Source organism: Scomber scombrus, chromosome 21 (assembly GCF_963691925.1).
Source record: "Scomber scombrus chromosome 21, fScoSco1.1, whole genome shotgun sequence".
Taxonomy (NCBI): Eukaryota; Metazoa; Chordata; class Actinopteri; order Scombriformes; family Scombridae; genus Scomber; species Scomber scombrus.
In genome coordinates this window covers 16,355,512-16,469,086 of record NC_084990.1, presented here as the reverse complement: position 1 = coordinate 16,469,086, position 113,575 = coordinate 16,355,512, and the positions used below count along the sequence as shown (strand labels likewise).

General features: G+C 38.5%; 9 protein-coding genes across 10 annotated transcripts; 5 read left to right on the top strand and 4 right to left on the bottom strand.

Annotated features, from left to right (window-relative positions):
* Nucleotides 1-43,995: 43,995 nt before the first annotated feature.
* On the bottom strand, nt 43,996-46,304 carry fbxl15 (F-box and leucine-rich repeat protein 15). 2 transcript variants are annotated; one of them, XM_062442790.1, is made up of 5 exons: nt 46,168-46,304; nt 45,672-45,834; nt 45,056-45,558; nt 44,707-44,933; nt 43,996-44,554 (listed from the first exon to the last, which is right to left on the bottom strand). In XM_062442790.1, exons 1-4 carry the CDS (start codon nt 46,191-46,193, stop codon nt 44,744-44,746), a joined length of 882 nt encoding a protein of 293 aa, XP_062298774.1. In that variant the 5' UTR covers nt 46,194-46,304; the 3' UTR covers nt 43,996-44,554; nt 44,707-44,743. The 2 variants fall into 2 exon arrangements, with proteins under 2 accessions (XP_062298774.1, XP_062298776.1); XM_062442792.1 differs by having other exon boundaries at nt 45,672-45,831.
* Nucleotides 46,305-47,850: 1,546 nt separating this feature from the next.
* Nucleotides 47,851-49,675, top strand: gpx9 (glutathione peroxidase 9). The gene is made up of 5 exons (XM_062442422.1): nt 47,851-47,982; nt 48,111-48,204; nt 49,161-49,291; nt 49,379-49,509; nt 49,618-49,675. The coding sequence occupies exons 1-5, from the start codon at nt 47,851-47,853 to the stop codon at nt 49,673-49,675; spliced, it is 546 nt and encodes a 181-aa protein (XP_062298406.1).
* An 839-nt stretch (nt 49,676-50,514) lies between these two features.
* ndufb8 (NADH:ubiquinone oxidoreductase subunit B8) lies at nt 50,515-53,548 on the top strand. The gene is made up of 5 exons (XM_062442433.1): nt 50,515-50,647; nt 50,885-51,011; nt 51,183-51,282; nt 51,875-52,030; nt 53,387-53,548. The coding sequence occupies exons 1-5, from the start codon at nt 50,515-50,517 to the stop codon at nt 53,477-53,479; spliced, it is 609 nt and encodes a 202-aa protein (XP_062298417.1). The 3' UTR covers nt 53,480-53,548.
* A 1,588-nt stretch (nt 53,549-55,136) lies between these two features.
* Nucleotides 55,137-68,642, top strand: sec31b (SEC31 homolog B, COPII coat complex component). The gene is made up of 26 exons (XM_062442216.1): nt 55,137-55,227; nt 55,865-55,973; nt 57,169-57,292; nt 58,040-58,235; nt 58,344-58,439; nt 58,992-59,132; nt 59,639-59,781; nt 59,885-59,984; nt 60,093-60,254; nt 60,471-60,623; nt 60,733-60,963; nt 61,054-61,128; nt 61,233-61,325; nt 61,413-61,530; nt 61,644-61,822; nt 61,938-62,064; nt 62,259-62,404; nt 63,154-63,327; nt 63,418-63,570; nt 63,685-63,877; nt 63,963-64,358; nt 65,232-65,290; nt 65,801-65,926; nt 66,027-66,146; nt 66,258-66,329; nt 67,150-68,642. Exons 2-26 carry the CDS (start codon nt 55,895-55,897, stop codon nt 67,327-67,329), a joined length of 3,636 nt encoding a protein of 1,211 aa, XP_062298200.1. The 5' UTR covers nt 55,137-55,227; nt 55,865-55,894; the 3' UTR covers nt 67,330-68,642.
* A 3,220-nt stretch (nt 68,643-71,862) lies between these two features.
* Nucleotides 71,863-78,200, bottom strand: scd (stearoyl-CoA desaturase (delta-9-desaturase)). Its single transcript, XM_062443150.1, has 6 exons — nt 78,043-78,200; nt 77,512-77,770; nt 76,485-76,615; nt 76,136-76,341; nt 75,443-75,675; nt 71,863-74,234 (listed from the first exon to the last, which is right to left on the bottom strand). Exons 2-6 carry the CDS (start codon nt 77,744-77,746, stop codon nt 74,035-74,037), a joined length of 1,005 nt encoding a protein of 334 aa, XP_062299134.1. The 5' UTR covers nt 77,747-77,770; nt 78,043-78,200; the 3' UTR covers nt 71,863-74,034.
* A 4,469-nt stretch (nt 78,201-82,669) lies between these two features.
* dnajb12b (DnaJ heat shock protein family (Hsp40) member B12b) lies at nt 82,670-88,413 on the top strand. The gene is made up of 9 exons (XM_062442673.1): nt 82,670-82,802; nt 85,148-85,325; nt 85,416-85,561; nt 85,698-85,871; nt 85,986-86,056; nt 86,290-86,399; nt 86,948-87,120; nt 87,255-87,398; nt 87,509-88,413. Exons 1-8 carry the CDS (start codon nt 82,670-82,672, stop codon nt 87,374-87,376), a joined length of 1,107 nt encoding a protein of 368 aa, XP_062298657.1. The 3' UTR covers nt 87,377-87,398; nt 87,509-88,413.
* A 1,044-nt stretch (nt 88,414-89,457) lies between these two features.
* ddit4 (DNA-damage-inducible transcript 4) lies at nt 89,458-91,298 on the bottom strand. Its single transcript, XM_062442759.1, has 3 exons — nt 91,172-91,298; nt 90,695-90,927; nt 89,458-90,591 (listed from the first exon to the last, which is right to left on the bottom strand). The coding sequence occupies exons 2-3, from the start codon at nt 90,909-90,911 to the stop codon at nt 90,092-90,094; spliced, it is 717 nt and encodes a 238-aa protein (XP_062298743.1). The 5' UTR covers nt 90,912-90,927; nt 91,172-91,298; the 3' UTR covers nt 89,458-90,091.
* A 1,865-nt stretch (nt 91,299-93,163) lies between these two features.
* On the bottom strand, nt 93,164-97,275 carry anapc16 (anaphase promoting complex subunit 16). The gene is made up of 4 exons (XM_062443142.1): nt 97,171-97,275; nt 96,097-96,250; nt 93,931-94,005; nt 93,164-93,832 (listed from the first exon to the last, which is right to left on the bottom strand). Exons 2-4 carry the CDS (start codon nt 96,236-96,238, stop codon nt 93,723-93,725), a joined length of 327 nt encoding a protein of 108 aa, XP_062299126.1. The 5' UTR covers nt 96,239-96,250; nt 97,171-97,275; the 3' UTR covers nt 93,164-93,722.
* A 155-nt stretch (nt 97,276-97,430) lies between these two features.
* On the top strand, nt 97,431-109,709 carry ascc1 (activating signal cointegrator 1 complex subunit 1). Its single transcript, XM_062442915.1, has 10 exons — nt 97,431-97,672; nt 98,008-98,110; nt 98,243-98,340; nt 98,434-98,612; nt 98,699-98,832; nt 99,484-99,603; nt 99,735-99,859; nt 100,471-100,544; nt 102,608-102,725; nt 109,171-109,709. The coding sequence occupies exons 1-9, from the start codon at nt 97,558-97,560 to the stop codon at nt 102,722-102,724; spliced, it is 1,065 nt and encodes a 354-aa protein (XP_062298899.1). The 5' UTR covers nt 97,431-97,557; the 3' UTR covers nt 102,725; nt 109,171-109,709.
* Nucleotides 109,710-113,575: the final 3,866 nt, after the last annotated feature.

Here is a 113,575-nt window from a genome sequence, read left to right as displayed (position 1 = left end):
TCAGTTTGAAAATAGAGGGAGCCATTACAGTATATCACTATGGCCCACTATTTGCAAGATTTCAAGAAACTAGTAAATATATTCTTAAAATGATTTTTTTATTTCATTTTTATAATTCGTAATGACTAAACTGCAGACTGCTTGGCTAGTGTTTTACTATTTCTTATTTGTCAGGATACAAGAGGTCATCAGGCAAAACCTTGTTGTGTTTTTTGTTAATTTTTGCACTATTTTTGGAGGGTTTGCAACACTGGAGCGTTATTATGCAGAAAACGGCGATGCATATTTGCTTTACAGCATTTCACGAAACTGACTGTAAGTCAAATAAGTTTCAGTCTGGAAAGGCACTTACAGTTTCACAGGCTGTTCAGTTTTTTTTTTTCTTTAATTGTAATTCAAGGCCCATCATGTCACATTTGCCTTGACATGCACTACAACTGTATGTTCTCACAGCTTGCATTGTGTTTTTTTTATTTAAGTTGATTAAGTCTTTGGCATTCAACCAGAGAAAAGGATCTAACAGCCATCCCAAGTTAAAAACCAGTATCATTTGCCTAGTTTGATGCCAGAACATCCAAATTCACCCTGATAGATGATTTTGACAACTCCAATATCGTCAAAAAGCAGGGCAACGATTTCAGCTAAAATGCCTTAAACATGTTTCCCTCCCGGCTTCAGCTACCCCACATGTTTCAGGCCAAGTCATTTCTTTGAATCAAGCTGGAACTATGGTTTCTTCATCTGTCAAGTGAATGTATTTGCATTTGCCAAAGACTTAGTTCTCCTCCATGTTTATTTACAGGCCGCCTATATGCATCATGAGAGCAGTATTATTATTATTATAATTATTATTATTATTATTAGGAAAAACCCACATTGCTCATGAGGAAAAGTATATGTATAAATTCTATGCAGTGCAGAGATGGTCATCATATGCATATTCAGCTGTAAACCTAAAGGTAGGTGGAGTTTATTTAATGTTATGTTATTTACAAATTGTTCATTTGTAGAAGGGTTTTTTGTGTGTGATGTGAAGACACTTCTCTGTAAATACAGTAAGAAAAAATGTCTTTCATGTTCATGGGTATTATCACTTTCATTATGCTGGTCACACTTGTACAATAATAAAAGTGTCTGAAATCTTTTACGCAAAAACAACAACAGGCTGCATGGTGTTTCTGACTGTCTGGACTAGAGTTTAGATGATTATTACTGTAGATTAGATTGGAGAGAAGATGAATTGACAATATATTCCACTGTTTTATATCATTGTAAATTGAATAGCTTGAGGTTTTGGACTATTGGTCTGACAAAACAAGCGACTTGAAAATGCCAATTTGGACTCCAGGGAATAGTTTTCATTCTTTTCTGACATTTTATATCCACATGATTCATTGTTTTATTGAAAAAACAATCAAAAGATAAAAAATAATCCTGGTTTATGGTCCTTAATACTTGAATTGTAATATCTGATGTATGAAAAAAATCAATCAAAGCTCAATTTTAATTGATCTGTCACTACATGTATATCAAGTTGGCTTAAGACTAAAACTTTATTTTAATCTATAGGATATAAACACTTAACATTTTACTACGCTATAATGTAGTTGTAAACAAATATAAGAACATTTTTACTTGTGTATAAACAATTAATTAATGATTGATAACACAGTATAACATATACATACATACATACATACATACATACATACATACATACATACATACATACATACATACATACATACATACATACATACATACATACATACATACATACATACATACATAGATGATTACACACATGTTACAGATGTTATAAAATATTCATTAGCACATGCTTATATACAGCTGAGGGTTCATTTTTTACCTTTGAAATAGTAGTTTGGCAAAAAATTCTGAACTCAAGGCTCCACTTACTGGATTCTAGCTGTATCTCATGGCGTTGTCATGGAAAGTGTAGACGCATTTATAAATAAACACACTATTATTAAATACATGAAATGAATACAATTGCTGTACTGTAAAAATATAAATATTAAACATAGTTAATACATACTTCATATAATTCATATAAAGTGATTACAGCTGTATTACATTATGTAGTTAATAAGTTATAATTGTAGACAAACCTTTATTAAGTGTTTTTACACTGCTTATTAATCTAACTTTAAGGGGTTAACATAAAGTATTACATTTGATGTCTACAAATCATGGTTGAGATGGCATATAAGTTACTTTCTGAGCATTGGTGGATATGAAAAAGAAAGATTACATATATATATATATATATATATATATAAAAACCCCATGCCGTAATGAATTCAGGCACTTAATGAGACAGTTTTGAGATAAATGTATTTACTTTTCAGGTATAAAAGATCACATGGTAGAAGGAGACTGCAGTGAGAATGCCTCTGAATGTTTTCTCCATGATTTGGATCACTGAGCAGCACATAAAGTGTTTAACCTCTCCTCGCTTTGTAAAGCTGAATTAATTTTTCTAGCAGTGTGCCTGAATTCAATTTGTGCTAAGTTGCAGTGAGAGATTTATGCATGAAATCCCTCTTAGAGCTTATTTTCACTCTTTCTTCGCTCCATAATCCCTCCGCCACCGCCGCCTTGTATGACTTAGTTATATCATTATTGATTTACAACAAGTGGACACTGTCCTGATTAGCGCTGTGCGATTTGCAAAGGATTTGGGGCAGCGCACCCCGATAAAGCAGCATGTACATTTGAATTGATGTGAAGCAGAATGGGCATGTATAATACAGTAGCTGAGCTCTTCACTTGTTCATTCAGACATTCATATCTGGTCCAAACACTACTTTCAGTCTTGTTTAATGGCAAAAATGTGAGTTTTACCCTCTGGCCCAGTATGGATATGAGATTTAATGAAGTTTTTTCTATTCCTCTCTCTCTTTTACTATTTCTCTCCTTCTCCTTACACATTTTCCTCCAAATTTCAGCATTTTAAAATGAGAAAATAGGCTCTTTTAAAACGTATAGTGAGCTGAGCTGTTTTTTGGTGCACTCTGATGCCTCTGGGCCCATGAGAAGAGACCCCTTTTTGCTTTGTAATTCAATTTCTCTGCCTGTTGTTTATTTCATAGCTCCCCTGTGAAGCATCAAAAGCTGATGTTCTGTCAGCCCCTAACTGTCGTATATATGTTTGTCATTCACAGTCCTTGTTAAAGGAGAAGGGGGGAAAAAAGAGCTTGACTCTTTTGTCTCCCAAGCTGAGAATTCCCAGAAGCAGAATTATTCTATTTAGATGGAAACTTTTTGTCACTTCCCTGTCTAAATTGGCATATCTGGCTCTCTCCTCCAAAACCAATAAACTGTGAACCTGGATGTATCTGTCAATCAAGCTCAAATAGACTGCAGCATGCCAGATGACAACAGCATCCTCCGGAGTATAAATATATATATATATATGTATTGTTTACCATATATACTGCATAATAGCAGTGGGATGATCTGATTGGCTCTACTCGGTGTCTATCACTGTCTTTGCTCATCAAACATTAAGTTAATGAAGAAAATGAAGAGGAATTAGTTGTCTAAAATCTAAGTTCATATAAAATTGCATTTTTGATCCAAAAAAAATTCAACTTGGATTGAAAAAGACATTTTTATTTAAATCTTAAAAAACTAGTTAAGTAATTAAGTTAAATGCGTAAGTGATCGATTTACTGAGCTTCATATAAATGAAACAGATGCTCTATAGCTATATTTTTTATTAAATTGTGAGAAAAAAAGCCTTTTTCTACTATACTTTTTTCTCTCTGTCTAACTGTGACATTAGTATGATTAGTTCTCTTTAGACCAGCAGTAATTACCCTAATATGCTCTAAATTTCTCCCGAGGAATTACTATTCCTCAAAAGTTGAGGACAAAAACAGGCACCTATAAAACAAGACTGATCTTGAAAATTTATGATCCATTAAAAAATGTTCATTATTCATTTTTAAGAAGAGGGAGAAATGAAACAGTTTGGGACTTCACACGCGGCAGGATGTGTGTTGAAATATAGTTTTGACAGTAATAAGAAACACTTATTTCAAGTATTATAACAGTGAACCTCATCATGCATAACTCCAAACCCACAGTGTCAGATCTAACTGTTGACCTTTTCAAGCTGCTCAACGCTAATACATGCTGACTGAACACTCTCTCGCTCTCTCTCTGTACGATTTGTACAGTGGTTCTATGAATATGCCGCAGCAACTGAATTATAATTTGGTTACTGGTGTGTCAAATGTACAATAAATCCTCAGGATGTTATCATTTGCAGTGACACGCCAAGACAAGGGGGTGCTGCTGAGGAAATATGAAAATGCATTTCACGTCTTTATACCCGAGTACTGGTTTAGACGCTATGAAAAGAGGGAATGGATCTGCTGCTTTATGTGCTGTATCTAATTGGATATGGCAATATATAATACGATTCTCCAGTATCCATCAATTTCTGTGTTAGACCTGTTTGTATGGCCGTGTCAGTGGGGCAGCCTAGCTTGTTATGATGCCTGAGCAGCAATTATGAGGTAATTTTTGACTCTTGCTGTTTGAGGCCATCCAGGGGATACTTGAGGGGAGGTTCCTAATGAGTAAGCATTGATTGATTGGACATAATAAGTGCCCTGCTTGACTGAAAATGAGTGAGAGGAAAAAGAGGGGAGGAAAGGGGTTCAGGCAGGGTGGGAAGGGGGGGTGGGGGTGTGAGGATTAGATGCGTCAGAATGGCAGCATATTTCCAAATGAAGCAAATGTCTGTCGATTAGGTCTGTTAGCGTATAGGTGAGCACCAATCCTCTGCCAAAGCTGAGGCCGCTGCCTGGCTGGCTCAGCCCAGAGCCAAACCTCATTTACCCTTCACCAGTAAATAATTACCCTAATGGCTATTGTGTGATACATGATGCAATTAAAGCCTAATGCAATGCGCCTCACTTAGTGAACGTGTCAGGTCCCACGTAACAGACACTGGTGGTCCTGGGCGGGCAGGGCTTGCTACCTGACTGGCCAGTAATGGGGATATCCTCCAAAGCAGACAGAAGAGCTCCCTAATCAGCTGGATCTGTCATCCAGGCGTGTTTGTTTGCAACCGGGGAGCTGGGAAATATTCAGCGAGAAGTAGGGGAGGGGGGTATAGCAGAATTTGATGCAGGCTACTCCTGTTAGCAGAAAAGAGAATAATAGAAGCGGGGAAGAAGAGAGAGGGCAGAATCATCAACCCCCATCCTTTCCCCCCTGTAACCCCAGCTACTCCTGCAGCTCCCCTCCACACTCGCCTCCTCTCCTCCACCACCACCACACTCCCAACACCCCAGTCACTGTCAGGCCAAACACATGATGAATTGCCCTGTCAACAGAATTCATTCAGGGACCAATTAATTCAGCAGAAATGAACTAGAGCCATCAGTCGCTGAAAAACTCAGAGCAAAGAGAGCAAAGTAGCTCTCTTTGGAAGAAAGAGAGACAGTGTGTGTGTGTGAGGGAGAGAGAGAGGGAGAATGAGAGAGAGGGTGCCATGGGAGTGCAGTGGAAGTTAGCCTGACAGGAATTGGTCATTTAATGCTTTAGCGCACTGGAGACAGCCCCTGTCATAGAGGAAGCCATGACAGGACTCCCCTGGTACTTTATTTATTAATTATCAAGAGCAGCAAGGGGCATTTAACTGTCTCACTCCAGGCCTGTCAACTCGACTTCTTGTCATTTCCTCTCAATAAACAGGTCCTTTGGAAACAAACCTCGAATCAAAGCAGGAGAAAATGTAATTGTTCACAAAGCAAATATTTTTCTTGCAATGGCTGTTCCATAAAAAAAACCAAAAAAAAAACCCAAAATCAATCTCCATGCCAAGAGTTGTTGTTTAGACGTGTCACTCCTCTTTAAACATCTAAGCACCTAAACTGGCCTCAAGGAAACAATATCTGAGCTTGTGTTGTGTCAGATGCCAGCAGTGAAAAGGCTCCAATGAGTCAGATTGTGACCTCTTGACATAAAAACAACACAAACACAGCGTATCTTATAAACACACACACTGCTGTTAGGAAATGCAGCTAATACACCCTTTATCTGATAAAGAAAAACTATAAATATCACATAACGTTTTTTAATTCATCCTAAATTCTTGTGAGTTATATTGTTGTTCAATGAGCGCTAGAAGTTTTAAAGTCACCATTAGTTACGTCACCTTAAAAACTCCATAAATATCCTTTACTGACTTTCTCATCAGTGATAAACTTGACTTTACAATTGCATTTTATCTATTAAACAATACTACAGTAGCCATAACTTAAATAAAGGGACATTACTCCCAAAATCATAATGACACAAAAATGCAGTGGGGATTAACTAATGGCACAGTAATGTAGACTGAAAATTGTGGCCAGGGTATTATTTTTACATGATTATGAACTTCAAATTAACTCAAATTAAAGCAAATCTTTTGGAATATATGTATTTCAAGGCAATACTGAATGTTTTCTGATATATGGGGGAGATAATACAATAGTTACATTGGCAGAATAAATGGATTAAAGATGGTAAAATGATCAAAAACTGGACTTGTGTTTTTATCAATACAATACTATTTTAACCTGAGTTTAAGAAAGTTCCCAAACATTTACCTGTTCAACTCGGCACCTTACTTTTCTAATGTGTTCATTTAATTTACATGATCTCCTTCACAAGCTGATTACAATTATGTAAATTATATATATAGCTTATTGTACTACTGCATGAAATGTAAGTCCCTCAGAATAAAGATTATCAGATAAATAAGATTAAACTATGATGTTAAGTTGAAGTTGTATACAGGATGCAATGCAATAACCTTTCTTTTAGAATAAATATAAAAACAGCACCATAAGGACTTTTACAGAATGCAACAGTGCAGCTATTGTTTTCCTATAGTGCAGTTTTCTCTACTGGAAACTCAATGAGTCTTTAGTTGACCTATTCAGTCAAAAGGTTTGATCTTTCCCTTTTGTGCTGCGTTGATCAGGTGGTAAATATTTGATGAAACCTTTTCTTTAGCACATTATGCATCCCTGTGTAACAGGAGGATGAAGTAGCAGCTGGGAAGCTGCTTATGCCATCAGGTATTCCTTACCAAGAACACACAACAACCCACAGCAAAAACAACAGCTTCACCTTCCCTAAAGGCATTACCAAGCACTTTTATGAGGCAGGAAATACATAGAAACTTCACAAGGGAATATGAAATGATGTCTCATCTTATCCTCTTATCATCATGAGAGTCACAACCCTGGAAACAAACACCTTGGAGTGAGTAGATCATCCAAGAAGAGTCTTAAATCCACACAGTGGCATGGATGTCACGAGCATAAATTGAGCACCAACATTTAATCTTCTTTTTAACTTTGAAACAAAGGCGATGAAATCCAGAGGAAGACAGAAATCAAGAGATGTGCTGCAGTATATAATTAATTAAATGAGACTAATTAGGAACATGAGAGCAGGTGCCAGGCTATGGGCTGACAGAACAGACAGCCAGACAACAGGAAGGGGGGGGAAAAAACCTATGGGTAAGGGGTGTAACGTGACAAGAGGAGGGACAAAGCAACTTTCTGTGTTTTGTCACATGAAACCTCCAAGGAATATATGTGACAGAAACTGTAGACCCAGACGCCATTGGGGTCTTTCCCTTTGTTTAAGACAGATTTTCATTTCGCCAATTTGAGGTTGATGCAAGCAAGAGATTTTCCTCCTCATTATTTCTGCGTGTGGACTTTAAAATAAAAAGGACAGTACAACTGAGGAGCTAGCATATAAATATGTGAGGTAGCTCACCGGAGACGGCATAGAGATGTCACACATTTAGAAATACTGTGCACAGAACTCAATGTTATATTTTTTTGTCATTTTTGCAAGATAAAACTAATCCCAGCTGACTGGTTTCAGCACCAGAGCCATAACATTAAAGTTATTGATATGAACCACTCTGATACATACATGATGTGTGCATACAGGAAGTGTAAGATACAAGAAAACCTGTATTTTAGCCACAAAAGGCACCTTTCACCCTCTTTTTCTTTCAGACTATATGGTTCTCAACATTATGGAAAGTCCAGCTTGTGCAGCCAGAGACGCTCAGAAGGGGCATCAGCCTATTTTATCACAATTTGCTCACTAACCAGTTACAAATGTGGCATGTGATGACAATAATGAGGCTTGATGTCACTTAGCCTTTGGGCCGTGTGTGTGGAATAGCAAAGCAGGATGTCAGGGTGCTGCAGGTCCTCCACTCTGGCACTGAGAGGCCTCCTGCACGCGAGGTGACAGACACCTCGGTTAGAGAGAGAGCCGCCTCTCTAACAGCATTATAAATTACTGTAGATCCTATTTGTGTCAGTGGAGGCAAGTGAGGGGAAAATTCAACATCAGCCTATTTATTCATTTACTTATTCCCTGGCTCGGTCCTCAGTGCTGCCGGAGAGCAGCTCTGCTCCACTCTGCAGTGCCACTCTGCCTCAGAACAAATGCTGTGTGTTTACAGGGACACATGGGCATTTTGTTTTAGAGGCACCGGTGATATCAAAGTCAATCAGGCCAGAAAAGGGAAGGCTTTACAGTGGAGCCTGAATTTTTAAACAACCATAAAGTGTAGATACAAATGTAGAAACCTGCTGAAGTGCTGAAATTAATTCCCTCACCGATTTATTTTTTAAATATTTATTCAAAACAAGTCATCACACCTGACAAATAGGAAGTTTGTCAGTGTCCTCCAACTCTGAGCTGTGTGCAGTGGTGAGAGAAGAATTCAGATCCTTTACTTAAGTAAAAGTACCAATACCCCAAGGAAAAAACCATCACAAGTCCTGCATGAAAAATCCTACTTATGTAAAAGTACACCCAACAAAATGAACTTGAAGTATCAAAATCAAAAGTACTGATTATCTAAATTGGCCCATTTAGAGTGTTATTTGTATTTGTGTTATCATATATCATATGTATCATATATTCACTGATGTGCACATATGCACAGCATTTTAATGTTTGCAAAGTAGAGCTATTGTTAACGCAATATACTGTTGAGTAGTCTAATCTATAATGATGCATATATGACAAACTGTTTTACATATAAAATATTGATCTGAAAAGTAACTATAAACTAAAGCTGTCAAATAAATGTAGTAGAGTACAATTCCACCTGAAATGTAGTCATATAAAATGGAAATACTCAGGTAAAGTACAAGTTTAAGTACAGTACTTAAGTAAATCTAATTAGTTACTTTCTATCACTGCTGGTGTGACCATCACATAAACAATGAATCTGGGCTTTGGTTAAGTTCTAGTTAAGTCTGGTTAAGTTTAGGAATCCAAAACTTATGTTAGGATTAGTGAAAGATCATGATAATAGTTAACAGAAATAAAGTCAGAAAATGTCTTAACCCTAGCATCAACACAGACCAATTTTTTTCTGGCGATAAAACATCACACCAATTGGCTGATGCTGGTGATGTCTCTTTATTTCACATAATTTAACAAGGAAAGCCCTATTAAGATTAAGATGAACAACATAAAACAGATTCCACAACATCAGAATTGAAACGAATTAATGTGGTTATGAAATCATAAAAAATGCCAATAATACCAATGAAGATCACATCCTAGAACCCATAGTGCTCTACAACTATTAAAACAAATAAGATCAACCTAAAACTACTGAACAATAAACTAATGAGTCTTATATGAAAAAAGTGACAGACAAAAAGTAGTAAATGAAAGTTTTGGTTTTTTTGAGCAAGCTGTGCACTCAAACACCCTCACCTGACTGAACGTTCAAAACAAGAATGTTAACAGTCCTTACTTTGCGTAATCAATAACAAGTGACAGAGAATGGATTCTGAAAAAAAGTAATTTCCCGCCTAACAATGCCACAAGTGATTTAAATGAACATAGTGACCATAGCTCGATATGTTTTTGCATGCACCTGTTAATTCGCCAAAAAAAAAGAAGAAAAAAAAGAAAGAAGCTAATACAGAAAAAGAGATGGAGCTTTCGTTTAATTATCAAGGGATGGCTAGGACTGTGCATCATCATTAGTTTGACTAAATAGCGTCGGTCAGTGACTCAAGTAGTGGTAAATGGCACAATTAGCAGGCTGAGCAGGGAGAGGTATATTCAATTTGAAAGCCTTCTTTCTTAATCCATCTACTGTGATCATGAGAAATGCTGAGCTATGGGCTTTTACGCTCAATGACATTAATCAGGTTAATTCTAAGTAAAATGTCAACATTGTAATCAAGAACTAGCGCAAAACGTAAATGTCTATGGGTGCTAAATTTAAACAGCTTTTATCTTCCCTATTTCCAACTTAATGTTGTCCATGATACTCAAATTCCTCTGGTAGCAACTTGGCACCTTTCCTCCTCAGCTGGGTATATTTGATTAACAGCTAAAAAAAAAAGAAGAAAAGAGTGAAGATTACTTTGAAACCTACGTAGCAACCGACAACAATGAATAGCTTAAGTACAGACACCAGGGAGGTGTTGACATGCTTCCTTAACATGAATCTGTTGTTCCTTGTTCTACTTCTCCCAGTGCCCCAGTGCTTAATCCCTCAGTGCACTTGCTCTGTAACCCCAGCAGGTGCAGTGGGAATCTATAAACACAGCTGGTGCGTCTCAGCGTCAAAACTCTCAGATCTACCCTCACCTCGCACCTCACGACACCGAAACACCCCCCCCAGTTTACCCAGAATACCACACATAACCCAGATTCACAATGCTGGGTGATTCTTTTATCAGTGCTGCAGGCATAAGGAGGGTTCATGTCAACCAATTATGAGTACTCAGTGTTTCCATCAGGATTTTCATAAGTTTGTCAGGGTCAAAAAGACACTATAACAGCTTAAAGACCATCATGGGATACTAAAACTCTGAGAACTAATGAAATTCCTCTCTGATTAGCACCTTATTAAGGTAAGATGACCCATAAGACACAATAATTAATAATGTCGTAATATAAACACATATTCATACATAAACTGAGATACATACTATTCATAAGCAATAAATGTATTTACAAAAGGAATAATTCCAACAAAACAAATTGTTTTGTGGCAGTGTTTTAGGACATAACTTAATTTTTTTGGCAATGACATGACTAATAATGCCTATATTTCAAAAGAGGATTTATTTTTAGTGCAAAGGAATGTTCATTAAATTGAAGACTACTAAAGTCAAGTCCAAGACAAAGTCAAAAAAGGTATGAAACTGAGACAAGACTGATTCAAGACCTAAAACCATGTGCATGTCTTTGTCAAAAATCCATACGGAGGTTATTATAGATAAAGAGAAATATGGATCTAGTTACATGAGGTCTTGCTCTAACCTTTACATTTCCAAATAAGTCCTCATACAAAAACGGTAATAGGTTGTTTGTCATTGCCCTCCAAATGACCTATGGGTGTTAAAAAAGTGATTCATATGAGCGTTTCTGGTCTGACACTGCGATTGTAAAGGTTGAATAAATGTAATTAAAGACTACAGTTCTGGTTGATTTTGAGACACCTGTGGTTAATAACGTCTTACTAATACAAGTCCCAGAGTTCTTTCCAAAATTACACATTTATCGATCGCTGCTTTGAGGAGCTACTCAGTTCGGCCATGATGGAAATGTTATCTGTTCTTTATGAATCCCTATAGCTTTACTTTTACCAACAAAAATATGTTAATCTGGCTGCTCTGGAATATGTCAGTACGTGACATATGTGTATTCCCAAAAATCCTGTGCAATGTGTGAATGGACCAACTATAGTCTTCTGAATTTCGTCCAGAGAGTGCATTCATCATTTCCTACTTGAGTGTAGAATGAGCATAAATATTTTTGTGTAGCAGAGTAATTGTCCGCCATCAATAGTATCCAAAAGTTGGTGTAAAAAGAGGTTTATGGCACTATCAAAGCATCAGGCTTTCACCTCTGCTCCTGAGTTCCTGTTTACATGTGGTTTTTAAATACGTCTTGGACAATCAGATCACAAGTGGACAGCGCTAAATACAAGTGTAAATGACCACCAATAAACATTGTGGTCAATCAGTCAAAACACCTGCCGAGGAGGTCAGGGACACATTTGACCACATATATTTTGTAATAAAAATGCTAATGTGTCCTGATGCGCCTCTAACAAGTGCAGGACATGGTGGTTGTTTTGGTGACAGTGCGCCAACGCCCAAATTATTTTGTCCTGCCAATCGCAACAACTGGAATATATTTTGTATGTATATGTATTTTAGTTCTTGAAGCATTTTTTTGTTTTCTTATCTAGCCTGCGCAAAACAAATCTGGCACTTTTCTGGCAACCGATTGACATAATAACCAAGCAGGCCTTTGGACCCTCAAGCCAAAGTGACGTAGGCATGATAGACTCAGATATGAAAGGTGATGCGTCTCGGCTGTCTACTTGTGTTCCAGTCAAAGAAACACATTTTAAACCAAGTGTAAACAGCCTTTGAGAGACAAAAGTCAGTATTTTTCATGTCCATTGAAATCTGTAAAGCCTCATAATGTAATAAATGTTCACGTACCATTTAATACTGTTCATTGCATCTGCTCCCTTCTGTTTTATGCATATATGTACAGACATGTCACCCACTTGTCTTTTCGAGAGGCTTGATGACTCTTGGAGTTGGTTGTCCTGCTCGCTCTGATTTAATGTTCTACTTGGCTTTGCATTTTAACTCATTAAAGTGTCGTAGTCTATACCTGCCCAGGAACGTTAGTCCTGATTGCTTAGGAAATTCACTGCTCCCTGCCTGTAATGAGAGTGGACAGAGGTTAGAACAGCTCAATAAAAGAGATAACCAGTCTTTGATCCAAACAGCCATGCAGAACATACAGGCAATACCATCAGAAAATGTACTGTCAGGAATTTTGGATTTTAAATTACACCTGATTAACTTGAAGAGAGGTGGAAGAAGAGTTTGGTGGACTTGGACAGGCTGAAAAGAAACATGTAGTCAGTTTGTCTACATGTCAACTTTTCTGAAGACTGTAAGACATTGACACTTTGGATAAAGAAAAACAATTAATGCTTAACACACAGATCAGTTACCACATGTAAAAATGAAATGCAGGCTCTCTGTGTTGAGGGACTTTATTTCATGCACCTGTCATTCACTTCCGTCTCGAGTGCTGCAGAAGTGTGAGAACAGCCCTTGCTGATCAAGATCAGTGAGCAGTCTCACATCTGCAGATGTTGGCTGTGTTATTATCAGAATACATCTACACATCAGACTGCTGCCGTGAAATGCGCATCATAGCGAGAGCATTGCTTCTGTACATTTTTTGGACATATTTGTGGAAACCTCTGAGTGGGTGTTTCCCTTGACAACAGTTGACTGACATTTGAGGGCCAGTGTTGCTAAGAGACAAGCTGTCAGCTGTCAATTAACTTGAAAACTCATTCTGTATATCCTACGAACTAGCCCACATCGAGTTAGCTATCAACCATTAGTAATTTAAGCTGTCTGTCTCTTTACAAAATCAACATTTGGGAGGACCCATAGTGGTGATAATGGATACGGTCTGCAATTTTCTATATTTTTCTTATACAATATTATTATTTGTACTACATTGTAACTTTACATTGTACATTTTTCGAAAGAACTTAAGTACAAATCAAGAGGTTTAGATACAACAAGCTAACAACAGTCTGTAAACAGAACTGTGTTCCCACAAATGCACAGTGGTGTCTACTTTAAGCTGGGTATACACTGTGCAATTTTAGGCTGTCGAAAGACAAAAGACGAAAGACGACCAGTGTGAAAGATACATGACAGTATCTTTGGTCAAAAAACGTTCCAAAAAAATTGGGCCTACATCATACTGCAGGAGGTTTAAAGATGGCTGTTGTCATGGTCTTCAACCAAAGATGAAATTTAGGATGACCATCTCACAACGTGACTGCTGCTACGACATACATCTACAAACCAAGCAAACAACCAACCATCAACATAGCACTGGTGCTAAACCCAATGGTGGAGGCTTCAGCTGATTATTGCAAGGGCTTGATTCTTGCTTAGCTTCATTTTTGTACTACTATAGCAGCACAGAAGGAGAATATTTTCTTGTAGGTGTGATCATCGTACAGTCTACATTAATCAAACATGTTGTACCCAAGTTTATTAGATCTATGTTGCACAGTGTGACTTTCAATAAACAATAACTGAAATCTCACAGTGTGTAGGCGCCATTACAAGGAATTACTTTCAGCCATTTCAGAACAAACAAACATATTTAGTGCAACGGTGTGACTCATTGACATGTTTCCAATGGAAGTCTACAGCACACTGGAATAGCTACATTACCGGATTTGGATACACAAACAATATTTGTTAGCAGATCAACTTGTTGTTGCTCCTCACTTGAGATTTGTTAATAATAACACAAATATATTAAATTACCAGCCGTATCCTTTATGCTTGTATTTGGAGAAAAACAGAAGCTAATTAGCTTAGCTTGCTAATGTTAGTACTGATTCCTACTAAATTACTTTTCGTTCATTTTATATCAACAGCTGCTGAGTCACAGGAGGTCTAGCTAGCATGTCATGAGTCCACTAAATTAGCAGACTTACATTCCTGTAACCTCAGCACTTCATACGTAGCCCTGTGATTCAAATATTTTTTTTAAATAACAAAAGGAGTCACAGATTAACAAGGGATTCAAGTTCAAATTCAAAGTTCAAAGTACTTTATTGTCATTGCTACAAGAACGAGACAGCACAGCATCTCTAGAAAATAGGCAATACAAGTTAAGAAATTTGCAATGCTACATTAAATAAATAAATAGATAGATGGCACCAAACAGGACTAAAATCCATAAAGTATCACTTACACTTAAGACAAAACAACCACTAACAACGTTGCCCCACGGCTGGTTATCCTTGGCCATTTTATCATCAAACTTCCAGAAATGTCAGTTGGAAGGATATAGATAGAAAAACAAGTCACAACAAACACCATGGATATAGATTTCTTAGCAATAATTAATTCTAAATTAATTTTAATACACTTTGACTTTAAATTAAATGACCTACACTGGAGCTGTGTGAACTTTCTAAAGCTTAGCTAATAAGGATAATAGAACTGTGCTTCTATATAAGATACAAAATGTCCCAAATGTGTACTGGCATGAAAGACATGCGTTGGCAGGATATATTAACTTTTCTTAAATCAGGATTATGTTTTGACAAGTCTCCTTGTCTAACTCTTATTAAAACCTTAAACTGATCTTTAATCTACAATCCCTCAGCTGTTGAATATTCACGAGGGTCAGCTGAAAAAAAGATTTTGATAACCCAGAGATGCCATTTCAGCCACAGTCTCACTGTGCTTTCCAAAACACCTGAGAGGAAAAATGATTTCTTCATCGCCAGGCTAATGGTGTTCATTTCTGTTAATCTATGACCCGGTGTTTTCCAATTTGGGGGTGTATCCTCACTCTCCACTGTCTATTATGCTCCAGGGCCGAGGAGACGCCAATTTATCCCCATCTTGTGGCACTTGAATTAAATGGAAGCAACTTGATTGCTGGGAAGCACAAGGCTAAGCAATCAAGCAATTAAACCAAAGGACCGGGCAGCAACAGCTAAAAGGGAATTAATTTGTATATAATGATATCCTCAAGTCTTTTTATTCATTGTAGCTTCATGGCTCTTTTGGAGTCTTTTGTGTGGAGAGTACACTCCTCTATTAGCTTGTCAGAGAGATGAAAACAAATCTATGGTCCACCATGGACAGAAGAGGTCTGTGATCAAAAATGCCTGATTTTGCAGTGTCTAATTCAAATTGCACTACAATTTGCAAAGTTTTATGTGATTTTTTTGGCAAAATGTGGGAATTGGAAAAAATTGCAAGAGGGAAAAAAGTCTGTGCCTACAATACAGTATACATACGCCACATCTTTGGTTAAAAAAAGTGCTTTAAAAGCTTTGTAAATGATATTCATTCAATTCATGCTGTATGCACAAAAAGTGCAATCTCTTACAACTGTAAAGGTGTATGAAAGTACAACTCAGTGTCCACTGTATCATACTCCATCTACTCTCTCATCTTCCATCTCCTCCCTCTCAAATGCTCCACTGCGGGGAGAGGTGGTTGTAGAGCCTTGCTAACTGTAAATTGGGAGTTATTTATGTTAATAAATTAAGTCTTTTTGGAAAAGCTTACTTTGTGCCTTAATACCTTCGGCAGAACAACCCTATCAAGTACAGTATCAATACAAATTAGACAAATTTGTCACAATTGTCTTTCATTCTCATTGCAAAGTATGGACATTAAATTTACCATGATATACTGATGTCAAAGTGTTCTCAGCAGCACCGCGCAATATCCTGCAAGCCCCCGCAAATATGCTCAGGTGCCAAATGCCACAAGAACAGACACTTTTTTCTTGCTGTGTTAAGGTTTAAGCACAATAACCACTTGGTTAGGGAAAGATTATGGCTTGGGTTAAAAAAAAGTAAAATGCAGTCAAAATTTCTAAATTGAAAAAAATTGTGACTGTGGATTTTTTTTCTTCATTCATTATAAAGTAAGCACATTTGGAGGGGATCCTTTAATGGTCAGTCTGAACAGGAGGAATGATTACAGCTATAAAAACGTGCTTTTAGAATTAATTCCATGTACCTGACTGTGAAAAATTGTGAACATGTCCTTTAACAGAGTGTTTTAATAGCCAAAACCACACTGACCACCTCCTTATACAGTGTCACTTCTGAAGAGTATAAAAACATGACACTGCAATTACATTTCCTCTAAAATGTATTTGGTTACTAGTATACACTGTTAATTATATTTTGAAGGCTGTTGTATTGCAGTGTTTTTGTGTGAAGGCAATCTAAGACAAAACTGTAAGTATCTCAAAACGTCATCAAATGCTGTAACTAGTACATGTATATACACCATAAGTGGGAAGTGAGAAAATATGTTTTGTTTTGTTTGGGGGTTTGTTTGTTTTTTTGTAATTTTGGTGCACTGAGCCTTTCACTTTCAGTAAAATTCAGTTGGTTATAACCAATTTGCTTTTCACAAGGATGTAACTAGACTATTGTTCTAGCAAATAACAACATAAAGGAGTTCAAAGAGTGATAATAATTTTCTAATCAAGAGTGTGATGGCTTATAGACACGAAATGTTTGAGAGCAAACAATTTTCTCTCCAGCTGGCCTCTTTATAGATCATGAAAATATACTACTTAAATCAATGGGAGACATCCCACACACAATGGCAGCCCTGCTGTTCAATGATGGCTTTTGTATTGGAGATAATCTACTAAGGTCATCAATCATGTCATGCATCCACCACTCTGGTAAAAAAAAAAAAGTGAAAAAAAGAAAAACTGGCTGATGTAATGGATTGAAACATACCTATTATAAAATAACTCTCATCTTCTATTGTTCACTAAAAGAAGATGTAAGTGTTTGAGAAATATCTGTAAAGAAATATATATGTTCAGCACCATTGTAGGGGAATACTATACTATACACACAAAGAGTCAATAAGGCAAATTGTTCCAAATTCACTGTCAGGCATGTGGCGAGACAGGCATTTTCACAGCTAAAGACTCCCTGGTTGAGCAGGAAATGTACAATTGACCCTGTCTGCCTTTTCAAAATGGTGCAACATTATAACCTGGGGGAATGTGTTGTCATCCAAATGAGATAAGTTTATTTTCTGCGATCTAGCATTTGTTCCATCAGGCAGGGAGGCTATAAAGCTAGAAGGATCAGTGGGGAGTCGAGCTCGGCACATGTGGCGCGAACAAGGAGCCCGACGAAAAGCCTTGGCCACCGCCCAAATCTCTGCCTCTGCCTTCTGTGCGGGCCCAGCTTTGGAAAGCAGGAGGCCACAATATTGTGGAACAAATTTCCTCTAATCTGAGCGTGCTGGTCCAGGCCTCCGGTGGGAAGGCTGCTCTCCTGTGCCCTCCTCGCCTGTCCCACAGATCAGCCCAGTTTATCCTTCACAGTGCCAACACACTGCAAGAAGGATGAGATGTCAGTGGGGGGGTTAGAGCTGTCGGGATCTCGGCCCTTCCGTGGACTGCTCATGTGTGCTCTCAGCAGGCCAGCGCTTTGCCCTGGAGAAAGGAGCTGAGTGGAGAAGAGCTGGCACAGGATTGGCCAGCTCCCACCTGCATCCTCGCAGCCAACAATGACACAACTTTCACAACTTTACAGCCTGTCACTCTTTGTCTGAGACTAATTGCTGTTGTTCAGCTTTTTTGGTTTCTCTGAATATGCTCAAATTAAACCAATTTAACCAAGACAAAATAAATAAATAAAACAGATGGTGTCTGTTTTAAAAACAGCTTTACATTTCCGCAAGGATCCAACACAGCCGGGTGAGGATCCTTGCGTTGTCAAGGACTACATTTAGATTAAATGTGGTGCCATAGGCGCCGATGAAAACTGGTCACGTGCTCTGCTGGGGGCTGTATCCATCAGCTTCCAGTCATTTTACAGCAGCATGCAAGGCTCCTCGGCTCAGGATTGATCGAGACAGGAAAGGAGTGGGAGTGATGAAATGTATAGCAGATAATTATTTATGGCAGAGACGCTACGAAGCTCCTCCAGCACATTTTTGCAGGCAGCTTCTTTGGGAATAAACATTGTTTATACCACAAGTTTGAGTGTTGAAACTTTCAAGTGATGGCTTTGAGATGAATTCTTAAAAACACCCTTTTTGAGACTGGTGGTTCAAGGCTCACTCTCCAATTTGGGCAAAATAATGAAAGGATCATCACGAGACAGCAAAAATTAGAAGAATGTTTGAACTGGTTTAGATTTGAGACTATCATAACACATCTTTCAAACGGTCCAATTGGAGGGTTTCATCCTTCTTATCCAGCTTGCAGCACCTGCATTTATAAAAAAAAAAAAACTTCTACTCAAGAATCACTTCATATAATTAGACTCACTGCTACGTTTCGTAATCAAATACATTTCATTTAAAATGTATGGCAGGACAGCAAAACTAAGACTTAATAGGTTAATGTAATTATCAAAATAATCTTTAAATACAGAGAAGTGTCCTGGTAGACAAGTGGTTACTGTGCATGCCACATAATTGCAACGTCCCCGGTTTGAGTCCGGCAAGGGACTTTTGTTGAATGTCATTACCCTTTTGCTCTCTCCCCGTATCCTGTCGAGCACTCTGCCAGCTACTGTCAAATAAAGGCAAAAAAAAAAAAAAAGCCCAAAAATATACTCTTAAAAAAAGAAATCTATAGAAATGTTAAGATAAAGCCTTTTCTGTGATGTCACAAAACTCTGGTTGTATGTAAACTCAGTGGTCTTAAAATCAGATTTCAGGAGATGGATGTGAGAACAGCCTACTAAGGTGTGTCTGTACATCACTCTGCACAGTGAAGCTCAAACATCCAAGTGAGAGAAAAGCAAAACAAAATAGTTTGAAATTATATTGACTACAGGGGGCAGCAAACACACCTGGGACTGCTACTCTGCCCTAAATGTAACAGCAGTATTTGTTTATAGCGAAGAGAAAAGAAGACAACAACAATATTGTCAGACATGATAATACTGCATTTATGATCCAATGCTGGCTGCCACATTATGTCCAGTACGTGAATGTTTTGTTTCTGGGTATCTGAATCCCACATGGGTAACATGGAGTCTGCTAGTGACAACTACTATATAAAAGAGGCATTAACAGAACTCAAAAACACTTAATGGTGATTCCTGGACATTAATACTATCAAAAATGTGGATTTATATGAGGAAAAATCTATTACTTAAAAGATAAATACTAAGAAATATTTAGCACATTAATGATCTACAGGATTTATCTTGTTTACCGAGATACAGTATGTGCTTTTATTAGATTTTTTTTATTGTGGTTATTTAAAAATAAGATGGACTGTGAGGCAAACCATTTCTCAGTTGTCATCTCTAGGCAGCTTACAGGAGCCCATTCTAGGAAATTTTCCAGCTGCAAAGCCGAGTTGAGCGCTGTTAAGCACCCGAGTGCACCCCGAGCCTTTTTCCAGTTGCAATAAACCCTGTTTGAAACAGGGCAGAACAACAGAAAAGTTGACTTGTTAACACAGAGAGAAGGAGGAGGACTTGTATGGTCTCAAATGAGCAGTCTGGGGCATTTTCATGCACTCGGGGTGGAGGGGCTGGGAGGAGGGGGGTTGTGATTTCCATAGCAACAGTCAAGTCCCCAGCTGTCATGTTTGGGCTGAGATAGGTGCTGTGAGCATAGGGACCACTTAACCCCAGCCACACTTCAACTTAGGAAGTTAAGATGCTGCTGAGTGTCTGTGCTGTGCCTCACTTAAAATGCAAACTCTATACCCCTGGGAAGATAAGGGAATGCTTCTGAATTAACCCGGGGATACAGGAGCTATGCAAAAAGCCTCCTCAGAAATAATTAACCATCAATGTTTTTGGATGTCACTGAATGATGTGTAAAGAAAAAAGAAAAAAAGCAGTGAGAGCATCGAGCCCAAACACAATGAATCCCCAGTTTATCGTCATGTGTCACTTGAAGCATATTCGCTGGTAGACAATTATAGTAGCAGAGGTCTATTCTTCAGAAAGAGAGTTACACTCTCTGAGACATCAAAAGTAAATATTATCTCCCAAAATAAATCCACTGAAATCCACTTTACAGCACTCGAATACATACCAATTATGGCAGCTTTGGTATAATAATTGTGTAATATATTGCAGCTTATTGAGCTAGCAATGCAAAACTTTTCATTACTAATTACTTATTTTTTGTGAGTTAGTATATGAACCATTCTCTATTTTAAAGAGTGATATTCGCCTAACCCTTACTTCTTATTCTCTACCATTATGCAGGTCACATGTTTTTTCCCTCCAATTACAGGCAGCTGATGCTCAAATGAGCCAAAATGGAATCGTATTATATCTGAAGCACGGATGGTCAGCAGCTACAAGCCTTAGCTTAGTCAGGAAACATGGTATTATTTCAGTGTTTAAAGTGAAGCTCTTTGACTATTTAAAGACACTCTTAAGCCTACAGACTTAACCATAGCCACACAGCCATTTATGCTGTTGAATTTAGAGAACTTGTTGGCCAACCAATGTTTGAAATGTTTTAACGTATTTTACTATATATCTTGTTAAACCAGAATTGAGCTTGAATTCATGCAATATTAGGACTAAGTAAAGGATTTCCAATCACTTCTGTGCTTAAGGAAAAGCGATTGGTAAAGAGTTAAAACTATTGTGATTTAAATAATAGTGGGTGGATGAGTCTGCCAAAGTTTTTATTTGTGCATTAGGATTAACCCTTTTAGAGGAGATACTGTTAGGTGATTGTTTGGAGCTCATAAGCTATTCAGTGTAAAGGAAGGTAAACGCACACCATCAGGATGCTTGTTTTATGTTATTTACTTTACATATTTCTCACAGATCCATACTGCAGGGCTATATCAGCCTACTGATATCCATTGATATTCAAAATAAGATTAAACATCATCAAATCATTTAGGGGATTAACTTAAACTGGACTCTTCTAAACCCACCAGAAAAAACGTGGATTCTTGTTTAAACAGAAGCGACTGCACTGTGAACAACTCGTCTCCTCATGCTGGATCTCTTCTCCAGAGACTGAGCGTTTCAAACAGCCTTCCACGACATAACAGATATTGCTCGCGACAGCCCAGACAAAATGTCCCTGTTGTTTTGCAAGGGAAAATGTGGCATTGTCCCTCCACGGCTGTCCCCTTCTGGGTGTGAATGGCCATCTAATCAAGCTCTCCCTTTCACTGCAGCTGGTTTACAGCGAGCAGCGGGGCTGACCTCTGAGGGGCCCGGCTCCCCCCTCCCCGTCCTCTGGGACCCTTCAACAAGCTTTAGAGGCCAAATGAGGTGTAAGTCTATTAAAAGGGAGTTTGTGTGTAGATCACAGTCCCTCTGGGGGTGGGAGCCTTTGCCTTGTCATTCAGGTGCGGCTAATTTCCTTCTGCTCCACACGCAGACATGAGGCCTGCCCGTGGTCCTCATCACACTCAGACGAGACCTGCTGCTAGAATTTCAAATGACGGCTTCTTGTGGAGGCAGCAGGTGATTTATTAAAACAGAACAGTGAAACAAAGAGACATCGCTTTAATGTCGTGGATTATATTCACAATGAATTCAACGTGGCTGCGCAGTGTTCACAAACCATGATCCAGTTCATTTATGAGGCTCTTAACTACAGTGCAAATATCACTGTATGCAAATTAGATGGAAAAACAAACTGTGACTGTTTTTGCTCACATTTTTAAAAGAAATCGCTTTCTTGGCAGCAAGATTTGGGTGGAAATTTGTAGGGATGTGAACGCAAATGGTTGGTCTGTTTATTAAAGAGAGAGAGAGAGAGAAACCACGAATGTTGGAGGAGCTGACAAGGGGTAAAAGGAAATGGAAGAACAAGGCCACATGCGATGCTTGAGTGAATATGAGTACGAATTTGTGGCATAGTTGATTGGAAGTGAGGGTTGTCAGAATAACATGATGTTCTACCAATCAGGGTCCTACAGAGAGATCTGTTTATCACAGATCCTCAGCTTCAAACACAGTGAAAACCACAGCAGAGTGCAGTTACTTAGTACCTGACACTTACAGTGCAGTCAGGACAGTGAAATGTTTTTTACCGTGTCTGTGTTGTACTCCAGCACACTGGATCGGAAAAACAGAGACTATGAGCTCCAAGTGGTTACTTTCATCTTGAATGTGCAGGTGTTTACATCCACACAGATTAACAGCTCAGAGTTTGTTGCCTCAATTTTAGGACAATGTAGCAAGGAATGAAAGTGAAGATAGCTGCTGTGGAAGTGTTTGCTGATGTCAGTGAGCTCTTTGACATTGAATGTTGAATATGTTGATTTAATTTAAGTTTTTCTTTACAATTACTTTCTGTCCTCTAAAATTTGGGGACAATGTCTAAAAAGATGGCTCAATGACAATCTTTACTTTAACTTTGTGATCATTGTCTCAATCTAGATCCAATGGACTACAGAGCAAACACAATGAAATATTTACTACTATTCCGTAACTGCACTGTAAGTGTACAGAGTTAGTTTACATCTACAAAGCTAAAATGATTTCCTCCTTAAGTGCTGAAGAAGTTCAGATTTCTGCACACTTGATTTTTATAATTAATTCTTTATAAATCCAAGAGATAAGAGAATATTTCGGAGTGATGCATCATCATGAACACGCTGTTTGCATCAAAGGTGTAAGTTCTCATGATCAAGAGTGTAATATTTGTGTCCACTCCGATTGATAAACTAAGCTCCATCTCACCAGCTCCAGAGACTATGTGACCAAACAATAGTAGTCCAATTTCAATTTTCTTTTTCTCGTTGTTTACTTGAAATATAAACTTCTCAAATATATTTGTACATGTTCTAGTCTGAATCCAAAATATGCAAGGCAACAATGCAGACTGTGCAACGGCCTTAGCAACAAAGGCTACAGAGTGGATGGCCGTTCATAGGCTTCTGTGAACAATCTGATGTCATCATAATGTGGAAGCAGAGGTAACAAACACTGCAAACGAAGCATTCAGAGCAGGCTGAAACCTAAGCGTTTCACTTGAAGACGACATTTTACATACATTCACCTCAAGTTTGGGATTTTTTACTTTGTTTAACAGTACAAAAATGACAGAAAATAACAAAAAGCATGTGACGTCCCCTTTGAGATATATTGACATATTCTCACTCAAGCCACCTTGAGAGAATGAGGCGACCTGATATTTGGCTGAGGAAGAGCTTTTCCAAATCAAACATCGACAGTGTCAGAAGGGACCGAGGTCAGCCGAGCAGCATTAACCTCTGGGAGGCCTTCTCTGTGCAGTGCATTAGTCACATAGGGGAGGAGGAGGGATGTCCTGTAATAGATTATTGACTAGTGGGAAGCGGCCTGCACCGCACCATGTGGTCCTAGCCAGCCAGTGACCTCTTCATCACAGATGGAGGAGCCCACCTGCAGTCCAGAGCAATGCTAGAGGACACACTCACAGACACACACACACACACACACACACACATATATATAACATTCCCACAGCAGCATAAACCCAGCGACTAATGACAAACACACAAGTAATATTCTCTGTTTGGTTGCAAGACAGTTAACAGGACAAGAAACCTGAGGGGTATGAAACCATATTCATTCATAGCTATAAAATGGGAGTCCTTGGCTCATCAAATTGAAAGTGCTGTGGAAACAACAATTGCTTCCGTGAACTTAGACTACCTAATTAAAGGCAGGCTATTTCTCTCCGAGAGTCACACTCAGGATCTTTAATTGAAATCAAAATGAATATCGCTGGAACACAGAGAGAGCAGGGTGGAGCGTGAGTGGGGGGGTAAGGGGGTGGGGATGGACACATCCCTTGCCATTTTACTGGCCTCACTGTCAGCTCACATGGCTTCACATTTGATATGCTGATCGCTGAGAAATAGGCTTTGAGATAAAACCTTTCATTTTTCGATTGTTCAGGCTTTTAACGAGCCGTGATATGCTGCATTATAGCAAAAAAACAAAAGAATAAAAGAAATCAGAAGACAGACTGACTTAACCCAGAAAGACAAGAGCATCTCTAAAACCATTGCCAATATCATCTGTGCTCTGTTTCCCTTTGGCTCAGCCTCGTTTCTTTCTTCTTTTTTTTTTTAATTGTTTGATAATTCATCTCCGAGCTCTAATTTACCCCCCATCGTCAGCCCTGTATGTTCGACCATTGTGTGAGACATTCCACTGAATTTCAAATGAGCTTGTAGCATATAAAGTCTTTCTTCCAGGGAAAGCACCTATTTATGGACATGTTTGTTTGTTTTTCATCAACATTAACCCTTTGGGCGAGGAACGTCCGTATGCCGTCTTTTCAAGAACGGTCCCAAGAACGTCCTTGGGCAGGGAGTCACAGTTTTAGTCAGGCTGCTTTCTCAGTGACTCCTAGGGAGAAAATACAAAATAATTAATTTGGTTTTCAGCATCAGAACATGTGACCTGTACGATGGTCTCTTTGAGCATGTTTCATGTAGCTTTTATGTGAAAATCACCCCAAAAAGGCGCACTAACTAGCATAATGAAAGCATCATGCCTCTTTAATTTGCTTTGTTTTCTATTGCAGCATGAAGGACACAAGAAGAGACTATTCAAGGGTGACAAAATCAGATATGTTGCTGGAGTTTTGACCTTTTAAGACTATCTCACTTTTCCATGAAACTTTGAAGTATACGCGACTTAATATTCTCACATTCTATCATTAATATCCAAGTTTTGATGCAAGAGTTGAGACAAAGTTCTATTTAACTGATTATTTGTCTGTCATTATTTTTCATCTGGTTACTGATCTGCTATCTATGTATACGTGGATTTACAGTAATCTGGATACTTAAGTGCATGTAAACATCATGACTTTTATAAGTTTGGCTTTTTTGTGACTTATCAGGTCACAAGCTAGTATGTTAACAGTAAGCCATCCACCACTGCCTATGGGTACAATCTTTACAAAATGATCTCATATAGATCAGTGTATAAGTAATTTCAGGTGTTTTTGGGGGTAATTGTTACAGTTCAGTCTACAATGATTATTAAAAATGACAATTATGGGTTTTTTTATTACTATAACATCAAGTTGAAGCTGTATTTTTGTTATCAAATATTTCTGCTAACTGGCTAGTTTTTTGCTGGGCACTCAACATATCTTTGCCGCATTACAAAAATTATTAGTAGCATATGTACGCTACTAAGGGACCTTCCAAATGGTTTCCAAAATAGTACAACATTTACATTAACCCTGCGAGGAAGATCACTGCCACCATAAACTGTATCAAAGGTAAAAGGATTTTCCTGTATATGTGGTTACTTAACATCATTACTTTACATCATGATTCCACCCCCTTACTAGTCCACAAATTAAAAAATAAAGTCTAAAACAAGATAAAACCGTTAGTTATGTCTAATCTTTCTACATTGCAGTTAGAGGCTAAATGTGAAAAACCTTTAAATATCTCAAGCATTATAAAAACAAGTCTTCCTAAAAACAGCACCGACCCTCCAGTGTACAACATACACACACATGCACATGAACAAACACCCACACGCTCCAAAAGGATTGAGAATATGAGGCTATCAGAGCCTCGCACATTACATTGACTGGTGGAGGTCTTCACTGTTTAAGTGGAGCTGCCTGCTGAGGTTTTCCTCCCCGGCAGCAGGCCGGTAAGTGGCAGTGATGAGACACTGTCCCCTGTGCCTCCTTCAGCTGCCATTCCCTTTAAATTGAAACAGAGTCCTGCAAATAAATGCCACATTCTGAGCGGGGGGAACGCCTCAAAGTTGCATTTCGTATAAGCACCCATTGGGGAATTGGCCTCGGCTCGGTCTGCTTTATTCGCTCTTCTTTTTGTTATTTATATGATGAAAGAACAGGGCTACGTCAGGGTCATTCAGTGTTCATTTATCTTTTTATGTTGTGTTCTGAGGCGAGCTACCAGAGTCAGGCTGCCTATAGAGGCGAAATCTGCAACATGAGTCCCCTTCTATGGCTGTGAATATTAGAGACAATCTTATTCTCGGTATCAATATGCATTAGTTTTACGCCCTGTTCATTAGCTTTAAATGGTATCTCTCTTTAAGATTAATTGAAGCTGGGATAAAAGAAGATGGCTCCCAAGAGTGGCCCACTGTTTGTTATTCATGTTGGCCTGAAAACGGCAACAGTAAATCCTCTAAGTTGTTGTTAAGCTGGCTGTATTACCATATGTGTGCTATTTCCACGGAGTGACAGACCCCCCTGGATCAAATGGGGACTATTGATCCTGCAGCACTCCATTTCAAGTTAATTGTGCTTGAAATGAGGTGCACACACTCAAGCATACCTGCATTGGGAAGGCTTTATTTATTTATATTTGTCAGGGAACCCGTGTCAGATAAACAGAAAATATTCAATTCACGTCTTATTCAATTTTGCTCAAAAGCCGGTTGTGCTGAAGTATGCTCTGAGAGTGGTTGAACCAGATTGAATCAGACTTTGATCCTCGGTAAGGCCAGTGCTACATGAGACTACAGGCTACAAGAAAACATTTAGTCATGTTTAGGCGACACAATGCAGGAGATTGACCAAAATTATGCAACGATTTAGCCTCATCAGCAGAAAAACCCTCATCAGATTCTAACAATATTCTCACTAGCCTCCCTCTTTTTCCCCCTCCAAGGCTCCCCCTCCTTTTCCGTTTCAGTTTTTTTTTCCCCGGCTGGAGACGTATAAGTAAACCTGGCGGTAATATTTCAGGAAGGGTCAGGTGAAATCTGGCCTCTTCCTGACCCCTATTCCCTCCGACACTAACAAAGCAGCCTCTAAGGTAACCAGGCATGAAGAGCCTGGCAGAACCAAAGAGGCTGGAAGCTCTTCAGCAGACGTCCCGCTCAGCCTTCAGCATGATCATGTGCCAGATTATGACTTCAAATGCACTCCGCGGCCTACAAATCATTTATCTCCCTGTAGCACGGTGGGCTGAAAGTGGTGAATCTGAAGTGGGGAAATGGGCACAGAAGATTAAATGTTTCAAACATAATCAAATCAGAAACAGATCAAATCTCACCCTAAACACAGTCTGATGATACTGATGCGTTATATAACCTCATGTCCTGCAATGTAAAACACAGGAAATTCTATTATAAAAAAACCCAATCACTACTGTAAGATGAAATAAAATAAAGTGATGACTAAAGATTTAATGCTACTCCTCATAATCTAACATAGGCGGTGTCACAGACTGGCAGTGACCGACAGCAAATATCACTGCTCCCTCCACTGGCCCCAGGGCCACTGCGCAGGACCATTTATAGAGAAAATCCCTCCCTCGGTTTGTTTATAAGCCTATTCTTTTATAATAGTATATATAAATAAGTGAAACTGTGTAATGGATCGCATTAAACAGGCAGGCATATTGAGGCAGGATTTAATTTGCATGCCAGATTAGCTTGCTATTGGTCGGGGCAGTGCCGTAGGGCAGCCTATTCATTAATAGGATCTAGTCTCTTCAAATCCATTAAGTCAATTGAACCCATACATAATCTGATTTCAGAGGCACCATGTAAATGTTGTACTGGTACGCCTGTTCTAGGACAGGCCTTTGCACTCCCTTAAGTGCAGTGGTGCGGTGGTATTTGTAGTGGTGAGGGAGTAGATCTAATCACCAAATGAATAAATATGTAAATAAAGTTAAGTATGTGTCACCTACCATCACCCATTCATCTACAGTCTTTACACTTTTTATTCAAATATATCAGAACAAAAGCAGGTGCTTCTTGACAGCAGCAGCAGTGGTGATGATTGTAGGTAATAAACAGTTGAAATTTTTTATTTTTTTTATATGGTTACCTTTAAACTCGAATCAGCTGTTGTAGCCTCCTGCCCTCATCATTTATACTATGTTGACATTAATCTACTGTACAGTGACTCAGTGTTTTTCCTGAAATGTTAGCCTTGATAGCTTGTCAACATTAGCTGCTCATTAAGGACTGTAATTTGCTGCTGCAACAAAAAGGCATTACATCATACAGCCTGGTCCAGGAAATGCTTGTGTCTGTCTGCTGTGAGTTTGTTCTGACTCTGCAGGATTTCTATAAATGATAAACCACAACATCACATTTCAGGCAGGTGGAACTCAACAAAATAAATTATTTGTGTTAGTCTGTTCAGTATTTCAAGTTAGGAGTAAAAGTCTAAAAATTATAATCTCCAGTGAAAATGACTGTGTATGTATTGTTTTGGGTCGGATCCAGAACCAGTGAGCATTGTTGTCTGCCACAGTGTCATTCTTATTACTAGGGAAAAACCTTTTTACAGTTACTATTAAATCATGCTTAAGAAATGTTCAAATCCGACACACAGTGGCTTAAAAGACAGATTTTGTTTCCACATTTGACAACACAGAGGTATACTATGACAGCATTTTGGAATTTAGGGACAGCATTAATTGGGAATTAAAGTGTATAACAAATTGTGCCAAAAGTTTAGATTCTGGGGCAGCTATGACAAAATCAGTAGGAGTCATAGTGTCAAATGAGGGTGGGTATGAAATCCTGCTTAGGTTATTTAAAAAGGGGCTTGGGCCAGCTTTGCTCCAAGAAACATTTCACAAGACTAAAAGAAGGAAATCATGGATTACAATGAGTACTTGCTCATAAAATACCAGTAAAATAAGATAGCAGTGAAATCATTAGGTTTATAGGCTCTGTTATAGATTTTAAAATGAAACCAAAAATCTGTTTTTGTGCAAACAGATCTTGTAAAGGTCTTAAACTCTGCGCTCACAGATCATCAGGGGTAGTGACTCCCAGCCACGTTAAAGAACTCAACGGGTGATGCAGGGGGGGGGTTCAAGATGACCTAAATCCTTGTTTGTGAGGCTGGCTGGTCAGAGCTGGGGAGGGGGAACACTGCTGGAGGCACTCAGAAGACAAGGCCCGACATAGTCCAGGTCATGCCTGAGCGACCCGACTAGCCCCAGATTTACACACTGTACACACCGCAGCATCTGGGCCAACAGGGAGCCGCGCGTGCACACACACAAGTAACTCACAGACATACACATGCACAGAGCAGATCTGAAGAGAGGACAGGGACTCACCATGGGGAAATCTATACAGCTTATAATTGGGGGGAGGCTACGGAAGGAAGAAGAGAACCATAACAAATCTACACAAGGGTGCATGAGGCTAAATAGACCTGAATGTCTAAAAGGAGACTCAAAAAGTGGGACGATTTCAGTAGAAGAGGTGCGATAAATGCATTTTGAGCAGTGCTATCTATGCAAACAGATCTTTATAGACTGCTTGCCAACATATTTTAATAAAGATGTAAATATGATAATTCTCCAGTGATGGAAATTTGATGCAATTTCATTTTAGAAAAGGATTTTGGGAAGGAATTAATTGCTACCTTCACCAAAAAACATCCAATTCCTGATGATGTTGCACATAGACAAAAAAACAAGTAATTTACTGTTTGGTGAATACTGAAAAATCACTTCTTAGTGGGAGGCTGTTAACTACCCCTCACCTCAAGACTCAAAGACTTTACTTACAGTGCTTAAACTGTACCACTGTGATTTCTGTGTCAGAGGATTTGTCACCTCTGCTGTGAGGTCTTCCTGCTTTTCAAAACACACAATGGGGGAAAAATGAAATCCTTGGAGAAGGATTTAGACACTTATATAACTCCCCAATTATAAAGTTTTTTTTTTCCTCAAGAAGTCTCAGTGCCCTCCCTTCTGTTTATATGACTCACAAATATCTAATACTGAACTGTGTATAATGCCAGTATGCCCACATGACTGCAGAAAAGGCTCTTTCGCTTTCTGCCCGACTGAGTCAGGCATAATGGGAGGCTTGAAAAGCTGCAAGCTTAAACCAGCGCGGTCTTGACAAAGCCTTGGTGGCTTGCTGGGAGACTGTGCATCCTAGGAAGTTGCCAAAAAACTAATTTTCAAGAGCACTCAGCATGGTCTTAAAGCTATCTAATGGAACTACACCCAGGCTGGACGTTAAATACCTCACTGCTGCATGGGCAATTTGCTGACAATGATGAAGGAAATGACTGCGTAGGCTACTATAACCATCATTAACAGTCAAGAGCAAAGAAAGTAACAAGCCAAATACTGTAAATGTGTATATTTCCAACACATCAGAATATTTATAATATCTGCCATTAAGATTCAATGCCTGACAACACCAACTTATCAGCTGCTAGGATTTAGTTTTTGTGTAATCATGAGAAAATGCATTCTTGCAACATATGACACATAAATCAGAGATATGAAATATTCAACAACCAAGAGGAGCAATCAATAATAAAAATGCACATCTAACTCTATGAGGCCAAATGTCTGTGGACATTGTTGAAAATCTCACTTTCCTGGAGAGGCTTGCCACAATTTTCTCCCATTCAGCCAAAATTGGGCTCCGATGTTGAGTGATAAGGTCTGACTCTCAGTCGTACACCTGATTCATCCCAGGGGTGTCAGATGGTGTTAAGGTCAAGCCTATGTGCAGGACAGTCAAGTTCTTCCACACCAAACATTTCTTTATGGACCAGGCTTTGTAAAAGGCTTTTACCAAACTGTTCACCAAACTACTGTCTGAAATCTCACTGTATGCTGTAACATGAGGATTTCCATTAACTGAAAGCAAAGCCATGAAAAACATCCACAAACTAAAAGTAGTGCACAAAGTGGTGCCCTGGTCGAGGGGTTTGAAGGGGTCAGTGAGCTTCACCAGTAGTGTTTGTTGGATAGTCAAACAGTGACTAAAGCAACCTCCACCTGTTTGAAATGGAGGAGGCTGCATCTGACACTTTTTGTAACTTACTGAAACTGATTGGAGGAAGAGTAAGAGACTGGCCAGCAGTAAGCACTTTTATCTCCACTTTTTAAATATGTATATTTTTCTTTTTCCACTTACTTGCCTATACACAATGTGTTTATGTTTGATTATCTCTCTATGTTAATCTACTGTACTTGTTCAGCTGCATGTCTTCTGTATGTCTATCCTTTTCTTAATCTTTTTCACTGTATGCGAGTACATCTGAGAGCTGTTAGAAACCGGAGTCTAATTCCTTGTGTGTTCAAACGTGGCCAATAAAGCTGATTCTGATTTGAATTATTATCGTGTACACCCCTCTCTATACCAGCAAGCTTTTCTTCCAATCTTTGACTGTAGTCTTTGGGAACCACAATAAGTACCTTTGCCTTCAGACTTGTTGTCTTGTGTCTTGAATGCTGGTTTGCGTTAAACCAGGAACCTCGGTTGCATGTCGTTCAACTTCTCTCCCGCTCATTTTAAGTCATCTCTCGGCTGTCGAATTTCAAATAACAGCAGTTAAAATAGCATTTTAAAAACTGAAAGTGTGTGTCTACATACTTTTCTTCATATAGTGTACATTATCTTATGTAGTATATCCTAATTGAAACACAAGGGACTGTAAATACATCACTCATGCATGTCTGTTTTACTGACATCCGAACAGGTCGCTGTAAACAATTCCAAATTGTAAAACATAATGCAATTAACTGTGTCTGTTTTAATGAATGGAAAACCAAAACAATACAATCAACATCACCAGAAGCAATGCATCATAAACCTGCACATACCTGACACACATACTCGTTCTATACAGGCTAAGTTAGCAGTAAATCGGACTCATGTAAGAGCAGCTAGTACAAAGAATGCCTGGTATTTGCCTTTAGCCTTGTTCTCTTAAAAGACATATTTTATGATAAACCACAACGACGCCGAGTCATCGAGAGGTCCCAGTCCTTTGTGAACCCTCTACCTGCTGGCCTCAAACCTCCCATTTGCCTCTACTTATATTTCAACCTGCCTTGATATAGCTATTTACTTGTCTGTGGGTGGTCCGGCTGGTACTAAAACAAATTCCCTTCCCCCCACACTGGCAGATCCAGCTATAGAGTACCCGTTTATCCGATTTCAGGAAAAGGCTAAAGCTGCCCTCTTGTTTTGCAGTTTACGTCTTCGGTATGAAAGAGGCAGAAAAGGATTGAGGGTGGGCACATGGGAGGAGGGGAACATTCAGCAAAAAGTCCCCCTGGCCAGGCCTCAGGACCACCTAACCTGTGGCTTCTATTCCTGACCCCGTAATGTGTGTGTGGGAGGGGGGATATTACCTTTTCGCCGACAGTGCTTCCCCATATTCCCTGACCCCACAGAGACATTACAGTGGGCAAATATAAAGCAGGGCTTCATGAAGCCTGAGCTTATCTGGGCTCTGAAAGTATGTGAGACATGCCTGGGAACAAAAGGCCGTCTCTCAGACTGGGAGCAGGCCAAGGGGATCTCTTTCAGCAGCCACAGATTGCCCTGTGTTTTCTTAATTGACAGACCCTGGCCACATTTGATAGAAATGACATGCAGCTGGCAGGGAGCCCCGGCCTTCCAGGTAGACCACCTTTCAGCAGGAAAATTGTCCTCAATCTAGTTCATAAAGAAGTTCGATGGAGGTCTCTCAGCCTGTGCCATCAACATATTGTGCTGTGGTGGATTACACCTGCATGGGAAAAGTTGACTCTCCAGAGTGTGTGGTCAGCTTATGGCCCCATATCTGCACTGATGGACATAGTGGTATTTTACAATAACTATTTGAGATAAATCATAAATCAACATCTATTAGTTCATAAATTTAGTTGGTAGTAGGTTAAATATTAAATGAGTGAATGAAACACCCACATTTAACAGTAGATACTCAGTGCTGGGGTACAGTGAGTAGGTGAGGCTTCATAAACCTATATGTTCCCCTTTCCCAGTCTGAGGAAAGCATGTCCTCAGCTGGCCAGATACAGTATTGCACTCTTTGCTTTTTTTCTTCTTTTTTTTTAAATAGGCCTGTCAATCAAGCCTGAAAGATGGAGCTGTTCTTTTAAGCAAATTTAAGCAGAATTACAAAATTGTTTGCTTGTGTAATCTGTACTTAGAGTTCTGAATTAATGTATAATTTTGATTTTGGTTGTTAAATTTATGGGATTTTAATTGTTGGGAAGCGGCATTCAGTGAGGCAACTCTGAGCATGCTACTGAGTACAGGTAGCCACTTATTACCAACAGATGCACTAAGTTGCTTTATTGACTTATTGTTGGTGAAAAGTCAAAAGGACCCAACCCTGAAAACTGCACACTTAAGAAGGCAATGCTGAAACATCGGTGCATGTTTTCCTCTGTGCTTGTGTTCAACAAATAAAACTAAATAAAAGCAAAATGCGAAATCTTTTTGGACTTTTACAACTTAAAGCCTAAAATGTAATTTCCAATACAATTCAAAGCTATTTTACTCAGAAAATTTGGGTATATAAATAAAATAATAAATAAATGACCTTGCAAATATTCTTATAGTCGTTTCTATTGATTTCCTTATTTGATTGATGCTTTATTGTGGTTTGTATACCTGTGGTTGCTTTGTATACAGGTTGGGTGGTTGTATAAAAAATGTCTGACTGTAAATGTTGTTTCTCTTTGAATTCTCGATCTCAGTGAGACTGTCTACTTCTTCCAACTCACTGGTCAGACATGGTTTGCAGCCAAACACACCATCGTTCCAACCCACAAAACCTGATAACAAGTCATATTTTGTGGAAATATGCATAAAACAATGCACAGGACATTCAGAGTATTTCCAATTGATCAGTCTGTCATTTGATGGAAACCTTCATGTCTTTCACTGAGTAGAGAGACATGGAGGGTTTGAATATTTCATAGAGTATAGCTTCAATTAAGAGTTGAAACAAGCTGATACAGAAAATCTATAGATATTATACAAGTATGGTTTTTCAAAACTGAAATACTTAATGGCAAAAAATATGTAACACTGTTTGTTAAAGGGTTAAATGAAGATATTTTTTGCAAAATTATACAATGAACAACTAAAAGATGTGCTGATCAAGAATTTAAAGACGTACTGTTTCATGCTTACGTATCTGCAGTTACAGTCAGTAAAAAAAAACATCTTTGATTTTAGCAAATGCAAATGATTCCCACTGATGTGCCAGCAATGACAAATAACAACATAAACTGCCAAAATGCCTTTGTCACGGCACATATTGTCAAAATCTCTTGTGTACATTTAGATGCTGGGCATCCCAAAGGCCTGAACTCCACAGAGAATAAAAAGGGGCCATATGGCATCCATGTCTCCAGTCCCAGTGATCCACTCAGGCTGCTTTCCCATCCGGTGTAGGAGAAAGGATTTCAGGGTGCCAAACAGTGTTGGTCCCCTGTGGATATTAGTGGGCCATGGAAGATAAGAAACTAGCCATCCCAGACAGCCAGTTCCATCAGCAGCAGATAAGAGCAGAAAAGGCCTCTGTGCCTCCACCTGAACCTCCACAGATCCACTTCAGGGCCTAATGTGGTGTGACTATAATCTCACAGCATTCATCCAAAAACAGATTTTTGTTTTTCCATTTATATTTTGATTAATTTATGTTTAAATTATCACACACGTATTGTTTCATAATCAGTCTAACAGTAAGCAGATTGTTTAGTTGCAGATATGAAATAAAAGCTTCTCTCTTTGCCACAGAAAGCCCCTCCATAAAACAAAAGTCTTTAATAATCATCCAGGCAAAGCAAATGATCATAGATGCAGGACATTTGGATATAATCATCATTTAATGAACAATAAAGCAGTTTTTCCACCTCTTGGGGAGGTGAGTGTCTGTGCGCATTATTTTTTTTAAGTTTGCTATTTAGTTTTGTACCACACTATGCATCATTGTTTAAAACATAAGGAATAATTTAACTCAACATTATGAACATGGGCACCTGGTATGGTATCATTGTCCTCCATCTGATTAAATCAGAGGGGGGACAGTTTTATACAACAACAATTTGCTTTCAAAAACCCCTGAGTGGTGAAAAGGCTACTCCTTTACAGACATTAAGTATATTGTTTCTACACAAAGAAGTGCTCATTTTAGCCCTAGAGTGGTTCAGATGCATAATTTTACCAATAAAATTAAATTCAAATTTATAGTATTGCACTATTGTGACAACAGATTTATGTTCTGACAACATATGACATGATTTACATGTGTTTCCTATGTGTTTTCTTAGCATAAAGAAATATATAAAGTACCACTAAGCTTATAATCTGATGATGGTATGAATCAGTGCTGAACGGTAAAAAAATTCACAACACACACACAAAGTATTAATGCATGACTTACACTCTCTTATCTAAATGCATCATACACAAAATAGCATGGTAACACTGTTGTTATTCTACTTTTAGGATGGAGAAAGTCTAAATTCTAGTTATTTACAGTTTATTGCTCAATATATAGCTCAGCTTAAAAACAAACAATGAAGAAATTGTCACAAGCAAGTAGCCAGACCTCTTATACACACATTCACACTTTACACAACATCAACAAGTTACTGAACAACCACTCAATGAAAAACTGGATCAATCCCAAATGTATCAAACTCTGTGTATAAGAGTCCAGAGAGCTCATTGCAACAAGTTAACTACCTGAAGCACTTTATATCATCTGTGCTGCGTTGTTGTTAAGGAGATTAATTCACACAACAGCCACAGAAAGACATTTAACCATCAGAGAAGAACTTAGCAACGTGTTAGAACGTGTTCTGATATTTTCTTCTTTCTCTCCTGGAGATGAAGTAATCTAGCTCTACTTGTTGACCACGTCACCGTATTCCCGCCACTGACTTTAAATAAATACTTGTCTCCACTTCCTGCCGCCATGCAAAAGTGCAGTATCTCCATTCAGGACCCGCCCACTTCACCTGAGGAGGTTTGAGAGCGGATGTCACAGCAGTCAATCATGACGTCACACCCCTTCTTATTAATTAAAAACATTGGCAACTTAAAATGACAGAAACCACCATTGCTACTTTGAGTTTATAGTTTGGCTCATGTCCCATCTGCTAACATGGAGCAGGTAAAAGTATCTAGTGTTTTTTTTTGTTTTTGTTTTTTTTAAAGGAAAGGTAACCGCTTATTTAGTAAAAAGGACATTTGAATCGCTTTACCAGCTAGAGTGGTAGAGATTTGAAGACGCAATTTGGAAACTGTCTTTGAACCAATGTTATGTCAATACTGTATTCTGGTTGTTCATTGGTTAGGGAGGACATTTTTCCTGTTTTGGACAATCATACATTAGCATGCAAGTACAATGAACTGATATAAGATAGGATATGATATGATATGATAAGATAAGATATTCCTTTATTAGTCCCAAAGTGGGGACATTTACAGTATTGCAGCAGCAAAGTGAACGCTAAAAAATAGGGTTACTCTCCTTCACACACTTTGAGTGAAGGAGTCTGTCACTGAATGAGCTCTACAGTGTCCCACATGGGGTGAGAGTCATTGTTTATCAGAGATGACAGATTGGCCATCATTTCCCACCACCTCCACCAGGTCAAGGGGGCATCCCAGGATAGACCTGGCCTTCTTTATCAGTTTATCCAGTCTGCAGTGGAGATGCTGCTGCCCCAGCAGACCTCCCTATAAAAGATGGCTGATTCCACCACAAGGTCCTCAGAAATTCCCCCTGCACACTAAATGATTATGAATACTGTATTGTAATGTATTTTTGAAATATAATTGATAATTTGATAAAATAAGAATACTGTATATTCAAGGAATGTCATCAAATGATGTATTAATTATTTAAACATACGTAACTTTCCACTAAGCCTCTGTTCAGAATAATCTATATGTTTATTGCAAAGCATCTGATATTTACAGTATATTTGGAGTTACCTGTCCCCTCTAACAGCTAAACTAAGATAAGCTTTATATCTAGCCTCTGTTGTCAGAGCCTGAAATCAAAGGTAAAATTACTGTGTACTGTTACCTTGTGACACTTTGAAAGTAAAAATTAAAACACTGTTTACTGTAACCATATATAAGTGCCAAATCTGACACTGTGAAGGACACTGGGGAGATTGTGTTTTGTTGTATGTGACTTATTGCCTTGTCTGTGAGGCATAGTTTTCTGTGTCAGCTGTGGGCATCAGTATGAGCTTTAAACATTTCTTTTACTGAATGTTCACAAATAGCCGGAAAATATGTATTGTGTCAACTGTACCAGTGTTAGTGTGCAAACAGACAGCTGCAACTGAGAAAATTACACGTCAGCAAAAACTGTTGAAAACACCTGATTATTAAATGCTTTTTGGAAGCAGTTACACATTACTCCTTAATCCTGTGTGATCTGAAACTTTATACACCAAGGACTCTGACTCTTAACTACTCTAAAGGGGACAAAGATATGAAAACTGATCATCTGAAAACTAGTGAATCAGTCATGAAACAATGGATTACTCAGAGAAAATATCAGCACTGAGATAATGCAACTAATCATCAATTTGGGACCAAAAACCACACTGGAAACAGAGTTTTGTTCTCACATTTCAGGCCTGAACTCAATGAACAAACCCAGCTCTCACTGCTAACATCCTGACATGGTCCAGATTGGGGATTGACACCCAGATAAAACTCTTCTTGTGCCCAGCACTGCCTGATGCCTCTCTCTCTGGTATTGTGCCAGGCGGATCCTTTTCCCAGCTGGCTTTCTACACAGGGAACTTTTTTTTTTCCTTCCTAGAGGCCCAGTAAAGATAGAGTGGGGAATTTTTAGGGGAAAAGATGGGTCACCACTTCCCTCCCCTGCCCTACAGATTCTGGTCGGTTAATGAAGTAACAACAAATTGGGCCGCGGGCTAATTTGGAGTGGCGTTTCCTGGCCCCTCTTGGCCCACAGAGATGTGTTTCATTTTCTCTTATCAGTGACTCAGTCATGTGGATTTACGCATGGACGCCTCTGTCTCCCCTGATCGCTGTGCTAATGGAAACTTCGTTAATGTCATTAATCTACAGGCCGAGACATGTACTAAACACATATTTTGCTGTTTGTGCTCCATTTGTGAAATAATGCTGAAAGCTGCTTTTACATCAGACTTTCTAGACAGTGAAGCAACAAAGCAGAAAAGAGACACAGTAGACAACTATTGTCAGACACTTTTGGTCTGTATTTTTTGAATAGTTCAGGTGATATTAACCGTTTTGTGCCTTCAAACATATAGACTATATCCCATTCCAAATGATTATATTCACCACACCCCACCGACTGTCCACTGTTGTCTCTCTTTGTCTTGAATCAGATCCTTGCCTCCCTACAAAGTAAACGATGAGACGGCCTCTAGCATCTTTCAGTGTCTGCTAAGCGTAACAAGATGTGATCTGTGATTACGGCAGAACGCTGAACTCTGATCTCTACTGGCTGGAGGACACAAGTTCAACACAGTTACTCACAATTTATCAGCCCAGATTAGTCAGAGGGCAAAATGCTCCTGCCAGGACGAATCCTCATCATGCTTATTATATATATATATTCTCTATTAGGTAAATTGGGATGTTTATATTGCAGGTAAATTGAGCGTATCTATAAAACTTGGCCTCTGGGTACTAAAAGTTGGGCAGGAGGCTTGAGGTCAAAGTGGGGGACTGGCAGGAGGGAGGTCAATAACAGGACTGCAGGCTAAGAAAGTGTAGGAATACACTTGCTTTTAAAGGACAAACAGAGCCATTATTGGTCAAGGTTATGAAGTGAAACATCATCACAGTTATCTTAATGCATTTTAGAAGTTAAGCAGCAACTACCACTGCTTGAGGGTGAAGCCAGTGCAGAAAGTGTAATGCCACCAATGGCTGCTACTAGATGCTGGCACAAAAAAAAAATTGGCTCCTGTTGACTCCCATTCAAAAGGCATCAATAAGTCATTATGGTCCCACTTGCCCTCTAATAAGTGTGCTTTTGGTAATTTTTGGAAATTATTAATAACATTTGAAGACTTATCATAGCTTTGATATCTGCTGTGTGGACATTGATAGACAGCTGTGATTGAAAATTGGCTCACTTACTGCTCTTTTCGGCTCCAGGACTCACACTGAGTCCGACTTTCTGAGCTACTTATGTTCGGGTGAGAAATCTCTAAATTCTTTGCATGAAATGTCAAAATTATAAAATATTGGCCACAATTCATAATTTCCTTCTATAAAATAGTAAAAAGTGATGGTGTTGCTGTTGCTGTTGAACTGGGCCAACACATTCTCCACCCAAGCAGTAAGTAGTTGTGAGTCAGACTGGTCGTGATGCTCTATTCACTCAAAGCAAATGAGAAAAATGTCGTAATGAGTAGATAAACTATGTGAGTAGTAACCAGAGCTAGCTCATCATGTGTTTCCTGTCCAGTCTAGGGTTACGAGCGGAGTAATTAAAGAGATGTTAATGGGTCTGACAGTTATGAGTCCAAGGAAAGCTTCAAATGTCACTTCAATTAGATGGCACCTTGAAGATGTTTGGGGTGGCATCACAACTGTGAAATCACAACTGTGCTTGGTCTGTCTCTCCACACAATAGGTGTTTATCATTCAATCCTGACATCCATGACACACATACTGTACGAACACTTACGAGTTTGTCTTTCACAAGTACATCAACACCTTCAAAATCTCTCTAAACTGAGCCCCTTGCTGTTAAGTTTGACTGATTCTAAACATGCATGTTTATTCATGCTGATTTTAAAATCCAACATTATTTCTTGCTTGGTTGATCGACATTTTGATGGCCATGCTCACAAAGCCACTTTAATGTTGTCATTAGTTATGCTTCTCTGGTGGCCAAAAGATGGATCCTTAAGTCCCAGTTTCCAATAAGGTTGTATATGAATGGTTGGAGCAGATAAACTACATCAAATAAATGAAAGAAAGACTCAATCACTGATGGAAGACGGGAGGAAAAGTCTGTTAATTAAAAATATGAAAATGAACAAAATCTCTGACACCGTTTTTGGCCCATCTCTGTACAGCTACGGTAATTCTCTCTCTTCCTTATATGAACATCATTTACTTAACAGGAAGCTGAAAAGTAACCAGTTTGACTATTTTTTCCCTAGCAGCATCTTGGTTTACACATAGTTAAGATGAAATTAATATTTTGCATTCATATAAATAATTAAAACTATTTTGATAATTACTTAATTTATGATTCAGTTGGTTAATGATACATGAAAATTGCTCCCATGCATTGTAATTGTATTTCCTTTGGTTTTCTAAACAAAAGTATTATCTTTTTTACAGGTTGTCTGACAATCATGCTTCAGGACAAAAGACAAATGGCCGTTTACATCAGTTTAACAGCTACTTAAAAGCAGAAAAACACTTAAGAAACATTATATTGTCACAAGGTTAATTGAAAAAATAGTGCAATAAATATGATTTAACAAAATTCCGTGCTTTTTATTCACACCATATAGTGCATTTGGATATGATTGACATCCAAATGGCAGTGTCAGATTTTATTCTAAGGCATTAACCTTAGATGATATATAATATTCCCAAATTACTTGTATAGTGAACTAGTTAAAATATTAATTTAAATATCAGAAATTGTAATTATTTTGTTTACTGAATGTGGTCTGAGAACATAAAATGAGTGACAGTGAAACAAAAGGACATTTTTATTTGTTTATTTTACATTTTTAGTTGCATTCGATTACACACATACTTATTTACATCCCATGGCGTATCGATGTATTTCACTGAGATATTTTTCTTTTTCCTCTCTCCTTATAGGACATACAATTTGTATTATGTGTACATGCTGCTACAGGTGGAAGGATGGATGTGTGTGTTCTTCATCCTTCCTGCCATCACAGTATAGCTCCTCAGTAAAGTATTTTTGTTCTGCACAGTGTTGTATTTCCTGACAAAAAAAGGCTTTGTACCGTGGATGTGTTATCTGATTGTGTTGACAACCTTCAATGGGATAAAGGAAAAAAAAGATTGAGAGAGAAAGAAACTGCAAATGGCAGACAGTAAATGTGTCCCTGCAGATGAGTTTTGAGAAAACTGATGACAACATCTTTGTTATTTTAATCCACCTCAAAAAACAAGAGGATCAATCAGAAGGTCCCCCTATACTTGTGTGTTTATAGTAACAACAGGCATGTCGTACTTGCCATTTCTGTCAAGGAACAAATATACCTTATCAGAGCTAAAATCCAAACACCAAAGAAAAGAGAGACTTTGAAAAGAATATGACAGCCTTAATTGGACTTTTTTCACTGCGGACATTTTGACATGTCACGGTAGAAAAAGCACAGGTGTAGTAAAATTAATTAAGGCTGCTTTCCATTTAGCTGCCTCCTTCTTTGGACAGTAGCATAAGACTGAGCCACCGTCCTGCATGTTGTTAGTAACATTAGTGATTTTCCTGTTATGACAAGTCAAAATGTCTGCCGTGAAAAAGGCCTTTACTCTGGTTTTTTTTTTCCTTTTTAAGGATGATGGTCTGTTTTGTTAGTGAACCAGCTGTCACAGCACACATGAATGAAACTGATGAGCCTCGAAACAACATAAGCAGACTTTGAAAGCAGCAAGAGATTAAAATTAGATTTATTCTTAGTTTTAAGAAGTACAGTATATTGCATGCTGCCAGAGGCCAAAAATGCATACTGAATAACCAACTTCATTGTTGTGCCTTGGTATGAAATGATCAGTTGCTATTGATCAATAATTTAGAAAAGTGCCAGATTATTGACAGGAAGACAAAATATGTGAGGCCGGCTATGTTTGAGAAATCCCCCCATACACTCAATCACTGGAACAGAAATTGCTCCGTGGTATATAATAACACGGCGATGTTTCTTTCCCCCCCTGCAGATCAATGCTAATTGAGGTCCTACATGATGAATGTAGTCTGAAACGTTTTAACCCACTGACTGCCTAGCAACAATACAACACGGACAGGCCTCTGTTGGGTTCCTGCTTAACACTGAGGATTTTTTTTCACTGATTGTTATAGTTGCAGAAGTTATGTTTTTATTTCAGTAAATGTTCTGCTGTAAATTGAAATTCCTTTTCTGATACAAAAGTGTGTTATCTATTTTGTATCATTTGTAATTTTGAGGGGAAAAACTGTATGATGTCACCCAGACTTGTGTGTAGCTTTGTTTGTAGAGTTGTTAAAATAAAAAAATAAGCTCAGTTTGGTTAAATAAGGGCGTCTACTGCACACATATGGCACATCAGTTTCTACATGAATTGAAATTTCAAGATTTTCTTTATAACTAATGACACTGTGTTGTCTCCTTGGAGGCATGGCGGTGCAATATGATGATCAACACAGCTAACAGAAGGATGCTGGTCGATCCCTGAAGCCCTCCAAACACAACTCTCTGCTGGTGCAAATTCAGCTTGTGGACAGCACACAGCAGATGGGCTAAACCATGCCATCAAGTGGAAAATAGACCTGTTGTGTTGTCACAGAGACAAGTTACAATATAGTCTGCCAATCGTACCACCAGAGGAAAGTATAAGAGGGATTTTTTAGCACATAGCTGTGGCAACGAGGGGAAGCATGAATTCTTAGTGTGCATTCACTGCATCAAGTATTAACAAGATCATAACATTGTTTTTTCCCCATAATCTGCCTAAGAAGTCAAACATTTTCTCTTAAGTATAGAGAAAGAGAGCCTTGACCTTCTTCTTGAGCATAGATCCTGCAAATTTGACATTAAATATCACTATATGGTTCCAACATGTGCTGTAGTTTAGATGTCATGCAGCCTCTCAAACAAGTAGAGTAACAAATATCCTGACTCATTGCTGCCACCTTGTGTCAGATTAAGTCACCTCATCTCAGAACACACCAGCGCAATGCCTCGACAAAGGCCTGCCATGTTTGACAATCAAAGTAATAACAAGAATGTTTAAACACAACATTTTATTGAAAGAGAAGCAATCTGTGGGCTGGAATGAAAAAAGGTGGATGAAGGTCATTATTGTTTTTTACATGTTTTGCAATAAATCTGTAAAGAGCAGACCCTTAATTCACCTAAAATCATGTTGCTGATACCTGAGTTGTTGTTTTTTTTGTCTTTGACTTGTATATTCGGCACTGAACACTGAATAAAGTGACACACGACTACATTACAAGTATCCTAAATATCCTTCCATGCATTTGTACACTTCTTTATTGAGTAATAGTATAGCCATGGCACTAGACAATTGAATATTTTTAATATAATTCATTTACTGCATTACTGGGAAACAGCATCTACACACATACTTTTAAAAGGCCTAATGAGAAAGACTCATAATGAAATCCTATACTTATTTCAAAGACTAGGCTATACAAGAATGCATTTATTAACAATATGGACTGAAGGGTTGCTTTACTCATGTCACAAAAATGTAATTTTCTAATTAACCCTAGAAGCATCTGGGTGTAGTTTTGGTGTAAAAAGAGAAAGAACATTTTTAATGACAGTGAGTGAGGTCTGAGGATAATCCCGAGGATACTGTTTCTGGAAGATACGCAATCAACAGCACAAACAAAATTGCATTCACCTTTATTGTATTGCGGTTGCAGCAGAAGTCTCAGTAGTAGTGGAGACAATAAAACATGTACAAATAAAACCAATAGCCAGACACAACCTGTGATAAGTGACAGAATATTGATGTTGGCACATACATGCAAAATAAAATGTTTAATTAAACTCAAACATGTTTTAATGTTTCTAAATGAAACATAAAATAACAGATTCTTACAATGTCCTATACACAAAGGACTTTGTTTAAAAACAAACAAAACAAAATATGCTGTACTAAGAGTTGCCTTTTGAAAAAGTCACATTACAAACACTGAAAGATTAAGAAAAAGTTCAGCAATATGAACATGACACAGCAGTTCTTAAAAGTACATGGCTTTCTTCAGTCATATGCAAGAGAGGAGAATTGTTTTCAGTTTTTTCTTAAATAAGCATCTTTGATCACATTCCAGTGAGGTTTTTTATTCTGCCACACGAACATAAGTGCAACACATCCATGTCTTCTTGGATTGTCTTCACATTTCTCCGAAGAATCCACATGTCCGAGTGAGGCAGCTGACACTGATCAACTCTGTTGTGAAGACACCTGTAACACAGGAAGGTAAATGTTGATTACAAATGATCAGTTGTCACTGAAAATAGACAAATGGTTGACATGAGGCCCTGTCTGGATTTCTCACTTTTGAACATAAATATGTCAGAAGCTCACACAGTAGATGTACTACTGATATCACCTACCTGTGTGTACTTGTTGGACAGACAGATGGCCCTTTAGCTATATTTGGAGATTGATAAAGGGAGCAAACCCCAGCACATCCTGAAGAAGTACCAGCGCCCTCTGTAAAGGCGGCTCAACATCAATCACAACGTTACGTTTCCGTAGAGGATCGAGGCTTGATTCTGTCACATTGTGACAGTGATTCACCTTCAGGGACTGCAACTTCGGGCAGTACTCTGCGAGCGTCCTGTGAGCACAGCATGCAAAAATCTTACAGATGGGTGCTCAAGTGAGGTAAAGCATGTCAAAGTGTGGGTAGAGTGGCACAAAGTTAGCTGGATTACACTAGAGAAAAAAGACATGATGTACCTGATGGACTGGTTCCTGACCCGCAGGCAACCTGTCAGGTCCAGCTGCTCCAAGCTCCTGCAGTTCTTGGCCACCTCCTCCACTGACTCGTCAGTGACATTGGCATTGACTGCCAAAGATAGGGACGTCAACTTCAAACATTTCTTGGCCAGGTAGCAGATGGCGTCGTCCTTGAGCTGGCGGCAGGCGGTGAGGTCGATGGACTGCAGCCCCCCACAGTGGTCAGCCAGGCTGCGCAGGGACAGGCTGTCCACCCATTCGCAGTGTGCCAGGCCGAGGTGCTGGAGGTGCGTGCAACTCAAGGACACGGCCACCAGGGAGTGGCGAGTGAGACAAGCACACCCATTCATGTCCACTCTATGCAGGTGCTGGTTCTGTCCGATAACTGGCAGCAGCTCCTTGTCCGTCACCCAGTCTGAACAGTTCTGAAGTGACAGACTCTGGAGAACTTTGTTGTCCTTTAACATCGAGCAAAACGCTTCCTTGGGGATGCATGGTCCAACCTGTGCAAATCACAACAGAGCAGAGAACAGGCTTGTTTTTATTCATGCACTGCCTTTGCATATATATTTAAAAGCTGGAAAACATAAAACAGCAACAACTCATCAGGACTTACCGGGGACAAATTAAAAGTCCTGCAGTTGGCTAGATACACCTGGATGAGGCTGTGGAAATGCTTGCTCACCCTCTGCAAGCTGACAATGTGTTGCAGTGGCAAATGGCATAAAATGTGAGGAATTAATACATCCTCCCAGGGCAAATCCAAAAGATGACATCTGCTGGAGAAACACAAACCTTGTTTTACAGCCTGAACTTTGAAACTGCTTCCACAGCACTACCACGGCAGCACAGTATAACAGTCCTACACTTTATATACTAAGCAATAACAGTGGCAGCAACATTACATTAGCAATAGTGAATGTCATGTCAGGCTTGTCGCGATAACTGGCTATGTACTTAAACCGAAGTCAGTTTCCATAAATAAACCGAAGCTACATTTCTCAATGCCTTGGTTGTTGTTGCTAGCTGAGTAACATAGCTAACGTTAGCTCGCTGACAGCCGCTCCAGCTGCTTTTAAAATACAAAATTCAGTATTTTAAGACACACTTACGTTCCCATTTTCGCCTCTTCATCCATTCTGACTTGGCTATGTTATACACAGTTTTTCAGGACGTATTGTTCTCCACAAAGATGCCAAAACAGCAGATTTCCCTTCATCATTTTATAAACGATAGAAGAATAACCAAGCCCAATGCTGCCTTTGCTTACTGTCGGATGAATGTATGTTAAATTAAGATCGGGTGGCACATAGTAATAAACAACGCTGAATTAGACAAGATATGGAAATTGAGTCAGTGACGAGAAGTAATGATCACTGTGATGCAGATATCTCTTGTTATACATTATAAACCATGGTATCCACTTTGTAAACTAATTCCCCACTTGTTCTATTGGTAAAGCACATTTTACCTAACTAAAACAATAACTATCACCACCTTGTGAATAAACAGTGGATTTATTGTCGTTTTAAAACAAAAGTATGTCTATATGAATATTGGAGACGTCGTATTTTGGGATATTTAGGTCTACTGTAAAGCTAGACATAAGCGTTTACGAGGCACAAGTGAACGCGGCAGTTTTAACCTTCCGGGTTCACGTCAAAGATCATAAGGCACTTACATTTAAGGCACTATGAATTAATGTAATGTTTATCCTTTCATTTCTATGTTTACTGCACTGTTGCTGTGTATGTTTTGTAAGTGAGTGATAAATAAAGCTTATTTGAAAGAGAAAAAAATTTAAGGCACTATGATCTTTATTCATTTATTTATTTATGTACTTACTTACTTACTTACTTACTTACTTACTTACTTACTTACTTACTTACTTAATTTGTGCAGTTCCCTCATAATTGTGGCTTTAAAAAAAATATATATATATATATAAGATTGAAATGTTGTGCCTGTAATTTCTTCTATGTCCTTTTTGAAATTTGTTTAACTGTTTTTTTGTGATGATTTTCCTATATTTGTGTATTATTTGTTTATATTCTGTATTTCAATATTTGGCCAATAAAGTTGAAGGGGAAAAAAACATATTGGTTTACTCTCAAGATTATATAATAACTCTTTCAAATGTTTTTAGACCCCCCCCCCCCCCCCCCCTAAACTTTATAATCATACATTTGCCAGAACGAGTTGGTTTCCTGTTTTTTATCTTTTGTGCACAAAATAATGTCATCAGTCTCAGCTTACAACAAACTAACTAGTTACAAAGTGACCTGTATATAGGTCTAATCAGTAAAGAATTAAAATAATAGGCCATACTGTTTTGTTACAGAATAAAATACTGTCCAGAAACAAAATAAACAGTCTGTCATCATAATAAAAACAAATAAAACACGCAATTGGGGAAGTAAGAGTAAAAAATCCTGTATTTTATCTACTGAAGTTCTCATCTTAAAGTTAGACTTATTTTTGTAATTGTCAGTAGTAAAGAGGGAAAGAAGCAGCCAAATGAGTGTGTTCTTCAGACCCATACATGTTCATTTGTTTATTTAATTTCTCTTCCAATTACCTGTCACTGTCCTAACAGCCACACTTCATGTTACATGTGTTGAACAAATGACGATCATGCCAGCTCACCTCTGCCCAATAGAACAATGAAGCCAGTCATGCTGAACAATTGCTGACCCATGAGTTATGTTTCAGGGAATGAGACGAGCCAACAGGATAGCTGAGTGAATACTCACTCTTGACTGACTACAATCCCATATACAAGCTAGAGTCCCAGCATGGCTAATAATTCTATATTTGATTTCTCTGCTGAGACTCTGGATGGACAGCCGGTTCCGCTCAGTACCTTCAGGGGTAAGGTGCTTCTGATTGTCAACGTTGCCACCTTCTGAGGGTCAACAATAGAGGAGGTAATATTCTGCAGGAGCACTGACTGATTACAGTCTGATCACATTATCTCATAACACATAACCAGTGTAGTCATTTATTGTATTAGAGGAATATGATTTTGTGCTCTTTTCCCTCACTCACTCCTTAGTACCACCGACTGAATGCACTGATGGAAATGTATGGTGACCTCAACTTCACTGTCCTCGGTTTCTCCTGTAACCAATTTGGTCTTCAGGCACCTGGTAGGTACCTTAAAGCTTTTGTAATTTGACAGAGATGGCAAATAATTATTAAATGGACTATGATGAAAGTAGTAATCAGATTTTTTATAATAGTAATATCACACTGTACAAATCCTGTATTATACATAAAGGTTTCCTGTTTGAAATGTTTCTTAAGTGCCGAATTATATGAAACTAAATGAAAGGACCAGTGTGTAAGATTTAGTGACATCTAGCGGTAAGGTTGCATATTGCAACCACATGAATACCCCTCCTCTACCCTCCCCTTCAATGAGTGTAGGAGAACCTATAGTTACCACGAAACTCGCAAAAACACAAAAGGTCCTTTCTAGAACCAGTGTGTCCATAGAAACATGACGGTGCAACATAGTGGGCCTGCTCCCTTTGTAGATATAAGGGCTTATTCTAAGGTAATGAAAATACAACCATTCTTCTTTTTAGGTGATTCCACATTAATTAAACATACTTATGAATATAATATTCCATTTCTTCCAAGTCCACAAGATGCCACTAAATTCTACACACTGCACCTTTAAAGTATAGTAAAAGTACTCATATGCAGAATTATCCTTGTCAATGTTTTATGAATACATTATTGTATTGTTACTATTGATGCATTAACATGTGAGCAGTACTCTAATTTTGTAGTTAGTCCAAGTGAAGTTAATCTCATTATATCCACATTCATATGAAAGGTAAATGTAGTGGAGTAACAAGTAAAATATGTCACACTGACATGTAATGGAGTAGAAATGTGAAGTAGTATAAAACAGAAATACTAAAGTAGACTACAAGTATGTCAAAAAGCACAGTACTTTTGTGAATGTGCTTAGTGTAAATCCACTCATGCTGTTTTAAAGAACTAAGACAAAGTTCTGAAAACACACATTATGATTTTCATGATGCATAAGTTGATAACACATCATGAATAACTCTTTTTACTTATATTTTCACAGAGGTGAATCATGAAACCTTAAATATTCTGAAGTATGTCAGACCTGGTGCAGGGTTCGTGCCAAAGTTTCCTGTCTTTAGTAAGGTTGAGGTGAATGGATTAAATGAAGAGCGGCTTTTCACCTATCTAAAGGTAACCTGCTTTGTATATAGGATTGAAATATACATAAAGGATTAATGAATGAATCACTCATACTGACACTGTCATTACTCATTACAGGAATCTTTGCCATTTGTGAACCCCGTTATTGGAGATTTAAAGAAATTCTACTGGTCCCCAATTAAGGTTAATGATATTCGGTGGAATTTTGAGAAGTTCCTCATTACTGCAGATGGCATGCCCTTCAGAAGGTAAAATCATACACAATAGACTTCATACTATAAACCTCATTAGGTCTACATTAGGTCTAACATAGATGTAGCTATTACAGTGGGTCTAATGTTTCATCTGTGCTGCAGGTATGACCTTCACTGTCCCATTGAGAAAGTGGAGAAGGACATTGCAGACCTTCTCTGATGGACTTTCTTTAATTTATCACCGGTGGCAGAGTGATGATCGCCCAGTAAATGCACATGTGCCCCTGAGCTGGATCTGATGGGAAGAGGAACAGGACTCAGAGTTTCAGTGCATTCACTCTGAGAACAAGTTCCCTTCAGCCACTGGAGGTGTTTTCATGTCACATCGCACTTTTCTCTGATATGATGAAGTCTGCTCCTGTAAAATAAATGTGAATTAAATACTACCAAACAAATCATCATGGAGTTATGATTTCTTTTGTTTTCACTCTTGATATGCTATTACAATGTTATTAATAGATTCATACAAATCGGTCAGTGAGCAGTAGAACTGCAACGATTAGTCAATTAATCCATTAGTTAGTGGCCATAAAATGAAAAGGTAAATATTTTGATAATCAAATAATAGTTATAGTTATAGCTATATACTGATAATCAAATAATAGTTATAGTAATTTAGTATAAAGTATAAACGCCAATAACCTGATGGTTACAGCTTTTTAAATGTGAAGATGAGCTGTTGGTACTTTATATATATGACAGTTAACTGAATATCCTTAACGTGTAACATTTTGGACTGTTAGTAAGACAAAACAAACAATTTGAAGACCTCACTTTTGCCTCTGAGATATAAGGAAACGATTAATCAAAACGGTCAGCAGTCACTACTACAACTTTATGCAGACATATTGTATACTTTAGACTAATTTAGGTATGTCTTTATTTAATGGGGCTATTTTGTGTGCTTTTTAGTGCCGTTTTTTATTATGTTCAAACACAATTGTATGATTAGTTTTAAGTTTTTGGCCCTTATGTCGACCCATACTTCCAACCTCGCGCATGCGTACTTCTGTTTCTGTCAGTCAGCAGCAGTCAGTAAACATGGCTGGTGTTGGTTTCCGACGCTGGGCCCAAGCCCTCTCTACAGCCAAAAGGTCTGGCTTTCCAGCCCTTCTGTCGGGAAGTAGAGCAGGTCAGTTATGTTATAACACTTTAAACAGCTGTGTGATGAATCTCTTTGGAGATACATGTCCGATTTTAAAGTTTGAAGCCCCGAACTGACATAACCTTGACACGCTAACGTTAGCTAAGTTGCTACCGCTGTTCTGAGTGAGGGTGAAGGCAGACTGAATAACATTTGTTGTTTCTCTCCGAAACTCTTTCTCTATGTGACATGTTTTATTTGCATGTTCATGTATTGTTGTTTCAGCCTCTGCTTCGTCAAAGGGTAGCCAACCTGGTCCTTACCCGAATACTCCCGAGGAGAGGGCAGCTGCTGCAAAGAAGTACAACATCAGACTGGAGGACTATGAACCATATCCAGACAAAGGCGAGGGGTGAGATTTATTATGAATGAATCTGTCATTCATAGTAGTTTAAACTGTATTTCATTTATTTGTGGAGCGAAGACCGATGCAGGAAAGTGAAATGTCCTCATGTTTATGTTTACCAGATGCACATGGAGTATTTAAATAGATGACAAAAGCCATCATTATGTGTTTTTGTAGCTACGGTGATTATCCAAAGCTTCCTGAAAGATCTCAGCAAGAGAGGGACCCTTGGTACCAATGGGACCACCCTGACCTGAGGAGGAACTGGGGCGAGCCGGTAAGATAGTACTGATATTATATGCAATTGGATTGTGCAATGACAAGTTAATTTTTCATCTGTAAAAATGTTCCATTTAAACAATCGTGGTCCCTATTAATAAAAAAGTAAAGAGATCGTCATCAGATTAATGCCAACTTTGGGTGTTTATATAAAATATTTTAGATTTCTCATCCTTTGATGTAAGCCTAAAAAAATTCACCATCTCTTGGGGTCTAGATCTTAGTTATCTATCTTTCTTCATGCCATTCAAAGATCATTTGATCATTTTTTCCTACACAATTGATAGTGTTTTGATGCTGCAGTAAAGACACATGAAACACAATGCTGACGTAACATTGTGTAATCTCTGACAAAAATCATACATGCATAATCGTATCTAGAAGGACCTTTGTTGCTTTATTTTCTAAGTGCATCATTTTATTCCTCTTTAAAGGATCTCTTATATAGACAGTGTTCAGATCAGCTTGTTTGCAGTTATTTCTCCACAGAAGGCAGTGACTCTGTACAGTCACCAGTTGACTAAGAATAAATCATTCTGATAGTTTGGGATTGCTCAGTTTATCAGTGATTGCTCTCTGTCTGTTTTTAGATGCACTGGCATTTTGACATGTACATCAGGAACCGTGTGGATACATCTCCCACCCCCGTGCCCTGGTCCACGATGTGCAAACAACTGTTCGGTTTCATCGGGTTCATGTTGTTTATGTTCTACGTTGGGGAGGTATTCCCAGCTTACCAACCTGTTGTAAGTACAGACCGAGGAAAGTAGTTTTCAAAGTGTGTGAAATGGCTTGGTCATCATAATTGTTTAAAAAAACACTCTGGTTTGGGAAATTATTATTATGATTATTTTTAATTAATTCTAATAACTCCTGCAGTGGCCACAGGTTCAGGACCAGAAACATTACAAACCCCCCAAGTGATTAATGACTCTCTGTGTGCAGTGGTTATTATACTGTGCTGAATTGTGCCTTAGATGCACATACATACACTGTGTGTGTGGTTAATCCCATGAAGACTAGCTAATGCTTATGCTTGTGATAATGGGGGAGAAAGAAAGATGTATACTGTGTCAGTTGTTCCTCACCAACAGATTTGTCATTCCTGAAAGTCCAAGTAATATGGTTAGGTGGGGTGACTCAAATGTCTTTCCTGACTGATATATATGAAATAAGTGTAACCTCTAATAGGTACATATGGAAATACTGCATGAAATTAATTGATATTGATTTTTTAAAAGTTCACAGTTCTACTAACAAGCTGTGTAATTATGCCTGTTGGGTTAAACTAACAGTGTTATGTTGTCATATTTTGTATCAGCTTGGGTTGACAGCTGAACCCGTTATCCAAAATGTTTTTAAGGAAAATATAATTACACTTTTCTTCTCAAGCACTGCAGGTATTTCAGTAGTATTAACAAGTCATCTAGACATCTTTGAGTGTTTTACCTCATTACCTGTATGTTAATTTGAACCTGAAAAACAAAATTTCAAACCTTACTTTGTTTAGTTGTCTGACTTACTTGTAAACTTAATTTGAGACACTCACTTTAGTCAGCTGTCTGTGAGAGACAGTCAATTAACAAATTGATATTCTCAGTGTAATGGGAATATTTATTAAAAAAAATAAAAAAAAGAAGCTTTTTCTTGTAAGCTATATATGACATGAATGCACATTTGTGAGAGATGGTGTGATTTCAGATCTTTTCATAACTCCTCACAAAATAGTTATTACGGTGTTAAGTGTCACTGGGCTTTACAAAGAGACGGCCAAGTAGACATATCATTTATAACCAATATAACCATTTATAACTCATAACAATGTATTCAACAATGGACCCTGTTCATTGTATTTTGCAGTTTTCCGGCTGTCTTGTCGGTTTTGCAATCACTTAATGTCACTGTTTCCACATGAATGCTTTTAATCATTTCAAATACATTATGAGCAAGACTGTTAAGATAAAAATAGAGTTCTATGAAAGTATCAAACTATAGCAGTTTTTAGATGTTTTAGTACATATCTGTTTAGTACTGTGCCACCTGTACAGAAAATGTTTTGGATAACATGCACAGTTTGATTAAAGCCTTTGTTTCTGTCCCAGGCACCGAAACAGTATCCCTACAACAACCTGTACTTGGAGAAAGGCGGAGATCCTGAAAAACAGCCTGAGGAAGTCAAGAATTATGAAATCTGAAGACTTAAACCTGATTCTACTTATGTACATATATTTCTGTCAAGAATAAAGACTTAATGTTAACAGTTACCTCTGTGTTGCTGTTTTTTGTGTTGAATGAAAATTAATCTGCCAGAGTTTTTTGTTTTTTACAATAATTGGTGTTGAAGGACAGGGTCACAATTTTTCAAGTCTGTCTTGAAACAACAGTCAGGTGCCCATATGAACACTGACAGGTGTTTCCTCTTTAAATCCCCTTCAAATGTGCTTTCAATATGTATGATGGGGGCCAAAATTCACTGAGTCCACACAGTCATTTGTGAAGAATTATCAACTTAAAGTTTTTGAAACATTTTTTAAAAAGTTTATGCAAAGCTTATATGAGGCTTCAGCAGTCTTTTTATTTTAGCATCAAATTCCCTCTGTTTCATCAGACACTTGAGCTGCAGTGAAATTATAGTAACAACAAACCCAAAGAGGATGGAGTACCTACAAATAAGTCCAGTTACCCTCGATTCAGCCCTCCTTGGAAAACTATGTCCTGGATGGCAGCCAGATTCAGCTTCAGACTACTTTATTCATCCCAGAGTGCAGTTTTACCCAGACATTATACAAAACAAAAACATACAGTTGTAGTGGGCTGTGCCAGAAACAACAGATGAGGACAGACGTGCTCACTGACACCTTGTGTGGCCCGTGCATACTGACTCAGACAAGGGTCGGGCATGTGAAGTAGACATTCAAAGCATAAATAAGTAATAATAATAATTAACATTCTAAATATATTGCATAATATAACCTTCAATGAATGATCATACCAGCCTTGCGAGAAAGTAAAAACACAATATAAAACAACTATTTTGGTTAGGAAATAAATAACACATTTTGCAACAAAAAACGGGACTTTGGCACTAAAAAGACTGCAGTGTTAAAATATATAATAAATCTACTTGATTTGTCTCATTTGGACGACTGGAGCTTCAGATTACCTTCAGACAAACTTTTAAATACATTCTTGCACAGAAGGAGGCTTGTGGACTTTGCCCCCCCCCCCCCCCCCCCCCCCCCCATCACTTATATTTTTAAGTGCATTGTGAATGGATCTTCTAATGTTCAATATGAACAGAATGAAAGATTATGGTAAGAAAAAAAGGGTTTCACTTTTCATTTGGGCATCTGACTGTAGTCTCTACACCAATTCACATAAATAAATTCCCCATCAGTCATTAATACATGTTTGATTAATCTTATGGGGGAAAAAAGACATTCACAATCACCAGTGCAGGAGATCATATTATAGGATATGACGAATACAACATAATTTAATGCTGATTTTTTAAAATTTTGAATAAATTAAATTAAATTAAATAAACAGGTCATATTTACTACATTTGCATATACAAAATGTGTATCAGCTGCACAAAAAATTTAAAGAATGATGCATTTCGTTTCCATTTTTTTGTATAATGTGGGTTACATTAGGAAAAGTCTAAATAAAAAGACGTGTGTACTGTATGGCGTTTTTTTTCAGCTCCCACATGTTAAAAAACGGGTCAAATTTAAGTTAAGCGTGACATCGGGGTTACCTCAGGCCACGCGAGAAATGTCTGCGTCGGCCACCGTAGCGCAGTGACAACACGGCAGAGCCCTTTGGTCTGATGCTAAGCTGCTAGCTGCTAGCCGCTAGCTTGGCCGATGATCAGCAGCTAACAACTGTAGTTGTCTAGGTTGTGAATAGTGGCGGTCGGGCTGTGACACAGACAGTTGACGTGAGTTGCTCTTTTGAAACACCGCGTTAATCGTTTTTATTTTTTACTTTGCAGGCTTTAAACACATCTGATACATAAACTTGTCTTTTCTGTTGAAATAGGATATAAGGGGTGGTGGCTGTTAGCTTTGCTTGTTAGCTGGCTCTGATTAAGCACTGGGATTAAAGGGCCAGACACTGATAGCAAGATAAAACTGACACTGCTAGTTTATATGACAAAAAAAAGAGTAAAACTCGGGTTAATATTGAGATAAAGATAAATAATGGCTGACAGCAGATTTTCGACTAACGATAATATGTGCGATATGCTCATTTGTTAGCTACAGTTTAGTTTAACCTAAGCTAATGATTAATTATTTTACAACCGGCTACAGTTTAATGAAGATAATGTCACTGCTGCTTAGGTTGTAATCACCCTGATGTTATCAACATACACTTAATGTTGTCACAGTAAACATTTTGTAGCTTTGAAATGGTTTGATCTGTAAACGTTAGCCAGACATTTCAGGAAATAGTCTGAGACAGTCTGTCAGTATGGGTGGCACCCAATAAAACCCAACATGAATATTTAGTGTGTCACTAACAACAGTGAATGTAAGAAGTAAACCAGTTTGTTTTATTGAAATTCCTCTGTCCAGGATTTGAGACTTGAGCACCTGTAGAGGAAGATGAGGCTGAAGGAGATCCAGAGGACTGCACACCAGGCGTGGAGTCCAGCCGGGCACCATCCTATCCACCTGGCCTTAGGTAGCTGTAATATATCACTCTTCACTATCTCTCCTAAACCAAATGACTGTTTACAAATCATATCTTTCTGTACTATGTTTGCTTTGAGTTGCTTTAGCAGATTTAACAAGCAGTGGTTAGACTTGTTCTCATTCAAATAGTGGAAGATGTACTGAGATCCTTTACTTAAAGACCCTCCTCCAGACATTTACTACGACATGGGAAAACCAGGATTTTATATGTTGCAATAAAACAGATTTACAACACTGTTAATGATTGTATCTAAAGGTAAAGTGGCATCAACACAGCATTTCTTTTCCACTGTTGAAAGTTGTTGAGTTCATGTATTAAACTTGAAGGTTTATTGAACATAATTTCAGCATGATTACCTGTGCAGATAGCATGACAGTTTTAATGCCTCTGCTGGTGTGGGGGCAGGATTAAAATGCAGCAAGTATATATGTCAATAATTGGGATGTACAGGAGCTTTGTGTTTGTTTTGTTATTTGTAGATTTATAAAAAACTATGTTAAAGTTGTGATGTTAACTATGAAAGTCAGGGCCAAATATTTCTGCTGCAGGGCTGAATTTAGCCCACGGGCCGCTATTTGCTTGCTCTGCACTATTATATACACCTATATATATATATGTGTATATAAAAAGATTTTGCTTGGAACAATAATGTGTGTCTGATATGTGTTTTCCACAATAAATATGAAACTACTTTAAAATAAAAGTTTAACTGCCGGCGACAAGATGACCCCTACTTCCCAGTAAAGTAAATTTACAAAAGGCTTCAAGTTTCATCATACTTTTGTAAGTTGAATATTGGTCCAGCTGGCTCCACACTAGTTGTTTACTTTGACCCATGTGAGGGGAAATGTGTATTTGGTGGAACAGCAAACAACACATAAACATCTGAAACATGACAAGTAGACACAAATACACACTGATATTTTTTAAGAGACCACAAGCCCATGTCATTTATAATTGTGTCATTATGTCATTTATTGTAAAATATTCATCTGAAAAATTACCAGTAGCTAAAGCTGTCAAATAATTGTAATGGGGTAGAAAGTAGAATATTTCCTTCTGGAAGTATAAAGTAACTTATAGTGAAGATACTAAAGTAAAGTACAAGTATCTTAAACTTGTGCTTGAGCAAATGCACTTAGTTTCATTTCATCATTGTCTGATTCCTCTTATCATTGAACAGGCACATCAGCACAGCAGCTGGATGCCTCTTTCAACACCACAGCTGCCCTGGAGATATTTGAGGTGGATTTTTCTGATCCCTCTCTGGACATGCAGCTTAAAGGGTCATTACCCACCTCAAACAGGTAAACTATAAGAAGTGATGCAATTCCCATATTCATTTTGTTTGGCAATATTGTAAGTCATTATTGTTTTACCAATGTCTGTATTGGCTACAGTGAGAATGTTAACGCTTTAATATTTTGCTTAGCTTTTCAAATGAACTAACTCAATTATAGGAGTGTTTCCAATATATAGTTGACCTTCATTGATTTTTATGGAGTGAGCAGCATATTATAAAGAACTGTATGGACTGTCCTGAATAAAGCAATGCAATGTCACAACTGCAGCTTCCGAAACGAGGATAAAGAATAAACGCCTCTCAAAACAGTTAAAAAATGAATATTAATATACAATTATAATAGTAGGAGTTTTTGTATGTTATAGGCTTTCTTTAAGGTTTGTACATATATTGAACATAATTTTTCTACAAGGTTGCAAATACCTCAAATATATTTTATACTTTTATTTAGATACATTAAGACCCAAGGCAATTTTGGAAGAGCCTATGTATTGTTCCCTTTCAAACATTTTATGCACAGTTTGTATTAAATGATGGCAGATTTTAAAATGGAAAGGGCATTTTTTCACTCTTATTATTTTACATTACCCGTGATTCATCTGCAAAAAAAAAAAAGAAAGATGGTTGATTTTTAGCATAATAGGCAAAGAGTTACAGAGACGAAGCATACAGCTGCATCCTTTCAGGTTGGCTCGTCACTCTGCCATATGTGGCATATATTTAAACTCACAATACTTTTCATGGTCCACAGGTTGCACAGTATCGTATGGGTGGATTTTGGAATGGGAGAAGATGGTATAGGAGGGAGACTGGTTGGTGGCAGTGAAAATGGCACATTAACTGTATATAACCCAGAGGCCATAATTAACTCCGGAGCTGAGACTGTAGTGGGACAGTCTGACAAACACACAGGACCCATCCGAGCACTTGATTTCAACCCTTTTCAGGTAAAAGTCTGCAGTCAAAACTTTCTGTGTGATTGCAGTCAGTTAATCTTTTTAAACAATTTGTACTATACTTAACATAATTAATCTTTCTCAATTTATTCCTCTCAGAGTAATCTCCTCGCATCAGGAGCGAATGATTCAGAGATTTATATCTGGGATCTTAACAACTTCAGCAGTCCGATGACACCAGGAGCAAAGACCCAGGTGTGTACATGATGGAATGACTACAGCTTCAATCTGTATCTTTAAAGTTTACATGTGTCTGTTTTTTTAGGGACGAGCTGACTTGTTGTGTAAGTCAAAACACAAAAAAGAACCCACAGTGTTAAACAGGCAGCTTTCTCTTTGTTTCTACACCTTTTGTAGTTTCATGTGTGTGAGTTAAGAATGAAAAAGGTGTAATTTCCTTTTTAGGTAATGATGAGAACTTACTTAAGACATTTTCATTTATAAAACCATAATGTTTGAAAGGAATTTAAGTGTCCTTTTTTAATGTAATCATTTCATAAAGTCAATCAAATCTTTAATTATGACCATACAATGTGTCCTCTTTGATACTGCTGGATCTGGCACATGCTATCTGACCTTAATCCTACTAGCTTCATTCTCAGCAGCTGGATCTGGGTGGCAATTTTAAGTTGGTACCATCACTGTTTGTAAGCCTGATGTATTATTATTTGAATATCAGGGATCTTTGTGTCTCAGACTCACTGCTTGATATTTTGTGTCAGTAACAGCCTCCGCCTCTCCTTTCAGCCCGCTGAAGACATCAGTGTCGTGTCCTGGAACCGGCAGGTTCAGCACATCCTGGCCTCTGCTAACCCCAGCGGGAAGGCAGTTGTGTGGGACCTAAGAAAGAACGAGCCCATCATCAAGATCAGTGACCACAGCAACAGGGTTGGTCGCTTTAAAATTAAACACAGCAAATCCAAAACTACATTCTGTTAGTTCATTTAAAATTCATCCGGCCTGGATCAATCAGTAATATTGATCTCTTGGGAGAAGATGACCCCTCAAAATATATGCTGATGTCTGCCATTACGCCCTCTGTTTTTCTGTGTACAAATCACACATTTTGGTTCAGGTGCAATCTCTCATACAAAATGAGAGCAACACATACTTCTCTTTAGAAAATATGCCAGAGAAAACAGTTTTTTTTTTGTTGGGGGGGGGGGATTAAGCATAAAAGCAAAACAAAACAAGAACTGGAATAACACAACTTTTTCATTGTGGCCGCCTATTAAATAAAAACATACACAGCTAAAACTTTCACTACCTCCACAAAAGTCTCACTACCTCATTAAAAAGTGGCGAGGGTGGAGAGAGGAATGAGATAAATAATGAAGTTAATGTATGGTAAATCCTTTTCATCACTGTAATTCTGATCTGTGATGTGTGTTCAGATGCACTGTTCAGGGATGCTCTGGCACCCTGAGGTCGCCACTCAGTTGGTGTTGGCCTCTGAAGATGACCGCCTGCCAGTTCTCCAGATGTGGGACCTTCGTTTTGCCACATCACCCCTTAAAGTCTTTGAGAATCACACAAGGTAAGACTTAAGCAGTTTGTGTGTCGTGCTGTTCTTTATTTTTTTTTTGTGGTCATCTTGCAGAATATACAATATGTGCATTGTGTTATGATTTTTCTTATAGGGGAATTCTGTCCATATCGTGGAGCCAAGCTGACCCAGAGCTCCTACTGAGTAGTGCTAAAGACAACCGGATCCTCTGCTGGAACCCAAACACTGCAGAGGTATATGAGATTAAATGCTGCTTCTATGTCATCCCTGAATTACCTCGCCTCGTTATTATGCTTTGATGATAACACAATACATTATTTGTGCAATTTATTTAATTTCAGGTCATCTACGAGCTTCCAACAACGAACCAGTGGTGTTTTGATGTCCAGTGGTGTCCCAGGAATCCAGCTCTGCTTTCAGCCGCCTCGTTTGATGGGAGAATCAGTGTTTACTCTGTGATGGGAGGGAGCTTGAAGGCTCAGCAGCAAAGCGCCGCTGATAAGGTAGTGTTCTGTTCTGTTTTTATGTGATGTTTTTAATCTCAAAGGCTGTGTGCTGAGATGTATTGTTTGTCCACAAGGTGGTGCTCATGTGAAGGGATTGACAAATGAACTACTCTTAAAACATGTGAATCGAATTTGGAAAAGAGTCTAAATAACTGTGTGGAATTTCATCCAGAAGGTTGTGCTGGCTTTAACATTTAACATTTTATTCAACAGATATCCTCCTCATTTGATTCAATGGATCCCTTTGGTACAGGGCAGGTACTCCCTCCCCTGCAAGTTCCTCAGCCTACAGTGCAGGACACCATAGTTCCCCCTCTGAAGAAGCCACCTAAGTGGGTGCGCAGGCCAGTGGGGGCTTCCTTTGCTGTAAGTACAAGGCTAACAATGTTCTGCACCCATCTTAATGGGAAGGGCTTTGCTAAAATGTCCCAATTCATTTAATTTATAGCTGACTTGTTGCTTTGTTTTGCTTCAGTTTGGTGGGAAACTCATAACCTTTGAGAATCCCAAGATGCCTCCAGTGCAGAGCCCCCAGCCCGTCCCCAGGCAAGTGTTTGTGAGCCAGGTCACCACGGAGACAGAGTTCCTCCAGCGCTCCAGGGAGCTGCAGGCGGCGCTGCAGTCGGGTTCCTTCAACAACTACTGTCAGGCCAAGATTCAGCACGCCACGTCAGACGCTGAGCAGGACATATGGAAGTTCCTTCTGGTGGGCTCTCATGTCCTCTTTATATGAAGAAACATCATTAAATCTGTCACCCAGTGTGTGTGTTTAAGCTTTCACTGCCTCTGTTCACAGGTTAATTTTGAGGATGAAGCTCGCATTAAATTCCTCAGACTGTTGGGTTTCAGTAAAGATGAATTGGAGAGAAAGGTATATTTCCTCTGATAAACTATTGTATTAGCATCAATTATAGGCATGTATCATACCTATGAATCATATTGTGTCTTACCTGTGAAACTGGGGTTATCTTTCAGATTTCAAAATGCCTGGGGAAGAATTTTCAACCCAATGGACATGCAGTTGATGCTGAAGACTTGGCAAAAAAGATGCTGCAACTCTCCACTGAGGTCAGCTGTTTTTCAGACAAGATGATTATTTATTAATCTTTTTGGTCATTTTGATGTTAAATACTCAAAGAAATTGTGTCTTTCCAGAGGTCTGACGAAGCAGCTTCAGTTGCTGATGCCAGAACATCAGGTTCTGTTTCTCCAGCAGACTTTTTCAGTCAAACTCCAAAGGAAAATGCCAACTTCCAGATCCCTGTATCATGTGGTAAAATCCCTCATCTGCATTTGTGCTTAATTAGCTCTGTTTGGATATTTTACACCATGTCATTGTTTGTGTGTTTCTAGGTTTGTGGCTCATCAATTTTTCTCTTTTTGCAGATACTGATGGTTTGATAAGCCAGGCTCTGCTGGTTGGTAACTTTGAGGGAGCTGTGGATCTGTGTCTTAACGACGGTCGCTATGCTGAAGCCATCCTGCTTGCTATCAGTGGAGGAGAAGAGCTGCTCAAGAAGACTCAGCAAAAATATCTAAGCAAGCAAAAGAACAGCATTTCAATGGTGAGAAAATTGATGTTACTACATTTGTTTGATTGATGTTTGGTTGGTACAATCACAGGAGGGAATGTTTAAGCTTTATATTAACTTAATTGAATTATTTTATCCTCAACTGCAGCTCATATCATCGGTGGTGACCCAGAACTGGAGGGACATTGTGCAGAGCTGCGAGCTTGACAATTGGAAGGAGGCCCTCGCTGCTCTGCTAACCTATGCTCATCCTGAAGACTTTGCCCGGCTTTGTGGTAGGTTACTCACAAGAGAAGCAGCACATTGTTCATGTTGTGACTTGCCTCGCTTTCATGAGCATTGCACCATTTTTATCCATACCTGTTTTACTTGTTGAATAACCTTTTTGTCTGAGCTCATCCCCCCTGCTCTCATGTTAACCCCTCCTGCTGTTCTCACCACTTTTTACATCTGTTATTCTTCTCGATAGATACTTTGGGAGGTCGGTTGGAGCTTGAGGGGACAGAGAAGCGCTGCCTTCAGGCCTGTCTGTGTTACATCTGCTCTGGGAACATCGAGAAGTTAGTGGAGTGCTGGGCCTTGCATAGAGATTGCTCCTCCCCTCTTGGTCTCGAGGTATAATCTCTTTTAAATTTGATGTGGACATTATTTTATTTTTGTTTTTTGCACCAAGTACATGCATGTACACACATCAGAAAAAATAAACTATGTGGCAATGTTTCCCACAGAATCAGATTATATTTGTGGTGGTAGCTGACGGGGGGGGGTTTAAGTGTGCCTATGTAGAAATTAATGGGATAATGTTGTTGTTGTTGCATGATTTTAACCTGTAACTATTTAAAAAAAAAAAGCAAAGTAAAATAAACAAATTAAAAAACCTTGTTTTAAACAAAGTTTACTGTCATTTGAGTAGAACATTCTAGGTTTACAACGTGCATCTGAATGCACCATGAAGTCCGTAGTTAGCACAGCGTACAGTGCTGTACAAAGCAATGTAAAACCACACTCAGTCGTTAAGTTTTTATATTTTTAGGTGGGAATTGCACCTCTCAAGTGCAGATGGTGTGACGCGCTGCAGGGTGTCTTTGTGCAGTGGGGGGAGTATGAGTCAGTGCAGGCACATCCGCATCTTTTTTAGAAGTAAAAGAGTGCTTGAGCAGGGTGTGAAGCTCCAAAAATAGATTAAGTACTCGAAAAATGATCGAGAAGCTTATTGGAGTGCTTATTTGAGCCATTTTTATAAAGATTAAGCTGTAAGAGTAGAGACAGAATAGCACCTAAATAGAATACTAACCATAATAGATTTGTTACTTTATTACTTACTTACTGACATATTTCTGTTTATGTCCATTTTTACTTTCCAGGATCTGGTTGAGAAAGTAATGATGCTGCGTAAGTCAATTGACCGTCTCCGCAACAGCGAGGTGGCAGTCCAGAGCCCCATCCTGGCCGAGAAGCTAACCTGCTATGCTGGTATCCTGGCTGCAGAGGGCAGTCTGTCCACTGCTATGACCTACCTGCCCGAGAACTCAGATCAAGTAAGACGACCCAATTTCCAACACCAGAGTCATAGTATTTCTCTTTTGGGATTGCAATAAACACATTTGTGCTCCATTTTGTGTCTGCAGCCTGGGATCACGATGTTGAGAGACAGGCTGTTCCACGCTCAGGGAGAGGCTGCCACTGGACAGCAGCCTCCAAACTCTTTCAACAGAGTCAATGTGTCCACAGCCAAGCCTGCTCCTGCTGCTCAGACTCATGCACCAAAAGCACAAATTATGGTATAAATCGATTAGCAGCCAAAAGCATAAAATCGTTAATATATCTTGTTAGATTATCTTCTGTTTATGGATCTTAGCGCCTTTCTTGATTGTTTTTATTCTCTCCAACCTTAGAGTCAGTACCAGCCTTCTGCTCCTTCCCAGGCGGCTGCACAACCACAGCCTCCTCTGCCATCACTTTTCAACCCTCAAGCTGCTCCAACCAACACCGGGCCTGGCCTGCCACCTTCTTCTCATGTACTGCCGCCCAATATGACTCGCCCTGCCATGAGGCCCTCCTACCCCCAACATCCCGCTCCTGCTCCAGGTTTGATGCTGACTATTTGTTTTCTACTATCAATTATGTCAGACTGCTTTGATTGGATGTAGTGACATATGTGTCCTTTTTTTAGGTTTCCTTCCGCATCAGCCATTCCAGCCTCAGCCTGTGCCCATTGGCGGACCTTCAGCCTTCTCTCCTCCAGGTCCCACCATGCCAGGAGCTAATTTATCTGGACCTGTTCTACAGCCCCCTTCATCGATCCACGGAGGCATACCCCCATTGCCCAGCCCCGGGGTTCCACCGACAAGCTTCATGCCGTCTACCTCTATGCCATCAGGCCCTTTGCCACCCAGCTCCCAGCCAGGAGCTCCAGTTCCCATGTACCCAGGGAACCTCCACAACCAGGGGCCTGCACCCCCCATGGCCGGTCCCTATGCTCCTCTGGGAACAGGCTATCCACAGGGAGGCCCTGGAGCTCCTGCTGTGAAGCCCTTTGGGGCCTCTGCTGTCGCTCCTCCTCCTACAGGTAGATACCATGTTGGTCACTTTATAGTCAAGAGAGCACAATTACATCAAGTAATTTCTCGTCTACACGGCATTACAGATGTTAACAGATCTGTGTCTGATTATATTCATGAACCATGAATCATATTCATCTGTCCCCCTCATTTGACTTGCAGGATACTTTCCCTGGCTGAGTTCCCTGTGTGAACAACAAGGTGACAGGGTTAGGGTTGCATATAAGAGTTCACTGAGTACACAGTAACCATAAAAATTGGAAATACCAGTACCGTTAATACAATGCAACACAACAACCGTGCAATAAATTCTACCTGAGTTTTTGTTGAGACCACTTTAGTTGTAGTTTATAATCAGTGGACTGTTGTTTTGGATTGTAATCCAGTGTACAGGCTTTCTATATTTTTCTGGTCACCTATTGTGTGTTCAGTCGTGTTTGCTTTTGCCGCTTGAATCAAGAGAGTGTATTTTATTTATTTTGGATCATACATTGTCAGGCCCTTACAGATACCATTCACAATCATGAGAGTGAACTCAGATGTTTTACAATGTTTGCAAAGGATAAATACATGTTCCTGATCAAAAAGGTAGATATGAGGTATGACATAATTATTGAGTAGTGGGCTGTTGTTGCTGTTGAGTGATTATAAGGCTGTTGCCTGAACATTTTTTGCCATATTTGCGGTTTTGTTTCTGCATTAACTGCCAGAATCTGTTGCACATCTGGCAAGTTCTCACTTTAAAGCATTTTTGCCATGTTGACTAACCTTGGCTCCAAGAGATTGTCTCACATAGACAATCTTGGACTGCGTGAGTGTGACCAGGGCGAGTAGAAAATGCCAATAGTCTTTTCTAATTGTCTCTTTCTCTTCTGATTTAGGACCTCAAGAAGGCTGGAATGACCCACCAGCAGTACGAGGTGGACCCAGGAAGAAGAAGGTAACACTGCGTCTAGTAACTGACAAAAACACTACAGAAAGAATCCGTACCTGACTACTTCTTAATAATTTGCCAGTTCAACTAATGTCCCTTTTATATTATGTTAAATTAGAATGAAAGCTTTTAGCAAGTATACATGGTTCAGTCTATATCAACTCTTGTGAGCACATGTCAAATTAAATCAAACTTATAAGCATGACCGTGAGCAGCAATTACATTTTTATGTATTTCTGTCACAAACTTTTGGAGGAACTTTTAACTTGTATATTACATGGTTGAATATCCACCTGAGAGGATAGATGGATCATGCAGTGTAGTAGTACTGGCAGAATGTAAATAAGTCAACCCTTCAAGAGCATAATCCAATAATTTCAGTTTGTAACTACCTAACTAAAGCCAAACATCTTGCGGCCCAAAAAGTTCCCGTAATGTAATCAGATCTGAGCTGCTGATCACAGCTCCCTCTGAGTGTTATCTAACCTTCCTCTCACTAACTGTGTTACCATGCAGGTCCCTGATAACTACACTCCACCAGCTCCCATCACTGCCCCTGTGATGGGATTCCCTGTGGAGGCCCCTCAGCCACACGAGCACGCCCAAGTCCCCCCCGGAGCGCCTCAGGAGCCCAGCGTGCAGGTCGGTGTTTGACAAGGGGTTGTTATCTCTATTCTCAGCAGCAACGCACGCAGCAAACATGTCAACAGCAACCTTGGCTTTGTGTACTTGTTTTCCTCAGCTCCTTCAGCAGCTGCCAGCAGAGCGGGTGGAGCAGAAAGAAATCCCCGCTGAGCACATGGTCCTCAAATCCACCTTTGACAGCCTGGTGCAGCGCTGCCAGCTAGCAGCAGGAGATCCAGTAAGTCTCATAGTCGGTCTTTGGCATCAAACAGATTGTGTTTGTTTTGATGGAAGGACAACGTTGAGTTTATTAATATGAAGTGACTGAAAATATTTTTCCCTTTTTCAGCAAACAAAAAGGAAACTTGATGATGCAGCCAAACGTTTGGGATACCTGTATGACAAGCTGAGAGAGCAGTCGGTAAGGAATTAAAAAATGCAAACAAGGTTCAGTTCTTTATAGTCAGAGAAGGAAAAGCTTGTTCTCAGCCATGTGCTGAAGTTAAAAGTGAACTGGTGAGTGTGTGCCTTCAGATTAACTTAAATCATGAATCAACACGTTTGTTTTTCGCATGTGCTCTTACTGAAACCCAACTGATAGGTCCTGTTTGTCCAAATGAAATTCTGCAGTTGTCTCAGTGACAAGTGATCATTAAACTCAAATCACAAAAAACATATTTTTTTCATTCGCTACAGAGAAGTAGTTAACGGTGAGGTCTGTGGATTATCCTGAGGAACCGGCATATTGTTTCTGTTAAAACATGTTGGAGCTCGTTCTTCAGATAAATTATGTGCAGATTAAAATAACATTTGCCTCCATGTATTTGGGAGGTGGCCAAAGTCTTTGTGACAGATATCTCACAACATGGACAAGTATAATCGAAACTAGACTAGATGCCAGATAACAGTAGTAGAAAAAAAGTTGCCAAACCGCAGTTAACAAGATTTGTATTCAGAGAAGTTGCCTTGCCTTGCAAAATCACTGATATTCATTCACAGTAAAGTACTTTTTGTAATTTGAGCATCTTGAAGTCAACAAATCACAAATTTTAATTGAAGTCAGCTGGATACATTCAGGATTTTGGCAGTTCGTTAGATTAAACAAGCTACACTTAACACTCTGAGAATTTGTGATGTACATAAACTGATATACATAAAGTTGTAATAGCTCTATTCAGAGCAGGCAGATCAGCTGACACATTTAACATATAATGTTTCTCTGCCTATTTCATTTCTTTCAGCTCTCCCACAACATCCTTAACGGCCTCCACGAGATCGGCCGTTGCGTGGCGAGCCAGAACTACCAGCGTGGTCTGGAGGTCCACACCCAGGTGGTCAGCAGCAGCAACTTCAGCGAGATCTCCGCCTTCATGCCCATCCTCAAAGTGGTCATGACCATCGCCAACAAGCTGGGTGTCTAACCCCGGAGACACCGCCCACCAGACTTCAGTGTTATCATATTGTTATATATGTATTTATTTCTCTCTCTTTTTTTTGACATAATGACGTGCTTTGATAATAAGAATAATTACAGATGATATTGCAGATTGTAGTCTCCATCACTCCATACATATTCCTTCCTAAGGATTTGGCTGATTTGGGGCAGCGAGGTGGATGTTTTTGTAGAGATTTGTCGATGTTGCTGTGGTGATTTTACGATAAGATGAATGTATTCTGAAAGTTGTGATTCTGTGTAAATTCAACAGTTGATGTAATATAAAAAGAGCAAATGCTGCAAAGTTTGAATTAGGGTTGTGCGGTTGTACAAGTCGGTACATTTTTGTAGTCCGTATGACACCACTACATATTGTTTCCTCTCGCATCAGCAGACATTGAACCCCTATAGATACATTATTTAGATTTAATGCAAACAGCGCTCCATCTGCAGAAACAAAACATCTGGGACTGTCAGCTTCTACATCCTAAAGTAGGGGTGAAAAATTGTGAGAATAAACTTCGGGGTGCACTTCACATCCGTCTGCCAGAGTACTTTGTACATGGGAGAAACGACTGATACTCTGATATTTCACGGCCAACATCGAGAACATTTGAAACACTGTAACATACTGTAAGTACTTATTGTGCTCTTCACCTGCTGTAACTGATTGTGTCCAGTGAGTTGTGCCATGAGGGTTTTTGGGCCAAAGTACTGCAGAAGAATGTCATACAGTGATTGTCAAGTTGCTGTTTTATTTTTTCCCCCATTTTATGTTAACTTAACCCCATTAGCACTGAGACTATGAATGACTGAGTCTTAACCTTTGAACTTGCTTCCGTGTGCATGTTTCTTATGTGAACTCTTTAACTGACTGCTGAGCTCACATGGCAGCTCCTAAACAAAAATTATATTAATTTATGTTGAACTGCAAATTATTTGAAATCCGCATCCTCCGTGTTAGCCTCTCCCTCTGTTAAAGATGCTTTAACTCATCTTTCCACCCAGGCTTCATCCTCTTTTTCTAACTCGGGGTTTGCATTGTTTTTTTTAAAGTCATACATGTTTTAGATTAGATCATACAATTATACCAACTTATATGAACTGATGAATGAAAAAAAATATGATATACTGAGGTTTGTAGCTGGACATAAAGCTGGATAGTTTGGTGTATCATGGCAGCAGAAGGCAGTAAAGTGCCTCAGTGTGCTCATTTTGGTTGCACAGATATTTATACAATCCATGTTGCTTTACTCATTTCGGTATCTTTTTTTCAAATAAAAATTCACTTCTAAAGTTTCCAGTCTATGAATTCTTCATCATTTAAACCTCACAAAAATTATAAATGTATCACAAAAAGAATACCACAGCTATTGTCTCTGTTTTCTCTTGTCATATTCTAAAAAATAAATGCACATTTCTACTACACGTGATCAGTTTTAATAAGTCATAATATCCACAGCGGTATTTCCATATTTATGCTACTTTATAGTTTTATTCAATGAAATTGAAGAGGAAAATGTGCTTTTGACTGCACTACATTTATTTGACAGCTGTTGTCACAGATTTTACACACAAAAACCAACAAATAAAGTGTAACAGTGTAAGTAGAAGTCAGAAAGCCCCATCCAGATGCGATTTTCCCACAAAAAGTTCAATTATTTTGTTAAAAATTGTTAAAAATTGCAGATGTCTCCCTCACTAAAACCACCAGAATCTATCAGTATGCAAACAGTATTATTTTTTTCTATTCTATTTTCCAAAGATTTTCCCCTCCAGCAGATGAATGTGAAAACATATGATGTAAACAGCACAGTGAAGCACAAACATCAAAATAATGACATAATTTTGAGTGGAGGCTGACTTTAAGAAATACAACCATCACAACCACCTAATTACATGACATGAATTCATCAAATATATAATACAATGTATGTATGTGTATAACATTATCAGACTTTAAGTAGATGTTGCTGATGACACATCTTTAATTTACAAACATTTTTGAGTGCAAGCCATTGTTGTTATCACATATTGTTGGAGTTGGGATATCCTATTTTAGGCTATTTCCAATCTGAACAGTAGATGGCATCTGCTTAACATGCTGACGTGTTTATCATGTCAGTGGCGCTATTCAACCCTTACACAACGGCTGAAACAGCACTTTTACTGTACTTTTCTATACGAAACAATCATAGGTAGAACAGCATTTGCGCAAGCTCCTTTTTTCCTATTTTCGTCAGAAGCACTTGAACGCACCAAAGTCAGCAGACTTTCTCCGTTACAAAACTTGGAGGAGCGTTTCATTACTCATTCATTTTATTCACAGTCAAATCCCGAGGCAGTATTGCCGCTGAGCAATGTCAGTTTGCAAGCTGGCACAGGTGGCTCATCCGCCTATTGGTCCAGGAGGATCACAAGTCAGGGCCTCGCTTCTGATTGGCCGGCTGGAGTCAGACGCTGTGCAGAGTGTGGCGTGAATGTTTTGGGGTATTTTGAACTGTAGTAACCTCGATCATGTAAGTCTGGTGTGATGGTAATATAATGCAAGTTTAACCACACACCACACCAGGGCCTGAGTCATGCAGGTCTCTCTGTTTCTGGGACACAGGCTGCAGGGGTTTGGCTCAGAGTGCTGATTATAACTCCGTGGGGGCTACATGCAGTTTATCCAAAAACAACTCATGTAACTTTGAAATGAAGAGCCTTAGAGGATGTGAGGGCTTAAAGCTCCAACTATTATATTTGTTATTAATAAAGAAAAAATGTGTTGATTCATCAGTTAAGAATTTAAAAACACATTTACATAATCTCAGAGTCCAAAGTGATGTCTTAAATTCCAACTTTTATCAGATCAAAACAGCCCAAAATGTTCCCAAAATGAAAGAAAATACAAACATTTGAGCAGCTGAAACCAGTGAACATTTTTTACTTTAACCATCAACAAATTGATTAGTGGACTAATTTGTTTCAGCATGAGGGGGGAAATGAACTGGAATCAATTATAACTTGTCAGACTTCCTCAACCAGAGAAAGTGTGACGCAATAGCCTAAACTGGTCTCCTGTGAACACGCTGGTCCTACATTCCTCCCTGCCCTGTGTAAACCATTAAACACATCTTGAGAGTGCTTTATTCATCTGCAGGCGAGAGGTAATAACTGCACTATTAAATAGTTGGGATATATTTGACTTGCGCACTCATGTCAGCAGAAAACTGGATGTGTTCATCTCTTTTTTACCACAGAAGGCAAAAACCCTGAGCAGGGGAACAGAAAATCCCCCAGACAAATCCCAGCTAGATTCCTACCAGAAAACTGCAGATTGCCATCCTTTGCCTCCTCTTACAGAACCGGTTGAGGGTTATTCAGGTCATTTACTTAAGTAAATGTTGCAATACCACAATGTAAAAATAACCTTATACAAGTAAAGCTTCTGTTCTGAAACATTTACTGACTCCAGATTCTCAAATGTGAATACTTCTTGTGGTGTTACATACTAGTTTACTGATCACGTTGGGTTTTTTTTTGGACTGCTAGTTGGACAAAACAAGACATTTTCAATAGGACAACTTCATTATTTTCTAACATCTTATAAACAAAACAATTAATTGAGAAAATAATTACATCAATCAGCAAAAAGATAAGAAATGTCAGCTGTTAATCATCAAAAGTTAAAGCATGCGCTGTACAGAATGGCCCCTTTTACCATATGATATTCTATTACTGTTATAACTAATGCATGAGATGTAAGTAGGATTTCAATGTAGCTGGTGAAAGCAGAGCTAAAGTTTCATCATATTTTATTAGCTGATCATATGTGTTGTGTGTAAAATCTTAATCTAAAATGAATCCAGTGACTTTAAATATGAAATAAATGCAGCAGATTAATAAAGTAGAATATTTCCCTCTGAAATGTGTTAGAGTGGAAGTGCAGTATAAAGTTGCAGTAGATGCCTCTGGGTACTTTCCACATCTGACTCTGACTTCCTTTTTGTTTCTCAGTATTGAACACTGGTGTCTGCAGTGTATTGTAAATGGTGTGAAAGGTCACACTTAAAATATACTGTGGCATCAACACTCTACTTTCGAGTCAAACTCAGACAGAACTTCATCTTCAGCACTGTTAAACGCTGATGCCCTGACAGCTTCTGGCCCATAAATGCTTCACAGAATCAAGATTAAATGCTTCATGTTTGCACATGGTTTCCAGCTGCAGTGGCAGCAGCTGGATAACCTACTTCACTTCTGTCAGAACCTCAAATATGAGCAACGACAGCTAATGTAAAAATGAAATTACAAGTGAGGTCCAGATGGCAGATATGAGTTTAAATTTGTACCAGATTTTAGTCGTGCCAAACATATAGAAAAGCAAAAGCCAAAGACATAATGTGGCAAAAAAGATGAGGTGTGAAGCTCTTTAGCCAGTTAAGAAAAAACTAAGAATATGTACAGTGCAGCTTTAAATCTGAGAAAGTGAAGGGAGAGTATATCAAATAAGAAAAAAGAAGAGCAACAACTGTTTATGGAATTACGAGTGTATTGAAAATATTGTGAATATTATTTCAGAATAGAGTACAGTTTGACATAATCATTCAGACTGACAACCTTTTGATCCTCCTTTGTCATTAGGAAAATGTTGATTTTGGCGCTCTGAACAGCAGGAGTTGTTTGCATGGCTTGTGATATCATCAGGTTTGGTAAGTGCTCAGAACATTCCTCGTGACGGCACTTTTTTCGTTTGGAAGTTTTAAACGTGGAGATGCTGCGATGGGCTAAAACTAGTAGGCACATCCAACTTGGTTCATATTTTTGCAAGTTAAATCTCGTGATTGAACCCTCGCTCCAGGCGTGACGTTTGTATCTGATTCTTCAGAGCGAACATCTATCTTCTATTTGCATTTACAGCACCTTGATGTTGCCATTGCTATGCCAAGTCATGCCTAACTTAAAATGCTTGTTTGGTTTAAGAATAAAAACAATGTTCCACCCGGTGCTTCGGCCTGTAAACATGGACCTCGGTCAGATTTCTGATTAATTTTCTGATTTTTGAGCCTTTTTTTTCTCAACTGACAGGACATGAAGATCAGGAATGGATTCAAGTCATAAGGCATTAGGTAGTATCCTGACTCTTAGGGAAAAAAATAAAAAGGTGCCCAAATTTGATATATTTTATGAGACTGTTTACCAAATCGTGGAATGCAGAAACTGGTTCTGGTTTGAGCAATAATTTTATGTCAATAAGAAAAAAAAAAGACAAAATAAATACATAAATAAGATAATATAAGCATTCCGCACAACAGACTCAAAGATGGACATTAACATTGATGCACCTGAAATTTTTCAATGACAATCAGCCTTTGTGGGACATCAAAGGGAAACCAGACCCCCATCTCACCACCAAGTCACCACGGCAACAGTTCTGGTGATCCAAAAGCGATTGCAGCTCTGCAGCATGTTACAAAAATAGATGCAGTTCTGCCGACAGAACACCTCAGTACGGCACCTACAGTAATATCACTGTGCATCGTTTTTGTTTTGTAACACCAGGACTGTCGCGTGACTGACTGCTGCGTCGACCAATGACATCAACCGGTGGTCTCTGCTGCAGATGTTTCAGGACAAAAGAGGGACGTGTTGCATAAAGTCTTGAGAGGAAGCGAAGCCGCGCAGACACCACAAGGTTAAAAAACTTCCACAATCATGAAGCAATATCGACTTAGTGTGCTCTAGTGGACCGTAGAGATGGTTATAAAAATGTCACAAAATTGGCACTAAATATCTATTAAAAACACAAAAAAGCCAATTAAAGCATCGCATTGCTCCAAGTTAAAATGACATTTATCATTTAGTGTTAATCTTGAATGGCAGTTTTGATTTAATGATAAATGTGCCCCTATATTGTCCTGAGAACGCTTGATCCAATCATCACATAGACTAAATCTATGTGTTAAACTCTACTCTTTCTACATATTTGGTTTTCTGCAGAAGACAACCAAGTTATGCACAGAAACATGCAGCTGCACGGCTGGGTTTCCATGCAGTTTTGGCATGCTGGCTGTCAGTATAGTCAGGTCAAAGGAAGATGGTCTGGGTTCCCTCACATCTCCATTATGTGCCATATTTTCTTAAAGCCAAATCACTTTTTTTTCTCCAGATATTAGAGCGCTCAAAAAGTTAATTTATATCAGAACTGTAAAATCTTGCTGTAATCAGCAATAAAAGGCAACAGTCTCCAATCAGTAATGGACCGTATCAGTTGAAACATTGTCACTCTATAGTTGAGTACTCCACTTGTTGATTAATAATTGAGTAATACTTACATAAAAATGATTGGCTACATGAATGACCTTGCATGAAGAATGCACACCAAAGTGGCAAAACAGCGGAGAATGAAGTTGACTTTGAAAATGAATCTACTTCAAAATCTAAAACATCTTTGCAAGACCTTAGCCTGACTGAACAATAGAAACCAAGGCCAAGAGCTTAGCAAAATATGTGTTTTTTTTATCCATCTTTAAAGAATTTCTTAAGTTACAGCTACAAAAACCACAAAAACAAGCAAAATGTGGTCAAGGCCCTCATGAAGCGGACTGTTATCCTCAGAGAATGAGAAATGTATAGCTGTCAAAGGACTGTGAAGCGTCTTCTTTTCGAATTCCTTTGCCTTGAAGCTGATCACACTTTGATTATCTTAGCCACTCCGGTGGCTCCCGTCTCCAGTGCGCTGTGTTCGGGCCATGATCACCTCACGGGACACTCTCTTGCAGTCCTTGGCCAGACCCAAGTAGCACATGAAGTCGATGAAACAAGTGGTAAGGTTCAACTTGACCCCAAACTCACTGGTCGCATAGTCATAAGGGAATGTGTGGTGGTAATTATGATATCCTTCTCCTGTAAGGAACAAGAAACAACAACAATTTAGACTCAAAATAACAATGTAGCAAGTTGTGTCAGGTAAGTCACAAAAACAGAAATAATTACATGACTGTAAACGATGATCCCTGTTACTCACGCTAATTAAATCCAGCAAAGAGGTTGTGTTTTCTCTCTCTGTCTATTAGTTACTTAGCAAGATATCGCCCAAACTGCTGCACATATATCAGTGAAATTTGACTGAGAGACAAGCCATGGACCAAGATAGACTTGATTATTTTTCAGTTTAGATGGGTGGCCATTGTTTTATGTTTTGGCCCATAACATCTGAATAATGACTCATGGTTAGCGCAGCACTGAAGTCCCCATCAAACACTGCAGAGACCTGTAGTAGGTTTCAATTCAAACACAACAAACGCAATTGACTATGTTTAAGGGTGGGAATTTAGTAGGGCATTTGGGACTATAACTGTTTGGTTGGAGCACAATCCTTTAAGCATACTGACGCCTCAAAAGGTGCAGTGTGTAGGATTTAGTGGCATCTAGCAGAATGGACGAGGCAGAAATTAAACATAAATATTCTTAAGTATGTTTAAATTAGTGTATAATCTTATCTATCTAATGTTTACTAAATATTAAAATGATCCGCTTGTATCTACACAGGAAGCAGGTCTTCTAATCTGACATTCACATCCTCTTTATGATGCAAGTGAGATAAAGTGGGTTTGAACTCCTCTCTCAGGTTCTCTTTTTTCAATATTTATTCAACTATTTCTGCCAATTTGTGTATATGCTGTTTAAATGAGTGCAACATTATGAATGCCTTCAAGGAAGGATTGCTCAAAAGTGTGGACAGTTATCCCCATTCATCATGTCTCGCCCCTCTCATTGTTTGCCAAAATTCTTTGAGGCTTTGATTCTCACTGCCCTAAATTTTGAAGCCAATGTGTAGCCAAATGTAGGCAGCATATCCCCATATCAACTCAAGTCAGTCCTACAAAACTTAAAATCAAATTTTACACAATTTAATAATGTTCTAATACTCCCAGACAAGATTTAGGTATTCCCCAAAAATTAACATGAACAAGAATCAACACTGTAAAGCATAATCTTTTGAATTACTCCTTTAACTGTGCTGTACTTTGTGGCTTTAAGTTACTGCTCCAGTTCTCTCTATATATTTACTTTTGTAACAAAGGAAGGGGCACGTCACAGTTCATTCATACCTATAGCGCTGAGCGTGACAAACTTGTTCTCCCTGGGGTTGATGTGCTTGTCATAGGGCCTGTTTCCCCACATGTGAGCCGCACTGTTGACCAGCCACGTGGCGTTCAGCACCATGGTGTACCTCATCAGAGCCGGGACAAAGTATGCCACCCACAGAGTCTCTCCCCAGAAGTACCACGGCACAAACATGGGGATGAAGAAACACATGAGCAGCACAGAGGGCTTGTAATACCTGTTGAGGAGGCACAGCAGGTGGAGAATGAATAAAGCCGTTTACTTATGGCAACATTAACATTAAACAAACACAGAAATACCCTACTTGTCAGACATGTGATTGTTCACTCTATTACTCACCAGCACATGACACGGTTTTCACTGAAGCCAAAACTTGAGTCAATCTGAACATGCGCGAATTACATCATAGCTATTTTCACTTTGTTAAATCAGAAGGATTAATACAACCTGCACTGCAGACACAACTCTGCAGCAGTGGTCAGTTATATATAGTAGGCAGAAGAGGTTGTTTTTTCTTCCTTTATTGCCCTTAAAATATTTACAGGAAATGTAATCATAAAACCCAAATCTGCTTTACTACCATGTACACTACCTGCCAGAGAAGTAAAGTGCACTTTCTGTTCAATTTTAGCCAGCTTTAGATGAGGTGTAAAATGAATCACTGAAGAGCTACTTACGTTTTTTGAAACATTACAACTTTGTCAGCCAGCAGATCACTGAGCTCCAGCTTGCGGCCTTTCTCAATGACGTCAGGGTGTTTGCGCACTAAAAGCCAGCCAATGTGAGCGAAGAAGAAGCCCCGGACAGCATTGTGAGGGTCGGCATCTGTCTCGGAATATTTGTGATGAACCCTGTGGTCTCGAGCCCATTCAAAGATATCATTCTGTGGGTTAAAGTTAAGACAGAGATTACACTGTGGACTCAACATGGTACTTACAGTCAATGAAAACAGCTATTATCATGAGTGACTTTAGCTTTAGGTGTGCACACAAAAGACTGCAGATCTGTGTGCTGCATTTTAGGTACCTGAAATGCCATGGAGTTGGCAACACCAAGAAAGATCTTTAGAGGTAATGTGGCCTTGTAGGATCTGTGACTCCACAGGCGGTGAGCTCCTGCAGTAACTCCTAAAGCACTTATCAAAAAACAAACAAAGGCTGTGGGGAGAGAGACATTAACTAATTAGTTTGACCACATTTTAGTCAGTTTCAAGTTTCAATAGCACTTCTTGCACTAAGAACGCACACTGCAACTTTGGAGGAAATCCAACAAGTGATGTTAAATTATTAACACACCACAGCATTTACTCACAACACTGTATGTATATGGCCTTTCCTTATCACCATAGACAGAATAATTGTGAATAAGTTCCAATTTGTCCCTCTGAAAATGTTAAACTACATTATAATAGCTTCCCTGCACAACATTTCTAACTGAAAATTATTAAATTTAGCATTTGCCTGAACTGGTTTGTGCTCGTCTACTTGCTCCACAAGAGATTTAATAACCATGAACAAAGCAAGGCACGTTAAACAGAGCTGTGACACTCACTGTGTAATGTAATTACTTCATGTGGGATGACAACTGATTGGATGCATAAAACCATTTGATGATTGCATGTGTGATAAGGCCGGAAGCATTATAATCTATTCAGAAGAGTTTTCGAGCAATGGGACATACAGTACACATCTCAGTTATCTTTAACAAAATGTGCAAATTAATGAAGAATTGTGCAGTTTTTTGTTAGCTTTGATATTTTACTACCACTTAAAAAAACACACAGATGTTCTAACTGGCATGGACTGTACATTTTTCAGTTTGACAATGCATGCTGTTACATCTCTAATCTCTAATGATACGTTGCTTGATCTATAATCCCCCTCCATGCAGGATCATGAACACATCTAAGCAATCACCTTTTTTGTTACATACACCAATGTGGGCGGGCTTAATGACATAACAGCTGTGATGTATGCATTTCACTGACAGGAAATGCCAACTTGCAAATAACATTGTAACAGGTAGATTTATACTTTCTTTTTATTTTACTTACTCCAAAGCAAGGTCAAAGGAGCTGCTGAAGGGACGAGGCACATGCCGTACAGGGCACCTGAATGTAACACAATCATCAAGAGGACATTTTTCCATACGATGATCGTGGGAGGTTTGGGGCCCTCCTTCTCTTTGTATGTGTGATCAAACACATCTTCTCTGGTGGCCTCTGGAAGAACATTTCCATTCCTGGGCTTGTGCTGCTGCTTCTTCTCCAACGCCTCCGCCTCCGTCATCGTGGCTGCGGTCTGTGTGATGCTCTGAGCGGCAATAATAATAATATATTTTTAGAAAAAGGCAGACATCTTTCATTTTAATCTGTGTGGACATTAGCTAACATCATCATTGAGGCATGGTGAATTTGTTTTTTTGTGTTAATGCTAGCTAGCAACGATAAAGCTAGCTTGACGAGGAAGAGCACGGTCAGTAACGTTATATAGCAATGATGGTGACACACGACGTTGCGTAACATTTATCACACAGCTGTGGGAGAGGGGGAAAAAACATAACAAATACACAGTTAACAACTCACCTGACAGAAGCTAAACGAGAGGAGAGCTGTTAGATGGTGATGTCGCCGGTCTGCTCAACCCAAAACTAACAGAAAAAAAGGGAGAGTGATAGTCGACTCTGCAGCGGACGCATCAATGGCAGCTGGAGCTGGAGGTGCCTCTATAAGCAGTTGACGAATCAGGGATCAGATGCCGCCTCAAGCTCAGGCTCTGATTGGCTGCCTGTTTATCTGCTGTTCACCTTTTATTCATCCTCCTGCCAGATGTATATTTACCTCCTCTAGAGAGCAGCTGCTGCTGTCTAGACATGTATTGAATTAACCGCACTCATATATCTCCATTCAAGCGTGGATTAAAAACAAAAAAAGGTACGAGCAGAAGCAGTGAGGTGTTAAATATGAGCTGAAACTGGAATTAAATAAACTTTCTTACTGTGCATTAAACGCATAAGGTGGTAGAGGACCCTCCCGTCCACACAAGGAAAATACAGGCCATCCTCATCCCAAACATATCAATAAAACATAAAAAATATCATATGCAGGGTTGAGAAGGTTACTTTCGAAATGTAATAGGTTACAATGTAACCTATTACATTTATTATACGTTATTATTATACGTTTATTATTTAAAATGTAATAAACGTATTGTAACTATGTCAATTACTTAATCAAAGCTATGTAACTTACTTACATAATACTTACTTAATAAATTACATTTGATTACTTTTTGACAAATGTTTTCAACTCTTGGGGTAAGTCTGCCCATTAAGCCCACCAGAATCTAAACTCAGGTATTTTTCATGGATTAGAGGGGAGATCATTTCGTATAAAGCCAGATTTATCTCTCATTTGAAAATGTATTCATTAATTCGTGTAGATTTTGGAATATAAAATAAAGATTTTTCATGAAAAAAGTCAAAAGTCTGGCATGGGTTTAATTGGTACCATGACACCATTTAAGTCCATGTGTTTTCGAAATAAGGTCCATGTCATGATTTGTTTACAAAATAGTTTTTTAAATAGTTTTCAGAGAATTAAAAACAGCAATATATGTATTCAGTAACATGTTGAATATTAAAAAATGAGGAAAAATCCCTAAAATTCTTGGAGGTCTGACTTCAGATGTAACCCCCTTTGTAATCAACAACATTTTCATAAGTAACTGTAATTTAATTACACATTTTTCTCAGTAACTGTGACGGATTACATTTTGTAATTCAATTACGTGACGCCGTTACATGTAACTACATTACTCCCAAACACTGATCATATGATAGCATTAGATACATGGTATGATTTATTTTTTTAAATTAAAAATCATGTAATAGTCAGTAAGGCCTGCTTAAAGCCTTAGGTTTAACATTTTTCAAGTCATAAACAACAGTCAGGTGCTGACATGAATCATCCTCCTGGTAATTAAAAGATAGTCAGTGTGATCCACAAAAATCCACGGTGTGTGCTCACAGTCATTACGTTAAAAAATGCACTTAAAAGTAGATCCAAAGCTTATGAGGCTTGAGTAGTCTGAGTTAGTCATAACAAGTGGGTATCTGCCACACGCACAGTTTTTAGCTTCAGATTTCCTCTTTGTGTTTCCTCGGACAGTCACCAAAAGAGGAACTTTGGCTGCACACAGACTGTGATGTTGAAAGACATCTACTTGAGTTGACTAATTTGGGCTTATGAAGTTTCATTTTAGTTTCAGATTAACACATTACAGGAAGAGATCTGTAGATTTTGGTCACTATCACTTATTGTAAGTGCATTATGCAGGGATTTTTTTTGTAGCCAGTATGAACTATTTTAATACTCATTTGGGCACCTAACTGTTGTTTTGAGTCAGGCTTGAAACATTGTGAATCCGTCCTTTGAGTGCCATACCTACACCAAAATCTCTTTGGACTGATGGACTGGATGAATTTCCTTCAAAAAAGAAGCACAGCTGTTGCTTGAAGGAAACGCTTGTGCAGTTTCGAATGTGAAAGTAGTATTTTACAGACTACAGCTTACATTGTAAACTTGCACTTGAAAATCAGGACATTTTATATTCACACCAGCAAATTCATAAACCAAAGTGCAATTAAAGCCACCATAGACATCCTGAAACTCAGTCAGCTCTGTAAGGCCACAAGAACGTTATCTATATTGTAATAATGTCTTTTATATGAGCTTAACCCTCAAGCATCACCTTTATTTATTTCTTTATTCTGCTTTTTTGTGATATCTGAATCAGAAAACTTGTATCCTGTTGTCTCTGTACTCTCATTGTAAATTTCATGTACTTATACATACGTATTTGAAAAAACATTTAGTGCCACAAATATGGGAGTTTTTTAGGAATATGATATTTAGAAAATTATCATAAGAGAATAATTATACCAATGTTTTTATGCAGGAAGGCTTTTTCATCTAACTCATGTTATTTTCTTTATGTTTCTTTTAAACACTGCAGCACTTTGAGTTTCACTGCACATGAAAAGTGTATAACAAATTTAATGCATCATTATTTTCATTTAAACTGCCAAGTGGATATAGGAATAGGAATGCTATTCATATTTCAGTTATATCAGTCATCTAGTAAGTTTCAAAATGCTCTGGACTGTGTATTTCAATCAAATAAAGCCAAAACTGTACAATGAGGTGATGTTAAGCTGTGGAGACATTTCACAGGGCTCAAATTAATTTCCTCCACGCTTGACTACTGTCTATGTTTCTGACCTACATTTGAAAACAGACCATTTGTCTCCACTTAGAGGAGAAACAGGGCAGCACAGGGAGCCGTGGTGGAAACAGGACTAGTTTACCTTTTCATAATCCTCCTTGGCAGAAGGTTTGGGTGTTGCCTCACAAATATCTCATTACCAATACACTAATTATAAGCTTATACACAAATTCTAACCTGTAAAACAGTGTCAAGAATGATTGTATGTTTATTTAGCTCTGCACGCATTGATGCTGTGCCTCATTTATTTTGGCATTGTTACCACACTAATAGACTGTGGCAAGAGATTTCAAAGTTTATTGTTACATTTATGGCTGATTTTGTCTTACATATTCTGGGGGTTTTTTCAAGTTACAAAAGAAAGAATGAGAAATGCGCTTACATCATCGATCTTACTATTATCTTAGCTGGGTTTTATATTCATAAATGCAAGTTTGCCAACAAAACAATCCTCTCTTCACATTTTTTTCATAAGTAGGCTGTAAAACTGTTTTCGTCTCTATGTAACTATTTTGGTCTTTTATTATTTTTCTATTTATTGCTTCACCTGTATATCATCTTCCTTGGCTTGGCTACTCTGGGTTTCATCTGCCTTGGTGTTCTGGTGTCATGTAAGCAGCGGCGAGAGCACTGCCAGCTCTGGTTTCCTGAGGGATTCAAAGTGTCAGAGCCCAAAAAAAAAAGAAATGAAGAGAACCATTTGGAGAGGATTCTGCAGGACTCAAGTAAGTACACTTTGAGAGAAGAAATATGAAGACAGCTGTTTTTTTAAAGTCTGTCTCAAGCTGTGTGTTGTCTTAGACTTCTCAGTGTACTGAATCATTTTTTGTACCTATTTAATGTCATGACTAACTCTTCTCAACAGACCTATGAAAAACTCTTCCAATCCATATAAATCTTATGGATTGAATGGGATGATTAAGATCCAGTGTTGAAATACTGACTTTGTAATGATTGTTGTGTTTTCTTCAGTTTCTGCAGTCCTGAACTCATTACACTCTTCTCCCTTTCTCTTTCGGATGGTTTCACTCTCCTGATGTTCGACTCCTGCAGCTGCGTAGGACTTGAGACTGGTAACAGTGAAGAGGAAGAGGATCCCTCAGTAGAAATCATGTCAGACTTTATTTACCAGAGGGGCAACCTCCATTCGTTTTTTGTTTTCATGTTCCTAAAAAGAAAATCAAATGACCAAAAGACACACAGACCAACAGACATTAACTCAAAAAATTAGGTGTACTTTCATTTAAATAATGCCTGTTAACCATTTCCAGACATATGTGTAAAAGCTGTGATAATAAATTGGAATGAAAAAGGTCTAACACAGAATTGGGTGATCATTTATACCTTATACTTTATAAACAGTCAAACCAGACTCAACTCCCAGACTCTGGGAGGACAAAAGTTGCACAGTTGACAGGAAGACAACAGGAGAGTTATAAAAACTTTAAATAAAGGTTTTATGTTAGCCTGTAAAATATACTTTTGTGATTGTGAAATTTTGCTGAGATTTATAATATAATAGGCCTACATTTTTATTCTGAACTGCAGACATGAACCCCAAAGAGCACATCTTAATATAGTAAATGAACAGAGATGTTACAATTAATATTTTGGGAAAATTCTTTCCAAAGAATAAATGTACAAGGACAACTGGAAAAACAAGTGCATGGTTGTTTCACTCTCAAGTCCGCAGAAAGAGCAATTTACATCAATATCATTTATTTTCTTTTTTCTTTTTTTTTGCACATAATGTTTTGATGGATATCATCTATGGAGAAGTTTGAAACACATATTTTGGGCGGTTTCTTGTTTATGCCCAAAACTGGAACTATTTGCAGCCTCCAGATGGCGTCATCAGCCGGCGCCTTTATTTACTTCTGGTCCAGTTAGCTTAGAGTTAGCCGCCTCTGGTTAGCCGCTGCTGCAATGGAGGTAAACAGGGACGAGGCGGAGCGCTGCATTGACATTGCAACCGCGGCGTTAACCAACGAGCAGCTGGAGAAAGCGCAGAGGTTCCTGGAGAAAGCCCAGAGACTGTTCCCGACAGAGAAGGCGAAGGGTGAGTTACATAAATGATGGCCTATAAGCGAGGTCAGCAGCATCACCTGCATCATCACCTGCATCCCAGATGAGCTCTGCAGTGCATGTAACCGGGCCCGTGATAGCAGACAAGCAAGCAGGCTCACTTACTCTGCTCACATTGGTCATGTTGCCATTTCAAGACTAAGAATAATATCAAATCACTCCTGCTGTGGCTATTAAATACTCTTCTTCTTCTTCTTCTGCTGCTGCTCAGCCTAAAACAGATGTGGTGATGCAAATGTGGTGATGTAAAGCTTAGAAGTCAGTCACCCTCAGGGAAAGATCCTTGGAAGCAATTCACAGTGGTATTCAGATCATTTACTTGAGTAAAAGTAGAAATTCTGTCATCTAAAAATACACCATTAATAGTAAGAGTCTAGAATTCAAAATGTTATTATAGTAAAAGGTAAGGTAAGATAAGATGTATCTTTACTGATCCACCTTGGGAGAAATTCAAATTGACACAGTGAGGGGAAAAAATAAGAGCATAAGGGTGAAAGTGTACTAAAAATAGGATCAAATCAATGAAATACTGTATACAGTAAACTGGATCTTTTTGTAAGTAAATCTGCAATATATAAATGTGCAGTATGCAGAAGTTCCTGAGATCATATAAATGTGAATGTTCCTGAAATTTACATACAGAGTATACCCTCATACAGATAAAAAAAAAAGAATGTGCAAGTATATAAAATATTATTGACAAAATGTACTTGAAGTATGAAAGGTATTCATTGTGCAGCCTGACTTCTTTTTGAGTGTTATTATTATAGTATATCATATTGGTTGTTATTGTTACTAACAAATACATGTAAGAGCATGGCAATGCTGTAGTTTATCAATGTGGAGCCAATTTGAGATACTTTGGGTAGATTAATAGTAATAGCACTGCACCATATTATGTAAGTGTATATAATACAAATAATAATAATATACACTTTATGTATAGCACCTTTTAAAACAAAGAGCATAGCCGATTTTAAAACAAAAAGGAGCAGACCATTTAAACAGCAGTTAGACTATTATATATATATGACATAATTTTAATTAAAATCTTAATCTGAAAAATATGGGTGGAAAATAAATGTAGTGGAGTTGAAGGAGGAAGTAGCATTAAATGGGAATACACAAGTTAAGTACAAGTATCTCACTGTCTATCTGCAGTACTTGAGTAAATGTACTTAGTTAGATCCCACCACTGACAGTTGATATGGATGGTATATTATCAATATTGTGACAAATACTGTATAACATGTAATTGTACAGGAGTATTGGATAAGAGAATAGGTATAATATTTTGGTTATTATGGTGTTAGGTGTTGTGGGTGAATAGTGTGTGTGGAGTTTACCTTACTATTTTAGCAGAGCTACATACATTATATCTGAATTTCTGTCTAAAAAATGTATTATTCATATTTATTTCCTTTTTAATGACAAACAGTCATCTCTAAATGGCGAAATTCCATTTTCATTTTACTATGTAAGGTTGTTGTTACTGCAGGATTATGACACACAGCTCAAATGTGTTTTAGGGGGATTTTAAAGGCCTCACTACTGCTCTAGTTTAGCTACTGTACTCTAAATTGTATTTACTTGTTTTATTGGTTAAATAGAGGGACTGTGCACATTAAGAAACACTGCTGTAAATACACCAGAGATTGTCAAAAGGCTATTTTTCATCCGTAGTCCCTGGACAAATGATACACAACCACCCTAAGAACAATATAAAATTGAAAGTGACAGTTATTTAGTCAATTTATATGCATGTAGAGCATTAATAAAAAGAGTATTCATTCTACTAGATACCAATTAAAACATGTGACAGACACACAATAAAAGACATGCAAAGCAATCCAATGGGGAATATCAATATTGAAAGAAATATGGACTGGATAAGACAACATTGTGCTGAATGATTAGACAGTAATTATAACATGCCAAGCAGAAGCACAGCTATTAAAGGGCATACAGTAGTTAAGATACATCAATCTGACATCAAAAAAGACATTTGAAAATTGGTCAATTAATAGAATAATCAGACTGTGGAGTAACAGTGGCTAATCTTTTGAATAAAATAAATCATAAAATCTAGAATTACCATAAAGTAGTCTTTCTCATTGATTTGCAGCATTGCCACAATATTCATCTACACACAGATATTAAATGTATAACTACTACTGTGTGGCAAAGTCTCTTGCAGTTGAGAAATTTGCATCATCTCATGTGTCATAGTTGTGGTCAGAAATGACCTCATCACCCATGCTGAATGCTTGCTTGACTATATTGTGATGATTGCAACACTGTTGTCACTTGTTTTCATAGTACTGTTGGACCTAATAGCAAAGAATGGATTTACATCCAGACAAGGTGGTCACTCAGACTTCAGTGGGGTCTCTGGGCCTAGACAGCGGCAGACCACCAGTGAGGACAGCAGACCTGCAGAAAAGCCTGCAGACACCTCAAAATCCTACACCGCAGATCAAGTGGATGCTGTGAGGAGGTAACTAAGCCTGATCATTGTGTAAATTTGTGTTTTTACGGGCCTGTCGATGTACCGTGATATATTGAGAATCGTATGATCCCTTCACAGGATAAAACAGTGTAAAGACTTCTATGAAATTCTCGGGGTACAGAAAGATGCCCCTGAAGACGAACTCAAAAGATCATATAGAAAACTTGCACTGAAATTCCATCCGGACAAGAATCATGCCCCAGGTGCAACAGAGGCATTTAAAGGTAATCTGCATAAATGTATTAGTATAGGCTATAATTATGGGTACATATTATGTCAAAGATTTCTCAATTTACCCTTTTAGTCCTTCTTCATGATGCTCAAACAGAACATGACTCCATCATTTGTCATTTCCAACAGCTATTGGTAATGCGTACGCCGTCCTGAGTAATGCCAACAAAAGAAGACAGTATGATCAGTGCGGAGAGGAGAAGAAGCATCCTTCAACACATGGACCAGACGATGGCAGCTTTGAGCCCGATATCTCACCTGAAGACCTCTTTAATATGTTCTTTGGAGGAGGTTACCCATCAAGTACGTTTCACTCTTTTCTCTCTTTTCTTAGCAAACTTGTGAGATGCAGTATTTTCATTGTAAAATTGATTATGATATATCTATAAAGTCTTAACTGCATTTGGTTTAATGTAGGCAATGCCACTGCATACACCAATGGGAGGATGCGTTATCAAAGGCCAGAGAGAAGAGAGCGACAACGAGATGTAAGTTTAATGCTGTTGTTAGAGCTTCTGCACACTGCAGATGTGCAAATAATGTAATCTGCCATGTTAAACAGCAGAGGGAGGCATAGACTCATCTTTGCATTCAGTTGCATTCTGTGTCTTTCAAAAATGTTGACAGCAAAGAGCAAAGAAAGTGGTGGTGACTATGTTTTCAATCAGCTGTAATGTTGAGTGATTGAAATGTTTTTTTTTCTTGTTTATTTCTTTTCCAGGGAGGCCTCGCTCTCTTCGTGCAGGTCATGCCCATCCTCATCCTGGTTATTGTGTCAGCTCTTAGTCAGATAATGGTGAACAGCCCCCCCTACAGCCTCAGCTACAGGCCGTGAGTGTGATCCCTGTTCTGAACGCCTGCCTAAGAAGGATGTAAAATAACACAGCTAACTGTTGTTTGCAAATTTGCCCAGGGACTGTGATTAAAGATTATCTTCATGTTACATAACCTGCAGCATAATCCAGCTCAGGTTTATTACATAATTGTGAATTGTTACGTTTTCATACTGTTGTCACTTATTTATTGATTAACCAAACTAAAATATATTTTCTTTAATAATATTTGCAGTTATATTGCTCCCTGAGGCAGATCCGTTGTTTTTGTTGTTTCATTTAAACAAATAGCATCTTAATGCTGCCTCTGTTAGTTCCAAATAATCACAGACCTCCTCTGTGCTTTTTAGGATTGCTGGCTCTGTGTGTCTGGCCTTTCTCTCCATGTTGTCTGCCTTTGTGTTTTTAGATACACTTCTGCAGTTTTGGGCCTTGTCTGTGAGCCATTATCAGCCATGAGTCATTTCAACATGCCAGATCTGTCATTCTTGTGCCGGCGGTCAGTCATATGATATGTCTCTCACACTTTGTCCTATCATCCCACAGGTCAGCAGGTTACACACAGAAGAGGCTGACTGAGACCCTGAAGGTGTCATACTATGTGGGGGAGTCCTTCCCCAAAGAGTTCACAGGAGTGAATCTGAAGAATATAGAGCGGACGGTAGAGGATGATTATATTTCCAACCTTCGCAACAATTGCTGGAAGGAGAAACAGCAAAGTATGTTTGCCAGGAAGACCAATTATCCTTATTATTGACCATTAGTTATGCCATTATCAGTTCTGGGAAAAGAGTTTAAAAAATATTCTGCCCTATATATGCCCTCATAAATATTTCATGAATGTTTCTTGCAGAGGAAGGCATGCTGTACAGAGCTCGATATTTTGGAGACACCGATCTGTACCAAAGAGCACAAAGAGCTCGCACACCAAGCTGCGCCAAGCTGTCCGAAATCTCAGCTTCATTACATGGTTGAGGCTGCTTTCATGATTAAAAAAGTAAGTACTTCAGACTTAAATTCTTGTTTCTGAATACATATGAAAAGATTTACCTGCATGATCAGTATAATTTCATAAATTAAAGGGTTTTTTTTCTTTCTTGTCTCCAGGTTTCCAGAATCACTACAAATTTATTATTGGCTGTAAATAGATGAGCTTTAACAATCTGAAGACGACTCAACAAGCAACACAAACAAACCAGCACCAACCTACATGGAAATATGGGAAACTGAAATGACCACATCCATATTTGCTGTGGTGTTAGTATGTGGAATGAATAATATAATGTTAATATATTGTTTAAAAAATAGAAAAGCCATTTCCGATAGCTTGTCCTCTAGACAAGTTATGGGTTTCAATAACCTCCAAGCCCCAGTTTTGACTGGGAGCCATGAAGCTGACAGAGCTCACTTCATGGTTATTGCACGAATGCAGTATGAAACCAGAAAAATAGTAAGGATAGAGAATAGTTGAACGGAAGTCATTTATGTAGCAGTTGATTAGATAACACAGTGAACGCTTCCTCTTTTTTTATGCAGTCAAATCAGTAAGAGTTTTTGTCGTTTGACTTAAATTGCACATTCTAACCTTCTGAAACTATGCAGAAATAATGTGAATATAAACTCACCTCTAGAGCTTGTCAGACACTTGAACACCTGAGATTTGTCCTTTTTGCTGTGTGTGTGTATGGAAATATTTATGACATGATCCATTTCACTTTGCCTCCTTTAACTCTATCAAGCGTAGAATCATAATACTGTAACTTGATGGCTCCTCATAACAAATGCCAAGAGAGAGACGTGCCTACCCACAAAGTGGGACTTAAACAAGTTCTAGTTTAGGAGTGTAATGTCTCTGATAAATGTTATCTGTTGTGAAAAGCAATTCTTTGTCACAGTTTTATGTTAATAGAATGCTATTTATTGTTTAATTATTTGTATTATTTATTGAAAAATGCATTATCAGACTAGGAAAATGGTACAGACCCTGCTCACTTTTTCCACCATGTTTTTACTCCCAGATGAAAATAAATATGGATGCCTAAACGTGTTGGGAGTGACTCATTGCAAAGAAGAGAACAAAACCTGGAGACAAAAGCTGAGTCAGCACATTCGGCACGCAAAATTTGCCGGCTGGCACTGCTGACTGAAAGTGGGAACTGGAAACATGGCTGAATGCACGTTCACATTTTTGGGCGACGTGCAGCATGTGCTCGGCAGGAACTGCAGCGTCACATCCTCACCGCAAATGTACTCAGCTGTTTCCAGCAGCTGTTGCTGCTCCACTTTCTGATTTGGACTCACCACATTTTGTTTTGACAGTTGTGATACTTTCTCTTCAGATTTGAATCTTTCATCACTGAGTATGACTTACCTGTCTGTTGATCTGTTTCACTAAATACCTGCACATTATTCTTCACTCCAACAGGTATTTTAGTATAGATTGTCAAAAAACAGGCATCAAAGGATAGCTTCACAATGTTTTAACTCTCCTGAAACAATAGTCAGGTTCTTAAATGAACATTGACATTTTTCTTGCAGTAATCCCTCCTGTTCATACTGGCCATTAAGAGATCCCCTTATAATGCATTTTAAATGTGAGCAATGGGGGAAAATACAGTCCTTAGATGCAAAAATGCATTTTTAAAGTTTGTTTAAACTAATATTTAAGCTGCCACTGAGCAGGAAAACACTGTCTATTGAGACACGAAGTAACTTTTTTTACTAAAAAGAATAACTGGAAGAACTCCACTGTTGCCTCATTATCTTGAGATTAACTTTAAACATACATCTTTGTTCAAAACCAGACTTCTGGTGAGAAAATGAGGGTAATTACAGTGAGCAAAACCTGTGTTAGTGTTTATACCTGACTATTGTTTTAAGTCAGACTTGAAACATTTGGTAACCTATCCTTTAATGTGGTCATTCATTACTTTCTTACACAGTACTTCTACTCACTTTGATTATGTTTATACTCTCCCAGAATTGCACAGGAACCCTGAAATTGGATGTAAAACTAGAAATGGATGATTAGTTAAGAAAAGCGACAGAAAATAGACTTATTAAAAAAATAATTTATTTGCATTCATGAGTACAAAAACAGTGCAATGTTATGAATATTTGAATATCAAATAAATAAAGTTGAAAGCAGGATAGGTCCACACAAATACAGGATCAAGTTACATTTGACTTCTTAGCCGCAGCTTGCACATACCTGCACAAGGCAAGCACTGGTAGGCCTTTGCTCTTCAATTCAAGCAGTCACTAAGGTCCCTAGCGATTCGCTTGATGTACAATTCAACTAATTGCCATGTATAAAAAAAAGAAGGAATACAATGGTCTTCAATGACTATAACCATATAGCTAGCTGCCATTTTATGGTTTCAATAGAAACTGAGGTACGCACTTTAATGCTTGCAAAATGCCTATTTACCAGATATAGCATGATGGTTATGCATTTGAAAATCTGAATGTCAGTGAGGAGCAAGCATCAACTGCTCCACGTACCATAAACTGTGTCTCCTTTACAGTAGGAACAATAGTCTACATCATGTCAAAGTCCATCCATACACTTCAGAAGGCATCATATACATGTAGTTATAGTAATAAGGCCCTTCTGTGAGCTCAGCTGACATTTTGAAAATGCAAACAATAAAATGCTGATGTCCCTTGTTGCACGCCTGTTTGCATTTCTCAACACTCCTCAATGAGCAATTCTTCAGAGCAATACAGTTTCTTTTTGATCACGCGAAAACCAGTGCTAAGTTTAATAGCTTGTCTCACTACTGGAGTGTTGGGAGACTTTGTGCTAAAAAGTCCTTGGATTTTAGGCCACAGCCCATCAGACTCCAGCCGCAGCACCAGAGTCAGCTGGAAGGTGGGGACAAGGTAGGGGTCCACAGATAGCTGTCCCATGCTCTCACAGATGCCCCCTTGCTCCACGCAAAGGTCGATGAGAGCCCCCCTTAAACCACAGGGCTCACTAGCTGCCAGGTGAAGGAGCTCCTTGCCGATGTGCTCCAGGAGTTTCTCGGGAATGAGCAGTTTGGTACATCGTAAGGCGCAGTCTGAGTCTTTGGCTTCTCTCAGGCTTCCTGCAATCAGCTCCACTACTTCTTTCAGGATGGTCTCCTCCATTGGGTCATAAAACAGGTCTTCATTAGAGGGAGTCAGGTCGCCAGAGACATCTGACACTGTAGAAAAAAAGCACAATGGATCAGAGCTGGAACAATGCATTAAGAAGAAAATCCAATTCACCTCTTAAAAAGGATTAGATATGTTTGCAGCCTTGTTTACCTGAGTCTGAGAGATCACTCCTGCTGCCATTGTTGGACACGGAGTCTATACTGCTGCTGTTGGCAGATGTGCTGAAATCAGTCAATCTTTGCACAAGTTTGCCCCAGGACAACCTCCTGGGACTGCTGTCCACTGGGGATGGAGGTGAGCTGCCAATATCAATGGGTCCAGAAAGAGCAGGCATGTTTGTCTTCTTTGCAGTACTCAAGTCGATCATCTGCTTCTGTGGTCAGCTGTTGGCGAGGAAACAAAGCAACAGATAAGTACTCAAACTCAGGATAAAAAACGATAGTTAAATGTTAAAATAGATATAAAAGTAACGACCATTTTACGTGTGGATAATTTGGGGGAATGTCTGAACAGGATAACTTTGCAGAAAGAACATCTTTGTTTGAAGGTAGCTAACCCAGCAGCTGTTTAAATGTTCATATTAGCTATTAAAACGAGCATAAATAGCATTTATAACACCGTACTTACAGCTTATTTGACAGTGAAGGTGCTGAAGTCCGTTTCCGAAGTTGAAGACGGTTATTTTTACTGGTTATTGTCTGCAAAAACAACTATCCGGAAACTTCTTCGTCCTCCGATGTCTCCTCTTTCACTCACCAGCTGCCAAGCTCTGCGGTTTAGCCAGCAACAATGTTTTTATAGAGTCTGTGAGGCCCCGCCCATCCATCTCCAGCCAGCCAATCAAAAAGAGAGGCACGCCATCGGAGCTGTATCTTGCCTGGTAACATGCCAACAGAGAAGAAAGACAAACAGGAGAGGGGAGGAGGGAGGAGGAGAAGGGGGGTTTGTGGTGGTGGTGATGAATAGCAGAGCCCAGTGTTATGGAAATGTACAGGGACTTGCCTGGGCTTGCAAGTATCATATTGTATTTCTTTGTTTAATGTCCCCCCCCCACCCCTCTATAAGCATTAATATAAATGCTTTTGCTGTATGTGCATCCACAGCATTATTGACTGTGGTTGAGTGTCAATGTATGCAAGGCTCAGCTGGTTCAGTGTTGCAATGCACATTACGTCACCTGTTTTGCTCAAGCATTACATCAGGGTTTTTCATCTGCCACAAAGCGATGCAAACAACACGTACCCGGCTGCATTACTGAACACTAGGTGCATCATGCAATTCTAATAAAAATGTTTTATATGCATAAATATGTGTAACACGTTAATATATTTGCACTAAAATCGTTCAAAAATGAAACAATCCACAGAAATAGGAATGGTTCATCTGACAGACTACTATTTAATCTTTTCTAGTACGGTTGCAATGATTATTTTATTAATTAATCAACAGGAAATTAATCTCCAACTATTTTTGATATTTTGATTTGTCATTTTGAGTCATTTACTAAGAAACAAATGCAAAATTCTCTGGCTGCAGCTTTTAAAATGTGTAGATTATCTGGTTTGTTTAGCTCTCTGTGATTGTAAACTGAATGTCTTTGGGTTGTTGATTGCTGATCAGGATAAAACAAGATGCTTACCGTTGCATCTTGGGCTCTGGAAAAGAGTGACTGGCATTTTCTTTTACCATTTTCTAAACCAAATAACTAATTGATTAACTGATAAGGAACATAATTGTTAGTTGCAGTCCTAATCTCTAGAATTTATCATCACATAATGCTCTTAAACTTGTTCTGGTGCTGCTATCAAAGTGTTTTAAAGCATAAAACAAATTGCATGAGAATAAACTTAAAACTGTTACATTAAAAATGTTTTAAAGATGTTAGTGACTTATTGTATGCCTGATGGATAAAAGAACAAAATTCAACAAAACTGTACAAATTTAGAGCAAAGGTGAAACCACTGCTGGCTGTGACATGACTGTTCTGTACATTGGCAGACACAATGATTGCTGAAAGTAAAGTTTTGGAGAGCAGCCAGATATACACTGTTCTGCAGCACGTGAGTGGGCGTGGAACGTACTGTTCTTTATAGCTGAGAGGAACTGAAAGATGTAAACACGTGAAAGCACAGTATGTTCTCGGAGGGGATGTTATGAATTAGAAAACCGCATGTAGTTGTGATCAGGAAGAAAAAATATTTGTTCCCTTTACATATACTGATACGGTAGCTTGTGTAAAAATAGATAACACTCTCAAAATCTTAAGAATTAGGAGGAAATAACTTGTAAATACAATTCCTTGAAAGGGTTTCGATGTGCTGTAAAAACAAACTTTTGAACTCTCTAAAGGGAAATCTAAGCTCCAGCCAGGGGTGTGTCTTGTAAGGTCCAGGGCCGTCCTTAGACATTTTACACTCAGAACAGTACATTCTGTACGCTCTGCCCCTCATTTGTATGAAAAACACCACGAACTGCATGTTTTCCTCATTGTGAACACAGCAGAGAAGCAACACAGGCCAATTACAACAATGAGTTTCAGACTTCAGCTCAGTCAAGTAGCATTTCCAACAACAGGACAAGCTATAAAACAGCAAGCAAACAAACAACAACTGACCAAAGGAATGTCCAAGTATGACTTTATTTAGAGGCTCCCTCTTTGTTTTGCTCCAAGCTCCGTTAGAGCGAGCAGGGATGAGGACCCACAGTAAGACGACGAGAGACTTTAGCTGGCAGGTTTTCAGATTTAGGAGTTACAGTGCAGCTGGGTGCAAACACAATGCCTCATTTGACTGGATTTATTGTGTTCCCAAAGATGTTATTTGCTTTAACATTGAGGCTAAAACCAGATTGGACCGGCAAAGCACTTTTATTAGTCTGAACCAGTTGAAAAATCCATTACAAAATTGTTTAGTTATAAGTATATGATAGTATTTTTATTGTTTATTTTAGCATTTTGCATCAAATAACAAAACAAAAAAAGTAAACCATTCTCATACAATAGTAACAGTGATAAAATAATACATTTCACATTCAGTATCTCCAGATAATATTTCACACTTTAGATATAGAATAAAATGATAAAGAAGGAATATAATTTACAAACTAAAACAAACCATTTCCCTTCCCGTTTCCTTCTATTTGGCTGATTTATTCACCAAAGGCATCTGGATTTTTTTATTTAAGACGGTGTAAATCCCAGCAGTTGTTCGATTGGTTTGTATCGCCACTCGTCTGCTTCCAGCTCTTCCACCAAGCTTGCGAGTTTCTCCATTCTAGACACTTGTTGATCTAAATGAATACACAGTAATTACTTCCGGTACCAGTTTTTTTTTTTTATATGGGCAAACCAAAACAAACACATTTTGCATAAACAGTTACTGGCTTACCGTGTTTAACCTGTTTCAGTGTTGAGGCAACTTGGTAGCTGAACACAGACTCGCATAAAAATCTGTCAGAGCCATCTAAAAACAGACACACAAAAGAAAAGAAGTTAAATATTTGTGAAGATGACTGGAGCCTAAACTAACAGAAAATGTGGTGCTTTTAAGTTATCCCAGAAAGAAAACTTCAGGTTAGATATAATAAAACTTTCATTATTATGTAAATGAGCCATTCAGAGTTTTGAGTCTAAATACTAATGAGATAAAACAAGAAAAAGAGGAAACCTGCAGCCTCCGTTTCTAACCTCACAGCAGTCTGTGCTTTTATACCCGAGCCAAACTAACCACATTAGTGTGCTAAACAGCTAAACAGGCGACAGTGTAGGAGTAAAGAGGCAGATGGCCTTTTGCTCAGTAAAACTAAACATCTTATGTGGAGGGTAATGAAGAGTTACAGAATGAAGCCAGAGGTTGGGACAGTGCTTGGCTTCGGGCCAACAGCTGGCTTCGGTTAAAGCCCAAAATTGTTAAATACCAAAGATTTGACCAGTGTTTAATTTTAGACTTTATGGTGCTGTGCGAGCATTCAGTGAGAAGTGAAATGATTAGTTAATGAATCAATTAATCGACAGAAAAATAATTTTGATAATTAATCACTTGATTCATCTTTAAAGCTGAAATGATAAACATTGTATAGTTTCAGCTTGTAAATTGTGAGTATTTCCTGCTTTTCTATGTTTAATATGACAGTATACTGAGTATTTTAAAGTTTAACAAGCAAGTTTATATCATTACTTTGGCCTTTTTATGGCATTTTATAGATTAAAATGACCAACAAGGAAAATAATCATTGGTTGCAGCTCTAATTTAGCTAAGAGAAAGAGGTTAACCGCAAATATTATGATGTTGCTTTATCTGCAATCTGTTTGACTTATGTAATCATCAAATTTAGATTAGAGAGTCTCGCAGTGATGAAAACTCAAGCATCTGCCTTTCTGAAAGATAAATATAAGCCAGTTGCCTAAAAGTACATCACATCTGGCTGCCATCTTTGTACGATTGACAAACTTTGGAAGCGGGTTAAACATTGTGATTGTTACTCATCTCTACTGTGCAGCTATTTTCTTTTTTTTTGGTTGGATGGAAGGGGCTTTGAGGAGTCTGGAAATGTCTTCAAAAACAGGTGCAAGAGTTGTCAACCTTTTTAAAAGTTGGGCTAGTATGTATTATTCTGAATTTAAAAAAAGCTCAGCTCTGTGACTTTAATTTAACCTTCAATGCACAAGCCTTAAACTGATAACATGAGGGGCACAAACCTGTCTGGCCCAGTGCTTTGTCAATGTGAATGACCTTAAAGCTAAATACACTATAATATATTGCAAATCAGTGATGGAATAAGTATTCAGATCCTTTACCTAATTAAAAGTACCAATACAAAAATGGCAAAATACTATTAAAGTAGAAATACTAATTTTGTCCTCATTAGATTATTAATACTGAAGCATTAGTGTGTAAGCAGCATGTTACTGTTTTAGATGCTGGACGTGGATCTAGTTTGAACTACTTTATTTAAAGATAGCTAATTTAATCCAGTGGTTGCCAACCTAGGGGTTGGGCCCATCCAAGGGTCATCAGATAAATCTGATGGGTCCTAAGATGATTAATGGGAGAGAAAAGAAGAACAAACAAAGTTGAGATACACAATTCTGTTTTCAGTTTTGGTTTTTTTTTCTCCAATCTTGGATTTTTGGTGACATATTGGATCATTTCAACTTTTACTTAAGTGAAACCAGGTGAGATGTTTAGAAGGAAAGTATTTGGTGTAGTTGTGCATAACTCGTAAAATTAGCCAAAGTGTAAAATCTAAATCAAGAAAGGGTTAGGGAGCTAAAGTTGTCAATTAAGCTAAATATTGGTGTAGAAAGTACAACATTTTACTGTCTGAAATGTAGTGGAGTGGAGTATAAAGTAACACAAAATGGAAGTACTCAAGTAAAGTACAAGAACCTCAAAGTTGTAATTAAGTACAGTATTTAAAGTAATTGTATTTCGTTACTTTGCGCCACTGTTGTAGTCTGTACCTCTCACACTCCCTGCCAAGATTAGAAGAGAGAGAGAGAGAGAGTTACAGACAGATACCTTTATAGCTGTGTGTGTTTTTACTTATCTTACCTTCCATCATTTCACCTGCGCCTTTAGGATACGTATACAGGACTTTTCTAGGAGGGATGAGCTCTGAAGCACTGAACCCGGAGCCGGTGACCGAGCTGCCGCTGACACCTCCAGCAGAAGAGGACGACGAAGATGCTGCCATTGCTTTAGCAAACTATAAAACACACACAAAAATCACACAAACTGTCATCAACTCGACTAACAATGTGTGAAACCTGGGTCCAGTCAAAGTTTAGGTAAATGAGCCTAAGTTACAACGGTAACATAATAACGTTATCTTCAGTGTTGGGGAGTAACTAGTTACATGTAACAGCATTACTTAATTTAATTACAAAATAAATGTAACTGTAATCCGTTACCGTTACTGGGAAAAGTGTGTACTTAAATTACAGTTTATGAAAATATGAATGATTACAAAGGGGGTTACATCTGAAGTCAGACCTTTAAGATTTTACTCAGGAGTGTTATTTCCTCATTTTTAAATATTTAAGATGTTACTGAATACATATATTTCTGTTTTAATTATTTAGAAACAATCTATTTTTAATATTTTGTAAATAAATCATGATGTGAGCTTAGTAGTGTCACAGTACCAATTAAGCCTTTTGACTTTTTCATAAAATATCTTTATTTTATATTACAAAATCTACATCAACTAATGAATACATGTTCAAATGAGAGATAAATCTTGCTTTATAAGAAATGATCTATCTTATACATCATGTCAGTATCCATGAAAAACAGCTGAACTTATATTTTGGTGGGCTTGATTGGCAGACATACCTCAACACACTCGTTAGAAAATGAGAAAAGTAATCAAATGTAATGAGTTACATTGCTTTGATTAAACAATATTTACATTACTATTATATCTTAAACAGAGTAACTAGTAATCTGTAATCTATTACATTTCCACAGTAACCCTGTGTATGTCATGCTACATTCAGATAACAAGCTATTAGCTAGTAGGTGCTAAGAAGAAAACTATCCACATTACGCTAATAAGCATTCACCTTAATGTTAACAGCGAACAAAATTACATTAACTGCTCCTTTTTCTACCAATGTGACTTACCTTCAATGCCCAGGTAGTTTTTTATAAAGACTTTAAATCCGCGCAGTTGTGGTTGTTGTTTGTTTTAGCTGTCGTAGCACTAGTCGACTAGCTTACGACAAACACGACGCTTTACGGTAGAGCCAGCAGCACTTACGACACAGCTCTTACACTCATGTGGATGGCTCTCCCTGCTTCTCACCGACGGATTTGTCCTTTAATATCGTTTGTAGATCTTGAAACACATTACAACTTTCCATATGTGCCGTAAACCAGGAAAACTAAGCCACTAACTACTTCGTTAGCTTGCTAAGTGAAGTCTTTGAAAAGGCTACATAAAAGCTAAATTACACATTTTTTAATGGTGTAGCTAAACTGCTGAGATTTCGTTGACGTTATTATTACATTATGGATGTTTTGCGTCCACAACTTATAAATATAAATGGGAGGAAATATCGAAGAAACATCATTAAAGAAGAGCATTATGAGGAGGAGGAGGATTTCTCCTACATGGGACCACCAGGTGAGTTGAGACCTGTCAATACACTCAGATAGAAAGATAGATACTTTATCGATCCTTCACAGGAAATTGCTTGGTTTACAGCAACTACATCCACATTTAAGACAGCCACACATAACAGCACATAAAAAACTCATCTCTGACTATCCAATGGGGGGAAAAACTTAAAAAATGTATCACTAAATATACAGAAATGTTGTTCTAATAAATCTGTGTGTGTGTGTAATAAATAATTATAAAATACTTTGTGTGCAAAAAGCGCCAGTGAAAGTGCCACAACTTCTGGGAAAGAAACAAACTGATGATATGTTTGTATATTTGTGGTTGACCATGTTTAGAGAGCGAGGAGCTTGCAGAAGATGAAACCTGTGATACACACATAATTGAACAGACTGATAAAGGATTTCGCTGTGCCATTGATGTCCCAAGTGTCCTGTACAAGTGAGTACATGATATGCTGACATAATTATGATGGTTCTGTATCTTCCTAAACTTGATAAGCATACAAGGTTTTGTTTGTGAACAGCATAATGTGTGTCTGTCGTTGTGTGTGATTGCTTGTTTCTTCTACAGATACATCATAGGGAAAAAAGGAGAAACACGCAGACGTCTGGAGTCTGACACAAAGACATCTATCAACATCCCAAAACAAGGCATAGAAGGACAGATTGGTGAGGATTAAGAGCAAATCATGATACTGGATCAGAGATCTTTCTGTCTGAAACATAATATTTTATCTCAGCTTTCTTTCATTCTTCTGACAGTTATCACAGGTCCCCACAAAGCCGCGGTCTCCTCTGCAGTCACACGAATTGAGGTCCTCATTGAGAGTTTCCGGAGAAAGCAACCCTTTACACACTTCCTGTCAATTCCTCTAAATGACCCCAAAATTCAAGAGGGATTCCTGAAATTTAAAGATGACGTCATGCAGCAGTGTTCACAGGTGCAGAGGGAGCAGTAGCAGCCATATGTTGTTTGCTCATTAAACCCTTAATTAATACAAATTCTTAAATTAAATCTTATGTGTAGGACCACAGAGTTGAGGAAAGCATCTTTCAGAACCCTGCAAAGCTTCACCTGACAGTCGGCACCCTGGTTCTATTAAATGACATAGAAGTGAGAAAAGTGTGTGAGCATCTTCAGGACTGTCAAAACTTCATCAGGTAGGGGCTCAGACAAGGTTATTGTATCATACTAAGATGTTAACTGTGTGACTGAAACACTGTTAGAGAAGACAGAAAATAGACCCCAACAAATACACAATCTAGTCCTGTTTGGGTAATGTTGACTTAAATGTTCAGTGCCCTGCTGTTTTAGGTAATTATTCATCATTTTCTCAAATTAAAGTATATATTCTACATATCAGTAGCAACAAACAGACTTTATGCTGAGGACTACATAGACTGCAGATTTTGGCAAATATTGAGAGATGGACTATCGCATGGTTGGTTTTGGTCTGTTCATTGGATTTATTACAAGAAGAGGAATATAGATTATCACCAGCCTAATCCTTTAGTAACTAATGAACCTATGTCATTGGACCTTTTTCAAGATTAGATTTAGATTAGATTAGGTAATGTAGATTAGAGAAGATTACACTTTATTGTTACATTCAGCTGAAATTTGCCTGCCACCACAAACCAACTCTATTTCGCATACTGAGGAAAAAATATGTACAATTCAGTACAATGTATGCTGTTTTATTGCTGAACAGTCAGTGTCAAATATAAAAAATACATAAAAATGAACTCTAAAGGTGACCTTATACTTTAAACATGCTGTCAGTGTTGCATCATTGTGCTGTCTTCCATCAGGGACATCACAGAAGGAAAGCCCCTGCCTTTGGAGGTGACAGGTATAGAGTATATGAATGATGACCCAGCCATGGTGGATGTCTTATATGCCAAAGTCAATGTGAAAGACAGAACTGACAAGTAAGTGGAACAGTGACAAATCCATCACTTTAAACACCTTTTCAAAGTTGACTGTATATTCATCCTGCTTGACGTTCTGCTTTTCAGTATATGTTTTAATATCAGCTTTTTACCATTTCACTGCTCCTCAGGCTGCAGGTGATTGCAGACCGGCTGGTAGAGCACTTTGTTTCAGCAGGGCTGATGGTCAGAGAGTGGGACAGAGTCAAGCTGCACGGCACTGTGATGAACACACTGTTCAGAAAGGACTCCACAGGTGAGAACATGCTACACAGGCTAACCAGCAGCTTATGTAAAAACAAAGTTATTGACCTGCTGTGATCATACCGGTAGCTGCTGCCCTGAACCTATTTGCCAACGCCCCCTTATTATCTTTTGGCTTGGACTGGAGCTGCAGTGACGACAAAGCTGAGTCTTTAACAACTCCAACAACAAATTCCTAAAGAGAGGCATCAGGCAGCTGGCGCTCTGTTTGGCCGCAGCTCTGTTTATGTGCACCAAGCTGTGTGTTTTCCAAGTACTCTGACAATGGCTTCATTCATTTTGGCCATGGATCAAGTCCAGCCCCAGTTCTCAAATTTGTACTGGGTTGACCAACAACACAGCACAAGGGAGCAGTCGTGTCACTGCTGACCATGTTTACCAGCATGTGGACAGCTCCTATTAAAATTCAGCGTTTTTTTTTTTTTCTCCCTTCTTAGTTTCTGTTGGCTTCATGGAAATGAAGTACTGCATGGTCTGAATTTCCTTGATTCTCACCTTACTGTTGCCCACTATAGCTGCCTGTAAACATGTTTATTTCATAAGAAGATAACATATCTGTATTTTATGGTTCTGTGTGACGTTGTTACACTGTTTTTTTTCCAGTTGAAGACACGGGCGGCCAAGGAAGACAACCTACGAGCGCAAGAGAGGCATTTGATGCCAGGAACATATTAAAGGTTAAACAAAATCTGCCTTTGCCTGCCACTTTAAATACTACTACATTACACAACACACAGACTTGTATTCAATCCTTGACAGCTGTTACTATAGATAACACATGCCCAGATATTTATTTTGATTTTGTTTCCAGCTAAAACAAAACAACCCTGACTTCTATACATAAATATTGGGCCCACTTTAAAATCTAACTGTTTGCTCTACTTAGAAGTGTGCAAAGAGGATAATCAGGCTAGTTTTGGGACTGATCCACTTCCAGATATTAAATGGTTTTATTCCCCAATTGACTGCGGTGTGCGATATGTAATTAAATTTTTACCTGCTTCTTCTAAAGAGCCAGTCATGGTCACACCGATTTCAAATGACAATTGTGTCTAATATTCATGACAATCCCTGTTTTTGGGTTCTGTTTTGGCTAAAATATTGTGATTGGCCTTTTTCACAGCAGACATTTTGACTCGTTATATTTGGGAACCGACAGGTGTTAAAAATGACATTAACGAGCACTCCATTCTGTTCAGGAGTCCCAATGACCCTGTTATGACTGCTATTATAGCATGTGGCTCGGGTTATCTAATCTAATTGGACAGCTGAGCCACATTGGCCATCCCACCTATTATGTGTCTCCAGCTGACCATTTGTGTCCAGATTTTGTTGCTGCCTACGTCACTTCTGCTAGAAGGTGAAACTGCCCTGCTCACAGTTATTATGTCAGTCAGACAAGCGCCAGATTAGTTTTTAGTGCACCTTAAAGAGCTAAAAGCAAAGAACATTTTTTCAAAATCTAACCCTAACCATTCAGATCAATCCAGCAATGTACATCTGTGCTCATCTCTATTACCAAAATAACCACCATGTCCTGCAGTGATGACCTAGTTTCCTGGTAGGTCTTTGCCAGGGATACATCAGGACACATTAGCATTTAAACTACCAAAGACATGTGGTCAAATGTGGTTTGAGTGTTGGGATCACGATGTACTTACACTTGTATTTAGCGCTGTCCACTTGTGATCAGGTCACCTGAGAAGAATGTTAATGCCAGACGTAAACAGAGAGCCAACATGAACAATCCCAGGACTCTGAGACTGAAGCAGCTCAATTGAATTTAAGACATCATTAATTTAATTATTTAGACCTGTACTTGTCCTACTGTGACATGTCAGTGTGTGAAAAAGGCTGATTGTGTGCTTTATTCTATGTTTATATGTCATTATCGAATTAGTGGGTTTTCACAAAGTTGTCTGGTCTCTGACAGACAAGATTAAATTACATGGAAATGATATTTTAATGTTAGATGAACTGATCTGGCAGACATGCTGCATATAAACATTATTGTAGACAGTCCTGGTATCAGTTGTAAGCTAAATGTTTAATGCAGGTGCCTAATTAATTATTTCCAATAAATGAGAAGTCAGATGTACTCCTTACTTAAGTTTACAAAATGTACCGTTTTATTTATTTATTTACAAAGCTTTTGATCAAATGTAGCGTGCTAAAAGGAAAGGAAACGCTTGAAAGGTTTGGATTGCTCTCCTTAACAGGAGACAACAAAGAACATATTGATTTAATTTTTTTGGGATCTTGTTCTTAAGACAAGAACAAGAATACATCCTAGTTCAAAGAGAAGAGTTTTTTTCATTTTAAGAAATGCCCAGCAGAGCCAGACTATAAAATCCTCTACATGCAGCTCCTGTTTCTTTGTATAGCAACTGAAATGTGGCACCAAATTAACGCTGCAGATAAAACAAGGTCTGAAATTCAACTGTCTCTCCTCTCTGGTAAAGAGCCAGTCTGTTCGAGAAACAAAATCCCTGATTTTCTTCTGAGTGAAAATGAAACAAAGGTGCCTATCAAATGCTCAGTCGCATGTAACCATGGTAACACCATGTTTGTGAGTGACAGCTTATCTTCTTTTCCCCTTACATTTGAACAAGTTGGGTCAACTTTTTGATCACAGTGTTGACTTTAACTTTATTTTTTGGAATGTTATTCATAATAAGCTAAAAATTATGTTAAAGCGGTATGTGTCTTTATTTTAAGGTGTTTGCTGTTTTCATTACAGACATTTGGTGCTTATCGTTTCGGAGAGTTTGAGCTGAATACTGTCTTGCTGTCCCAGAGATATTCGACAGACTGCACAGGCTACTACACCTCTGCTGGAAGCATCAACTTCTCTTGAGGTATACATATTCTGAGGTGGGAAATTAGATAAAGAAAGTATGTGTCTATCATGGCAGATCATAGCTGCAGTCATGATGGTTTTGTCCAGTAGGTGGCAGCAGCGTTCTTTTTTCAATTGCAAAGAACTACTCATACAGCGTATCTAAAGCAAAGTCTTTGTTTTTAAAAACCCTTAGGAAGTAGTTTATGTGGAAAAATAAAATGATTGAAATTTCAGACTAGAGCTCATTCAAAAGATGAGACATGCATGCAAATCCATTCTGAAAAGCTTTAGGCTGCTTTAGGCTGTGTTTTTGTACTCTAGTCTCCAGACAGTTGACTGTCTTTAGGGAACCTGAGTCATCAACATCAACGTTAATGACACAAAATAGATTGTAATAGAGCAGGTAATCAAAAGAAGACATGAAACCAGCCTTAACCTTCCATCAAAAACTTCACTGTTTACCCTTAATTGCTTTTGTCTCAGATTTGACTTGGGATGGAAATATTACTTTGTGGTTCTGTTAAAGCAAAGTTAGAGGTGGACTCATGCCTTTAGAAGAGTCTTGGGTCAAATTAAGGCGTTGTTGACTTGCAATACATATATAATAAATGATATGCAGTTCATCCAAAATCCATCCAAAGAAAGTGTTATTCTTCTAGCTGTCAAAAAAGAAACCTGGTCATTCTTGTGACATGATTAGCTTGTACTTCTCACAAATGTTCAGGAAGTAAGTGTTACTGGCATGTTCTGAATTATTTAGTCAGTCTTCCTGCACTGTCTTACCTGCATGTTAGCTGGAACGACTGATCAAAATTGTTTCACCATACGCCAGCTTCCGAATCTTGCTGTTCTATTTTGAGATACTCAGACATTTACAAAGACATAGCGTGACTAAAGATTTCATGAGCGAGCAAGTAGTTTAAAAAACAAATCGTCTTCGTTCATAGCTGTTGAAACATTCTGGTTGAGTTTCACACTAATCTGCACCCATCCAGACACCACTCTAAGTCGAAACCAAGTATTACCCATTTCCTTTCATCTCGCTGCCTCATGAATGTGTTAATACGTCACTGACATGATCTATTACACCAGTCTGGGTTTTTTCCATCTCTTTTATCCGCCCCCTTCCCGCACGAACCGCAACCTCATTCCCACTCCCCGTCTGTCGAGTGTGTCAGCAAAATACAGACATCGGACACAGAGCCTGGCCACTTGCTCTCGCTGTCAGAGCTTCTTCTTTTTTTTTTCTTTTTTTTTTTGCAGCCCTCCCTTCATCTGGTGATGCTCTCTGCTTGGCATTCAGGAGGGTGATCGCAGAGCGGCCAAAAGTTACACTGATGGAAACTGAGGGCGCTTTTTGTTTGTCAGCTCTGCCGTGCTGTCCTGTCCACCCTCCCATCTGAGCAGTGGCTCTCCCCCCCCCCCCCCCCCCCCCCCCCCCGCCTCCCGCCTCCCGCCGACCACTCGTGCTCCTGGTGTATTGTCAACAGACACCATTAGACAGGGACATGCAAATTTTGTCACCGGACAACAACCACCCAGCCGAGCCGACCAGGCGTTGTCTGTGGCATAACATTTATCTTCTCAGACCCAGGAAAGGGCCTAATTATACACCCCCTGTCTCCTGAGAGCATGCTTGTTAGTGGGTCAGGAGTACACATCCTGTGCAACGCTACTCTCAGGTAACAGATGAAGTGAGGACTCTGGAAATCACCAATACTATTGCTAATAAGCATAAGAGAAAAAAAAGAGAGAGAGAGAGAGAGAGAGAGAAGATGATTTGCAAGTTAATTAAATTCATTGAGACTGTGCATCCTTGTTTCTGTTGGCAGGGACATAATAAAGGATGTGTTGGACAGATGTCCTCGGTAATGATGGTACTGAAAACACATGAAGGAACATACGTCATCCACAGACAGAAACTGAAGACAGATTTAATTTGTTATGAGATTTCAGTGGATGTTGAACTACATGTTTATTCAAATGGCCATATGCAGGTGTTATTTTTTGCGATTAAATGAACAATCCGTCTATAAAATCTTAGAAAATAGTGAAAAGTACCTTCACAGATTTCCAGAGCCCAAGGTGACATCTTTTAAATTACCTTTTTTGTCCGACCAACAGTCTTAAACGTCCATATATTCAGTATATAATGGCAGATGTTACCAGAGGAGGTAGCTGGGATTAGACAATGTTTGGTATTTATAGTCGATAAATTACAGAAATGATCCTTTTTTTCTCAATTAAACACTGGATACGATGCATTTTTGTCATAGCCTGGTACATATTTGTTTGATTTCCCCAGATCCACATTATGTAATATAAAAAGATTTGGACTGACTCCTGACAAAATCCTGTAGCGATGCATGTCTGTGGGGTGAGCTTGCTTATGCAGTGCCCGACATACATATTTTTTTCCGTCCGTGCTACATCTCTCTCACCCTAATTAGTCAGCTCTGTGCTTCCTGCTGTGGGAACATCCAACCTGACCCTTGAGATTTCGAGACTTGCCTGTGTTTCTTGACGTGATAAATGAGATGCAAGTGTCAGTTTGTGTTTCCACAGACCTATTTCCTCAGTGGATCTTTGTCCCTATTTCTAAAGATCTAACAGGACACAAGAGCTACATTTTAATTAAAATGTTAAACAGTCTAGTTGTCTTTTACTGTGTGTGTGTGTGTGTGTGTGTGTGTGTGTGTGTGTGTGTGTGTGTGTGTGTGTGTGTGTGTTTGTGTGCTTGTGTCCTTGTTTGCATGCGCTGACGAGTCAAATGGGCTGTATGTTTAGACAGCCGCTTCACTTGACTGCTGAAAACAAGCGCTTTTGCAGTGTATAACGACATGATTAGAACTTATACTAACTTACTTCCAATCCAAAACACCCCAAAAAACTTCAGCTGAACCCTTCATTAACGAGAATTCATGCCATGTTTTGTAACTGAAGTTTTGTGTTATCTTGACCAAGTATTGTTTAGGCCTCTATCCAATTTACGTATTTAATTTCATGCCAGTTTTCGAAGTAGCCTTTTTTTTAATGGAAAGGCTGTTTGAAATAGGTCTTGATCAATGTCGAAGTTTTTTTAGCACATTTTTGGTATTTTGATATTCAGAACCTTGCTGTGCAGTTTTTCATAGTATAATTAGAAATGAAGTTTCATTCAGAAGTGCTGGCGTTAACGTCTGCTGGAGGAAAAAAACAATGATGTTTGACAGACGTAACCTTTTAATACAGTGGATAAGTTTGATTTGCATGCTCGGACTAACTAAGAACACACATGAAATTGATAATTTCTAATTAGTTTTTAAGGTCACATTAAGGTCACACATGTTGTTCAGGTTCATTCGGCAGAGCGATGCATTGAATATTTTAAACCAAATCCAATTAACCGATAGACGGTAAAAGGGTGAACTTGACAGCGAAGAAGCACTAAGATGGCATTTCAGCAGGTAGCTTCATACTCCCAGTGTCATGTTTTTTATCTTAACAAGCTTGAATAGCAAGATTGTTTTAAGAAGGCCTTTTGATTGATCAAACATATCTTACCATGAGCATCCAGAAAAGGGGCTCTATAAATGATGGTGCTCGACAAAGCCGACGAATCTTTCAAATTGGATATCGTTAGCGGTGAAATATGACAGCACGCCTTGCTTGGATTGTTCTCTTGTGTTGGATGTGACTCTCCGGTTGAATGTCACCGCTGTTTGAATTTCACACTAATCACTCTGTCACTAATGGGCATGAGCGGCCTTGACGGACAGGCAAGGCTAGTGTATTTGAAATGTCTAATCTGTGTCTCCAGCGAGTCGGCAGGTGATCCCTGCAGCAGCTCTTTATCATTCAGAGTGCCGAGTCTGGAGGCTGCCGGCAGCTGTCTGTGTCTGTTTACTGCTGGAGGCATTCACACAGAGAGGAAAGGCACAAAGCCGAGTGTGTTTGAACAGCAGGTAGTGATTCAGAGTTGCTGTTGACTTTATGTACACTTTGCACAATAAGAATTTAAAATAGGGCTGCGGCTAACTATTATTTTCATAATGGATTCATCTCTTTTATCATTCTTTTTTGCCAAGGTGAAGTCTTAAAATTGCTTGTTAGTACAAAACTACAAAATATCCCGTGTACAGTGATACAAAACAGAAAATCAGCAAATCCCCACATTAAAAAAATAGTGGATGTTTGGCATTTTCGTTCCATAATTAGTTTAAGTGATTCATCGTTTATTAAAAGGTTTGGCAGTCATCGACATCAGTCAGCAGTGAAGCACATAACATAAAGACTATAGAGGTAGGGTGACATTATTTATAGCCCCCACTCAAAAATGTGTTTTGCTTATTGTTTGAGCTTCACTGTGCAGAATGATGTATCTGCAGTTTGACACTAGAAAGCTGTTTTCACATTCATCTGCTGAAGTGGGGAAAGTTTCTCTGCGCTCACCTGAAAATCAGAGTTTAAGAAGACTACCTACAAGCATTATTTGGGACATCACTAATTTGGAGCCAATTGTCATGCTCTATGCAGTCTGGGATGAGGAAAGAAGAATCCTCCAGTGCACAAATAATGAGAATGGATTTCACCATGCAACATTTCTCAAATCCATTTATAGATTCTGTATTTTTCAATGAGGGAAAAGCAGTCAATGTCAATTTAAGGATTATAATGAGGCAATTTTAATTGTCTTTTGTGGAGAAAAAAAACATATTAACTACAAATTATTGTTCAGTTAGTCTTATTTTTATATATCTAAAAACATATCTGAAGAGGATCTTTACATTTCAAATGAATTTATTCAGTCAGAATATTTTTTTAAAGTATTGATTCGTTAATTATATTTGTTTGCTATGTGGGGGCAGCAGAACAGGCTGTAAACACAACACTGATATATTATCACTTAATACATACAGTTGTTATGGCAACTTTTGCCTATTTACACATTCAGCAGACACAGAGCAACATTATCTACATTTGGAGTCGTGTTTCTGGCCACCTGATGAATGTAATTCCCATATTCACTCTCCTTTCTGTCTCTGTTTTGTTCTCTACCAACTCCCGAGGGGAATGTGTGGCATGTATCAGAGATTTTTTGAGGAAACAACTTGCGAACAGAACCAAAGCAGTAAAGTTTTGGAACATAAACCAAAAACAGTGACCTGGAGGACACGTAAACACTCCACAGAGGTGATTGTCTGAGGGTTCGTCACTATAACTTGATGACATTATATTTTATCTCTGTATCGCTCACACTATGATGTATCCAGGTTTAATATGCAGGAGTTGAGATTCACTGCTCTTTGTATTAGAAGCTATCAACTGTTAAACAAATCCTCCTCTTGGCGTCAAGTGTTTTATCCATCCTCTCCAAAGTGTAGCAGTGTGAAATCCCTTAATACGTACACTTAATGCTGTTTCTTGTTGGTGGATTGCAGAGTGAGACTGATGGGGATTTGTCATTTATAGTAGTTGGTATAAGCTTGATAATGCAGACTTAAAAATAAATCATGTGGTGAGACCGAGCATGTCTAGAGTTCAGAATATTAGCTAGCGTCTCTCTATTGTATACATTTAATTGAAAAAGGTGCTGCGCTCTCCCTTCCCTGCTGCAGCTGCCCGCAGTGCAAAACAGCAGCTCCAGTACTTGCCAGGCAAACTGCTGTCAGACTGCTCTCAACCAACTTGGCACTTTTAATAGCTGTATGACCCAGTTTGAATCCAATTGAATTAAATCTATACACATTTATAGCAGCTCCATTTTAATCTCACTTGAGATTACTTATTAAATGCCTCCCGATGTGGTTTATTCTCTGCTAAACTTTCAAAAGAACTTCTTCTGGTGGTTTTCCTATCCAGGAATTTATACTTTCATGCTACATTTTTTTTTTCATGTTCACTTTACAGCAGCTGAACAGCCATCAATCAGGCAGCAACTGCTTCACAAGTAAGCGTCAGTGCTGGCTGCTGTAGCAGAAATAGAGGAGTAAAATGTGTTTATTTAATCGTTTATTATATCATATTCGTTTATGATTTTACATCCTGACTAAATATGAAAATGTAAAATATATAGGCCATCTTTTAACATTTTCTGTTCCTGCGTGGGCATCATCATGTAAACTGTTTGTATTGTCAGTGTACATTGGATAATCAATCATATTTTTAGCCATTTATCAATCAAAAATGACAAATATTCACATTTACAGCTTCTCAAATGTGAGTATTTCCTGCTTTATTTTGGTTTATATGATTGTGAATATATTGATCAGACATATCAAGCAGTTTTGAACACACTCCTTTGCACTTTGTGAAATGGTAAAGAGTATTTTTCTCTTTTTTCTGACATTTTATAGACTATATCATGTATCTTTTAATAAAAATAAAAAAAGAAACAGATTAGTTATTGATGGAAATAATGATTAGTTGCAATCCGAGTTTGCTCTGAAGTGGAAATGATGATCACTGATTATGTGTTTCAGGTCATCGATGAGCATGGCAGCGGGATGAGAAGTGCTCAGTGTGGCCGGCTGATGAAGAAACTCTCTGATGTCAGTAAAAGACGGTTTCCTTCAGATTTGGACAAGCTGAACATGAATGGACTTAATATCAAAGTGCCATAGCATATTTACTCAATGTTTTTGCTGAATTAAAACAGAAAAATTGACACTTGTTTCTGTTGTGTTTGGCAGAAATAAATAAATGTGTAAAGCAGCCATCCCTTAGACTGTTAAAATGAATTATTGTGCCAGAAATTCCTGAAGCGATCCTCACAGAGTTGCCATATGAGGATATGTACAGCCACGATAAACAGCAACGCTGTTGTAAGACAGCAAAGGGATGTGCTGTGTTTATTGTTGAACACAGCAAACATTCACAGATAAGCAACAATTCAAATTTTGCTGCACAGTCTTGTCTGGTGTTATTCAAATGAAGCTTTTCTACCCTCAACTCCTTTTGTGTAAACTGATTGCGCTCGGTGAACAGGATAGATAAGTTTTATCAACATCTGCCTGGAGAGAAACAGAGGGAAACTGATGACATCAGTTAATCCCTTTTACAATTAAAGGCACTCTTCCACAGAGTGACTCCGATATGCAGAAGGAGATGTTAAACAAGCTGTGGAGCTGCTTCTATGTTGAAAATAGAATATGCCTGCACATCATGTCTGTTTCCTGGATGTGTGTTGGTGTACAAGTTTTGGTCAAATAAACTCAAACATTACTCCTGAAGCAATCCTCATGGGACTGTTAATCATGTGAGAATGTGCTCAGGCTCGATAAGGACATAAAAATACAAAAATGAAAGTCAACTCAAGCATTAAAGCCAACTGAAGGAGACAATTTAAAAAAAAAATTCATTTTATCCTATTAAAGAGGATCTGTCTTGTGAAACTTTGGGGTTATTCTCAGCTCACAAACATAGCTCACATTCAAATGGAGTCATGTTGCTATGGTAACCAACGCTGCAGATTAAAACTGCATCAGTTTATTTTTCTTCAGGTATCAAATTATAATGGAAAAGCCACAATGAAAAACACATGACAACAGTTTTATATATATACATGCATTAGAAGCCATATAAATTAGCCCCTTGACATACACGTCACATTTTGGTGTGCTGACATTTCTTTCTTTTTAAAAGCTGAAACTGTTGCAGTCCATTTCTCTAAATAAATGTGTTCTGGACAGTGAAATCTTTGCATTCTTTTTATCATTCAACAACAACATCACATGAGTCCTTGCCACGAAGGAGCTGTCGAAACCTCACGGGTGCATAAGAGCTGCAGTTGAATGCTGACAAGATTATCTGAGGTGTTTTAAACGTGTCAAAGATGCACTGATGAGACTTTAAACTGGCATTAGAGGTTGTTGTCCACGACTGTCATTGAGATAGAGTGACACAAAAAGTCACTCAGTAATCTGAAAAAGATCACTGCACAATTTTTTTTCTAGCATGTTACAGTATGTTCTGCAAGTATAAAAAAGGTTTGCTGTGATTACTAGCTCGGATTCCTTCAGGGGTCTTGGCCACCACAGTGTTACTTTCTGTGATATCGATGGTGCGGGAGATGTAGTACTGCAGTCTCAAGCACATACAAGAACCCTCTGTAATTAGAAAGATCCTTTGAGTCTTCTGATCCCCTAAAACCTACCATCTGAATCATGTTTTCCACTTGCTGTTGCTCCACTTGCACATGTAGGACTCCCTCAGGAGACTTCCTCTGCTACGGTCTAGAGAGAGCCATCTAAATAACATCTCAGCCCTCAAACAATCTTTAAAAGCTAATGGTGCAAAGCAGAACAAAGTCTTTAAATGCTTCTGAGCAACTCTGTAGAGTTGTATGACCACATGACATGACTGATGAGGACCTCTTGATTAACACATCATGTCCGCCGCGCAGTGCTTTTGACATGCACAGCTGGCTGACGCTGCAGGACATTTCTCCTGCCGCCCTTGCTTCCCAATCCCGGAGCTCTGCACATTCAGGAGAGCCTGCATCTGCCACATCAACTCTTTTGATGCCAGTGTCAGAGGAAGTTAGGGCAAGCTAAGCAGCATCACAGGAATGTGATCCTGCCCCCTGGCCACTCAGCCCCGGCCAATATTGGTAACCTTAAACTCAAATGACTCTGAGCTGAGCGATGGATTATGTTTATCTTCATGGGGATGAAATAGAGAGCAGAGGGAGAGAGGGCATAGAGAGTTTAGGCAGCAGCAGGAATAACGTGAGCAGACTTGAAATGATGTGCAGGTGCAGCAAAACTCTGTAGGTCAGAGATTGTTGAGGGAAAAAGTACAACATATATTTTTAAACTTCTTCAATCCTGCAGTCCCTTAGACAGATCCACCCTTATCATTGTTCAAACCAAAGAAAGATAAAAAAAAAAAAAAAAAACAGACTCCAGTCAAGGTCTCAGGGTTTGGATATAAAACATGCTTTTGTGTTCATACATCTATAGAGTATTTCTATGTAGAGAAATGAAATCAGTAAAGAAGGAATTGTTACTGTAATAATATATCAACTTTTTGATGTATTTTAGCAGCCAGTGGAGACATAAAAGAAATCCCAGACAGCTAAATTGATTTGAGTCTTATAATATACAGAAGGCTTACCTTTTTGGATATATTGCGTTTTCAAAGTTGTTCTTACTTTTGGAGAAATTTACATTATGTATAAAAATGTCAAAACATCATGAGATACCATATGGCAACCAGCAGCTGTATGTGTGTATATCTGTGTATCCAGTGTCTGCTGTTTGCACTATATGTGTCTTTGATATATCTGTATATGTTTTATTTGTCTCTCTTGGATCCCTGTGTCTTCCCTCAACCCTGAAATGATGTTTACAAAGACTTGAGGCAAAGCTTATGACTCAGTCAAAATGCAGTTTTGTTTGTACTTAAATTCAACTTCATCCTATGTTAATTTGTGTTTAATCCAATTACCACACAGTTAATAGGTGCCCAGCAGCTCATTTGGCCATGTTGTGACCTATATGGTCATAGAAGGGTATGGAAAGGGGTCTTATATTTTGTATTATATTTCGTTTTGCCTGGTTTTATTTGCTGAAATACAGAATGACGTTTTAATCAAAAAAGATCAATCAAAAAAAGATAATAGCACCCAGTCGTAAATGCAGCAGACCTTTCTGAACTCCACTACTGGTTTTTACAGACCCTGGGGCTATCGAGTGTCAGTTCTGGTTCTGTCTTTGTTCTTGAATTGACTGAAATAAAGTCTTTTAAATACAACAGAACCTCAAATTAAAGATTAAATAAAAAAAAAAAAAGAAAGAAGTTGAGGGTTGGATGTAATTGTTTCACTCCACATTGTGTGCGTGGTAGTGCATCTGTAAATTCAGGGAGAGAATATTGTATGAGCTGCTTTTAAACGTAAAAAATACCTAGTATTTGGGGAAAATGCTGGGTTTGCATTTTAATACTGAATTAGTACAAGATAAAACAGTGTCCTGAATAATTAACATTAAAAAAGCAGCTCATTTATGAAGTTTAGACCACAGAGCCTTGATAAATGTTTGCTCCAGGTATATTTGATAGAGATCCAGGTTTATCAGACACCTTATTGACACCTCTGATCTGAGTCATTCTCTCCCAGTTCTGCCAATGAACAAAAAGTGAGCACATTTTAATCTAAATTGAAATTTGTGTGCCCTCAGGCCTCTCAGGAGTCCTTCAGTGACCCTTAATGGTGTATGAAGCTATTTTATTTTAGTTAAGCTGCTTGCAATTTTCCCCGCATTGCATCCAACTTAATTGTTTAATTGAGTCACCAGTTTTCACTGTCTGGTTCTAGCTCAGTTCAGAGGGACTTTATTGGCGTAAATATTAGACGAGCGCTGGCCTTCCGCCGAAAACGATTAAAAACAATGAATAAAATCTGATTGATCATCAGTGCAACAATAAACATCTGTTCCACTCGTATGATTCATTTGCAGTGTGACTATCAGGGAGCATGTGTGTTTATATGTGTGGGCTGGTGTTTTAAACAAGAAAAAAAGACAGACTAAAAACACTGAAATAATGAAACCAAGTAAGCAGAAATAAATGATTAGTGCAGGATATAATTTCTCCTTTAACCCTTCCAATTCTCCTATTCCCTATCTCAAATGCAAATTAAATTTAAATTTGCTCTGTTGGCATGAACATCACACCATTAATGCTAATGCATCAGAAAGAATCAATGAAACAAAATAGCTTTAACATAACATAAGGACTGACATATATAATTATACTATAGTATATTTATGAACTTATGTATAGGCTATACATATTCAGTATATCCTGTTTGTGTGTGTGTGTGTGTGTGTGTGTGTGTGTGTGTGTGTGTGTGTGTGTGTGTGTGTGTATTCTGTCATAGGCTAC

Bases quoted from the DNA above. Each gene is read 5' to 3' on its own strand.
- fbxl15 (XM_062442790.1), bottom strand. From the start codon at position 46,193: ATGGATGAAGAGGCGAAAATGGGAAC. The intron at 45,835-46,167 runs GTAAGTGTGTCT...GTGTTTCTCCAG, and splicing joins GAAGAGGCGAAAATGGGAAC to CAGATGTCATCTTTTGGATT. The intron at 44,934-45,055 runs GTACATCATGTC...CTGTGCTCACAG, and splicing joins GTCAGGAACCAGTCCATCAG to GACGCTCGCAGAGTACTGCC.
- ndufb8 (XM_062442433.1), top strand. From the start codon at position 50,515: ATGCGTACTTCTGTTTCTGTCAGTCAGCAGCAGTCAGTAAACATGGCT. The intron at 51,012-51,182 runs GTGAGATTTATT...GTGTTTTTGTAG, and splicing joins TATCCAGACAAAGGCGAGGG to CTACGGTGATTATCCAAAGC. The intron at 52,031-53,386 runs GTAAGTACAGAC...TTTCTGTCCCAG, and splicing joins TCCCAGCTTACCAACCTGTT to GCACCGAAACAGTATCCCTA.
- sec31b (XM_062442216.1), top strand. From the start codon at position 55,895: ATGAGGCTGAAGGAGATCCAGAGGACTGCACACCAGGCGTGGAGTCCA. The intron at 59,985-60,092 runs GTATATGAGATT...ATTTAATTTCAG, and splicing joins GGAACCCAAACACTGCAGAG to GTCATCTACGAGCTTCCAAC. The intron at 60,964-61,053 runs GTGGGCTCTCAT...CTCTGTTCACAG, and splicing joins ACATATGGAAGTTCCTTCTG to GTTAATTTTGAGGATGAAGC.
- scd (XM_062443150.1), bottom strand. From the start codon at position 77,746: ATGACGGAGGCGGAGGCGTTGGAGAAGAAGCAGCAGCACAAGCCCAGG. The intron at 76,342-76,484 runs GTACCTAAAATG...TTTAACCCACAG, and splicing joins CCAACTCCATGGCATTTCAG to AATGATATCTTTGAATGGGC. The intron at 74,235-75,442 runs GTATGAATGAAC...TGTTCCTTACAG, and splicing joins TGTCACGCTCAGCGCTATAG to GAGAAGGATATCATAATTAC.
- dnajb12b (XM_062442673.1), top strand. From the start codon at position 82,670: ATGGAGGTAAACAGGGACGAGGCGGAGCGCTGCATTGACATTGCAACC. The intron at 86,057-86,289 runs GTAAGTTTAATG...TTTCTTTTCCAG, and splicing joins GAAGAGAGCGACAACGAGAT to GGAGGCCTCGCTCTCTTCGT. The intron at 86,400-86,947 runs GTGAGTGTGATC...ATCATCCCACAG, and splicing joins TACAGCCTCAGCTACAGGCC to GTCAGCAGGTTACACACAGA.
- ddit4 (XM_062442759.1), bottom strand. From the start codon at position 90,911: ATGATCGACTTGAGTACTGCAAAGAAGACAAACATGCCTGCTCTTTCT. The intron at 90,592-90,694 runs GTAAACAAGGCT...TTTTTTCTACAG, and splicing joins GAGTGATCTCTCAGACTCAG to TGTCAGATGTCTCTGGCGAC.
- anapc16 (XM_062443142.1), bottom strand. From the start codon at position 96,238: ATGGCAGCATCTTCGTCGTCCTCTTCTGCTGGAGGTGTCAGCGGCAGC. The intron at 94,006-96,096 runs GTAAGATAAGTA...GTCTGTTTTTAG, and splicing joins CGCAGGTGAAATGATGGAAG to ATGGCTCTGACAGATTTTTA. The intron at 93,833-93,930 runs GTAAGCCAGTAA...GTATTCATTTAG, and splicing joins ACTGAAACAGGTTAAACACG to ATCAACAAGTGTCTAGAATG.
- ascc1 (XM_062442915.1), top strand. From the start codon at position 97,558: ATGGATGTTTTGCGTCCACAACTTATAAATATAAATGGGAGGAAATAT. The intron at 98,613-98,698 runs GTGCAGAGGGAG...TCTTATGTGTAG, and splicing joins TCATGCAGCAGTGTTCACAG to GACCACAGAGTTGAGGAAAG. The intron at 99,860-100,470 runs GTGAGAACATGC...TTTTTTTTCCAG, and splicing joins GTTCAGAAAGGACTCCACAG to TTGAAGACACGGGCGGCCAA.